General features: G+C 45.1%; 1 protein-coding gene, 2 long non-coding RNA genes and 1 pseudogene across 10 annotated transcripts in view; all 4 read right to left on the bottom strand.

Annotated features, from left to right (window-relative positions):
- The window catches only part of LOC103690969 (uncharacterized), a 47812-nt gene extending 8867 nt beyond the window's left edge, over positions 1-38945 (bottom strand). The window contains exons 1-3 of one of the 3 annotated variants that reach the window (XR_005497982.1): positions 38716-38945; positions 33143-33219; positions 1-170 (exon numbers count right to left, since the gene is read on the bottom strand). The exon at positions 1-170 is cut by the window's left edge and continues 51 nt beyond it. This is a non-coding gene — a long non-coding RNA (uncharacterized LOC103690969). Of the gene's footprint in view, positions 171-10384; positions 11536-33142; positions 33518-38715 lie in introns of those variants that run through there. The other 2 variants (XR_589936.4, XR_005497981.2) reach the window with 2 other exon arrangements.
- On the bottom strand, positions 11816-13060 carry Atp5f1c-ps1 (ATP synthase F1 subunit gamma, pseudogene 1; annotated as a pseudogene).
- An 8728-nt stretch (positions 38946-47673) lies between the features above and the next one.
- Positions 47674-48344, bottom strand: LOC134484863 (uncharacterized). Its single transcript, XR_010062664.1, has 2 exons — positions 48041-48344; positions 47674-47908 (listed from the first exon to the last, which is right to left on the bottom strand). It is a non-coding gene; the product is annotated as an uncharacterized LOC134484863 (long non-coding RNA).
- Positions 48345-56095: 7751 nt separating this feature from the next.
- Fndc1 (fibronectin type III domain containing 1) lies at positions 56096-138503 on the bottom strand. Of its 6 annotated transcripts, NM_001412560.1 has the most exons (23): positions 138205-138503; positions 117477-117671; positions 114325-114411; positions 113624-113692; positions 104177-104383; positions 100784-100882; positions 98809-98926; positions 95941-96128; positions 94990-95097; positions 91955-92143; positions 87846-90257; positions 86223-86323; positions 82818-82929; positions 81460-81906; positions 75174-75242; positions 73070-73213; positions 69947-70177; positions 67728-67836; positions 63672-63751; positions 60527-60556; positions 59252-59413; positions 58195-58317; positions 56096-56865 (listed from the first exon to the last, which is right to left on the bottom strand). In NM_001412560.1, the coding sequence occupies exons 1-23, from the start codon at positions 138302-138304 to the stop codon at positions 56750-56752; spliced, it is 5496 nt and encodes a 1831-aa protein (NP_001399489.1). In that variant the 5' UTR covers positions 138305-138503; the 3' UTR covers positions 56096-56749. The 6 variants fall into 6 exon arrangements, with proteins under 6 accessions (NP_001399489.1, NP_001033704.2, XP_063144478.1 ...); XM_063288408.1 differs by lacking the exon at positions 91955-92143 and having other exon boundaries at positions 56127-56865; XM_063288404.1 differs by lacking the exon at positions 100784-100882 and having other exon boundaries at positions 56127-56865.
- Between the last annotated feature and the right edge of the window lie 5676 nt (positions 138504-144179).

Raw genomic sequence — 144179 nt, 5'->3', positions numbered from 1 at the left:
GACGATTCCTTTTAACGAATTCCTTTGATGTGACTCGTATGTGTCCAGGAAGAGTGAGGGACAGAAACACCCAAATCCAGAAATATTTCCACAGAAATTCCCCAGGGTGTGTTCAATTAGAATGTTATGTTACAGCCTTCTGTAGATTCCGTTACATTCCGCACTCTTGTCTGGCAATGCAAAAAGGATGGTCAGACGAGCAATGGTGGCTACTCAGCCAGGGAGGTGAGGACAGTGGGCCTGAGGGACTGGGGGACTCTGGGCGGGAACAGGAGTGGCTCCCTAAGTCAGCATTCAGACTCTCAGCCATTCATCCCACCAAACGTATCAGGGAGGAAAAACATTAATTCAATGACAGGCACCTTGAACACCCTTTGGAAAGGAGCCTAAGGCAGGGAAGCTGTCTCATGGGGACATGAGGTGACATGCAGGTGTGTGAGAGAGTATGTTTATGAGAGAGGCAGAGAGAGAGAGAGAGAGAGAGAGAGAGAGAGAGAGAGACAGAGACAGAGACAGAGACAGAGACAGAGAACAAAGAGACAGAGACAGAGAGACAGAGACAGAGACAGAGAGAGATTCCTGAATAAGTTGATGCAATTGTTTTGTTTTTCTCAGAGAGTTCAGGAAGCAAGAAATGATGCTGTTATTACAACAATAGGCTTGAAGTAATTCCACCCAATTTCAGAAAGACATAATCTCCCTACATCTGTATTTAGTATCTGTCTCTCACATTCCTTGTGGTGGTTCACAACCACCTTTTGGCAGCAAGTTAAAGGGCAGGAACGACTCCAAGAATCCCAGCAATAAAAGATGGTGCACCCCACAGGATCATTTATGAAAGCTCAGCATTTGGTTATTTGCAGAAAATGTTGGTAATCCTTAAAGAAGCCAACATGGCCCGGTGAAGGACTACAGGGATGACAACATCCTTAAGTCTATAGAATTGAGGGATGGGAGAAAATCTCAGTGCTAGAATCCTGAGGGAGAAGAGCAGGTGGGAGCTCCTGATAACCTGGCACCCCCCATGACCTTCTGCTTGTTGACACTGGATATAGGAAGGATGTGGAGATGGACCCTAGAACCCCACTTGCCCTAGACATTGACTCTGGCAGGGTCACGCTGTCGACTTCTCTGAGGAAAAGGGACACGGGCTAGCTGGTTCATAGGTTGAACCATTGGGATCTGGAAGTGCATAACCGACCTATGGCTTAGTTATTGGGTGGGAGTCTTTCTTAAAATGGGATTAAGCTTCCCATTCTATGGATGGAATAGTGACAAAGACCAGCTTTGACACCAGAGGATAAACTGAGTCAGATAGCCAGTCAAAGGTTAGTCAGTGTTGAGAGTGGCTGATGGTATCGGTCCAGATACTAATAAGGGCTGCTGCCCATGGCATCCAGCAATTAGAGGAATTACTCAGCAGACTTTTCTTAAATAGAGCTTAATTCCCTGTGGCCATCGAAAAACTCTGAACTCTTTTAACTCCTTGGGACCAGAGAGAAAGAGAAGGAAAGAAAAAAATTCATTCTCTCTCTCTCTCTCTCTCTCTCTCTCTCTCTCTCTCTCTTTCTCTCTCTGGATGAAACAGAGGGCAGAGTCCAATAATTCCATAATATAAATACATACATGCGTGTATACATTCATTCATACACACATTTACACAAACAGACATATACACATTCACGCATTAAATGATTAGGACAAAGCTCCAGCAAATAGTCTCTGAGCATTTCACACATACACATACATGGACATATATACACACAATTAGTGGATGGAGAAAGCTCCAACAAGCTACACACACACACACACACACACACACACACACACACACACACACACAGATATGATGGATGGAAGGAACAGTGTTCCAACACACTCTCACACAAACTTTATACATACATGCATACATGCATGCATGCATACATATATACATACATACACATAGTTGATGGATGGAAGGAACAATGTTCCAACACACTCCCATGCAAACTTTACATATACATACATACATAGTTGATAGGTGGAAGGAACAATGTTCCAATAACTTTAATTCCCCCCCATAGCTTATATATCCCAGCAAAATCTTTCAAGTAGTATAAAATTACGATGTGATTATGTTTTAGTTTTCTTCTAGTGAATGATTGGGAAAAAACCAGTTTGTTCCCCAATGCCTTTACAAGAAGTAACATTACATTGTATAGGTAAAGAAAACAAATTATTCCCAAGAACCCACATAAGTTCGTAACCAAGCAACTTGTTACAGATTAACAAAGTATGAGGAAGCAAGGTGGTTTTCTCAGCCAGCTTCTCTTACTGGCAGGCAGCAATTTGCGGTGACAAAGAAAGGAGTCATTATTTTATTGTTTACCTTTAAAAGTAATCTTGTAAAACTCTTGAAAGAATCACAAATCTGAACTTTTATATGAAAATCAGTCATATTTATCTTAAATGCTCAGAATGCATTTCTATGCACCAGCAATTCTTAATAAATCATATCAGGAAGGCGAAGGCAAAAATGAGTACAAGAAATCAATCATCAGCAGTCAGCCTCAGTGAGACACGTCAGCCAGTGCTGCCATTGTTCTTGTTCTCCAACCATAAAGGGTCCATAGCTTAACTAATAAGAGCGTGCCTTTCTCAACTTCAAATTGTTCCCTAAGATTTTCTACATCACAGGCAGTAGTAAAACCATCTCAACCTAGCTTCACTGACAACTTCCTTTTTCCAAATGTTTTCTAAGGGCGGTGGTCATTGTTGACATTCTGCATCTCTAAGTTCTTTCCTAGGGTGGTGATTGAATCATTAATCTGCTCCAGGAGCAATGCCTGAAAGAGATCAAGCAATAGTATGGCAAATGCCAGAAATACTGTCCAGCGAGGGACTGGAGGTCCTCTTAAAGTTTTCCTATAACTTTTAGATTAAGAGGGATGTGAGGGCAGAACCACATAACAGCATGAAGTCCTCAGGACACAGAGTCCCCGAGGCTGTGCCACACCAAGGCCCACCCATGTGACTGTGGTAACCCATGGGCTGCATTCCCTGAGTTCTAAAGCCATTTGTTGTTTCTCCTGCATGGCCCTTGTCTGACTAGGAGGTGCTAGGGAAGATGCTGGGATTTCTGTGGTACCCAAACCTATGTTTGAAAGTCTAGGAGCGATTTTTAGCGGGAGTCCCAAACCAGCAGATACCTGCCCGCAGCAGCTCTCTGCTCCCAAACCCCGTGGAAGAGAGACCTCACCACCTGGTCAGGTGGGCACTCCTGAGGCTGCAGAGCAGAAGAGACCACCAACACTGCCCACCCCTGCCCACATCCCTGGCCCAAGAGGAAACTGTATACGGCCTCTGGGTTCCTGTAGAGGAGGGCCCAGGAGCAGCAGGTCCGCTGCATCTGAGATACTGCCAGACCCTGAAGGGACCGACTGGATAAACAGTTCTCTGCACCCAAATCCCGTGGGAGGGAGAGCTAAACCTTCAGAGAGGCAGACACGCCTGGGAAACCAGAAGAGACTGCACTCTGCACACATTACTGATTCCAGAGGGAAACACCAAACACCATCTGGAACCCTGGTGCACGGAAGCTCCCAGAAAGGGCGGCGCAGATCTTCCTGGTTGCTGCCCCCTCGGAGAGCTCATAAGCAACACCCCACGAGCAAACTTGAGCCTTGGGACCACAGGTAAGACCAACTTTTCTGCTCCAAGCGACCTGCCTGGTGAACTCAAGACACAGGCCCACAGGAGCAGCTGAAGACCTGTAGATAGAAAAAACTACACGCCCGAAAGCAGAACACTCTGTTCCCATAACTGGCTGAAAGAAAACAGGAAAACAGGTCTATAGCACCCCTGACACACAGGCTTATAGGACAGTCTAGCCACTGTCAGAAATATCAGAACAAAGTAACACTAGAGATAATCTGATGGCGAGAGGCAAACGCAGGAATCCAAGCAACAGATACCAAGACTACATGGCATCATCGGAGCCTAATTCTCCCACCAAAGCAAATACGGAATATCCAAACACACCAGAAAACCAAGATCTAGTTTCAAAATCATATTTGATCATGATGCTGGAGGACTTCAAGAAAGACGTGAAGAACTCCCTTAGAGAAACACAGGAAAACATTAATAAACAAGTAGAAGCTTACAGAGAGGAATCGCAAAAATCCCTGAAAGAATTCCAGGAAAACATAAATAAACAAGAAGAAGCCCATGGGGAGGAGTCACAAAAATCCCTGAAAGAATTCCAGGAAAACACAATCAAACAGTTGAAGGAATTAAAAATGGAAATAGAAGCAATCAAGAAAGAACACATGGAAACAACCCTGGATATAGAAAACCAAAAGAAGAGACAAGGAGCCGTAGATACGAGCTTCACCAACAGAATACAAGAGATGGAAGAGAGAATCTCAGGAGCAGAAGATTCCATAGAAATCATCGACTCAACTGTCAAAGATAATGTAAAGCGGAAAAAGCTACTGGTCCAAAACATACAGGAAATCCAGGACTCAATGAGAAGATCAAACCTAAGGATAATAGGTATAGAAGAGAGTGAAGACTCCCAGCTCAAAGGACCAGTAAATATCTTCAACAAAATCATAGAAGAAAACTTCCCTAACCTAAAGAAAGAGATACCCATAAGCATACAAGAAGCCTACAGAACTCCAAATAGATTGGACCAGAAAAGAAACTCCTCCCGACACATAATAGTCAAAACACCAAACGCACAAAATAAAGAAAGAATATTAAAAGCAGTAAGGGAAAAAGGTCAAGTAACATATAAAGGCAGACCTATCAGAATCACACCAGACTTTTCGCCAGAGACTATGAAAGCCAGAAGATCCTGGACAGATGCCATACAGACCCTAAGAGAACACAAATGCCAGCCCAGGTTACTGTATCCTGCAAAACTCTCAATTAACATAGATGGAGAAACCAAGATATTCCATGACAAAACCAAATTTACACAATATCTTTCTACAAATCCAGCACTACAAAGGATAATAAAGGGTAAAGCCCAACATAAGGAGGCAAGCTATACCCTAGAAGAAGCAAGAAACTAATCGTCTTGGCAACAAAACAAAGAGAATGAAAGCACACAAACATAACCTCACATCCAAATATGAATATAACGGGAAGCAATAATCACTATTCCTTAATATCTCTCAATATCAATGGCCTCAACTCCCCAATAAAAAGACATAGATTAACAAACTGGATACGCAACGAGGACCCTGCATTCTGCTGCCTACAGGAAACACACCTCAGAGACAAAGACAGACACTACCTCAGAGTGAAAGGCTGGAAAACAACTTTCCAAGCAAATGGTCGGAAGAAGCAAGCTGGAGTAGCCATTCTAATATCAAATAAAATCAATTTTCAACTAAAAGTCATCAAAAAAGATAAGGAAGGACACTTCATATTCATCAAAGGAAAAATCCACCAAGATGAACTCTCAATCCTAAATATCTATGCCCCAAATACAAGGGCACCTACATACATAAAAGAAACCTTACTAAAGCTCAAAACACACACTGCACCTCACACAATAATAGTGGGAGATTTCAACACCCCACTCTCATCAATGGACAGATCATGGAAACAGAAATTAAACAGAGACGTAGACAGACTAAGAGAAGTCATGAGCCAAATGGACTTAACGGATATTTATAGAACATTCTATCCTAAAACAAAAGGATATACCTTCTTCTCAGCTCCTCATGGTACTTTCTCCAAAATTGACCATATAATTTGTCAAAAAACGGGCCTCAACAGGTACAGTAAGATAGAAATAATCCCATGCATGCTATCAGACCACCATGGCCTAAAGCTGGTCTTCAATAACAATAAGGGAAGAATGCCCACATATACGTGGAAATTGAACAATGCTCTACTCAATGATAACCTGGTCAAGGAAGAAATAAAGAAAGAAATTAAAGACTTTTTAGAATTTAATGAAAATGAAGATACAACATACTCAAACTTATGGGACACAATGAAAGCTGTGCTAAGAGGAAAACTCATAGCGCTGAGTGCCTGCAGAAAGAAACAGGAAAGAGCATATGTCAGCAGCTTGACAGCACACCTAAAAGCTCTAGAACAAAAAGAAGCAAATACACCCAGGAGGAGTAGAAGGCAGGAAATAATCAAACTCGGAGCTGAAATCAACCAAGTAGAAACAAAAAGGACCATAGAAAGAATCAACAGAACCAAAAGTTGGTTCTTTGAGAAAATCAACAAGATAGATAAACCCTTAGCCAGATTAACGAGAGGACACAGAGAGTGTGTCCAAATTAACAAAATCAGAAATGAAAAGGGAGACATAACTACAGATTCAGAGGAAATTCAAAAAATCATCAGATCTTACTATAAAAGCCTATATTGAACAAAACTTGAAAATCTGCAGGAAATGGACAATTTCCTAGACAGATACCAGGTACCGAAGTTAAATCAGGAACAGATAAACAAGTTAAACAACCCCATAACTCCTAAGGAAATAGAAGCAGTCATTAAAGGTCTCCCAACCAAAAAGAGCCCAGGTCCAGACGGGTTTAGTGCAGAATTCTATCAAACCTTCATAGAAGACCTCATACCAATATTATCCAAACTATTCCACAAAATTGAAACAGATGGATCACTCCCGAATTCCTTCTATGAAGCCATAATTACTCTTATACCTAAACCACACAAAGACACAACAAAGAAAGAGAACTTCAGACCAATTTCCCTTATGAATATCGACCCAAAAATACTCAATAAAATTCTGGCAAACCGAATCCAAGAGCACATCAAAACAATCATCCACCATGATCAAGTAGGCTTCATCCCAGGCATGCAGGGATGGTTTAATATACGGAAAACCATCAACGTGATCCATTATATAAACAAACTGAAAGAACAAAACCACATGATCATTTCATTAGATGCTGAGAAAGCATTTGACAAAACTCAACAACCCTTCATGATAAAAGTCCTGGAAAGAATAGGAATTCAAGGCCCATACCTAAACATAGTAAAAGCCATATACAGCAAACCAGTTGCTAACGTTAAACTAAATGGAGAGAAACTTGAAGCAATCCCACTAAAATCAGGGACTAGACAAGGCTGCCCACTCTCTCCCTACTTATTCAATATAGTTCTTGAAGTTCTAGCCAGAGCAATCAGACAACAAAAGGAGGTCAAGGGGATACAGATCGGAAAAGAAGAAGTCAAAATATCACTATTTGCAGACGATATGATAGTATATTTAAGTGATCCCAAAAGTTCCACAAGAGAACTACTAAAGCTGATAAACAACTTCAGCAAAGTGGCTGGGTATAAAATTAACTCAAATAAATCAGTAGCCTTCCTCTACACAAAAGAAAAACAAGCCGAGAAAGAAATTAGGGAAACGACACCCTTCATTATAGATCCAAATAATATAAAGTACCTCGGTGTGACTTTAACCAAGCAAGTAAAAGATCTGTACAATAAGAACTTCAAGACTCTGAAGAAAGAAATTGAAGAAGACCTCAGAAGATGGAAAGATCTCCCATGCTCATGGATTGGCAGGATTAATATAGTAAAAATGGCCATTCTACCAAAAGTGATCTACAGATTCTATGCAATCCCCATCAAAATACCAATCCAATTCTTCAAAGAGTTAGACAGAACAATTTGCAAATTCATCTGGAATAACAAAAAACCCAGGATAGCTAAAACTATCCTCAACAATAAAAGGACTTCAGGGGGAATCACTATCCCTGAACTCAAGCAGTATTACAGAGCAATAGTGATAAAAACTGCATGGTATTGGTACAGAGACAGACAGATAGACCAATGGAACAGAATTGAAGACCCAGAAATGAACCCATACACCTATGGGCACTTGATTTTTGACAAAGGAGCCAAAACCATCCAATGGAAAAAAGGTAGCATTTTCAGCAAATGGTGCTGGTTCAACTGGAGGTCAGCATGTAGAAGAATGCAGATCGATAAATGCTTATCACCCTGTTCAGAGCTTAAGACCAAGTGGAACAGGGACCTCCACATCAAACCAGATACACTCAAACTGATAGAAGAAAAAGTGGGGAAGAATCTCGAACACATGGGCACTGGAGAAAATTTCCTGAACAAAACACCAATGGCTTATGCTCTAAGATCAAGAATCGACAAATGGGATCTCATAAAACTGCAAAGCTTCTGTAAGGCAAAGGACACTGTGGTTAGGACAAAACGGCAACCAACAGATTGGGAAAAGATCTTTACCAATCCTACAACAGATAGAGGCCTTATATCCAAAATATACAAAGAACTCAAGAAGTTAGACTGCAGGGAGACAAATAACCCTATTAAAAATGGGGTTCAGAGCTAAACAAAGAATTCACAGCTGAGGAATGCCGAATGGCTGAGAAACACCTAAAGAAATGTTCAACATCTTTAGTCATAAGGGAAATGCAAATCAAAACAACCCTGAGATTTTACCTCACACGAGTGAGAATGGCTAAGGTCAAAAACTCAGATGACAGCAAATGCTGGCGAGGATGTGGAGAAAGAGGAACATTCCTCCATTGTTGGTGGGATTGCAGATTGGTACAACCATTCTGGAAATCATTCTGGAGGTTCCTCAGAAAATTGGACATTGAACTGCCTGAGGATCCAGCTATACCTCTTTGGGCATATACCTAAAAGATGCCCCAACATATAAAAAAGACACGTTCTCCACTATGTTCATAGCAGCCTTATTTATAATAGCCAGAAGCTGGAAAGAACTCAGATGCCCTTCAACAGAGGAATGGATACAGAAAATGTGGTACATCTACACAATGGAATATTACTCAGCTATCAAAAACAATGACTTTATGAAATTCGTAGGCAAATGGTTGGAACTGGAAAATATCATCCTGAGTGAGGTAACCCAATCACAGAAAAACACACATGGTATGCACTCATTGATAAGTGGCTATTAGCCCAAATGCTTGAATTACCCTAGATGCCTAGAACAAATGAAACTCAAGACGAATGATCAAAATGTGAATGCTTCACTCATTCTTTAAAAGGGGAACAAGAATACCCTTGGCAGGGAATAGAGAGGCAAAGATTAAAACAGACACAGAAGGAACACCCATTCAGAGCCTGCCCCACATGTGGCCCATATATATACAGCCATCCAATTAGACAAGATGGATGAAGCAAAGAATTCAGACCGACAGGAGCTGGATGTAGATCGCTCCTGAGAGACACAGCCAGAATACAGCAAACACAGAGGCGAATGCCAGCAGCAAACCACTGAACTGAGAATAGGACCCCCATTGAAGGAATCAGAGAAAGAACTCGAAGAGCTTGAAGGAGCTCGAGACCCCTTATGAACAACAATGATAAGCAACCAGAGCTTCCAGGGACTAAGCCACTACCTAAGGACTATACATGGACTGACCCTGGACTCTGACCCCATAGGTAGCAATGAATATCCTAGTAAGAGCACCAGTGGAAGGGGAAGCCCTTGGTCCTGCTAAGACTGAACCCCCAGTGAACGTGATTGTTGGGGGGAGGGCGGCAATGGGGGGAGGATGGGGAGGGGAACACCCATAAAGAAGGGGAGGGGAGGGGCTGGGGATTTAGCTCAGTGGTAGAGCGCTTACCTAGGAAGCGCAAGGCCCTGGGTTCGGTCCCCAGCTCCGAAAAAAAGAACCAAAAAAAAAAAAAAAAAAAGAAGGGGAGGGGAAGGGATTAGGGGGATGTTTGCCCGGAAACCGGGAAAGGGAATAACACTCGAAATGTAAATAAGAAACACTCAAGTTAATTTTAAAAAAAAAGTCTAGGAGCCCAAGTCTATCAGGCAGAGATGTCAGCAGGCCATGGAAGTCAGCATCACAACCACCAAGAAGAAGAAAGAGGAAGAGAAGGAAGAGGAGGAGGAGGAGGAGAAAGAGGAGGAGGGAGAGGAGGAGAAGGGGAGGAGGTGGAGGAGGAGTGGGAAGAGAAAGAGGAGGAAGAGAAGGAGGAGAGAGATGAGGAAGAAGGGAGAGGCGAACTTCTGTGAGCTAAGTTGTAATCTGCATACAGCGCATCAGAGGTGTGATAACACATAAAGAACATTGGATCAGCCCTGTCTCTCTTCCCAATGACTGCCAAGCTCAGGTACTGTAGTCAGTCAGCAGTCGGTGTGTTCAGGTCTCCCTCCTCCTGTGCCTTCCCAGCTCTCATCCTTCCTGGACCCACACAGCCAATGACCTTAAGTGTAAGCCAGTTGTGGATTCCTCTCACGATGGCCCCAGCCATTTGATTTTTACATGACTTTAACTGTTTGGGACCTTTCCCTTCTCAGATAGTAAAACCTGAGCACCTGGCTATGATCTCTGATGCCCTGTGTGGCCTGCTCGTCCCACAGTCTCTAGTCCCAGCTTACATTTCTTCTTTCTGCTCCCTTTCTCAAGCTTCTCCCACTTGTTTTCTTCGTCTCATCCAGCTCAACCCAGGACCTTGGTGTGTGTCGTTCCTTCTCTTGGGGACTGGGCATTGGTCTCACATCCTTATCTGAAGCTACCTCATATCCTGCTTGGATCCCAGCTTCTTCGGCTCAAGCACACTAACTGCACTCTCAGGAGCCAGGCTTTCCCCCTGACATTGAGGCAAGGATCACTGGAAGCTAGAAGTGCTACTTGGAGTGGCTTTTCTCAGAAGGGAAAACATGGCCTGACCGAAACCAACATTTAGCTTGGCTTCCATTCTAGCACTTTTGATATTTCCAAACAACATAGTTTCCATAGCAAACAAAAGTCAAATACCGTTAAGATGGATTACACTGGGAGGGAGATAGTTGCTTGCACAGTATCTGGTCAGTTCTTGGCCATCTGGGGTCTGAGCCAGGGCTGTGTGTCTCTTCAACCAAAGCTTGCACTTTTCAACAGTATTGGGCATATTCAGGGGTGTGCTGCTGTAGATAGAGCTTATACACACCTCCACGCACAATGGAACTGTGTGGGTTGACTGGTGGCTTCCTTGTGATGGTTGTATAAATAATTCAATATTGTATCATCCACAGAATTAACTCATTCTACTCCATGAAGTAGGGTCAAGTTTTAGTCACAGCTGGTTGAGCAGATGGACATTTTTTTTAATCGTCGTTTATCCTCATTTCGATTTCATCGTGATCTCCATTCGGAAACTGAGCAGGTGCACACGTGACTTGCTTGCTGGTTGGTTTTCATTGTCAACTTGACACAGCTTTGAATCACCTGGGAAGAGGAAAGCTAGGATTTACTTAGATCACAGTGGCCTGCGAGGCATTGCCTCAACTACTCGTTGATGTAGGAGGGCCAAGTCCACTGTGGGCAGCATCATCCCTAGGCAGACAGTCTTGGCCTGTGTAAGAAAACTATCTAAGCATGATCCAAAGAGCAAGATGGTTAACAGCCTTCTGCTATAGGTTCTACTCCAGGTTCCTTCTTTGAGTTCCAGCTCTGACTTCACTCAGTGATGGATTGTTACCTGGAAGCATAAGCTAAAAAAAAAAAAACTCACTCCCCATCCTTCACCCCCATCCCCTGCCAAGTTGCTTTGATCATGGTGTTTGTCACAGCAACAGAAATCTAAACAGGACAACTTGCTTCCGCTCACATTCAGAGAGCACAGAAAAATGCATAATTCTGTTCAAAGCTTTAAAATTCAGCCCTTTTTTGTTGTTGTAAGTTGTTTATTGTAAGATAATTTACAAACATCCTGCTGTCTTTGTAACTCAGTGGACCAAGTTTCTCCTAACAAAGACAGCGATCAGTTAAAATCAGCATGCTGGGTTTTTCTTCTTTACCTCTTGCCTGAGGATGCAACTTGATTCTCATTAATCCAGAGGAGCAACCCTAGAGATGATCTCAGTCAGCTCCTTTGTGTAACAGCCTAGCGGGTGTGGTTGAAAGTCAACGTCAATTTATCATATCAAAGGCGTTCTTGCTGGCATTGTCCACAGTGGTCATCCTGGCACTCTGCTCACTGGTGGTGGACTCCTTCAGGGAGTAGCAGATGATGTTGGCCAGATTGCATTCCTGGTAATTCTGCAGCATGTCGGCATCAATGTCATTATAAATACTCATGCTCTCAGCAGCCACAATGGTATTGAGAGAGAAGACGGGCTTCTCTTCTGTTTTGTACGAGATAACAGACCTGAATTGATTAAAAATGACAGAGCCTTCATCAAATTCAAATCTCTAATTTAACAACTCCAAGGCAATGACTGATGCATCTTCAAAAGTAGGGGCTTCCGCCCCACGTCTTTGAAGGACACCAGAAACTCACCAGAGTGAGTCCTATAAAGTATACTCTTGATTTTTATCACCAACTCCAACAATCATAACTTCTTTCCCAGCTGCTGTGAGGGCAGCCATGTCATTCTTCATTTGTTTAACCACCGAGGAATGAATATCACCACAAAGTCCTCGATCTGAGGACACACCAATAATGAGGTGCTTCTTCTTGTCCTCAGGTCCCTTAATATGAGCTTTCTCATACAGAGCTAAGGAGCCTGTCCCACACGCTCAGCCTGGGCATACTTCACAACTGCCACCATCTTCATAGACTTGGTAATTTTCTGGATGTTTTTGATGAACTTCAGTCTCCTGGTAATTTCTTTCAGGTTGCCATGTTTTGAACTTGGATCCATTGTGGGTGCATGGCTCAGGCCAACAGCCTGACAATACTTGCCCATGAGAACATGGTGGAACCTTGAAGGTTGGGCAGACAAGGCTAAAATTCAGCCTTAAAGTAGCCCTATCCCTTGTCCCTTAAACTTCGACTTTAAAGTGACCGTCCCTTGTCCCTTCTGCCCAATAATGGTGCAGTGTGAGCTCAGCCTGTGGGGGATGGAGATGCCTCTGTCTCTGTTTCAGTCTGATTCTGGCTGCTGTGTTTAGGTGTGACTCACACTGTCCTTGTCAATAGAGCAGGGCAGCTATGAGGGTCCCTTTAGTGCTGGCTAGAAAACCTGTCAATGTGTATCCATCCTTTGTGGCTACAGGAGGTCCCTGTGCTCTTAAACAGATCTCTATGTAGGCCAGAGACCAGTCTGTGCCCTCTCCTTCCTTCTTTTCCCTCCTTCCCTCCCTCTCTCCCCCTCTCCTCCTTCCCTCCCTTCCTTTCTCCCTCCCTCTAAGAGCCACTGACAATCCCCAGGCCAATCCCTGGCCTCCTGAGGCTTTTCAGGAGCCACAGCTTGCCCTCTCTTCTCCTTTCTTCTCATTTCCTGGTTCTTACCCTACCATCCTGCTTCCTTGTCATATGCATAAATATGTACACACATATGTAATACAGCATTATGTGATATGTGCACACATAAATGTATACATGAATATCCTATAATTCTGTCTTTCCTCCCTCAACACCCTCTCTCATTCCTCCTCCCACCCCTCAGAGTTAAACTTCTACTTTTATGTCAGAAAATGAAAGGAGACATGTGCACACTTTGTCTTTCTGCGTCTGAGTCTGGTTTATTTCACTAAGTATGATGGCCTCCAGTTCCCCGCGTTTTCCTGCAAACGGCATCGTGTTTTACATCTGAAGAGAGCCTATTGTGTACATCCGTATACTACACTGGACCTATTCACTCAACAGTTGGCAGGTAATGTAAAATACAGTAGAACTTTTAAAATTTCACAATAAAGATTAACACTTTAAAAATCTAAAGTCTCTTAACTGTGTGCTCCTGTAAAATAAAAAAAATAACAAATTAGATATTTTCTATTCTAAGAGGGAAAAATCAGAGAACAGTCACAATCAGATCAAGCCAAAAACCCAACCCCAACAGTGTAAGAAAGCTGGAATGTGGGACTCAATCATGGCCTCCTGGTTCCAAAGGGACTGAATTGTCACAGTTCTTGGGCTTTGCCATCTGCAACATACTCTGTCTTATGGGCTCAGAATGGCTCCATTCCACATATGTCATTGTCTTCGAGAGATATCCCATGGTCCCAGCGTCTTCTTAGCACCCCTCAAGTGGAGGGGTCTTCAATGTAACTGAAGCTGCACCTTCACCAATGGCCTTTCCTAGACCCCCACAGTGCCAAACCTTGGGTTCTTCCCATCATTCCCTTCATGTTCTCATGAAGTACCATGTGGGAGACACATTGCCAAATCCAGTAATATAACATTTATCTATGAATGCTGTCCACATTGCCTAAGAACTTTTATCATCATCATCATCACCACCACCACCACCACCATCATGACCATCACCACCATCATGACCACCACCACCATCATTATAATAATGATAGTTATTTCAAAGTTGATTTGTAAACATTGCGCCATTAGAGCCTGGCCACGCCGATTGCTTTCTCTTAATTATTAACTACTGGACATTGTGTGAAAAACAGTAAAGAATAAAGTGAATATTTATGACTGGAAACTCTACACCTCTTCCTTTTAAAGGCCACCATATATGGCAAGCTAGTCAGAGACTGAGCCGGGTTTGGAGTTTTTTGCTGTTGTCCTCAGAGTGTTATTGGCTCAAACTGCTCTACTGATGTCCTGGACTCAGGATGAGATCTGAGGTCCTGCTTGGTGTGTCTGGGTGTGTGCTCTTACCTGTGAGCAGGCTTGCAGACTATCTTTGCACAACCACATCTTGGCAGTGTCCTTCAACATCCTTGCCCCAGGCCAGAGGTTGGCTGCTGTTGCTTCCTGTGCTTTCTGGGCTGCTGGAGAAAGACACTACTCTCTGATGGCTTAGTGTCTTCCTGAAGCGTCATTCATTTATATGGCAACTCTCTCTTACTCCCACCGCTTTCACAGGTGAGCTGGTCTGTGCCTCCTCACCCCCTAGAGAAGCCCATCGATCCTTGAAGGATAGATTCACAGGTTCAGTAAATGTTATGGTTGTTTTCTGGATTAAAAAAAAATCATTCCAATAGGCTAATACTCTGCCAGATCCAACAAAGACTTTCAAAATTTCAGAATTCCAAATTTTCAAAAAATACATCAGGACTATGCATTTAAAAGCCTAATGATATATATAATTAATCCCGCCATTATAAATACATGGAAGGAGGCGTTTTAGTTTTATGACAAAGAGAAATTATAATCTAACTAGAGGAGATAAACCTACATAATCCAGAACGAATGTCTCATACAAATCAATGCAATAAAATAGCACACACACACACACACACACACACACACACTCACATATTCACACTCACACACACTCACACACACATACACTCACACACACTCACACATACACTCACACACACACTCACACACTCACACACACACTCACACACCCATACATACTCACACACACTCATACACACCCACACACACTCATGCACACCTACACACTCACACATACACACACTCACACACACACACTCACACACACACACAATGTATGCACGCATCCATGAATATGCATACACACAGCTGTCCAGTTCTTGACTTAGGTCTTTAAAAATCAAAATGTTGAAAATGGTGAAGTCTATGTATTTTTGAGAGAGGAGCTCAGCAAGACTACTCTTGAGACACAGCCAGCTAGCTTCTAAATATAACCTGTGTGATTAGAAATTCATTGTTTTTATTTCCATGTCAGCCTTTTGGCTTCCCCAATAATGAACAGTGAGAGAGAATGGGAAGAATTAAGTTTGGAATTAAGCTGAGCTTGGAATTTGCATGACATCTTCTGTTTCTCAACATTCTTTCCCAGGTCCCAGAGCCTTTCTGGATAGAGCTGAAGCCTCTTGAGTGTCTCTTGCCAATAACTGAATGGAAAAAAGGGGCGGGGGCTGCTCTTTTGGAAGCAAGAGATTGAATGAACTTCTTTCACCCTTGCAGAGATGAAATTGCCCCTGTGCTCACAACATCCCAACATTAGCTTTTCTCTCCTGTCACCTGGCTGGGGAGCAGGCTGTGGACACTTACCACTCCTACTCTTTAAATTTAAATTTAAATTTTAAGAACTTTAAATTTACCCAACCTCTTTTTGGAAACAAGGTCACAACAGAGGTAGATTCTTCTAGTGATCTTGAAGGACCTTGGGGAGGAGGTTGGAGCTGTTCTTAGAAGCTCTAACTAGGGAAATCAGAAGTGTTAAACAGGCAGGGTCATCTCTTCAAAGAAGGTGGCGTATAACCTGTCTTCCACCCAGAAGGCTGGAAATGACTGTGGTTAATAGCTGCTTTGGTTGATCCTACCCTGTGAGCATTTTGCTAACTCTGGCCAAAGCGAGAGTCCTCTGTTCATCTTCTCCAGATCTGAGCCTGCCTTCACCTTTGCGGTTCTGTGTCCATCTGACCATCAAGGAAACATGAGCACACAGGTTGATGGAGCGACATTTCCATTATTTCGCAACAACAGCAGAAGCATTCTCTTGGGGATCCCATGCAGAGGATATGAGGTCTTTGTGATCCTAGATAGGCACTAGGGAAATCAGAAGTGCTAAAGAGGCATCGTCTCTTCAAAGAGGGTGGCATATAACCTGTCTTCCACCCAGAAGGCTGGAAATGACTGTGGTTAATAGCCTGGTGACTATTGTGCTGTCTATGGGGCCAGGCCATACAGGCTCCCCCAGACTCTTATGTTTATCTCACTCATCCTCCATAGACTTTATCTCGAGCATTCTAGGTCAGGCCTTTTCTTAACAGCTTTTGTGCAGCCTTTCTTCCAGCACAAATCTTGGCTGTAACACCAAGCTTACCTCTGTCCTTGCCCTCTCCAAACAGTACATTTTGTATTTCTCTTTGCTACATTTGTCCCTTTTCATTGTAGAGTCATAGTTACTAATAAACGTATAGTAGAGTCAATACTGGGCTGTCTTGAAGTCTTTACCACCAAAGAAATTAGTTCACTAGTAATTACAATACTAGCCTTGGGCAAGTTCTTAGGAAGTTCAAGGGCAGAAAGAGTCTACATTCTTTGCCAAAACATCACGATGGTCTCTAGCCCAGTTGCTGATATTATTTCCCCTCTGAAACCTCTTGAGCTGGGCCTCTGCAGTCCAACTGGCTCTCAGCACTGTTGTCTTCTGAACACCTCCTAGTATGGCCCATTACACTCTGCGTTTACAATGCTCAGCCATTTTTTTCTGGTCCACAGTTCCAAGGCATTTTGCATTACTTAAAAAATGATCAGGTCTGTCACACGAATGGCCCACCCCTTGCTACCAATTTCTGCCTTAGTTACTTTTTTGTTATGGTGTCAAAACACCACAACCAAGACGACTTATAGAAGAAAGAGCTTATTTGGACTTAGGATTCCAGAGAGGTAAAAATCTGTGACTGGATCAGAGGCATGGCACCGAGTGATAGGCATCGTGGCAGGAGCAGGAAACTGAGGGCTTGTGTCTGAAACCACAAGCACAAGCCAGAGAGAGTGAACTGGGAGAGACTTGAATGTTTAAAGTCTTAACTTGCCCCTGGAAGGTGACCCATCCATCGACTTTCAATCCTCCTCAAGGAACACCACCAAACTGGGGACCAGGTATCCAAATGCCCAAGACGATGGGGCTATCTGACTGGAACTACAGCTGAAGGCATAGTCTGAAAACCACCATTGAAGATCATATGGAGTAACTCTGGTCAGAGTTCATTCTGTGCTCACACCCACTATGCCTGGGTTGTGCTATCTTTTTCCTTTCTTTTTCTCTTTTTTCCAGCTAAAACTCTCTGGAGAAACATAGGAACTATTTTAGTACTCTGTCTTGTTCATTCTTTTAGGCCAGGTAGATAAAACTTCCTCCAATTTAATATGAGATTCTCACCAGAAAGGTGTCTGCTCTTCCTCTGCTGCACGTAGGACCAAGGACCTTGAACCAAGAGAGGAGGGGAAAGCACACCTTAGACTGAGCATGCTCAGGCATTTACCACACACCTACATACGCTCTCCTATGTGAATGTGTAAGAACTGCCCTATATGATTCCCTGGCTTCCTTCCTTCAGGCAGATTAACTCTAATGCTCTCTTTGCCCTAAGTCCATCTCTCTGTTCTTTTATCTTATCTTCTGGTTGCACTCATTGGTTTTGCACTCACCAGGACAGAGCCCTCTGCAACCAATCACACAGTTGTCACCTGTAAACATCCAAAAGAAACCCCTTCCAAGCCTGCCCAGAGTTAGTTTTGTATTGCCTCTAGTACCACTCACAGGATGAACACCTCAAACCAGAAGGATGCTTGTTAAAGGCTAGTCCCGTCTACCCAGCAGAGTCTTGCTCTCTCTTGAAGTTTGAAAGGTTTCAATAGTGTCTGTTAAGATCCCTGTTGGAAACCCAATATGCTTGACAAATGGTCCTGGCCTCAGGCCTCTCCTGAATTCCCCCACAAGGCTGAGCTTGCTTAGACTGTAGTGACAATTAAGGGATTTGTCTGTTTCCAAGTGCAGTGCAAAACGGAAAGTTTGCTAGCGCACCCCACCCACCCCATGCCCTCTGCCTCCTTTTCCTTTTCAATTCCTAGTTGAGGACACAACTGCAGGAATCTATTTCCAGGGCCTCTTGTGTGTGGTTGGCTACAGGGAGAATCCAGCTGTGCAGGCACAGCACAGAAACACCCAGAGTTCTCTCTGCTGAGTCCTGTGCCCTTGCTGCCTTCTCTGGGCTCTGGTTTTGACTCTGGCTGCTCTTTCTAGGAAAGTTTAGGTTATACCACATTGCATGCTAGGACACACACACACACACACACACACACACACACACACACACACACACACACACACACAGCTTCCCTGTGTTACTAGAGGACAGTTCTGTGCATTCAACAAACAGGAGGAAATGGAGATACCAAGGTTTGAGCTTAGATTGAAGGGTGGATTCCACAAGAGTTCTGGAGTTGCTTCTATTGGTAAACCTTGCTTTTCATAAATGTGCACTTTTTCAAAATGTCAAGTTTCCGTAAATCAGTGCCATTCACCTTGGCCACTTTAGAGGCTTGGCAATCCTGGAGTCCTGATTACTGTATTCACGGGCCAAGTTTCTTCTTACTGCAGCCTGGGGGAAATACATGTTTCTTGTAAAATCTTGTCAAAAATCATTCCTTTTCCTGTGTAATGCCTAAAGACTAACAGCATAATAGCAGAGAGAGAAATGTATGAATTTAGACTTGGAAAATGAGATAAAATCTGACTTTGAGGGATTAGCTTTCCTTTTATACCATAGTGTGTGGTGAAAATCAAGACACACTCATTTCCTTACTAAAAAATCCAAACAACATACATTAAGCATGTCTGTTTTCATGCTACATTCTGCTGAAGGATACATGGACGCACGTACCATGATGCATACTTGGAACAGTACGTGGGTGTGTGGAGAAAGGCATGCAAAAATAACAATTGGGATCAAAGCAACAATATCAGTGTGTAATTGTGTGTAGTAGGTAGGGATCTATTTAGTGGAAATAATAATAATATACAACTGCTGAGCTTGGCTCCCACTCATATTCATTCCCCCAGAAGCCCAGGCTAGGTAACAGAGCTACAGTATGGTGAGGTGGAAACTTAAGGGTTCTTTGGAAAGTCTGTTGAATGCTGTTTTGCTGGTGCAAATTCGTGAAGGAACAATTAACTGCAGTGGGCACAGGTGAAAGACTAACGAATGTCATGAAGGAATGTTTAGCTGAAGCAGACACAGGAGAGATGATGTTCTGTTAAAACAAGAATGTCTTGTTTTAAGGACATATGATGGATTCCTTGCTAACAACACTCATGTACTGGTCTGCCTTACATTTCATAGTTGAGTTGCATTTGTCAGGATTCCATAGAGAGAAATGCGCCCAAAAACTTCTAATGGGGTGCTGCTGCTTTGTGCCACTTCCTTGGGCAGAGTGGTGTCAGCTGGGATAGACACATGTGCTGAGGCAAGACCCATGGAGGATACATGATGTTTGGAGGGTATAAATAGGACTCCACAGACAGTGACGCTGAGTGAGGCTTGCTTGTAGAGCTAGCTGTGCATTGCTTGTTGGTCTTGAGTCTTTTCTGATCTTTGCCTTCCTGAGATGGGCAGTAGCCGAGAACTTCTCCTGGCATCCCTCCAGGTTCCTCTTGCTGACTCGTGCTGAGGCGAGGCCTGAGGTAGTGCCACCTCTGCTGATTTGTGTTTGCTATCCTGACTCTACCAAACCGGACTACTGATATATCTGTGAGGCCTTTTCCAGTGGATTGAGCTGACCATGAACTCAACTGTCAGTTTCCAGATAACACAGATGGGAGATACTCCAAAGAACCTCTGTAAACAGGTCCACTTCTTCTATATACTGTATTCTCTACTACCTCTGGTGGGTGGTGGGCTAAAAGGTAGGTTAAAGCATTTAAAAATCATCACTAAAAATAGTTTGAAAAAAGTTAAATTTACAGTATAGGAAAGAGACAGGCTAAAATTAGCAGTGTTACCAGAGAAACTGAGGGTCTATTTTTGGGTTCTGAGTCTGCTAAAATTAAAAGTGGAGTTGGAAGTAAGTTTAAGGCAATTTTATTAGAATTTGGGGGAAAACACAAGAGAACAAGCAAAGTGTAAATCTCATTAGTTGCCACGAAGGAGATGATAAAGATGATTAAAAGTCATGACTTTGAAGTTAGAACCCAAGAAACCAGGAAGGCTCAGCCCTCCTCATGAAGGAGGGGTTTCTAGAAGAATATGCTGTAAGTGAGCATTTTGTGGAAGCCGAGGCAGGATTAGAAGGTAAGATATCTGGGAGAGAGAGGAACTCTGGGGAATAGAGTGGAGATTCACTACCCAGACTCAGAGGAAGTTGGACTTATGAAGCTGAGGAGAGGTAACTAGCCATGTAGCAGACATAGAATAGTATGAACAGGATAAATAACTTACAAGCCAGTGGGAACAAATCTAGTGTATGGCCTAGGCATTTTTTAAAATTTTTATTAGATATATTTCTTTACTTACATTTCAAATGTTATTCCCCTTCCCGGTTTCCTGACCATAAGCCCCCATTCCCTTTCCTCCCCCTACCCCATATAGGTATTCCCCTCATACATCCCCCTTACTGCCCCATATTCCCCTGGGGGTCCAACCATGGCAGGACCAAGGGCTTCCCCTTCCACTGGTGCCCCAACAAGGCTATTCTCTGCTACATATGCAGTTGGAGCCCTGGATCAGTCCATGTATAGTCTTTGGGTAGTGGTTTAGTCCCTGGAAGCTCTGGTTGGTTGGCATTGTTGTTTTTATGGGGTTGCAAGCTCCTTCAACTCTTTCAATACTTCCTCTGATTCCCCCACAGGGGGTCCTGTTCTCAGTTCAGTGGTTTGCTGCTAGCATTGACCTTTGTATTGGACATGCTCTGGATGTGTCTCTCAGGAGAGATCTTTATCCGGTTCCTTTCAGCATGCATTTTTTTTTTACATTTCCATAATGTACAAGGATGATGAACATTTCTTTTTTTTTTCATCTTTAGTAATTGGGTATTTCTTATTTACATTTCGATTGTTATTCCCTTTCCCGGTTTCCGGGCCAACATCCCCCTAACACCTCCCCCTTCCCTTCTTTATAGCTGTTCCCCTTCCCATCCTCCCCCCATTACCACCCTCCCCTCAACAATCACTGGGGGTTCAGTCTTGGCAGGACCAAGGGCTTCCCCTTCCACTGGTGCCCTTATTAGGCTATTCATTGCTACCTATGAGGTTGGAGCCCAGGGTCAGTCCATGTATAGTCTTTGGGTAGTGGTTTAGTCCCTGGAAGCTCTGGTTGCTTGGCATTGTTGTACATATGGGGTCTTGAGCCCCTTCAAGCTCTTCCAGTTCTTTCTAAGATTCTTTCAACGGTGGTGCCCTTCTCAGTTCAGTGGTTTAATGATGGCATTCGCCTATGTATTTGCTGTATTCTGGCTGTGTCTCGGGAGAGATCTACATCCGGTTCCTGTCGGCCTACACTTCTTTGCTTCATCAATCTTATATAGTTTTGGTGGCTGTATATATATGGGCCACATGTGGGCCAGGTTCTGAATGGCTGTTCCTTGAGTCACTGTTCTAAACGTTGCTTCCATATCCTCTCCTATGGATTTTCCCCCTTTTAAGAAGGAATGGGAGCATCTGCATTTTGGTCATCCTTCTTCTTGAGCTTCCTGTGGTCTGTGGATTGCATCTTGGTAATTTGAGCTTTTAGGCTAATATTCACTTATCAATGAGTGCATACCAAGTGTGTTTTTCTGTGATTGAGTAACCTCACTCAGGATGATATTTTCTAGCTCATTCCATTTGCCTATGAATTTCATGAAGTCATTGTTTTTAATAGCTGAGTAGTACTCCTTTGTGTAGATGTACCACATTTTTTTAATCCATTCCTCTGTTGAAGGGCATCTGGGTTCTTTCCAGCTTCTGGCTATTATAAATAAGGCTGCTATGAATATAGTGGAGCACGTGTCTTTGTTATATATTGGAGTATCTTTTGGGTATATGCCCAAGAGAAGTATAGCTGGGTCCTCAGGTAGCAGAATGTCCAATTTTCTGAGGAACCTCCAGACTGATTTCCAGAGGGGTTGTACCAGTTTGCAATCCCACCAACAATGGAGGAGTGTTCCTCTTTCTCCACATCCTTGCCAGCATCTGCTGTCACCTGAGTTTTTTATCTTAGCCATTCTGACTGGTGTGAGGTGGAATCTCAGGGTTGTTTTGATTTGCATTTCCCTGATGACTAAGGATGTTGAAAGTTTCTTTAGGTGCTTTTTGGTCATTCGATAATCCTCAGCTAAGAATGTTTTGTTTAGCTCTCTACCCCATTTTTCTTTTTTCTTTTTCTTTTTTCTTTTTTTCAGAGCTGGGGACCAAACCCAGGGCCTTGCGCTTGCTAGGCAAACGCTCTACCACTGAGCCAAATCCCCAACCCTTATCTCTACCCCATTTTTAATAGGGTGATTTGGCTCTCTGGAGTCTAACTTCTAGAGTTCTTTGTATATTTTGGATATTAGCCCTCTATCAGATGTAGGATTGGTAAAGATCTTTCCCCAATCTGTTGGTTGCCATTTTGTCCTAATGACAGTCTCTTTTGCCTTACAGAAGCTTTGCAGTTTTATGAGATCCCATTTGTTGATTCTTGATCTTAGAGCATAAGCCATTGGTGTTTTGTTCAGGAAATTTCCCCCAGTGCCCATGTGTTCGAGAATCGCCCAATTTTTTTCTATTAGTTTGAGTGTATCTGGTTTGATGTGGAGGTCCTTGATCCACTTGGACTTAAGCTTTGTACTTGGCGATAAGAATGGATCAATTTGCATTCTTCTACATGCTGACCTCCAATTGAACCAGCACCATTTGTTGAAAATGTTATCTTTCTTCCATTGGATGGTTTTAGCTCCTTTATCAAAGATCAAGTGGCTATAGGTGTGTGGGTTCATTTCTGGGTCTTCAATTTTGTTTCACTGATCTATCTGCCTGTCTCTGTACCAATACCATACAGTTTTTATGACTATTGCTCTGTAATACTGCTTGAAGTCAGGGATGGTGATTCCCCCAGAAGTTCTTTTATTGTTGAGTATAGTTTTGCTACCCTGGGTTTTTTTTTATTCCAAATGAATTTGCAAATTGCTCTTTCTATCTCTATAAAGAATTGAGTAGGAATTTTGATGGGGATTGCATTGAATGTATAGATTGCTTTTGGCAAAATGGCCATTTTTATTATATTAATCCTGCCAATCCATGAGCATGGAAGATCTTTCCATCTTCTGAGATCTTCCTCAATTTTTTCTTCAGAGACTTGAAGTTCTTATCATACAGATCTTTCACTTGCTTGGTTAAAGTCACACCAAGATATTTTATATTATTTGGGACTATTGTGAAGGGTGTCATTTCCTTAATTTCTTTCTCAGCCTGCTTATCCTTTGAATGGAGGATTTGTTTGAGTTAATTTTATACCCTAATACTTTGCTGAAGTTGTTTATCAGGTTAAGGCGTTCTCTGGTGGAACTTTTGGGGTCACTTAAGTACACTATCATATCATCTGCAAATAGTGATATTTTGATTTCTTCCCTTCCAATTTGTATCCCTTTGACCTCCTTTCGCTGTCTGATTTCTCTGGCTAGGACTTGGAGTACTATATTGAATAAGTAGGGAGAGAGTGGGCAGCCTTGTCTAGTCCCTGATTTTAGTGGGATTGCTTCAAGTTTCTCTTCATTTAGTTTGATGTTATCTACTGGTTTGCTGTATATGGCTTTTACTATGTTTAGGTATGGGCCTTGAATTCCTATTCTTTCCAGGACTTTTATCATGAAGGGGTGTTGAGTTTTGTCAAATGCTTTCTCAGCATCTAATGAAATGATCATGTGGTTTTGTTCTTTCAGTTTGTTTATATAATGGATCACGTTGATGGACTTCCATATATTAAACCATCGCTGCATCCCTGGGATGAAGCCTACTTGATCATGATGGATGATCGTCTTGACATGTTCTTGGATCCAGTTTGCAAGAATTTTATTGAGTATCTTTGCGTCAGTCTTCACAAGGGAAGTTGGTCTGAAGTTCTCTTTCTTTGTTGGGTCTTTGTGTGGTTTTGGTATAAAGTAATTGTAACTTCTTAGAAGGAATTCGGTAGTGCTCCGCCTGTTTCAATTTGGAGTTCTGTAGGCTTCTTCTATGTTTCTGGGCATCTCTTTCTTTAGGTTAGGGAAGTTATCTTCTATAATTTTGTTGAACATATTTACTGGCCCCTTAAGTTGGGAGTCTTCACTTTCTTCTATACTTACTATCCTTAGGTTTGATCTTCTCATTGTGTTCTGTATTTCCTGTGTTTTGTGCTATGAACTTTTTGCGTTTTACATTATCTTTGACAATGTGTTGATGTTTTCTATGGTATCTTCTGCCCTTGAGATTCTCTCTTCTATCTCTTGTATTCGGCTGGTGATGCTTTTGTCTATGGCTCCTTGTCTCTTCCTTTGGTTTTCTATATCCAGGGTTGTCTCCCTTTGTGCTTTATTTTTTCTATTTCTATTTTCAATTCATTCACCTGTTTGGTTGTGTTTTCCTGTAATTCTTTCAGGGATTTTTGTGTTTCCTCTTTAAAGGCTTCTACTTGTTTACTTGTATTTTCCTGCATTTCTTTAAGGGAATTCTATATGTCTTTCTTAAAGTCCTCCATCATTATCATAAAATGTGATTTTAAATCTAAATCTTGCTTTTCTGGTGTGTTTGGATATCCAGTATTTTCTTTGGTGGGAGAACTGGGCTCTGATGATACCAAGTAGTCTTGGTTTCTGTTGATTAGGTTCCTGTGCTTGCCTCTAGCCATTGGGGTGTCTCTGGTGTTTGCTTGTCTTGCTGTTTCTGAGAGTGACTTGACCCTCCTGTAGGCCTCTGTGTCAGCACTCCTGTAGAACTGTTTTCCTGTTTTCTTTCAGCCTTTCCTTAGAACAAGTGCTCTGATTTCAGGTGTGTAGCCACTCCTGGAGACTGTCTTCCAGCTCTAGGCATGGGCAGGAATCAAAGTGTCCTGCCCATGATTGCTTATGTAGGTCCTTGCATCCAGCGGGCACAGTTAGCACTAGGCAATTCCCTCTTGGGTCTGGGCTGTGGGCAGAGGGTAGTCTCCTCTGACTTCTCAGGAGTGTCCACACTTCTGAGGGTCCAGCTCTCTCCCCCATGGGATTTGGATGCAGGGAGCTGTTTGGCCAGTTCAGTTCGGTCTTGGGCTCAGACCAGAACTGTGGGTCCTGGTGGCTGGCTGTTCCTGTATCTCTGTGTCCAGAGACACTGTGCAGTTTACCTTGGGCCAGGGATGTGGGCAGAGGTGTGCAGAAGTGGCAGTCTGTCCTGCAGTCTCAGGATGTCTGCATTCCTGGGTGATCAGTTCTCTTCCTCACAGGATTTGGGTGCAGGGAACTGTGGGATGGTATCAGTTCCTGACCTAGGCATTTTTTAAATAAATAATAAGCCTCTGAGTTGTTATTCAGGAATTGGAGTGTGGGTGGAAAAACCTGCAGTTATATTAAGTTTTTATTAACTTGCTGCAAACTAGTGATATTTGGGAAGAGGAGACCTCAGTTAAGGAAATGCCTCCTTAAGATTGGCCTGTAGGTAGGTCTAGGGGACACTTTCTTGATTAATGATTGATGTGGGATGGCCCAGACCACTGTGGTTGTTTCTACTCCAGGGACATGTTTATGGATTGTATAAAAAGCAAACTGAATAAGTCAGAGACAGCAGACCAGTGAGCATCATTCCTCCATGTTCTCTGCTTTCATTTCAGTCTCCAGATTCCTGCGTCAAGTTCCTGGTTTGGCCTCCCTCAATTATGTAAGCCAAATAATGTCTGCCCACACCCCAGATTCCTTTTGGTCAGTGTTTTATCACAACAACAGAGAAGTGGGACTGAAATCAGTACCAGGAGTGGGGTATTGATGTGACAGACCTGACCATATTGTTTGGGGGAGGGTTATGGAAATGTTTGAAACTTGGGGCTGGAAAAATCATTGACTGCTCAAAGCTTAATAGTCTGTTTTGTAGGAGCTTGGAAGGTAAGAGTGTTAAAAGAAATGCAGACAGTGGAGGCCTAGGGAATTTGAAAGCACCTCCAAGACTCTATTGGGACCATTTTATGAAACATTTGAGTTAAGAATTTGTGGTTTCTGGTCAGCTGGGTTTGAAGAACCAGCAGTGATGGACAGGATACCAAACCACTGGGGTGAAACCTTTTGCTTTACTGGGACAGTTGTTGATGGTTAGCTGGATCTAAATAATGTGTTGAATTAATAAGAGACCAGCATCACTGGGGTAACATCTTATAGGAATTATTTCCTCAGACTCATCCCACAAAAGCTGCAGTAGAAACGGGGGTGTGGGGCCAAAGCTATATCTAAAAGCTGTAGACAAACTTGGTAATATATAAGAAACTTCCACATGTGGTAAATATTCTTAGTTGTCAACTTGACTATATCTGGAATTAGACCCCAAAATGGAGGGCACACCTGTGAGGGACTTTTGCTTACTATAAAATATTCTAATCTGGATCTTTGAAGTAGAAAGACACATCTTTAATTCAGATCTTTCAAGCTGGAAAGAAGACAGACATAACCTTTAATCCTGACCCTGAGAAGGGAAGAGACACCTTTAATCTGGGCCACGCCTTCTGCTGGAAGCCTATATAAGAAGACAGAAGGAAGCTTTTACTCTGCCTGTTTTCCCTGGCATTGCTAGCAAGTCTATTCCTTCATTGGCATTAGAGCCTACTTCTTTGGGATTCCAGTGTGTACTGAGGGCCAACTGAGACATCCAGCAACTGCTAGATTCTTGGACTTTCTGTTCATAATCAGCCATCTTTGGATTAGCTGGACTGCAGCCTGTCAGTCATTCTAATACCCCCCTTTAGTGTGTGTGTGTGTGTGTGTAATTCATCCTCTAAGCTCTATTACTCTAGAGAACCAAGGCGTGGCAAAATAACTAGCTAGCATAGCATGCTTGTTGGAAGGAACACAGAGCTAGATCAGTTCATGCAGGAAGTTGGCATCAAACAAGGGCTCCTTTGAGCCATACCAAAAGTGTGGCTGCAAAGAGCAAGCCCTTGACAAGGTGGCTGGAGCTGGATGTGGGCCTGCTGGGCTGGGCTGAGCATGGGTGGGTCCTATAACTCACAGGAAGGCTGTGGTAACGCTCATCTAAGGAATCCTCCCTGGATCCCCGAAAAAACAAAAAGGTTGAAGAGAAGCTGCACCAAACCTTGGCTGCATTCAAAGTCAGAGGTTTTGTTCCCCCCACACTGCCCACAGTGCCAGGGCAGCACCTGCTTCTGAGAACATGAAGACTGCTTTAACCCTGTTCTGTGCCAAGAAGCTGTTTTATTCTGTGTTCTGAAATAAATGCCTTACCAAATTTTCCAGAAGATGTCTAGACGTTAGATGTTCAGAAGCCTTGGCCCTGTTTACTCTACCTCTTTTTTTTTTTTCCGGAGCTGGGGATCGAACCCAGGGCCTTGCACTCGCTAGGCAAGTGCTCTACCGCTGAGCTAAATCCCCATACTCTACCTCTTTCTAAGGCTCATGCCTGAATGTGCCTGGGCTCAGAGTACCTGCTTCTGTGTTGGGTAAGAGCAGGGCACAGCGGTCCCACAATCCCCTTTAAGAGCATGCCTCTTATGACTTCAACACCTCCCTCTAGGATACACCTTTTGAAGGGTCTATCCTTCCAACCTCAGAGACCAATCTATAACACATGGATGTGTGGTGGTGGTGGTGGTGGTGGGCATTTACAGTAAGATCCAGTCTAATGAGGGTGAGGGTCAAGTTTGCATTGACAGTATTGCCTCTGTACAATGATAGTCTCCAAATAGGAAAAACACTGAACCCAGTGGCTCCTGGAGGAGTAAAACCTTGGATTCCTGTTGGCTTCCTTTCATCCCTTTTCAAGTAAAATGGGCCTTAGAGGTCAGCTTTGCAGCTGAAGAAGAGAGTATGGTTCTTCTCTGAGACAAGCCCTGGAAGTGTCCGGTGACAAACAGCACTCCTCACTAGAAAGGCCCGGGAACATCTGGTGGCACTGGTAGATTGCCATCAGAAAGATCAAGATCTACCAGAGTCCAGGAAATTGGAAATGAGGAGGGTCCACACCGAGAGAAGTGAAAAGAAACAGGAAGCCATGGATCTAAGCTGCTGCCTGCCATGTGGCACAGACTTCCACTGTAATGAGCCCCAACTTCCTTTGTTGTTGGAAGTTAGACATGTAAACACACGGTCTCCAAGAGTAGCTCAACTGCTCAGAACATTTGTTTGGTTTAACAAGGCACCAGGACCCAACCATCTTCCAACTCGGCCTTCCACAGAGCATGACTTTCGTACCGCCAACCTGGACCGTTTCTCCGAAATCCTGACATAAAAGAAAGATCAAACGGTGATCGGGACCTCAGGGAGGTCCTTACACAAGGACGGGAGCATTCGCCCAGCAGGAGAATTTTCCTGCTGTTGAATGACATCCAAGACAACCTCCCTTCCCTGCCTGAAAATGCAGCTATGTCCAGGAGCAGATGTTCCTGGTGGCCATTCCCAGAAAGAGAGGGAGCGGTGTTTCAGAAGAATGCTGTATCTTTAAGCATAAAAATCAAGAGTATAAGTTCAAACACCAAAGTAGACACAAAGTATTTGGTAAATAATTATCTGTGAACTGGGGGTGTGGGGGAGCTCAGCATATCAAGGCACCTGTCACCAATCCTGATGACCTGAGTTTTATCTCTGGGACCCACACACAGTACAGGAGGAGAGAGGTGATCTACCTAGTTGCACTCTGGCTCCCCATGATGTAGCATCTGTGCCCCTCCCCCAGCAATAAATAAATGTAATAAACCATAGTAAAAAAAAAATCTGCTTGGGATAGTGTATTGTTACTTTTCTGTTGCTGTGATAAAACCCTGTAGGTTGAGGTCATTATGCAGGTGAAGGCGGGTACAGGGTAGAATGAGGCCTGCCATTGGACGAGAAGGAAGGATGAGCTGGAGAAAAGTTTTAGAGAGGCAGAGGAGGCAGGAGCAAGGGGGGGGGGGAGCTGAGAGAGCATGGCGGTGGGTGTTAAGATTTCTCTCTGCACACATTACAGGTTGTTATGACTATCCTTAAGGGATGGGTATGTACAGGTTTTTGTGTTGTCTAGATGAGCAAATTATATCTTATCAATTGGATCGGAGGACATTGTGTGATGTGTTCTTTCATGTGGCGACTTAATTGTATTCAAGAGAGTGTATGGTGGCAGGACAGACTGGGTCCGCCATGGAATTGAGATGTCTACGCCTGGCGTGGTGGAAACCAGCCAAGAGAGCTGTGAGTGAGGGCGGTGGCCTGACAGGTGCCGTGCTGGAATGGCTCATGGACAGCGAGTCAGAAAGTAGATGGGAGCAGCGTGGAGCCGCTGAGATCGATTATCGCTAGTTCCAATGGCCCACTGGAGCCAGAACTAGTGGGAGTGTGACCTACAGGGTATGCGCAGGAACAGTTCACTATTTTTTATTTTTACTGCAACAAAACCCCATGACCAAGGCAGCTCGTAAATGGAAGGGTTTATTCAGATTTCTGGTTCCAGAGGGATACAAGTCAATCTTGGCAGAGGGAGCAGCAAGTCCTGGGCATGGTAGCAGAAGCAGGAAGTTGAGAGCTCACATCTTGACCCCAACCATGAAATAGAGAGTGGAAGGGGTGTGGCAGGAGGCTTTAAATCTCAAAGCCTGCTTCCAGGACTTCCTCTATCTGGCTGCATCACCTGACCCTTCCCTAAATGGATACACCAACTGGAGACTAAGTGTTCAAATACCTGGAATTCTGAGGGACATTTCTCATTGTCATGTGTTCCTTTGTTAGTTCTTCCTGGTGACTTTTGACCACATGATGCTAGACTCTTCTCAAGCAATTTAAGTTACCCTTTCTTGTTGCTAAGCAACCACATATTGCTCCTTCCCTCCTCTTTTAGCTCCTTAATATCTGTGCTAATCAGACACAAATCTAAGAGAAACAATGGGAAAAAAGATAGACTTAGTTTGGTTCATGACTTAAGGACTAGGTCTGCATTGGAGTGGATCCTTGGCTCCTGTGCTCCCAGGAGAGCATCATGTGAGTAGGAACATATGGCTAAGGCTGGCACCTCATACTAGCCTGGAAACAGAGTAGAGTCTCTGTGCTTGTAGCTTCCTCCTCCATCCCTTTTGTCCTGTCTGGGGTCTCAGCCTATTGGATGGTACCACACATATTCAGGTCTTTCTCCCTCATTGACTGTCTCTCAGAATGACTTCAGATATTCCTCCCAAAGTGTACTTTGCTCAGCCCCCAGAGAGGAAAGAAGGAAGGAAAGAAATGTGGGGGAAGAAAGAGGGGGAGAGGAGAAGAGGGGGATGGGGAGGGGAGGGGGAGGGGGGAGAGGGAGAGGGAGGAGTGATGCTGCTTATGTTTACCTCTCTTTATCCTTTTCATACAGACTAGGATTCAAGCCACAATGAGTGTTCATCCTCCCACCTAAATTAATCCAATCTAGAAATTTCTTCACAGGTATGTCCAGAGATTCATGTCCATGGTGATTCTAAATTTCATCAGGCTGACAATATTAGGCATCATAAGCATCTACACTCATTTTAGGAAGACCACATGCAGTGCTCATTTCCCATATAGATCCACGGATCCCCTTTCTCTTTTCCAATCAAAGAACCACTGTCCAGTGTTTGAAGGAACAGGGCTACCATATGTCACATCAATGCTGTCACAAGTCAAGCCTGAGGTGAAGTTGAGTTTGAGGTAATTACTGACCAAGTTGGTTGAGTTGAAGCTCAAGAAAAAGCGACTCTGACATGAAGGCATCTGTTGTCGTTACATCATCGTGGCTGCTGTGGACCTGGTTGCACCCCTTCCCCAAATCCCTATGCATCAAACAAGAACTCAGCTTCTTTGACTGCTAATACCTAACGGCTAGGGTTTCAGTGTGTTAGCATCAATTGTGTTTCTAGAGAAAACTCATTTTCCCCAAGTCTTATCCCTTTTATAGACCATACCACTGATATATTTCTGCATGAAATTTCTACTATATTATGGGTTTTGTCGATTACAAATACTTTTCAAAGTTAAGACATGCTTTTACCCTCTTGTATTTCAGCATCTCATTTTTAGGACAAGAGTGTTTTACAGGAATCTGAACGTAGGAGTTTACAAAGAAATAACACACCTGTGGGGGAAGGGGCAATTGTTGGAAGAAAAGTAGCCTAGGATGATAAGGAAAAGCCCTGTAGCTAGTCATGAGACACAAGTTTTAGAACCCTGTGCTGCCACTGAGGAACTGTGCGATGCCCTGTAAATCAGGTAGCTTCCCAGAGCCACAATTTCCTGTTATGTGCAATCAGGGCTGGCTGTGTGACCTTTAGCCTTCCCTAGACAGCATTTAAAGAGATCCTAGCGACTTCGCATTCCTATTGTTATGCAATTAGGGCAACATTATAAACTCACCTTGTCGTTTATACGGCTATTTGTGGTCAGTGAACAAACGAGTACTATATGTATGCCATACCTAATGGACACTGACTGGGTTTATTGAAGCGCTAACATAGTCAGTATCCTTAAGTCTTCTATTTTAGTACCCACAGTGTAAATAATAGTAAAAATATACCTGAAAAAATTGCCAAACGAGTAATGTGCTCATATAACTTTTGTGAAGGAGAAAAGGCATCCGTGAGTCAGACTAATGATGGTTGTGGTCTGAAGCAAATCAGAACCTATGCTAGAGATTAAGAGATACATCTCAATTTGTATCATCATCACCATCATCATCACCATCATCATCATCATCATCATCATCATCATCATTGTGTCTTCTACAGAATATAAAAGATAAATAATATAAAGAAGGGACACACAAGGGACAGGCAGTGGCCCAAAGAGAAGAGGGTACCATCTTTGTGAAGAGTTTCATGGCACAGCAGACTAGTATCGTATTATAAAATGTCAGGCTTGGGATGGTTACTTATCATCTGTCCTCAGCCCCTTTAGTTTTATAGACAATGAAATGGGAGGCGGGCGGTGAGTGAAGTGCAGAAAGGATAGAGAAATAAAAAACCTTCCTTGAGTTCTCGTAGACTTGGGCTTGAGCCCTGACTGTATTTTCTGACTCTGAACTCAGTGTTCTTTTTTTTCCTGTACAGTAGAGTGTGAAGAGACACAATAGTATGGAAATAATCTTCCAATATCAGCCATGTAGAAGATTTTAATAAATTTTACTATTTAAAAAGAGATCCTAGCTTCTGGAATCTTCCCACAGCTTCGACATCACTACCCAAAGCCCAAGGTTTCTCTCCAAACTCACTCTGCCTTCCCGAGACTTGGACAAGGGCAGCCCTCTCCTCTGCCCTCACTTTGCAATGCTTTTCCGGTCTGTACTGAGTTCCAGTTGTTGGTTGTAAGGGAGATAGGCATTAGTGTGAGGGTCAGGGGATGCTCCCCTCAGCACTGAGCATGGGCAGAACACAAAAGTCCAGGGCTCCGCCTTCACTCTGCATCCCCAGCCCCCTCCAGGATCCAACAGCGATACCCTTCTTCTATGCACACTGCTCCCTGCTGCAGCGTCTTCCTGGGATTTGCTATGACTTGCTCCTCAGTTGACTGTGACACAGTGGCTGTCAGCCTTGCCCAGACTCCACCTAGACACCACACTGCTTACACACAAACAAACACAGAGACACCCAGTCACTCATGTGCACAAGGCTGAGAGCAGGCAGGCACTGCCCCTTGGTGACTCTTGACTCACCTCTCACGTCAGTGACTTAGGTCTTGTCCATGAATGTTCAATGTGCATTTCAGACAGTTTCCAGCTGCCGCAGGGACCTGAGATTCAAGGATTTGATCAAGGAAGGACCTCAGACAATGGCCATCCAGGTACATTGCAGTGTCCTCATAGAAGTGACAGAAAGCTATCGAGGTGTATATTACAGGAGGGTCGCATCTATGTGGGAGAGTAAGGAAATAGATTTCTGACAGTTTCATCCTGGGAACCAGAACTCTGAAGTATTATGTGGCTCAAGTCTATAAGTGCATCTTCCTAGGGCATTAACAGGCTGGCAGAGCAGCCCAAGACACTCCTATACATTCATTCTCTCTCTCTCTCTCTCTCTCTCTCTCTCTCTCTCTCTCTCTCTCTCTCTCTCTCCTCTCCTCTCCTCTCCTCTTCTCTCCTTTCTCCTCTCTCCCTCCTCATCCCCACCCCTCCCTCTTTCCCTCCTCTCCCCCTATCCCTCCTCTTCCCCATCTCTCTCTATCCCTCTCCCTCCCCTTCCCCCCCCTCTCCTTTTCTTCCTAGAACATGGGCCATAACCTAAAAATTACACTAATTGTTAAAGAATGCTGAGGCAGTGGTTCAAAACAGCCCCATGTTTCCTCATCATGGGACACAGTTTCCAGTCTTACATAAGCACCCTTTCATCTCAGGCTTATGACCAGGCTCCAGGGGCAAGCACACCACTACACCAGGGGATATGTGCTTCCTCTCTTAGGAACTCTGTAAACATTTTGGTCCTGAGTGACTGGCCATCCCTGCCCTTCGATGAATTTATTTTCTTCTCAACTGATGGGGCAAGGAGTGGCCTCTGCTGTTACCTCTCCTGTCGTGTCTTCTGCAGCTGTATCCAGTGACTGGGGGAATGTCGCATGGCCCCCTGTCTAGGTGTCACCACCTTCCTGGCAGCCTTCCATACTTGGATGTGAGTTCCAGGCTTGGCTTTTGCCGCAGTCAGCCAGCCGATCGCCAGCGTCCAGCAAGCAGAGTAATGGAAACTCAGCTGACGAGTGGAAGACACCCAATACAAATTTCCCTCTCTCGCCACAATTTTATAGGATGCTGCAAAAATGCACATCAGCACTTCTGCAAATGGAGCTGTGCTCTGACAAGCAGCCTGCCTGGTTGGAGGCTCTGAGCTTTCACGTTGTTGTTTTTGTAATGGTTTGACCCTTTACCAAGCACATTATGTCCTTGGAACCCTATCTCATGCCATAGAAGGAGGTTGGAAGGCCGGGGTTTCAGGAAAATCTCTTTGCTGCAGCAACCAGAATTGTAAGTAACTCTTGGTACATTTTATCCTATATGCACAAACACTGACCTTCTGTTAATGTTAAATCCCTGGCTGACTGAGCTCACTTCTAAGTGACAGGCCCAGAGGGAGGAAATGTTAGTAGCCAGTGACCACCTGTGTGAAAAGGCTGAATCTCTGGAGTGCTTCCCAGGCTCTTGATCACCTCAGACTTCTCTTGAAAAGAACACATGACTTGTAGGATTTTAACCTTCCTGTACTCAGGGTGAACCTCAGAGCTCTTGGGGCAAGACGATTTCCTTCCCTTGATCTTAACCCTTCTAGGTGAGACAGACATGACAAAGCTAGAAGACACATTGGAGTCGACACTGAGCTTGTCTGTAATTGGTACGTTCTCAACCACATACTCAAGCAGGACCTTGACTAGAGAGATTGTCTTGACCTGGAAGTAGGACTGAATGTTCACAATGTGACCTCTTAGTGGGTAAGGCTGGTGTATAATTATCTTTTCATGTGGTTACACAAAAGATGGGCTTTGGAGCTGAGTAGAACCATATTCTAAACACTGGACAACCTCTCAGGGCCTCAGAGGCTGTAATATTTCATGTCCTGGCCTTGGCTCACTGCTATCTACTGTTACCTCATCGGCCAGAGTAATACCTTCTCTTCCTTCAAGCCCTCTCTGGGCTCCTTCCCTGTGCCCTCTGGAGTCTACCTCAGAAACTCCAGGGCATCTTGAGAAGTCTGATATTATAATTCACAACATTTAATTGTCTCTGCATGTAAACATGTGGATTCCACTTCTCAGTCTCTATACCACTGGATCTACTGGGCTAGATATTGTTGGGGAAGTTTTCCTAGGCTTGCAATGTATTTAGTAGCACTTTGCACCTCTGCTAGCTACATGCCCTTTACCTGCACTTCCCCAGAAATAGCAACTGGAATGATTGTCAGGTGTTCCCAGGAGACAGATATGTCCTAGTAAAGAACCATTGCCTGACCTCAAAGCTCATAGGGAAAAGCACAAAGCCATGTTTTTCTTTAAGTTTGAAGCATGGTCCCTGCTCTTCAGTGGGCATTTAGAAAGCAGTTGTTGAGTTCTGAGTGAAACCAATGGCTACATGTCGAGTATCTGTATTTGGACAAATGTCAACAGTTCTCTTACTGCTGTCTGGAATTCAGCCACAGGTAGTGATGATGTCACCTATGGTGTGGCTCTGTAGCTGCTTGTGGAGTGCAGCATGGCTGATTCTAAACTTGGGCCAACCTCTGAGAAGGCTCATGCTCACTGAAGCTTGCGAACACTCTGGAGATCTGGCCACCTGACTCTGGACTCTAATCTGTCAACTTCATTTATTGGAGCTTGCGTCCAACTTTAGCTGCAAGTCCAGCTGTGTCTCAGCCTCCTGATCTCTCAGAGATTCTAGAAGGAATGATCTCTTTTCCCACCATATGCCTCAATCACTACCCGTTTCTCCTCCTTCCAAAGCTCTTGGCCCAGGACCACTTGCTATGTTATTTCCAGGGCCTCAGGATTACATACATTATTTGTGGGCAGCATAGCAAAGAGGTGAGCTGAAAGGACCTGTTCTGACTTATGACTGAGTCTAGAGCTCTAAACTATGTAAAATACCTAGCCCAAATGGCTACATAACCACCCAACTGCTTCGATGTTGTGTGAGCATAGTCAGGACAGGCTTTAGTGAGGAAGATGTCATCATAGTGGTACTTAGTGGGCTATGGCCACATGATAAAACTGTTATCATCCAAGGATTCCTTGTAGCCGTTGCTTCCTTTGAGACCCCTGTAAGAAATCTTGCAGTGTCTATCACTTAATAACATCAGTAACCCACTTAAACTGGCAAAATGATTCGTGCTAAAGACAGTGAACTTTTACAAGACTCTCTGTAGTGGATAGTCTTGACTTTCTGTGGTGGATAACCTTGACCCTTCGTAGTAGATAGCCTTCTTCACATTGCAAAGCCCATTCCCACTTCTCTTCCACTACCTTCAGCGCCATAACAATGTGTATCCCATAGTATGACAGCTAATCTTGGTAGCCAACTTGGAAAGAGGGGGTGAGGAACCTCCTCCATCAGATTGGCCTATGGGCATGTTGGAGTGATATTTTCTTGATTGCTGATTGATATGGGGTGGCCAAGCACACTATGGATGGTGCCACCCCTGGGCATGTAGTCTTGGTGTACGTATAGCTAAATGTGAGTGCCTGGGAGCAAGACAGCAGACTGGATCCCCCATGGTCCCTGCTGTAGTTCTCTTGTCCAGGTTCCTGCTGTGAATGCCTCTGCTGGCTTCCCTCACTGATATACTGTCACTTCATAAGCCAGATAAATTCTTTCTTCCCCAAGTTGTTTTTATTTCTGAGGGGAAGACAGATGGATAATCATGGGAATAAATAGAATCAGCAAAGCACCTGAAGCCATAAAGGAGGGGAGAAGGGGAAGGGGGCAGAAGAAGAGAAGGGGAGAAGAAAGAGGAGGGGAAGATGAGCAGGGAGAGGAGGGGAGGAAGAAGGGGAAGGGAGACAGGGAGGGGGAGGAGGAGTTGATATGACTTGACTCTTTGGGACAAGCAGGAGCCCAGGGGCAGGAGCAGCAAGGAGCACATGGTCCTCTTCAGGACCCTCTTGCCGTCTCTCAAGTGCAGGCCTGAGGTGGTTCAGGAAGGCATGTTTACTGAGTGCAGGCTCTAGAACTGCCTTCCATTGTACAAGACTCAGGAAGGGCAGGCCCATTCATGTCCAGTGGGTAGACTTAGCCATTTAGGACACAGATCTACAAACCAGGCAGATGTGAAATGTGACAAAGGACTCAGACAAGAAGATGCAGGGCTTTCAGAACTCCAGAGCTTGGGGCCTATGAGTTCTGGTTGCCTTTCACTTTCCCATTTTAAAGAAATGTTAATACTTCTGTTCATCCGCTGTAGCTTGGGTTAAAGTTGGAGATAATGGCTTCCAGTGTTGTATCTCAGCCAAGTGTATTTATCCATAAGGTCCTTTGCTTCTTACCAGTACCATGATAAAGCCTAGATCACCCACAGCTGATCCAATGCCCTTGAGCTGAGAAAACTCATTAAGAAAATCGATCACAGAACGGACTTTCCGGACTGGCATAGCTACCTAGGAGAGAGCCATCAGAAGGGAGGTGTGTTAACTGATTTCACTTGCCTTTTATCTTTGCCTTTTATCTCCAGGGGGCCTGAACCCTAAGCTGTCTGGGTGAGGACCATGTGAAGGGCTCCCAGGCCTCCCCAACACAGCCCAGCATACCTCACTCCAGACCCAATACGATGACCAGACAACAGGTATCGCCCAACTCCCTGTCTCCATGACCAACATCCGCCTCACCTTACAGGCACCAGTTTGACATTTGTGTTAGCCAAACGGTAAGCTTCATGGCTGACGTTTCACTAAAGTGCAGGTTCCTGTGAGCCATTCTCATGGCAGCAGCAATAAACTCAGGCCTTGAAAGCTTTTAATGTGTCACTGAGCTGGTGTCGGGAAGAAAATGTCAAAACACTAAAACCAGACTGAAGTTAAAAATCTGGCCTCCGAGCCCCACCAGACGGTTATTCATTCCTCACTGTATATATACAGAAGCAACCTCACACTGTCCCGTGCTACTGAGAACAGAGTAATGTGAAAGTAATCATGTGGGCTGCACAGAAGTTCTCAAAACAGGACCTCATGAGAGGGCGGGAAGTGAGAAGTCTCAACCATAACAAAGCACCCTCGCTTTCTCGCCTTTGACATTCCCCCAAGAGAAGTAATCTCCAGTGAGCGCTATTATCTTATTAAGGCAGCACCGGGCCTTAACTCAATGCTCCCTTCACACTAAGATCCAACCCAGACGCGCCCCGCCCTAGCATCTTCCCCTAGCAGAGCCCAGCACAAAGGCATTGAGTCAGATACGCTGACCCACATTCGTTACTGTGACTCTATCTGTTCAGATGGGGGAGGGCCAACGAGTCTCGAGGCTAGGCAGTTTCTGATTCCGTCCCCTGGTCACAGATAATCCTGGCAGGTATTCCAGGACTTTCCCTAAGACTGAGGAAGGGGTCCAGGGTCAGACTTCAACCATCAAATTCAAGCAAAACCATTATGCTTTCATTCGTTATTGACACCAGTTTGATGACTTGGATAATTATGGGAAACTGTTATTAAAATGCTATAACTCTCTCTCTCCCTGTCCTCACGATGAAGTTCAAATTCCCAAAGAAAGCTGGCCATTGACCAACAAACAATATTAGTGGCAGACGACAGTGAAATCTTACTTACCCTTCGGGGGTCTCTTCACTTCACACATTTATCTAAATGAGAGATTTCAGAACTTTCTGATTCCTCTCCCAAATGCTTCTTCACAATACTACATGAATTCATGATGTGAGTTGATTGAAGAAAAAAATACAATCCACTGAAGGTCCATGTGGCTTGAATTCGTTCCCGAGTAACAGATCTTGTAATCACCAAGCTACTTAAGTTTCTAAGCACAAAGCCTGCAGGCACACACCCAGACAGAATTCTTCCAATTGGAAGCCCTTTGAGAAGTTATGCAATCTATCCCAGAGGTGGCTAGGAGACTTAGTTAGCATGCTGATCCTGATCAATTGGTAGTGACTGATGAAAATGATTCCAGGACCACCCTGGCACAGCGATCATACAGCAGTGATTAGTAATGTCTGCCACAGTGTAGGAGGGGATTATGGTGTAGTAGCCTCAGGCTTACCCCTGGCTTTCCCAGAATACTACATTTGGCTCACAAATTAGCTTAAATTTCCTCTATTTTTTTCCAACCAGGCTGCTAGTTTTCAAAGTTAGGGATCATGCCTGAAATGCCTAGCAGATCACTATAGGTCAGGTCCTAACAGCTATTAGTAGAATAACATCTTATAGCTGAGTTGAAGTAAACCAAATAAAATGTAATTATGTTGACTCAAGCAAGAACATTCAAGTAAATACTCAGCAGAGAATGCACGCCTGCTCAGAAGCCAAAAATATGTTCATCAATAGTTCAAAATAAAAATTTATTCCAGATTGAATCCGAGACTGTTTACCAAAAACTTACTTTTAGAATTGAGAAATGGTTTCCAGAACATTTTTTTTTGGTCTGCAGGATATATGGAAGCATACAGCATTGCACAAAATCAAATCGATAAGATAAAACACAGTTTACTGTTGTGCTGCTGACTTACCAGGCACTGGGAAAAACGGAATGAAAATGGTGGGGAAATTGATGGTCCAACATTTCTGAAAGGAGATTACAGTGGAAATGAATGAAATTGCTGACAGGAAGCAGATCCATGGGGATTAGAATGTATCTGGGGTACATCTACACAATGGAATATTACTCAGCTATCAAAAACAACGAGTTTATGAAATTCGTAGGCAAATGGTTGGAACTGGAAAATATCATCCTGAGTGAGCTAACCCACTCACAGAAAGACATACATGGTATGCACTCATTGATAAGTGGCTATTAGCCCAAATGCTTGAATTACCCTAGATCCCTAGAACAAAGGAAACTCAAGACGGATGATCAAAATGTGAATGCTTCACTCCTTCTTTAAATGAGGAAAAAGAATACCCTTGGCAGGGAAGGGAGAGGCAAAGATTAAAACAGAGACTGAAGGAACACCCATTCAGAGCCTGCCCCACAGGTGGCCCATACATATACAGCCACCCAATTAGACAAGATGGATGAAGCAAAGAAGTGCAGACCGACAGGAGCCGGATGTAGATCGCTCCTGAGAGACACAGCCAGAATACAGCAAATACAGAGGCGAATGCCAGCAGCAAACCACTGAACTGAGAATAGGTCCCCCGTTGAAGGAATCAGAGAAAGAACTGGAAGAGCTTGAAGGTGCTCGAGACCCCAAAAGTACAACAATGTCAAGCAACCAGAGCTTCCAGGGACTAAGCCACTACCTAAAGACTATACATGAACTGACCCTGGACTCTGTCCCCATAGGTAGCAATGAATATCCTAGTAAGAGCACCAGTGGAAGGGGAAGCCCTGGGTCCTGCTAAGACTGAACCCCCAGTGAACTAGACTATGCGGGGAGGGTGGCAATGGGGGGAGGTTTGGGAGGGGAACACCCATAAGGAAGGGGAGGGGGGAGGGTGATGTTTGTCCGGAAACCGGGAAAGGGAATAACACTTGAAATGTATATAAGAAATACTCAAGTTAATAAAAAAAAAAAAAAAAAAAAAAGAATGTATCTGGGGTACTGAGTGGAATTTCTCCATAGTACTAAGTTTTATAACTGTACTTATACTTGAGATATTTCATTTTTATTTTAAGTGTGTGTGTGTGTGTGTGTGTGTGTGTGTGTGTGTGTGTGTGTGTGTGTGCAGTGCCTGCAGAAGCCAGAAGAGGGCATCAGATCCCATGGACCTGGCCTTACCAGCAGATGTAAGCCCCTTGTTTTGGGTGCTGGGAACTGAAGACCGATCCTCTGTGAGAGCAGCATAAGCTCTTGGCTGCGGAACAGGCTCTTCAATCCCAATCATGGTACCATTTTGGGGAAAACTAGCCTTCCTAATTTTAGAATTTTGCTCGCAGCTTTGCTTCTAGCTTCCTCTCCTTAGCACAAAAGTGGCGAAGGCCAGAGAGGCCAGGATCTGGCTGGATGGCTGAAGATCCAGCCCTTCCCCAGCACCCTAGAAGAGGAAATGAGAAGAGGCCACTGACAGGGAGGGATACTGGGGCTGAGATGTAACACCATCCTCCTTGTCTTAGTCAGGTCAGCACTGGGGGACTAAGGGACCCTTTCCCTGCCATTGGGGGATGCTATCCACTACCTTGCTCACCCTGGCTTCTTCAGCCTTTCTTTTAACTCAGAACCAGCAGCCCTGGGGTGGCACTTACCACAGTGACTTGGTCTCTCATGAACATCAAGAAAATGATTCCACAGAGTTGCCTACAGGCCAATCTGATGACAGTATCACCTCAATTGAGATTCCTCCTCCCAAGTGACCCTAGCTTGTGTCAAATTAAAAAAAAAAGAAACAATAATCACACCTAGTAAAATTGAATGCTAATCATCTGTGTATTAAGTATAAGTAATTGAGTGTAGTGAGTCCTTGTATGTCACCTTCTCTACTGGTAAATCAGGAAGTGGGAATCTTCCGCTTGTCTAGTCAACATATATTAGTTCCCACTGAGTCTCAGACCCTGGCAGGGAATAGGAATTCAGGCTGAGCACAGTGCAAAGCCTTCAGACACCAGCAGAAAATCTAATAGCAAAACATGCTAAATACATCTCAAACATTATGAGGAGATTGAGGTTCTTCCTGATTCCCACATGCTGCCATTTTATGACAGCCTCTTCACTGACTTCCACCCTGAGGAGGGGTTTACTGAATCCTGACAGAATAGGAAGCTGCAAGCACTACCCAGGTCACAGAGAGGTTGTGGGGCTTCCAGGCTTTCCTGGGTTCTGCCAAGGCACAATTTTTTTTCAGAGCTGGGGACTGAACCCACGGCCTTGTGCTTGCTAGGCAAGTGCTCTACCACTGAGCTAAATCCCCAACCCCCAAGGCACAATTTCTAAACACCTTGCTCAGCTTCCACACCTTTCAAACCTTCCTAAAACCAAGACTCTGTTGAACTTAAAAGATTTTCCTTAATGAGAACCCAGCTTTCTCAGACACCTTTGGTATTAGCTTCCTCCTTGGCTTTGGCAAAGCTTTTATACTGACTCTGAAACTGTCTGCTGCCACTGTCCCTCTGGAGGTGAGGATACCTGTCAACCTGTCAGCAAGGTCCCCCAGCCTATTACTTGACCCTCTCTTCTTCACAGAGGCTTCTGGTTCTGCAAAATGAACTTCAACTGATAAGCATTTAAAAGAAAATCTTACAAGATCTCAAGTACCATTTACGCTACTTGTTTTAATATTCATTCAATCACAAGTCTACTGATCGAAGGCCTGGTGGTTTGAATGAGAATGGCCCCATAGGCTCATGTATTTGAATACTTGGTGCCCAGGTGGTGGAAACTGTTTGGGAAGGATTAGGGGGTATGGCCTTGTTGTAGGAGGTGTGTTCCTGGGAGATGGGCTTTAAGGCTTCAAAGGCTATTCCATTCCCAGCTCTGTTTCTCTGCCTTCTACTTGAAGCTAAGGATTTGTGCTCTTAGCTATTGATCCCTCACCATGTCTGTCTGCTGCCATGTTGCCTGACAGATGGTCACGGGCCTGCCCTCTGTAGTGAAGCCGAATAAACTTTTTGTTCTGTACCTTGCTTTGGTCTTGGTCTTATCACAACAATAGAACAGTAACTAAGACAGTACATGTTCTGTGTTCAGGACTCTAAAACAACAGGAGACAGCAACAACAACCACAGTTCCTCTAGCTCCAGTGTGAACAGAGCCCTTCCACCTAGCTCCGTACCAACCAAGTCTCCGAGGTAATTAGTGCCTGAGTAAATCATTGTCAGTTTGTAAGATGGTACAGACCTTGGCCAAATTTCTCCAAATCAATCAAAACAAACAAGAACAAAAGAGCTTTCTTTGTCCAGCACAGATTTTGTTGTGAAATACAACTTTCGTGCTTTCTAAAAGGAGTTTCTGAGGAAAAAAAATTGTTTGTCGTTTGGTTTGTAAAGAACAAAATTATACTCGAAACTTGGACATTTCAGTCTCCTGTGAGTCACTTCCTGGGAGTATTTCAGCATTTTCCTAGTAATATTAATACATAAAATACAATGTTGGCAACCAGGCTAGAAGACCTCTTAGGTCAAAATAAATGTTATAAGCAGAGAATTCAGGTAAGGAGGAAGAATGTGTTCGCCTTCAAGCAGTCATGAACACTGGGCTCTATAAACAAATATAAAATTTATAGATCTAGAGAATCCTGTGACCCCAGGACAAAAACAGTCAAGGACATAGCCTGAATGCCAAGTATAATTAGAGAGACCTCCATCCTTGCCTGGCGTGTCTTGAGGAATGATGAGAAGACCCAAACACAGGGCCCTACACTATACAGTCATTCATCAAATCCCTCTGTTCACCCTGTTACCCCCTCAGCTTTCTGATCCTGATCCTCAATCCACTCACCGCTGGCTCCTGGCCATCCTCGCCTCCTTCCCAAATCACTCACTGCTTCCCACATATGTCACCTCCCTTACAGAACTGTCATAAGCAACATCTAAGAAATGAGTCAGCTTGTGAATTCTTCTCTAAGAGCTTTACCAAGATTAAGTCTCAAAAGCCCAACTGCAACTGACTTACACACAATAGCTACCGGGAACTCATTGTAATGCTGTGTGGTGAACTGACCCAGGGTAGGCTGGACCCAGAGGCTCAGCTGGAACCTTTACATAATGGACTATGTTTTGTCATGTGTAAGCTTTGGTGTCTTCCAGTTACCCGAAGGAACATCAGCCGCATGGCCTTGCAACCTGGCTTGGTGGAGACAGAGCACTTCTTTATGAGTTGCGGCTAGGCGCTCACGAGCAGCCCTGCAATTATTGGCATCCTGAATCCTAAAAGGGCAGATTTCTCATGTGCCTGTCTCTTCACACAGCTGCTGGAGCTGAGGGATAAAGGAGCTTCATCCACCTCAGGTACAGGTGGAGGATGCTGATGGTTCTCTCTGGGGAGCTTCTCCTAAATGAGGGAATGGATTGTGGATGAGCTTAAGCATCAGCTACCAGCCAAGATGAGCTGTTGAATTTGTGGTACCAAGGAACTGCTAAGGAACAGGAGGACCACAGCTAAACATCTTTTCTGTTCCAGTGGAACAGAAAGAGAGAGAGAGAGAGAGAGAGAGAGAGAGAGAGAGAGAGAGAGAGAGAGAGAGAGAGCTGACAGGCAGATCTGTTCTTTGAGGTCATCCAGAAGCCAGGGCCATGAAGGACCTATTACAACACTTGTGCATAATCCCACAGCACGAAAGGGAGTTGGGGGATGCCTCAGTGGATACCCTCTGATCCTGCTTTGAGATAGCACACCTGACTTCTGAAAATTGGAAATGTCGTCACTGAGTTCATTCATCGATGAAGCTAGTAATGTCACAGGAGAGCTCTGGACACTGTGGGCCTTCCTGTGGTTCATCTTTTATAGTGACAAACCCAAAACACAAGGGATGGCAGCATCTCAGAGGCAAGGACTCCTACATTTACCATCTACGGTCTCCAATGTCACTAAAAAGATTCCCAGGGCTGTCAGGTCTAAATTTTCCCTTCTTCTCAAAGAGGAAAGACAAGAGCTGATGGGAGTTATGGTTTTTCCTCATAAGGCCTGGGTTTGGAGCAGCCCACGTACTGTCGAGAGCTCCCGTCGGTAGGTCTTGCTTGGCACTGATCAGCAGGGCAGGGGTGCAGTAGATGATGTGAAGGCATTTGTGTAACTCGGTGTGTTTAATGAGTGTGCTTCTCTTCTGCTAAATATGCAAATAGACACTTCAATTACATTTCAAACTTGCTAACATGTTGTGTTTATGAGTTAGCACTAAACAGACACTGAACTCAAAGCTTCCTTCTGAAAGCAGGCCCTTTTGCTTTCTTTTCTGCATTCTTGTTTCCTGTGCAGACTATGTATGGTGTTATATGAATAATCACGGTGACTAAGTCTACATGTTCTTCAACAGCTTTTACAAATTGCCAGAGAGAAGTACCACTGCACGGACATGCCTAAAACATGTCTCGGACCCCACCGAGAGATGTTTACTGTCTAAAATGTTGTAAAGCAGCACCCAGGAAGGGGCGGGCCCCCAGAAGCCATTCAACAACCCATGCAGCTTTTCAACAGAGACATAGAAAAGTTTGTAATTTCTGTCTTAAATGCATAAATTTTATTTTGGTAAATAGGTCAAATTTTAAGGAAATTAAATAGCAGGAAGCCAGGAAGTTTAAAGAGCTTATGTGAGTGACATCTGTTCATGTGTTAATCTTAGAGAACCTGGGTGGCCTTCCAGGGGAGATGGATGAAAACATCTGTTTGTATAGATCATCATAGCTGAAACTAGGGACGAAGAACTCCTCCTATGGCTGAGGACCATTGCCAATGGCCCAAGTGACCAAAAATTAGTGAGGTTAGAAATTCAGACTGAATTTCTCTTATTCCCATGTTCAAAAAAAAGTGACTTCAGTCATTTTGTTTTGTTAAGACGTACTCTGTGTATGACCCTGGATAGCCTTGAACTCCCAGGCTGCACTGTGGAGCTCCAGCTGGCCTCAAATTCATGGCGATCTTCCTGCATCTGCTTCCTAAATGTTGGGATGACAAGCATGGGCAGTCACAGCCATCCAGCTGTCCCCTGCACTCAGCACCCCACCCCCTAGAATGAGTAAGTTTGACTGAGCAGAACTTAAGTCAATGAACTACAGATGGCTGTCAATATAGTGTCAGATTTCCACTGACATATGGTTGACATTCAAAATGGAGGAACAGGGGCAGCAGAGACAACTGGGGTTTAATTATACCCAAACATATGAGGAAGCTTCTGAGTCTAATAAACCTGTAACACTGTTAGTATGTCTGTCTGCCACTGTGAGGAGGCAAAATGCACATGATGCAAACATGTGAGTAGACTTGAGAGCCTAGAAAACCAAAGAACGTAATGCTCATTGAGTAAAAACCTCTGCAACGAATTGAACGCTTTCTATATACAAAACACACTCCTGAACACTCTGCTGACATGGCGGTCTCACAGGGAGGCATCAGGATTCAGCTTCTGCTACAGCAGAAATTTCGGAAAGTTGGAGCTGGGGTTACAGTGGGTTATGAGCTTCCATGTCTGTGCTAGACATCGAGCCCTGGCCCTCTAGAAGAGCATCTAGTGCTCTTAACCACTGAGCCATCGCCCCAGCCTCTCTAAAGCAGTGGTTCTCAACCTCCTTAATGCTGTGACCCTTTAATACAGTTCCTTATGTTGCGTTGACCTCCAACCATAGTTGTTTTTTTGTTGCTACTTCATAACTAATTTTCCTACTTTCATGAATCTGAAATACCTGTTTTCGGATGGTCTTAGGCAACTCCTGTGAAAGGGTCATTTGATCCCCAAAAGGAGCCATGACCCAAAGTTTGAGACCAGGTCTGTTTACAAAGTGAAGAAATCCCGCTAAGGACAGGCAAGCAAGTGAATAAATTTGTGCGTGCATGCGTGCGTGCGTGCGTGCGTGCATGGGTCTATTTCTCTGTGCTCTTGACTGTGGGTGTGAAGCGAGCTGCCGTACCAAGCTTGCTGTGACTTCCTTGCAGTCTGTACCATGGAATCATGAGGTAAATAAAGCCTTTGTTCCCTCAGTTGCTTTTGACTGAGGTATTTTACCACAATAATTGAAATGAACTAGGACATAAATTGGTAGCAAGGTAGTAGGACCACTGACCCAGGTAGTAGATCAACCTGACCTGCCTTTTAGGCTTTTGATCTATTTTTGTGGAAGTATTTGGAATATTGTGCCGGGAAAGCCACTGGGTGCTGGAAACTGTTCTTGTGGGAGCTGGGAAGACCTCAGTGCAGCCTGGGACAGAGCTTCCTCCCTGGTGTCTCCACTGGCCACTTCCACAGTGACCTGTTGTCATTCGCTCAGGAACTGTGTCCGCTAGCCTAGTGAGGTTGAGATTGAGTCCCAGCTCTTCCTTGTCCACTGGCAATGGCTAGTATCTTACAGCAGTTTCCCAAACCTGCACTCTACTGCTCTAATTCTGTCCTGTGCAGCTTGGTGGTGAGCCTGGAATTTTGTTGTATGACACCGTTCCTGGGGAGATGTGAACTACTCAATCACCCAAAGCAGAGAACTGATGATGGACCAGAGTAGTGATACCACCAAAGGGCATCTTGGTCAACCAATGCGTTTATGCAGGCAAATGCTCATATGCATAACATAAAAACAAACCCTAAATTAAAAGCATGAAACCTTATCCTCTATCCACTCATGTGCTTACTGCTCATTCAAATTTTATTGGTAAAATGTCTTTTGGAAAAAATATTAGTGGCATGGCTTGGTGATTAAAGGCACTGGCAGACCATCCAGAGGACCTGGGTTCAATTCCCAGCACCTACATGGCAGCTCACAATTTTCTATAACTTCAGTTCCATGGGTCCAACACATTCTTATGGTCTCAGTAGTTACTGCAGGAATGTGACATTCAGACAAACAAAACACACACACACACACACACACACACACACACACACACACACACACACACACACAAATAGTAAATTTAAAAATATTTACCCACTTATTTTACTGGCTGTTGAGTTTCTTATCATTGAGTTAGGCAAGTGTTTAACATGGTATAAATATACATATATTTTGGGGCCAGATTTTGATGTGATTTCTTCCAGTTCATGGCTTGGATGTTTTATTTATTTTCCTAATGATATCTTCTATACAGCAGGATCTTGTGCATGGATACTTATAGCAATGTATTCATAATTAAAAGAGCAAATTCCTGGAGTTTGGAAGAGCATGTAGGACTCTGAGACGCATTGTCTGTAATGATCTCTCTTCTACAGTGTCCTGTAAAACATGGATTATAGAAAATAGGTTGGTGGTTTGAGGGCAGGAAGTAGATAAAAGGGGTTATTTAGGGTGCCAGCTGCTTTGTTGTGAGCTGTGGTTACACGGTCTCATGCAGTTGTCAGAACTTACAGAAATATGCACCAAAGAAGATGGATTTCACGGTGCGTGAGTTCCCAAACAGTCCATAAAACAGGGATCCATGTGTGCCTCGCAGGGGCGCTGATGCTTAGCAAGCACTGTTAATAATACACGAGCAGATGTGTGCATAGCATTCCCCTAGTCACTTTCGAACTGCGAAGCAGGGCACAAACCATTCTTGACTATAATTTAGCCCAGATATGATCCGACCACAGATAGAGCAAGACCAAGAAAGCCCTCTGCACTGGCTAACCAGGTTTTGTGCCTCTCAGACCCCAGTTTATTTCCCATTAACTACAGCATTCCTAGCAGATTCTGGAAAGGAGCCACAAGTCACCAAGTAATTGTGACCTACATGATAAGGCAGCCCCAAAACATTCTAAGTGGGATCCAGAGAGTGTCAAACAGCTGCACTTCCCAGAGAGTTAGACCAGTTGAGATGGTGGTTTGCAAACAATATTTCAAATCTAACATTAGTCCTTGTTTTCCAATCTACCATGAAAAAAGAAGCCTTTACAGTTGTCATAGTTCAGCTTTTCAAATAAAGTGTCTGCGGGCTGTGGGCTGGCCTGGGCGTGTCTATCCTTCATTCTGCTAGCACACATGGCACTCCGGAGTTTGCTGAATTAAAGTGAGGATGGATAAACGTTTAACAGAAAGGAAGCCTGTCAAGTTCTAGATGTCAGGGCATGAGGGGGTCTGTGTCACCCTGCAGGTGACCTTGGGACCAGGGAGACCTATGCCCAAGGAAAAGGTTGCTGTTGTCATTGTGCCCAGGACATCCTCGGTCACACCTTCATTCCCCAATGGGCCTCACACTCATTACAGCAGGAAAGTGCTTACATGAGGCTTTGAACACCCAGTGTTGTGTTCCCCTCTCTAATTCCTCTAGAGTTTAGTTTCCCCAAACCTCCCAGGAGGTTATAGCGGGTGGCTTTGTGAGGGTGGATGGGCAGAATGCAAACCAGGCTTGCCAAGGGCCAAGAGGGCAGGCTGAGGTTGGGGAGATGACGTAGTTTGGCATACAGTCTGGGGCCAGGAAAAAGGAGGAGAAGGAGGTTGCTGCAGAGGATGGGTAAGCTGGACTTACCTTGCTCTCTCAGACTGGGAAAGAGCTGTGAAGAAAGTCTGAGGTGTAGTTTTAGTCAATCAAATATACAAGCAACAGGAAAAAGAAAATGCAAGTTTCATTATGTGCCTAAGTGCAGGAGCCACTTGAGTTCGGTCTGTGAGGGGTAGGGGATGATGGTTGAACCCTACTTATAGCTCAGAAAGAGGTCACTTTCTGAGAAAGGGATGTGACACAGGAGGGGGAAGATGCACTCTTGAGGTACAGATGGTCTTCCAGGCCACAGCCACTGTGTCCACTTCTGTCTGGGCTAGTATCTGATCCTTTGTCTCCTCTTCCTGCAGGCAGGGTATTCCTAGGTGACAAGCATGGCATTGACACCCGTACTCTCTTCTGCTATTTACTGAAGGGACAGCCTATCAGAGCCCTTCTGTGACCACAGGGCTCTGGAGTTTCACTGAGAATAACCAACTCTAAATATGCAAAAGAAATACATTTGGGGTGGGACTTTTTCCTACTCACATGGACATAGGTGTCTTTACCCCTAAACTTGACTAAACTCTTTAAGGAAAACCACCACACAGTTAGACATTACTGAGTAGATAACGTAGTCTGAGCAAATATTTGATAAATTTAATTAAATAAGAACTGGATTATTCAGGAATTATTTTTTAAATGTCAAAATCTCTTGGGTGGAAAATGCTGTTTTAATTCAGTATCCTGTTTTACTCATGGTACCCATGGAGTCTGGGTTCATTTCTGTCAGAAGTCAAAATGGAGAGCCATTTGCATTGATCGAGCAGAGGTGGTAAATGAGCTTGAACCTGGCCCCTGGAATTATCTGAAAAAACTGCTCTGCAGTCAGGTTTGTGTTGAGGATGAAGCCAAATGCAAATTCAGAAGAAGAACAGGCTTGATTGATTAGTGATGTCTGTCCCAAGTTAGGGAAGGGTGAGTAGAGGCCCAGGTGCTGGGTAGAGTTTCTCTGCCTAACCCATCCTGTGCTTTCTAGGAATTAGTCTCATCCAGCCCAGTCCAGTCCAGTCTAGTCTAGTCTAGTCTCATCTAGTCCAGTCCAATCCAATCCAGCCCAGCCCAGGCTAGCCCAGCCCAGCCCAGTCCAGTCTAGTTTTTGTCTAGTTTATCCTATCCCATTCCATCCCACCCCACCTCATCCCATCCCATCCCATCCCATTTATTTGCCTAATAACAGAATGTTGTAAAAAGACTGTGTTTGGTTCTCTCCTTCACTGTTTCAATTTCTTTGAAAACACAAGTGCAGCAGACTGAAGCTAGTCTATCCTTTCATTATGGATTTGGGAATGTTTCTCAAACTTCCTTCTCCAGCTCCTCTATGAAGTAGATTTATGGCGCCTTTTCAAGAAGCCCAAGAGTTTCACCACATCCAAAGTGAAGCCATTTTACAATTAGCACTGTCCTAAAGAGGCAACTCACTTTCCCCTCTCACTTCTCCTTCACTGCATGTCCATCTGGGGAGGCAGGCCGGTCTCTCTTCTCTAGTCAGGCTGGGGAACAGCTGATCGGATCAGCATGCCTAGTTGAGCCTCATTCAGCACCTTTGAATCCTGATCTGAGACACCGGGGCAGGAGGCTAAGATCAGCTGAGCTTCCGAGGTCTAACAGTCATGATCTAGGGATGGCAGGGTGAACCTTAAGGGTAAGTGGAAATAGTGACTATTCAGGTAATAGGCATCCAGCAGAAGCTGGTCTCTAGGAGAAAATTGAGGATGCACACACAGAACAAGAGTGGGAGTTATTCAAGCAAGGAGCCCAGAAGAGTCCAGGAGACCTAGCTACACGTTGTACAGAACTCCTGTCCTAAGACTGTGGCTCATTTGCTTACCCTTTATGACAGTGAGTCGTGTTTTCCTACAGCAGGCCCTAGCTCAGTCTAACCTGAAACTGGGACATGATCTTATCTGAGTGAGATGTTTGGAAAGATACTTTGCATTAAGTAAACCGTCCAAGCATGACACCTTTTAAAATATCATTTTTATTTACTTGTTTATGTGTATGAGTGTGTGTTTATGTGCACCAGATGTGTACAGATACCTTCAGAGGCCAGAAGGAGTAGTCAGATCTTCTAGAATTGAAGTTACAGGTAGTTGTGAACCAACAGATGTAGGTGCTGGGACTTGAGCCCGGTCCCCGGCAAAACAGTTACTTTGTTACTTTGTGTGTGTTACCCCAACTGTCCAGGAACTTGCTCTGTAGACCAGGCTGGCCTCAAACTCACAGATATCCACCTGCCTCTCCCTCCCAAATGCTGGGGTTAAAGGCCAACAGCACCTCGTAACAGTTACATCTAAAAGAGATGTTTGGAGCACTCTATACAAAGTTACAGTTCTGGGAGCTAGAGAGGTGCTCATTGGTTAAACACACTCGCTGTTCTTACAGAGGACCCAGGTTGGATTCCCCTCACCCACATGGCAGCTGATAACTGTCTGTAACTCCAGTTCTCCAGGATCCAGTGCCTTCTAAAGGCACAGACTTATATTCAAGCAAAGCACCCATACACATAAAATAAAATAAATATAATAATGAAAATATTGAAAAATATGGTCTTTTTCTTATAGGTCTGAGGTTTACTCTGTCAGTGGGATTGTTCTGTAATTACTCATAATGACTAAAAGCTGTTTTCCTCACATTTTAAAATTCCTTGCCCTGATATATAGCTTGGATAGGTCAAAGGGGAAAAAATAAGTCAAAACTAATTTGGAAAATGCTGAAAATTATCTTAAGTGAATGGCTACGTTAAATGTGCCCAAAGCCACCTACAAGATTTAAATGACTCCCAAGATCACAACCCAAGGAAAGGGCCTTCCAAGCAGGAAGTGTGGTAATCTATCCGTGTGTGTGTGTGTGTGTGTGTGTGTGTGTGTGTGTGTGTGTGCTGTTAATGTGTGGTATTCTCATTTGTGTGAGTGTGAACACTTGTGTGTGGGGTCTCCCCCTTAACTAAAAGCTCATCGGTTCATTGGTTCAGTTAGGCTAGTTGGCCCCTAGTGCTGGGGTTACACGTCCATGCCACTGTGACCAGCTTTTTGTAACAGGGCTAGGATTCCAGCTCACATCCTCATGCTTAAGTATCAGGAACTTCAACAACTGGGCTATCGCCCGGGTTCTTACCTTCGAGACAGGGTCTCTCAATTGGTCTGAAACTCACCAGTTCTGTGAGGTTGGCTGACCAGGGATCTCCCAGGTTTCACTTGTCTCTGCCTAGGATTAAAAGCACACACCATGGCATGTGGGCTTGTGTGTGTGTGTGTGTTTTAATGTGGGATCCAACTCAAATCACAGCAAGCTCTGAGATCTCTCCCCAGCCTAGTATATGTTGCTTTAAAATTAGGATTTTAAATGTGCAAAACTCAAACTTGTGTCTATTCAGACTTTTCCTAAAAGGCACAGATCATAAATGTTTCTGGGCCTCACACACTGTTTGTGGTTGGTGTTCCAGGCTATTGGCCTTTGTCTTTCTCATTAGTATCTTTTATAGCACTTCCCATACGTACAGAACATTCTGGATTTACAGGCCACAGATAGCAGGTGGGTCTCAGGCCCAGGAATCAGCATCCTGGGTTGTGTTTCAGGCTTCAGGAGAAGGGCAGCTCACCATTTGCAGACACTCATTCTTGCTTGGGCTCTTCTAAAATTCATTGTCACTCTGGGACAGTTTTCTCTCCCTGTAACCCCATGGGCATCTGCTCCGACCTCTAGGGTTGGCAAGTTCTCTCTTTCCTCACAGGCTTCTGGGGAGGTGTAGGTTGATGTCTGTATGCAGGAGAGGGCTCGCACAAGTTAGGTCAAGGCCCATGCTTGGACAGTAAAAAGTAAGGTGGGGACAAAGTTTTTGTAAGGCAGGAGAGAAGAGGAAGGAGAAGAAGAACCAAGATGGAGGCAGATCCAGGTGGCCTTAAATGCCACAGGTAGTTATGAATATTTCTTAAGGGATGGATTTCCATAGGTAGGTGGTTTATATCTATATCAATTGGTTGTGAGTTTATTGTGTAGACATATTGTAGATTGAGAATTTAACATATAAATCTGATTGCTAAATTACAGTTGATTGAGTAATGATTTTAATGGGTTATTGGTAGTTTATACTTTAACTACCAGGGGGCAGTTGCTGGGAGTGTGGGCAGAATCTGTTACAGGGAGCAAGACAGACCAGCTGCTGCCGGACCTCTGGTGTCCTGATTTTACTGGGTATCTGGGACCGGATAGTTCTCGCTGGTCAACCGGGAGAGGGTGATAGCAATGGGAGCAGAGAGAGAGGTTAGCTAGAGGTAACGTGGTGTGGTGCCACACCGGAACAGGCCGCCATTGAGATAAAGGTACTCTGCAGATGCCATGTGTCCTGGTGGTGCCCTCATTAGCACGGGATAAAAAATTACATTTTCTAATAATTACTGCAACAGGGAGGTGACATTTTTGTCTTCAGGCTGAGCATCTGGTGGGAGTCATTACAGTGTGCATATCTTCCTCTGTCTTTGATGTCACCCTGCTGTCACTGGCCTCTCTAAAGTGTCTCATCCCAGATGACTACTGGAGACTTATTTGATGTACTCTATAATTTAATGCGAATGAAATGTTGCTGATAGCACTACCCATTACCCATGATCCTTCACTTTTGTTACCAACTTGACTAGGGCCTAGGGAATGAGAGACTAGAGGGACTGTCTGCAGTGGGGTTCCCTGTGGGAGCTGGCATGATAGTCAGGGTGGAATATCTACCCACAGTGTGGGCAGATGTTGTTCAGTCAGCTGGGGCCTCAGAAAACAGAGACAGAGAAAAGACAGCAGGCTTTCCTGCTCCTAGAGCTGGGACTGTTCTTTGACAAAGAGAATTCTAGAATCACTATCTCTGGATGCCATTGACTGGATCTCTCAGGCCTTCGAACTTAGCCTGAGAGTGACAGGCACGATGTCTTTGGTTCTAGGCTCTACAGCCCTAAACCAGTTGTACTTCCAGAATGCCAGGCTCTCCAGCTTTCAGACAGACTGTTGATGACAGCATCTTCTGTAACCATGTGAGCAAACTGTTGATAAGACCTTTGATAGCATCCATGTATCTACGTATCTCTGTATCTCTGTATCTCTGTATCTACGTATCTATTTATCATCTATCTTCCATTCATCCATCCTCTATCTCTCTCTCAAAAATTTTATATGTGTGTGTCTGTGTGTGTGTGAGTATGGGTGTGTGTGTGAATGTTCATGTGTGTGAGTGTGTGTGTGAATGTTCATGTGTGTGTGTATGTGTGAATGTTCATGTGTGTGTATGTGAATGTTCATGTGTGTGTGTATGTGTAAATGTTCATGTGTGTGTGTGTCTGTGTGTGAGTGTGTGTGAATGTTCATGTGTGTGTGTGAATGTTCCTCTGTGTGTGTGTGTGAATGTTCATGTGTGTGTGTATGTGTAAATGTTCATGTGTATGTGTATGTGTGAATGTTTATGTGTGTGTGTGAATGTTCATGTGTGTGTGTATGTGTGAATGTTCATGTGTGTGTGTGTCTGTGTGTGTGTGAATGTTCATGTGTGTGTGTGTGTGTGTGTGTGTGTGTGTGTGTGTGTTTGTGTGTGTTCAGGTCCTCATAGAGACCAGAAGAGGGTGTCAGATTCCCTAGATCTAGAGTTAAAGGAGGTTGCGAGCCACCAGATATGGGTGCTGGGAACTAATCTTTGGTCCTCTATAAGAACAGCAAGTGCTCTTAACTGCTGAGCCCTCTTTCCAGTCTGTCTGTCTGTCTGTCATCTATCCCATGGTTAGATCACCCTACAGATCACTCCTGATGGTCGCCTATGCTGCAGTTCTTGTTTGATTGCTTTGGCTTTGGTTTTAGCTCCTTATCTTCTGAAGGTTTTGGTAATTCCCATCACCTCAGTACAGTGGGGGGACTTAATGCCACCAGCCCCGCACTCCTGCCCCACACCCTCTCTGCCCTTCAGTGTTTTTTGGTCAGGAGTGGCCTTCAGACCCAGCAGCGCTTTCTCCCACATCAGTTCCATCTCTGCTCCGCTAATGCTGACACTTGGATGCAGGAAGACAAGCCCTTTACTCCAGGGCTCTCTGGAGCGTATAGGAGTACAGACACCTTTGAAACAGTGGAAGCAGAGAGTCCAAATGGAACCTCTTGTGTTACTGCTCAGGGAGAAGGATGCTTCTATTTCAAGATGTTAAGACAGGAAAGAAAGGAAAATTGAATTTTTAAAGACATGAGTTAAAAATCACTTTGAGTCTAAAGTATTCATTCATCTAGGAACACATTAGATATAGAGCCTGGGGAGAGTCACCCAGGAAAGCACTTGCTGTATCTGCATGGAACCTGAGTATGATACCCAGGGTGCAGATCAGAAGCTGGGTGTGTGGCACATCCTTGAAATCCCAACTCTAGTGGAGTCAGAGACAGGCAGACCCCTGGGGCTCACTGGCCAACCAGCCTAGAATAATCTATAGACCTCAGCTCTCAGTAAGAAACCTTTTCTCAAGGTCTTGCTTAAGAGTGATAGCTCCTGAGGGTTAATGCCTGAGCTCATCTGTGCCTCTGAAAATACATCTACCTACACACACACACACACACACACACACACACACACACACACACACAAATGTGCACACAAGCCCTACCCCAGTGATTGTCTGATTCTGTCTGTCTCAGTCTTTGTCTCTGTGTCTCTCTGTCTGTGTATCTGTGTTTCTGTCTCTCTGTATGTGTGTCTCTGTCTCTGTCTCTCTCTCAACAAAGGTAATGAAGTCATCTCCCTGATATGAAAAGACTGGAGAAAAGCCTTGGTTTTCTGGTAATGGTTACTCCTCGATGCCATCATGACTTGAATCATCAAGCAGCACCTAGAGGAAGCACGTATACCTTTTTAACTGAAGCAATATTCTTCAGAGAACCTATCCCGTGGAGATCTCAGAAAGGTATTAACAAACAGAACCCTTGTCCACAAAGTCTTGCACGCATTTATCTAAAGAACAACTATAAATTTAGCACAAGTTTAATCGATATTCTTGATGAGTGTGAACATGTATATGCATATATACACACACATATATATATCAAAATTGAGAATTTACAAATAAGATTTGAGGCACTTAGCCCAGTGGTGGATAAGTCTTTAGGATAAATCTCAAAGAGGTTGTACTTCCGTCAGTGATTTCAGCGATTCAATTCTACTTCATACAAAGATGGGTGAAGCTTAAACTTGGCTGCTTTGAAGAAGAGAGAAGCAGAGAGCATTCTGTGAGGCGGACAGAGCACACCAATGCTGTTCCCTGGAGATCCCGGAGCATCCAGGTTTTGTGCCTGAAGAGTCTGGAAATCACCCTGGATCCTCTGCAGGGTTGATGTCTCTGGAATGTGTGATTACAGACAAAGTGCAAACAAGAAGTGAAGTTTCAGCAAAACGGAATTGCATGTATAATCCAGACCAAGAAATGTGGCCAAATTCCAACTGAAGAGGACAAAATGCCATGTCCACCGTGTGGCCTCCTGATGCACCGGGACAGTGGGCTTGGAGCACTGTCTTTCTTTTGCCCAGAGTCCCTAGTGTGGGTTAGTCACACAGGCTGGGAAGATGAACTTGCAGCAGGCCCATCCTGTGGTTACCACTTTCCTGGGATGGAGACTCCACACTCGTACCAGCCCACATAGTAATAGGGGGTTCCAAATCCAATGTGTCCAAAGCTGACGGGCTCCTGACGGTACTGGCGATAGTAGCCTGGAAAGGCAATGAGAAAGAGAGGGACAAACTGAAGTTACTGACAGGAAAACGTCTCACCCTGCAGTCTGTATTCAGACAGAACATTTTGGTGAACATTTCTGAATGTTATTTGTGAATACACTGGGTCAGTTTTATGTGTCACAATAAAAATAGATCTACCCCCAAGGCATGTTTCATGGGTGATAATCCCATCTCTCTCTCATTCATCACAAAAGAATGTGATTTTAGCCACCACTAGAGAGCATCCATGGAGGAACTCATCCTGGTCTGGGGAAACTATACATCATTCATCCCCATTCTGTTCTCTGAGTTCAGAGCTTCCAACCTCCTGGAACTGCTCAACTCCAAGGTTTAGGCCTGAGAACCTGGAGCAGACTTGTAAATCTTTCTAGAAAAAAAAAAGTCTGCACATTGCTGACTTCTTGACATGGAAAGATTCTCCAACAGCTGTAAAATGTTTGGGGGCCTCTATTGCTCTCAACTTTGGTTTTATTTTCCTCTTGCCAAATAAGAACTATCCACCCTCTATCAGTGAGCGAACCAACAAATGTGGTCAATTCTACAACCTTAGCACAGAACACCAAAGAATACAGAAAACACAGGACTGTAACAGAAGCCGGCCAGAACGCCGCAAGAGTTGAAAATATATGGGTTGTGTGAGCATGTGTTTATTGTGATGGACTGAGCTGGCTTACATATTTGACCCTAGATGACTCTAGACGTTCCCAGTAAGGAATTGTTAGATGAGGTTACAGTTTAAATCAGTAGACTAAGCAGATTATCTCTACAATGTGACCTCACCCAATCAGGTAAAAATCTTATTAGGGCCACTACACCCTAATAGAAAGACGTGGTGGAAGGACTCCACTATGCACTCACTGTCGATGTTCATCCATCTCGTAAGACTCAACTCATACTGCCTGTCCTGACAGCCTTCTTTAACAACCTCAGTGTTTGCCTGTCTTGATTCCTATGGTCGCAATGGATCCAAATCCTTGAAAAGAGGACAACCATGTGGCACAACCTGTTGTTATTTACACATCACAGTGTCCACCATCATTAACTTCCCACACAGTTGTTTTCTCTTCCTAGTGTCAGAGCTTGTTTCTGAGAGCAAGGATGGGGTCATATGTACCCCCTTGTATTTCTAGTCTCTCGAGGCCCATCCCAAGGCCAGCATATGGTAGAAGTGCTTTAATTCATTGATTCCCTATTCTTACCCTTTATGATCCAAAGCACTCCCAGCATTAATCTCTAAATTATAAGTGAAAGGCCATTTCTCTCCCACCCACCCCCAGTATATAATAGCAGCTCTGCTCTTCTTACCTTGAATGGTGGGGAGGGCTTCTACATAAGACTGAGGCCCCGTTCTTCCATCCAGGTGCGAATCCACAAACTGACAATGGTCTTCACCCCTTCCCCAGCTGTCCCCAATGCTGTAGAATGTGTCTGCATAAGGGAGTAACACAGGTCATTGACTACTAGGGAGTGTCACTGTTGGCTTATGAGTTAGAACAAGCTTTGGAGATGGTTTAAATTGGGAACACTGCTTAAGTCATGTGTTCATAGTTTTCATGTCTGAAAAATGATACAAATGTCATTAAACGTTGTGAGAAACCAACAAGATCTTGTATACTAAATTCTTAACATATGTTCAGTGGGGGCGGGGGGACTGTGAGTAATACAGACAGTTCTGATGTGTAAATGATGGGCCTTTTAATCCTCAGCTTTCCAGAGAGAATAAAGCAAGACACGATAGAGAAGAGATTAGAAGTCAGGCAAGTCTGTGCAGTTAGTTAGAAGAGCCCATTTCCACAGTTTCGGGCATCGGGTGCTGTCCGTGGTGCTGAAGCACAACTCGGGGCTGAACCACATTGTGTTTCCCAAGCCGGGGTCTACAAGATGATTGCGCCATCTCTCCTAGAGGTTTTGAAGGGAAGGAAAATGGGTGGAAGAGACACAAAGAGGTAGGTAGAGTCACATAAAGATGGGCAGGGGGAGAGAGAGGGAAGGAGAGAGAGAGGGAGGGAGGGAAGGAAGGAGGGAGAGAGGGGGTGAGCAGTATTAGTAATGAGATGAGGCTGGTGAGTCTTCAGAGTTGGGGATGGAAGGGAAGACCTGGTTCCGATAAATGAATCCTTTCTAGCAAGAAAAATAAATAAATTTAAAGCTGTTCAATCCAGTTGAATTTGGGTTTGGATTTCATTCCTAAAATGCAGGGAATATGTACATACACACACACACACACACACACACACACACACACACACACGTATATCCCCCTAGCCTCACAGCTCCAGGCCTCAGACATGTTTGGAAGCATCTGCTTCCCAAGTCATTAACTAGCAGAAGTTTACCATAGCCGCCCAAGAGTAAGACTTACCTTTGAGATTGTCACTGAGGTAGATCTTGTACCTTAGAGAATTACAAAGAACAACTCCCACAAACTTTTTGTACCACGTCCGTTTCACATACTGCCGACCATGGCAGTCAGTGTAGCCGGGGTCATGCTTGAAAGCAAACGGGATCCAGATGGGCTCACCACCTTGACAACACAAAAGATATGCTCTGAGGTACAGCGGGTTACAGGGGTTATTGTTCCAACACAAACTATCAGAAAACTGGGCGTTTCCACTGGGCCTTCCTTCCTCTCTGGGCTTTTCTGAGTAAATGCGTATTCTTCTTTCTTTTTTTTTAATACTGGAGTACACTGGGGTATTATGGGTTGGATCTAAAATGTCCCCCAACAGCTCCTGTGTTAAAGGTTTGGTCTGCTTCTGGTGGACTGTAGAGAGATTATTAGATTAGGAGGGTTCTCCGTTTATCATGGGTTAGCCCACTGATAAATTCAGACCTGAATCAAGAAAGGGCTTGGTGAAGAAATGGGTAACTAGAGAATGGTTTTAAAGGGATCCCCCCCTCCCCTCCACATGCCTGCCTGCCATGGAGAACAGATTTGTCCCACATGTCCTTCAGTCAGAATGTTCTACCTCACCTCAGGCCTAGGAGCAAGGAAGCCATGTGGCTATGCTCTGAAATCTCAGGAAGGATAGACCAAAATAATCCTCCCTCCTGGTTTCCTCAGGCATTTCATCAAGGCATCAAATAGCTAACTTCAATATCTGAAGGGCAGGGTTCTTTTTATGCTAGGGTATTTAGATCTTGGTATTTTAACAGAGGATTTTCAAAGCTCATGAAAGACGTAAGTCTCAAGGAAAAGAAGCGTCATGGGCACTTGACCTTTGGGACATGTCACAGTACTCTAAGTCCCTTAGCCGAGAGTTCTGCTCTTTCAGTTCTTCTTTGTCCCTGTCTTGAATTTGAAACACAGAGCTTGCTCAGGCTGTTGGGGGAGGGGAAGGGGAAAGGAGGTAAAATGTCCTTGTATGCTTGCTGCATTTTGCCAACTTTTCATCCCCACGTAAACAAAGTCCCTATTTTACAGGTATTGGCTGATCCCATTAACATCTATATTAAAACATTTTCAAGTCACTCTCTTTCACAAAGAGAATGGGGGATGGGTGAAAAGTTGTGCACATGTAAAATGCTCCACCATTTTCTATTCGTGGGTCACCATTGTGACCGTACATCTCACACCCACCATTCACACCTCACGTTCACAAGTGCAGTGTCAGCATCCTCGAGATGAGAAACTCACCTGGTGGCCTCACAACCAGCAGAGGATTGTCTGTGAATGAAAAATAAGTAATTGACTTTGTAACATACATTGGGAAAATGACGGAATGCCAACTATCATTAAATTGAAATAGAGGGAAAAATATAAGGTTTGTTTGTCAGACACCAAAGTGTTCCATAGGTTTTACTTTGCAAGCATTGTCTTTTGAGAAATACTCTCTGAGAAACTTCTTTATTGTTGACATAGAAGCTGTGAATTTCTGGAAGTGATGTTTTGAAATTGTGTGCTATGAAATCAATTCATATGTGTATATATACATATGTGTATATATTTTAGGCTGACCAGATGGCTCAATGAGTAGGAACCTGGGTTTCCTCCCTAGAATCTGTGTGGTAAAAGAAGACCAACTCTTGAAAACTGTCCTACACGCACACACGCACACACACACACACACACTCACAGGCGAACTGTGGCATATTCTCTCTCTCTCTCTCTCTCTCTCTCTCTCTCTCTCTCTCTCTGCCACATGTGGCATGCACACAAACTCATGCACACACATACTCTCTCACAGGTACACTGATATGCACATTCACACATGTGCACACACATACTCACATGCACACCGGGGTACGTATATACACATACATTCTTTCTCTCTTACAGACATATGCATAAATAGATCATATAAAACTTTGTAGAAAAAAGTCAGTGCTCTTGTTTCTAAGCTTCCGATTTGGGAAAGTCTGATGATTTCTTAAAATGTCTGCATACTATAAAATCACACATCTTTTCCATTCTTCAGGGTTTACCCAAAAGAAGTTAAAATACAAATCAAACATTTGCATATAGACACAGATAGCATCTTTGTAACTGTGAAGGAGCAGAGATAACTTAAATTACAGTTGAATGGGTCGAATGAGCAGACTGCGGCATAGCAGCACAGTGGAAGACAAACCAGATAAAAGAACGGACAGACTAGCATGTACAATGCATGGATCCATCAAAAGTTGATCATTAGATAGCTGGGTGTGGTAGTTCATGCCTTTAATTCCAACACTCGGAAGGCAGAGGCAGGTGTATGTCTGTGAGTTCAAGCTAATCTAGTCTACAGAATTAGTTCTAGGACAGCTGAGACTATGCAGAGAAAATGCTGTCTCAAAAAAAACAAAAACAACCCCCAAACAAAAGACAAACAAAAATGATTATTTGGAGGGAGGCCAACCAAAGGAGTATACACTTTAGGGTGCGTATATCAAAGCCTAGAGGATGTGTACTTAGTGGGAGAGAACAGATTGTGCGGGATGGCAAGAGGAAGCTTCTGGAGGACATGCTGTCTGGGCAGTGGCCAGGGATAAATATACTCAAAAGCTATGACATTCATATCTAAAAATATTTATGCTTTAACTGCGAAAATCACTTCAGAGAATATGAAACTTGTTTTGAAGAAATTTTGCTTCAGAAAATAGATCATTCTTCAAGTGGTGTTGGGACTCAAACCCAGGCCTCTGCTACACTGGACCAATCCCCTGCCTACTGAGCTATTTGGGGCAGCACATTGATTTTCATAAATGCCTTGTGTGTGGACTAAATAACCAACACTCTCTCCTCTCCTTGTTCATCCTCTCCTCATTTTAATTTTTGCAGCAGACTTCATTCATTCTAAGCAAACATGGCCATTGTGCTACATCCTCATACAGAACACTGTGTCTCAGGGTTCACACCTAATAAATTTGAACATAGATAAAATCATAGAGTTTCTCCCGCCACGCCTAGAATATTCTATCGCCCTGAATTTCCCTTGTGCTTCATATAGGCAGCTCATTCTGGGGCCATCCACTGTGCATGAAGCCGTGATGCCTGTTTAAGAGGAAAAGTTAAGGGTGTCCTTCTCAAATTCTCCACAGCAGAAGGGTAGGGGTGACAATGAAACAGTAGCAAAAATAAAAATACCTTTTTGGAGGTCAACAACCCTTTCACTGGGTCACTTAAGACTATCGGAAAACATAGGCGTTTGCATTACGATTCATCACAATAGCAAAATTGCACTTATAAAGTAGAAACAAAAGTAATTTATGGTTGTGGGTCAGCACAACATGAGGAGCTGTGTTACAGGGTAGCAGCATTCTAGAACCACTGGACTAGAAGTTAAACTGTAAGTACTTAGTACACTCATCTATGCTTCTCCATAAAGAAATATCTTAGATGGAGACTTGGCTTCCCCGAGAAGCAGCTGCCTCTCAGGTCATCTAAGGTGGATTTTTTTCCAGTTTGGAATAAAAATGGTCTTAAACTTTCAAAGGTGTGCTTGTGCAAGCCTATAATCCCAGAACTCAGTAGCCTGAGGCCAGCCTGGGCTAGATGGCCATTTCCGGGTCAGCCTGGGCTATTCTGTCTCATTAAAACTAAAGACAAACAATAAAAATGAAAGCTCTGAAACTACATTATGCTAATTAGTCAGATCCATCTTTAGTTTGAAAACTAAATTTGTTTTTCCTTTCATTAGAATTTGACCTAAGATAGGGACTCCACAGGAAGAACAACAGAGTCAACTAACTTGGACCCTTGGGGGCTTCCAGAGACTGAACCACCAACCAAAGAGCAAGCATGGGCTGGACCTAGGCCCCCTGCACATGTGTAGCAGATGTGCAGCTTGGTCTTCATGCGGGTCCCCCAACAACTGGAGCTGGGGACTATCCCTGACTCTGTTGCCTACTCACCTGTGGACTCTGTTCCCCTAACTGGGCCACTGTGTCTGGCCTCAGTGGGAGAGTGACTTGATGTGCCAGGGTGGGGTGATACCCAGGGGAGATCCCCCTTTTCAGAGGAAAGGGATGGGGGAAGAGCTGTGTTAGGGGGGATGGGGAGGAGGTGCTGATATTGAGATGTAAAGTGAATAAATAAATTAATGGGAAAAATTTTTGACTTCAGTTCTCTCTTAACCTCTCTTCTGTGTTTATGTGTGAGTGTGTGTGTGTGTGTGTGTGTGTGTGTGTGTGTGTGTGCACGAGTGCACATGTGTGTGGGGGGGTTATATAAAGAAACCTGGACTCATCCAACTGAAAAGGAGGCATTTTCCTGCCCCAGTTTGCACTCTGCCAATAGCTGTTCTTCTGATCATTTACTTCATTTTCCAAAGAAAGCAATACAAAGATGACCGTGCCCGTACCTGATTCTGTGACAAATGAGACTGAAGGGCTGACAGGCCCATAGCCGTGAGGGTTTTTCGCTTGAACTTTGAAGTAATACCTGAAATCCAAAGAAAACATCTTTTAAAAGAGGAGTTGACTTGGCCTCTGAGACAGATTCTTGCAAGCATGTTTCTGTAGTAGGCTTGGAGTTGTGTTTGACACTCAGACACACAGACACAGAGATAGATAGATAGATAGATAGATAGATAGATAGATAGATAGATAGATAGATAGATAGATAGATAGATAGATAATGGATAGATACACACATACAGAACGGGGACAGAGAGACACACACCAGGAGAGCTGTTTATCCTCATGTTTTTTCCAGAACTTTCTCAATTTTGACAATTTCTTGAAATGGGATAATTAATACAGCATGGACACATGGCTGATGGACTGGAACAGAAACACTAGGCTGACAGTTGCTCAGAGTGCTTTTCCTGGAGCATCCAGGCAAACACTGGGTGACTCTCCCAATCCATCCTTAAAAACCTGCTTAAGACTCAGGCCAGTATAAGCTCAGAGAGAGAGGAGCTGGGGCAACAAAACACAGAGTAGGACTTAAACATTAACTCAATCTACTTTATGATAGATTCAACACAAATATGGCTGTGACTGGCAGGAGAGGGTGGCTAGAGAGTGGCCTTTTCAGTGGAGCTCACATGACAGCCATGCCTGGAGCTTTGACACCTCCAGAAGAGAAGTGTCCAGAAAGAGGAAGTGGGGGGTGGGGGAACCTGAGGACAGAGGTTTTGCCGCAGGGCCATATTTGTCAAGGAACAGAGAATGATCTGGAAAGCACGATGTTTCAGGCAGCTCATTCATTGAGAAAAGAATGCGGTCTCCAAGTATATTTTTACTTTGCCAACACTGATGCTCAAAGAACTAGGGAACAGAACATCAGTTGACTCCACTGCTGTTAACCCTTGTGACCTCCTCATCCCGAGATTCTTCTAGGACCCATGAATGGCAGCTCTTTGAACCTTAGAAGTCGTGTTTGCCTCTAGCTTTTGGCCAGAAGAAATGTCTCACTTAACCATTTCAAAATCCTTTATCTGGCTAAGGTACAGGTGCAAGTGCTGACTAAAAATCACTGAGAAGTTTTAAGGAAGGACTGTTTACATTTGGAGGGTGGCCACAAACCACAGTTAATGACATCATCACCTCTGGCCTCACAGAACACAGATATTCTCCTGTGCTTTCACTAACTGTTAAGGGGAAAGCCACTTGGTAAAATCTTAAATCATCAACATATTATGACTATTGATTTTTTTATTTCAATTCTCTTTAAAAGAAGAAAAGCTATGTACAATTAAGAATGTCTTTCCAGACCTCAGTTGACCCAGAAGTGCATGTTTCCTGATTATTCACACTCTCAGTGGCTGTGGAGTGATTTATGGCAAAACCTCAAGGCAGTTCCAATGGGGGTTGGGGGCCAGCACACATCAACAATTCTAATTGAATTTTGCAAACACATTTTTTTCTTTAAAGAGAAGCCATCCAAAAATTAGGAGTGATATCTATGTCCAGAAGCCACATGGGACTCCCATGCTGCACAGGTCCTCACACCCCTGATGGAGTGTGATCCATCCAAGACTCTGATCCCAGCTCTTTACTGTAAAATTGAATTTTAAAGCACACAGACCCTAAGGAGTGATGGTGGAGCCCTTGGTTAGTGACTAAGGTAGAATATACTTGTTTTAGAAAAACAAAAACAGGGGTTGGGGATTTAGCTCAGTGGTAGAGTGCTTGCCTAGCAAGCGCAAGGCCCTGGGTTTGGTCCCCAGCTCTGAAAAAAAAGAAAAGAAAAGAAAAGAAAAGAAAAGAAAAACAAAAACAAACAAACAGGATCCTACATAAACCACCAAGTTTTAGATTCTGGCCCCTCCTTTGAGTGGACTGCTTTCTTGTCTCTCCTGAAAGACAGCCTGCTCCCCTCTTCTGCAAAGAAGCTGACTCAGCAGGATGAGTGCCTGAGCTTTGATAGCACAACTCCCACCCAGAAGCCAAGTGTGGGAAAAAGGAGGGTGTCCTGTTCATTGTGTCCACTCTGTTCTGGCTATGTTGTAGCTGATGTTCACATGGGTCCTGAGGAAATTTGAGCAGAGAGGCCCCATACTACATTGTACCTGCATACTCTACCCCAGGAGCCAAAATCCTGTCAAGGTATGGGAGCCTGGGTGCAGGGGGGCACACAGAGCCTCGTACTGTCTATCATCCTCGTTCCCATTCTCTTTTGAGACCATCTATTTCCCTAGAACATCTCAGGGCTTGGGGCTTCCTCTTCCTGGAGCAATTTTGCATTACCTCACCTTGACTACCTGTTCTCTGGCTTACGGGCGCCATAAACCTTCAGCCTAACTTTCTCCTAATCTTGCCTGACTAGCCTCAGGCTCAGAAGAACAAGATTTCCCCCATTGTGTACTCTCCCCAAACTCCCTCATACACTGGCTATGGAAGTCTATATCTGTGTTTCCTTTTTAACATCTGTCTCACACCACACAACAAGCCACATGAGGACAGCACTGTACACTTCAAGAGGGCCGCATCTAGCTTACCTCCTAAGCCCTGGCCCAAAATAAACAGGAAGAACTGCTTGGATATAGTTTGGATCCAGAGCCATGGTTAGAACAAGTACAACTCCACCTTACACCACCATTACCTGACGGTCAAAATGGCAGAAATCCAAGATGGCAGCAAAAGCTGTGGAAAGAACACTGTGGGAAGAGGTCAGGAAACTAAAGATTCACCTCGGTAGTTGTTATGTGGTGAATCCACTGGAAGGCATCTTCCAGCTTTTCGATATGGTGGCTGTGCTAAAGAATAAATTATTATATGGGGTGAAAGAGAATACTGGCCCTGTTCCACCTGATTCTGTTGCTTTTATTTCCTCTGGTCAACTTCCATTGCTTTTAGAAAGGAATGAAGCACTTTCCCTATTCCATGACTTATTGCTTCCTTTCACCTGCCAAACCCTGAAATTCATAACAGTTTACAGAAGCTTGTTTCCACTGAACCTAAATGGCACATTAAAATGTCACAGGGAGTGCTCCCAGCTTTGGGGACGTCTCCTGTTGTGTTGGTTCTAGCCAGATTCTGTCATCTCTAGCACATGACTGTTTACTGAGTCATTTGTTCCAGACTTTTCTGTACTCCTCTGCCTGTGGAAGCTACTTTGAGCTCTTTACTGCAAACCCATTGGCTCTATACAACAGTATGCTACTATGACTGTCTGGACAACATGTCAGTCACCACCTATTCAGGATCTGTGAAGCAATGTAGAACGATGGGATCCTATGAGTCCACTGACATTGTGAAATCAGCTATAGTCAGAGTCCCTGAACCATGGGCATTGAAAATGCTATAAGCCAGGGGTTTCCCCACCCCATGCCCAGCTGCCCAGATGGTCACACCACTGCTTGGCTAAGGCATGCCCAGTGCCTCGGGCATGTCCACCAACCAGGTCACCTTCTGAGAGCCAAGCCTCCCCAAACAGGCAGCACAGTGGGAGAGAGTGAGACATTCTCCTGTGAACAAGTGTGGCCACTGTCTCCCTGAGTGCTTCCAGAACAGTGCTCTGCATGGTGAGGGCAGACTTGTAACCTTTGCTAATGCATGCAACACAGCTTTCCTGAAGGTTCTGAACATCTACATCACAGGGCTTCAGTGTCCATTACATGTTTGGCAAACACTGTCCCACTAATGTCACATAGCAAGGTTGTGCTACCTAAATGTCACATTAGTGACTGAAACTGAATCAATTCTCTTCCAACACAGAGAACAGCCTAGGAAAATGCCTAGGAAATGCCTAGGAAAACAAGGAAGGAGCATGGTTGCCAAGCAACAACCTACATACATGCAGCAACTTCTCTTAAGCAAGAGACATGGCGTGTGGTGAGCCTTTACTGGTATCCCATGAGCTAAACCAAGAATTCAATTATCAATTGATAATCCTTTGTTCCCAACCAACGGATACTACGGCCAAGCTCACAGGTCCAGCCTTTGGTTTGTAAGCAACCACCATGCCGTACCTTGTGTTTGGCTTCAGGTTCTCAATGGGCAAATGGGTCACTGACGAGGTCTGAGTTGACCATTTATTCCTGATGAAGTCCTCATAAGAGGCGCTGTAGACCAGGTATCCTGGAAACAGGAAGAGGGAGGAACCTGGTGAGTGCCAAGGAACCTGTTCTAGTTTGCTTTTTCTGTTGCTTCAACAAACATCAGGACCAAAAGCGATAGATAGATAGATAGATAGATAGATAGATAGATAGATAGATAGATAGATAGATAGAAAGAAGATAGATAGATGATGATGATGATAGATAGATAGATAGATAGATAGAAGATAGATAGATGATGATAGATAGATAGATAGATAGATAGATAGATAGATAGATAGATAGATAGATAGATAGATAGATAGACAGACCGACCATTTGGAAAGGGGAGATGAAATGAGAGAAAGGGGGAGGTGAAATTGGTCAAAGTACATGATACACTGGAGTGAAAATGTGACTCTGAAAACCATCGCTTTGTACAACGAATGCGTAAATAAGAATTTAGAAGACAGACAAAACCCACGTTTCTTGTAAGATAGGTACAGTTGTCCTTTATATGAGGTGAAGAAGATTGACAGTGACTGCCAGGCATATGGTGTGACTGAAAGACTCATTGTGACCCTATTTGTCTTTCAAGCTTGCCAATTATTGTGTGGGGTGATGGCTCAGCAGGTAAAGAGCCGAGTGTGGGCACATGCCTTCCTATAACCCCATTGCTGGGCAAGAAGATGGCTGGAATTTCTGGCCACCAACCTAGCTCCATGTCCAGTACCTGTCTCTGGGACTAAGGTGGAGGGTGGCAAAGCAGGACATTTGCTGTCCTCCTATGGCTTCCCTGCACCTACACACATGTACACAAACACCACAGAGTCGGGGGAGGACAGGGATGGGGGGAGATGAGGGGAGGGGAGGGGAGAGGAGGGGAGGGAAGGGGACAAGAGGAGAGGAGAGGAGAGGAGAGGAGAGGAGAGAAGAGAAGAGAAGAGAAGAGAAGAGAAGAGAAGAGAAGAGAAGAGAAGAGAAGAGAAGAGAAGAGAAGAGAAGAGAAGAGAAGCTAGGGAAGGCCATTTATAAAATCCCATTCAATCAAAAGGAAAGTTGTCAGTGGTTTGTTACAGGACTCCTTCCTCCACCAATCTCTGTGCTTTGTATTAGAAATGTGCTATGCTTTGCAGAGACAGGTCTCGCTCAGCACACACCATAAAGGAAGCAACCTTCAGTTACACTGAAGGCTCGGACCCACTCACCCACACTGGTCCCTTTAGCCACACCCGGCAGGAAGCATGCGGACTGTATTTCCTGGTTTCTTGCCCTGGCTCTGGAAACTATGCAAACTCCATCAGAGAAGCTGCCTCTGGAAAATTCCTGAACACGTCTTCCCTCCTTAAAAAACAATGTTGGAGTCCTACAGCAGAAGCACTAGAAGTTCAGAGTTACAGGAGTGACTCCTGCAGTGGGTAGCGTTGGTCTCTAACCTCTGATACTACCCGACCCTCCAGGAGCATATTCACAGCCAACGTGGGCACCTTCCCCTTACACAGCTCACAGGCCTGGCGGGAATCATGTACAGAGGAGACTGCTCTGGAAAGGACGTGCTGATTCTCTTTGTGTGAGAACACGTCTCCAAAGACTCACTCTCGGTTGTCATCTTGGTAGAGTAACAGAAACTCACAAGCATCTCATAGGCCAAAGGCCAGAGGGGGTGCTTCAGACCCTTAGGATCCCCCATCATATCCAGTGACCGACCATATAAAGAATTGGGAAGCACACAGGCTGCTATGGGGTTACTCAGAAGGCTTGGAAGGAGAGACACAGTAGCAATTCAGTAGAAGCCTTTTGACCATCTTCCCCTAGAGGATCTCTGACAAGTGTTTGCCCAGCTGTTTGTTTGCAGGGAGACAAGGCATTGAACACGGTACTTATTTTTTACATATGAGAAAACAAACCCCAGCAAGATGATGTATTATTAACTCAAGGTCCTACAAACCAACCTAAGACTGTAATTCAGGACTCTGGCTTTCATCCAGTGTTCTCTTAACTACCCACAATGCTCCTGCGGTTATTCACATTCCCCACGCCACTGAAAAAGATGTCTGCCTCCCCATCTTACCTGCCCATCTGGGCATCCACCCATCCATCTCTCCTCTCTCTTACAGACCAGTTGGAACCCTGAGCATCTGCCTAGGACACACCTGTTACCACATCTCCAGGGATGGCTTTGTTCCAGTCCACAATGACAAAGGAGTGGCAGCCTTCCATGGCGACCACAGTAATGTTCCGGGGAGCATGCTGAGGAGGGAGATCGTTCTTTGTCAAGTCATTTGGAATAAGTTCATCCAGGCTTTCCACTTGGAAGTGGTCCAGGGCATCAGTCAGTGAGCACGGGGCTGCTGGGTCTTTACTGAGGTAGGTCACGTAAGGAGCTGGGAAGAGCAGAGATGCTAAGTCAGACCCTTTTTTTCTTTTTTAGAAACAAAATCACAGCATGTGCTGCATAGAGTCAGAGCCGCAAATTAGGCTCATCCTGCCGAGACTCCAGAGACATCTGCTGCTAACTCAAGAGCTCATCCCTGGGGCTCAGGAGACGTCTCTGGGGATAAAGGACTTGCTACACCAGAATAAGGACGTAATTTCAATCCCTAGAACTCACGTGACAGTGTAGCAGGTGTGGAAGCTACCCATAATCCTAACATGTGAGAAGCTAAGGCAAGGGATCCCTGTGGTAAACTGGCTAGCTAGATTATAATAATTGGCAGGCTCTGGGTTAATAAAAGACACTATCTTTTAGCAAAAAAAGTGCAGAGTGAGCAAAAAAAGGACACCCAACACCAATGTCTGGCCTTATACACGCGTGTGCCCCAATACATGCAAGTATGAATACAGACATAGGCACACTACACACACATACATAAGCAATGTAATAAAACATATCCCTATCTCTCATTAACAGGTCCATGTACACATAGCTTAAAATGTGATGCTTTCAAAGATATATAATAACAAAAATAAATATAACGCTTTCAAAAGGTCTCTTTGCCCCATCAGTGTTGGTGGCTGTAACTTCAACGTGATTTAGAAATGTCCTCTGATTCCAATTTGGTGTAATATAAACCTCCAGCGTTCTTCCATGCCTACGCCCTCAGATTTGGAAAACCCCGAGTCCGTTAACTAGCATCTCTGTGTCAGGTTTCATCTCCTCGGCCATCTTGAGACCAGAGAAACAGATGGCAGCCTCAAGCTTTTTTCCTAGGTGGCCTGCTGGAGAGCTTTGCGAACCTCACGATCCTCTTGGAAGTGCGGACATGAAGCCAAGGCCCAAGAGGCCCTCTGCAACGTTGTTGGTCAGCTTCTTACATGAATGGCATGTTGAAGCCCTTCCTAACCACATGGTTTCAGTGGCTACAGGAGACCGGGGATCTGCAAGCCGTGGCCTGGTACTCGGTTACAGTGAGAATGGGCTCGTGAGCCACGGACAAACGGCTCTGCTGCAAACCCACAGACCCTTGATTATATTTCATTCTATAAAAACCTTTAGGAATGTCAAGGAATTGAAGTTAAGGCTTTCTACACTCCAGACCCTCAAGTCCTCTCCACTGAAATGGTTAGAAATCTCTAAAGACCTTTGGTCTTCAGGAGCAATCTGTGGAAGGGCTAATGGTAACACCGAATGGTATCATGGTATAAATGGTACTGGTACAGATACCACTAACGATACCACGCCTCTTTCCCTTTCTGTCATGGGACAGCAGGGAGGGAAGGGAGGGTTTGGTGGACTCCACCAGGCGGCTGAACACCACAGCAAACACTGGCTTCAGCCCCTGGAATGCTGCCTCAGGCTAATGGCCTTGCTCTCTAACTCATGGTGAGACGCCCAGTCACAGCGTCTTAGCTGGCAAGATATCTTCTCTGCTCATGGCAAGACATTTGCTTTGGAAACTGAAAAGTACGATGTTAATTTAAGCTGTTGCTTGTCTCCACTCAGTGACATATTAATCCAACTGTCTCATTAATGTGGTTCATCAAGGGCATGGGGAAAGGAATGGCTTGGAAAGGGAGTAGAACATAGTTCGGTTGCACAGATTTCTCTATGGAAATGGTTTTAGCCGCTGAGAAAGAAGAGGGGAGAAATGAATTTCCAGATCCCAATTCTTTGAGGCTAATGAAGTTAGAGAAGATTACTGTACAAAAAAGTGGTGTTGGTTCTGCGACATTGTCAAGACTAGTGGCAGCATTCACTAAGGTGCATGACTGTTCAGAATTTAGCAAGCCATGAGCAAGTGAAGGTCCAACCATCCAACTTGTCAAAAAAAAAAAACTGGCCTCAGGGCTGGGAAGATGGGTAGGTGCATAAGAACACTTTCTGTACAAGCAAGAGGGTCTGAGTTTGAATCCCCAGTGCCCACATAAAGAGTTGGGCATAGCTGGCCATGCCTGTAGCCCAGGTATTGGGGGCCTGAAGACAGACAGACCTTGCGATCTCCCTAGCCAGCCTTACTGACATAGTGAGTTTCTGGTGTTGTGAGAGATGCTGCTGCCTTCAAGGGAATAGGGTAGAGAGTGACAGAGGAAGACATTGGATGCCCTCTGGCCTCTATGTGCATGTGTGTGTGTGTGTGTGTGTGTGTGTGTGTGTGTGTGCACATGTGTGTGTATGTGTGTGTATGCATGTGTATATGTGTGTGTGCACATGTGTATGTGTGTGTGCACATGTGTGTGTGCGCATGTGTGTGTGCACGTGTGTGCATATGTGTATGTGTGTGCACATGTGTGTATGTGTGTGTGCACGTGTGTGTGCACGTGTGTGCGTGCACATGTGTGTATGTGTGTGTGCACATGTGTGTATGTGTATGTGTGCACGTGTGTGTGCATGTGTGTGCACGTGTGTGTATGTGTGTGCACGTGTGTGTGCACATGTGTATGTGTGTGTGCACATGTGTGCGTGCACATGTGTGTATGTGTGTGTGCACGTGTGTGTGCACGTGTGTGTGCACGTGTGTGTGCGCATGTGTGCACGTGTGTGTGCACGTGTGTGTGCACGTGTGTGTGTGCACGTGTGTGTGCGTGCGCACTGGCACCCTCATATGAACACCCTCTCTGAGATCCTCTGTTGAGCACTAACAGTTCTCTGGTCCTCCTCTTAAATGACTTCTGCAAACTGAGCCCCCATCTAAGTAAACCAGACTCACTAAATTACCCCTCAGGGAAAATTCACCCCAGGGAAGCATTTTCTCCAAGGGCCAGGCCAGGGCTTAGCTATGCTGTCTTCAAGGAGCAAAGCTAAAATCAGTTTCCCCAGTTAAGGAAGTGACATTCACCAACAAACCGCCTCTTTCCGGCAAGGTCAAATTCTTCCTCTGGGAAGGAGCTGACAGTGCCCTGCTCTGGGACGACCTTCGGTGTGGCAGCAGTGGTTGAGGGCATGGTGCTGGTCGGTGGCCTTGTGGTCTCAAGTCCATAATCTGAAAAGATATGAATTCTTTGTAATTGTGTAGTACCAGAAGAGGCACTGGATGTAATCGAAGGATACTTGTGATTTGACTGTAGGTACACACACACACACACACACACACACACACACACACACACACACTGGAACAACTGTTATATGCTGCTGCATATTTTAAAAGGGAAAGGAAGAGAAAGAACAAAGACACACATGTACCCACAAACGAAGTTTTAGGAACAGAAAAGGGGCTTTCCAGGCCATGGTCATGCCCTGAATTTCTTTTTCTTTTACTCTTTTTTAAGCTATAAAAGATCACACCAGGGATAGAGAGGCGGCTCAGTGGTTAAGAACAGAGGACCTAGATTCAGTTCCCAGCACCCATAGCAGGTGACTCACAACCTTTGGCACCTTTAGTTCCAGGGGTCCTGACACCCTCAGACCTCCACAGGGAGCATGCACAGGGTGCGTATGAGCTCACACAACACACATACACGTACAGATAAATAATACATTTTATATAAATAACTCTTTAAAAATTAATTAAATAAAACAACCTTGGGGCTGGAGAAACAGCTTAACAGTTAAGAGGACTCGGGTTAGGGTCCCAGCACCCACATTAGGTAGCTCACAACTGCCTGTAACTCCAGGTCCAGGGGATCTGACACCCTCTTTTGGTCACCAGCGGCACTGTGCTCATGTGTCGTACACACAGATACTCAGACATAACACATACACATAAATTTAAAAATGAATTCATCTTGGGAAAAAATCTAGGTACATACTTTTTCGGGGAGGAGACTGCTATTAATATTCTAAAAAGAACTAGCCTTTAACATTTAAAAAAGAAAATAAAACAGATCCCCCTTCACTGATCAAAGATAGAAAAAACAGGGTGGGTGTTTTCCAAGGTGCCGAGAAATCTTCCTGGATTTCCTAATGCCCGCTGTTCTTCGTTCAAATCAATTCTCAATTTGAAACCTGCAGTAAGTCTAATTTAGTTATGAATAAAAGAAAGCATCAAAGGCAACATTGTTCACAGGATTGTGGCTCAAGACACCAGAAGACAAGAGGAAGCAGACCCTGGACTTGGATGTGCGAGTCTCTAAGGTGAACATCTCACTTATAGAGGCAATTCCAGAAAAGATAAGACAACCTCAGGATCCTAAAGGTAACCAAAGAGCAGTTACCATTTCTTCAGAGACTGTCGGAGCTGGGACAGGGGCCATTTTGGAATTTTGAATGTGACTATTTGAAAAGATTCCATGATAAGAAACCAACCCGTCTGTAGTAGCATCTATATTATCTAACTAGAAAAGGAAAGAAATGAGAAAGGACGAAGTGTTGACTTACAGGCGATTCCATTGGACTCCTCCCAGGGACCTAGCGGCTGCTTACGTCACCATCTGCTGCTGCCAGGTACTAGCCGTGTGCGGCAGTGCATAAAAAAAAACTGCTTGCTACCCCCCCCACACACACACACACCTCTGGTCCCATGTTCCGGGCCAGCCTCTCTTTCCTTATTTCTGTCCTTCTCTGTCCCCACTTCCTCTGCCCTCATGGCTCTGCTTCTATCTGTCTGCTCCTACCCCCCCCCCTCCAGTTCCTCAGTCCCCTCACTTCCCCCAAATAAACCTTCCTTATACCAGGTCTATAGCATGGCGTGATTTCTCAGGGGAACACCTTGGCACGGGCCCGCCTATTACCCCCTGACTCCCAACTGCCACCGCATTATATTTCCTAACACAAAGCCCAAGTAGGAGGTTCCTCACTGATTTAAAACCACAAGACTCTGTCAGTAGAGATGCTGGTGAAAGGGAGGTCTGAGCCACGGCAGAACCAGCTTGGAAGAGAGGTTGGTTACCACCACTGTCCCAGTCTGAACCAGAGACAAATGCAATCAAGATCAAACACTTGTAATTAAAATAAGGTCTTGTGATCAGAAAGCAGTGTGTGCTTAGAGAGCGGCTCCATACCGTCATCGTACACAACATAATCCTCTTCCGTGGGTAGTGCTGTGTCTATCTCCAGGCCGGAGAAGTCATCTAGGGAGGAAGAGGGAAGAAGAGCGATCACCACGTGAGTCTTTCCAGCGCTCTTAGAATGCTGCTACCACACCCACATCGCAAGAATAGCGGCTCGCTCATCCTGCGCGGCTCCCAGAAACCGTCACGGATATCAGTGTCTCCTCACTTTTCCAGAAGAAAAACCATCCGAACCTTCAAACGCAAGCCAGGCCTCCTCTCTTTGAGATCCGAGAAAGGCAACCCAGTATTTTTTACTGAGGAGAACACACAGGTCTGAGTTCCTAGAGCCCCTGTCACCCTCCCAGTCACCTCCATACACCTGTCTGAATTGCTCTAGACCTGGAGGGAGGGCCTTCCATATCACTGTCACAAGCCTGGACACATTTGTTCAGAGATCAGCCAGAAGAGGGGCCCTGTATGATGACAAAAATCCCCTTCCCAGGTAGTTCATGTTATCATATATCACCTACTTCTATCTTGCCATTAGAATATTCTAATTCTATATTTCGTGCCTTTGCTTACTTTTGGCTTGGCAGACTGTACTACCTGAGTTTCCTGTGCTTCTCTGCGTCCGCCAGGACTGTGTCCTGATACAAAGTTCTTCCATTTTGGTTGAAATGCAACAATTCCTGCAACTACAGTGATTTGGTTAAGGTTCTTGCTTCTCTAGCCCTGCCCTCCTTGCCTTGGGAGACCCTAGTAATTGCCAGGAAAGGTATTTGTCAATCACCTGACATTGACTGATGTAGTGGTCACCCCTAGCAATGGGGGACTATGAGCCAAGAAGGGAAATTCTTCAGCCTCCTTCCCTGCCATCCCTCTGTGCCCTAAAACTGTCCCACTTGTAAGTAGATGGCAGGCTCAGAGTCTTACAGAGTCCTCCCTGCAGCCCTACCACCCAACTAAAGGACCTATTGTCTCAAGTCATTCTCTCCCATGTGTCTTTCCTCCCCAGTGACCTTTTACTACGGACTCAGGAAATCAGTACCCATTAGATTCCTTGACTTGCATATGAGCTTTGAAGCCAATGAAGTTTTTATCCAGCTCAGAGCAACTCCCCCTCCTCCTTATGACCTGAAGCCATAATCCAGAACTCTCTAGACACAATCTCTTCTTGAAAGGGGTTGAAGGGATAACATGAGGAAGGTGGCTACTGGATGCTGTCTGAACTCTGGGTGCTCTCAGTGAATGCTGTTCGAGTTAATCTTCACACACACCCTTGGGATAATAGTGTTTCTCACACCCACTTCTGGGCTCCACACTGAGGCTCTCTAGGATTCATAGTGGCCTGAAGCCACACAAGTGCAAAACACAGAACTGAAGCTTCAGGCTCCTTGACTCAGAGAACATCCAGCGGTTGCCTCTATTTTAAAGCTGACCTAACCAATCCAACTGTCTGAGAACCCTTGCAGTCTGACTCAACATTTCACAGGGAAACAAAGGGAAAACAGTATCTAAATTCTCATCTCTGGGAAACCACACGTATCAATTTGGCATTTTCTAAACTGTTAGAAGTCACTGATCTAATTTACCTAGCAATGTAGCAATCCTGCCAGTTCCATTGCAGCTCTTAGTTAGCATTACATAGTGAGCTTAATGGTGCTGAAGTGAGCTCCTGAGATAGAGGGCAGGCGTACTCAGCTGTCACCAGCCCATAGCAGCAGGACACCCACAGCCACTCTCAGCTTCCCAAGATGGGCTCCAACATCCCTGACCGTCATGCCTAGGGCGAGGATCTGTGCTTAGAGTGATTGCTAATAAGGCCAGTTCTAGATCATCCACCCTTCAGGGACAGAATGGTCATCTTTAAAAAAAAACGGTGGTTATTATTATAATATTATTATCCATCGGCCAGGGCAACATCAACAAGCCTGAATCCAAGATGGTGCTACTCCTGCACAAATTCAAGTCTGTTTTCAGGTTCATGGTGCCTGAAGTTTGGGTTTATCTTGCCACTTGTTCCTGACCTACCTTTTTTGTTTTCATCTGCAAGTTTAGCTTTTAGGAGCAGTGTGACTTTCTTGTTGACCATTTATATTCAATTTGCATTATGTCTCCAAGTTAAAAAAAAAAGGAACAAAAATGTGCATTTTAATATCCCAGGTCAAACAGGACAGGGAGAAGCAGGGTTTCCTTTGCAGATACCCATGTTCATTGCAAGTCCTTGAGATGCTGGGGTAGCTGGTACCTTGCGGAAGGTCATATATACATTTTACCTGTCAATTTAGATCATCTCTTGTGGTGACCAACACAAGGCCTCTGGCACAAGGGAACATCCCACCAAGTCATTTAATACATTTCTAAAACCAAATAAAATCACTTATTTGTTTTTTTTTCAGAGTTACCAGAGTCTTCTCTCCAAGTAAATGAATCATCTGCATGCAATGACCATACAGCCACATTCCATCAGGACAGACGGCTTCCTGACTCTGCTGGACAAGACCATCTGGAACTACATAAAACTGGACATCTTATAAGCTATCCTAGACCCTCTGTCAAAACTTTGACCTTCATATAAAAGTGGCTTCCAGTCATCTGCATGGGAGTGTAGCCAAGTCTTCCCAGCCATGGTCATGAAAAAAAAATGTTCTACGTCTCCACAGAATTAAGGCTCTGGCTCCAGAGACATTAAAATAGTTTTTTTAAGTTTGTTCTCCATAGAAGTTTAGAGGGAGGAAGCTGACTCCAGCCATGGGAAATTGAGTGCATCCCCATATGGTATGGGGCGTCCACTGCAAATACATCCCGATCATTATCTTTGTGTTTTCTGTCAGGATGGTGATCGTGGCAGACTGGAACTGTTTTCTCTAATGATGAGTGTGTGTCTCTCCAACATGTAACAGGGTCACGTTACAAATTCTTGGATGCTCAGTTGGCTCAAAGCACTTCTAGAGATGTTCAATCATCCAGTCTCCAGCCTGGAAAACAAAGATCGCTGGCTTTAACATCCCACTTCATCGACCCAGAATGCCTGTGTCTTAAGATATTTCAATGCCTGAAGAAGAGAACCTGGTATCCAGAGAAACTGGAGAGTCTGTTATCCTAGCTCCAGAGGTTATTTACTGAGAGGAGAAGCTGATTCTAGCTAAAACTAAAAACTAAAAAAAAAAAAAAAACAAAAAAAAAAACTATTGTCTGTGTCTCTGTGTGTGTGTGTGTGTGTGTGTGTGTGTGTACTTGTGTGTCCATGTGCTCATGTGTGCATGTAAAGAGAGTGGATAAATGCAATGATACACAGGAAACGAGCATGTAATGTGCATCCCGGCTGTGGGAAAGCACAGCATCCATAACGAATGAGGAAGTTTCCATAAATAACAGAGCTGCTGGCGTGACCGAGTGGCCCAAGGTTATTCCTAGAACATTTCTTGGAAGCAATTTTCAAAGAAAAGGAGGAGACCTGATTTAACCAAGGGAGCCAAGACTTGCATGTTTGAAAAGATGCTTTTAAAGCTGGAGCACTGGAACGAAACACTAGGACTTTACAAATGGACTGGAATGTCCAATGACCAGCTGAAGCGGGGTGAGGATAGAGGATTGGAAACTCCCCTCATTGATATTCTTCACTGCCGTCACACAGGTTCCAAGTCATAACTACGGCAGCAATGAACACTCCAGTTCCTAGACTGGTGGGTGCCACAGCCAGGACGCTGTCTGGGTAATTTTAGCTGCATACAGAGGGAGCCACAGTACAGGCACAGCGAGTGCATATTCATGACTGCACTCTCCTTAGCACAACAGAGGAGGTCGTGCTAAGGGAACAGAGAGGTGAGAGGCAAAGCTAGGGTATGGATGAGACCCAGGAGTTTCTGTGATTCTGTAAGGGAGACCAAGAGCAGGTCTTCCTCCCCTGATGCTGGGGCCTTTACTGGGACCATTTCTTCTCCAAATGCCATTACAATGTTAACAGAGCATTCTGCAACTGAGACCATGACAAGGTGCTTAGTGGACAAAGAACAATTGTGTTACACAGTTGTAGAGCAGGCTTTCCTAGAGCAATCTGACTCTATTTTCGAACTTCAAGCCATCTTTGCAACTAAGTTTCTACACAAGAGGCAGCCACTGTGGATAATATGTTAAACTGAAAATGAGTGGATAGAAAGTCATTGGAGCCTACTGTAAGAAACTCAGAAAGGAATAACGTATGGGTGTTAGCCAGTGGACCAGCCTAGAGACACAGGAAAAAAAAGCAACTCTGAGACATAAAGTGGGGGAGAAAATAAAAAGAATAAACACTGGCGGGAGGGAAGGCTCTGAGGGGTGATGTATATGTCTGTGGTTCTGATGATAGGATATGTTTATGTCTTCTCATCCCCAAAACTCCTTAGACTGTGTAGATTAAACACACAGCTCCCTATACGTCACTGAAAGGGTTTTAAATTAAAATATAAAATAATTACAATTGCAACAAAAGCAAGAAAGAAAACATTCAAGTTGTAGAAACAGCAGACAGAGAATGCAGAGCCCACTGAAGGATGTTAAGAATAACACATCGTCCACTGAACATGGCAGGGAGATGGGCCGTTCTCGCCAAATTTAATTGTTAGCCAGACTCTGTGTTTGTTTGTTCTTGATTTCAAAATGCTGCCGAGAGGTACATTAGCCTTTGGTGGACCAAGGAGCCAGAAGAGGGGACGCAAGTGAAATGAACGCTCTGCTTTGTGGTTGGCAAGAAAAGCATGGACACAGATGCTGAGAAAATCTATTGGGTTTCAAGCCAAGTCAAAGTCTGTAGTAGGAAAACCATCAAGGAACAGCCATGCTGTGGGGCCTTTAAGATTCTGACCAAGCGGAGTGCAAAACAGCAGAGATAGAAATCAAACCCTGGGCAGTCATCCTTTTGTTACAACCAATTATTACGAAGTTATCTGCTGTAGTTACATCTCTACTTCCAGAAACAAACGTATCAGTGCATGCAGAAGGAAGAAGTCGCTTAAATACTATTAGAAAGTCAAAGATAAATCCAGGGACCAAAAGGCTAGGTGGCCAGAGATCCATCCCTGGAACCCACATGGTAGAAAATTGACTCTCACAGGTTGCCTTCCAAGCCCCCCATGCATGCTCTTGTATGTGCATACAGAACATCCCTTCCCCCAGTAAACAAACAAACAAACAAATGTGAAAACAAAAAGAAAAAGCATTCAGATTTGTACTCACTGAGTGGTCATTATAAGTTTTCTCTGGACAATGACTTTCTCCCTTGGTTTGCACTTCTTTGCTCTCTGCTGTGGACCTCTAAGATGTCAGGATTCCTCATTAATTTTCCAACTTTTCATTCAAACAATGCCTCAGAAGTAGATTCTCATTCTGAACGTGGTGTTAACATTAGATTCATCAGGGTTCATCACATGCAGTGATTCTCTGCAAGAGTTCTAGGCTTGCAAATGCATCCTGAGAGAAAGGGTCTTCAGTCTGTGTTAGACTAAGAGACACGGACACTACAGCCTATGTGAGACCAGCTTTAGTCTGTCTCCTGTGTGTCAGAGGCAAAGCTTCGTCCATAGAAGTCTGAACTGAAGCCTGAGATGAGAGGATGATGATGCGCTGTTCTACCATGACCTGGACCGTTGGTGGGAAGGCAGGCAGATGTCAGGAGTGATCGGAGAGTGCATCGAACATGGTAAAGCAGGAGACGTGGTCTGTTTTTATCCAATGGAAACTCCATGCTCTCAAGAGAAGCCTCACCACTTGACACTGGCTTTCTTCAAAAGGAAAGCTGATCTGCCAAACACACTGATGGCTTTCCTGGAGCTCACAGGGAGACTTGAGCCATCAAGTCAGAAACCTATCCAACCTGTTAATCACACTCTCAGAACTGACCTACCAATATTTCTCCCCCAACTCGCTCTCTCTCCCTCTCTCTCTAGCTCTCTTTCTCACACATGTACATACACACACACACACACACACACACACACACACACACACACACACACACCAATAAGACACAGTAGAGTCCCTTGGGAAACGTAACCTGAACCTGAACTGAGAATGAACTGTTTCAGTTGTTAGATAAACAAAAGACACCCTGAATGTTTTAACTTACCTGTGTGTACAGGTATAACTCACACCCTATTTCCTATTGAGTGAGTCTGACAGCTTTGATTCCAGATGCCTCAGCTTGGCTGCCATTCTGCCCTAGACGGTACTCACCCTTTCCTGGCGGGCTCTGAGACCCACCTCTATCCTGGGGTATATTAGGTAAGTAAGTTGCCTACATTAGAACAAAGCTGGTTACCTTCCTCGGGGTAGCACTCTGGGATCCCATTTGAGCCCATTATGAGGTTGCCAGCTTCATCCCGGTGTTCCAGGGTCCCAGGAGGACAGGTAGGAGAGGGGGTGGTAGGTTCCGGAGTGGTGGTAGTGGTAGTTGTCCTGCGAGTAGCTCGGGTTGTGGTTGTGGGACGCCTGGTGGTGGTGGTCCGGCGGGTGGTGGTGGTCCGGCGGGTGGTGGTGGTTGTGGGCGGCAGGGTTGTGGTGGGCGGCACAGTGGTGGTCGTTGTGCTTGGCGGCATGGTTGTGGTAGGAACTTGGGTGGTTGTTCTGACCACTTCCAAGCCCACTAAGGGCTTCCCTCCAAGACTCAAGATGGGTTTATCCTGGGCACTGGCCACAGGTTTGCCATGTCTTCCCTGCCCAAACAGGGGGAGGCCATCGGGACTCACCATAGGGGTTCCTCCAAGATCTGAAATAAAACCAAGCGAGAGCTATGTGACCAGGAGAAGCAATCCAGGGGACAGGAAGCACGATGAGGACGTGTCTTCTCAGAGCTTATGTATGCTTTAACCAGAAAATAGCAGAGGAGTAACGGTGAATGTGTGTGTCTGAGGTGGTAGTGTCAGCTGCTATCCAGGACAGATGGGCTTAGGACATCAGCCATCATCCCCCTTTATAGATCCATATAAACTCTTAGGTCAGAATGTGCCATTACCAGGGGAAACTGTGTCTGTTAAGAGAAGTGGTTCTTTGCTCTTTATTTCTACTCCTAAGGGAGAAAGCATGTTAGGTTGGGCCAGGGATAGCAAACATTTCTCACAAAAGGCCAGAGAGTAAGCATTTTAAGCTCTGTGGGCCAGATGGAGCTGTTCAACTCAGCCTTTGTAAGCAAAACATACAATACACAATGCATAAGCAATACGTAATGGATGGGCTACCTTAATAAATGCTCCTGTGTTCCAATGATGCCTCTGTGCATGGATGCCGACATGTGAATGTCATATAAATTTACCCATGTCAAAGACACATTCTTCTTCTGCAGTGGGGGTGAAGAATCATTTTTAAGTTGTGAGAACTATTCTGGGCCCACAGGCTTCCAAAACCAGGCTGCACAGTTAGTCTGTGGACCGTAGTTTTCTGACCTGAGCTCTAAATGGCCAAGTTCAAAGACAAACTAGATTACACATTTCTAGAAGGGGATTCTGAAGATGATGAGAACCATGAGGTGGATGCTATATTCTGGTCCCTTTGAGAGACCCTCTTCCCACATGGCTGACAGGGCCAGGGCCACTGGTAACCATCAGAAAGGAGGGGCGTGTGAAGACCAAAGCTGTTTCACAGCTCATGCAGCTGTCGTTCCTCGGAACCGGTCTCACTCACCCACGATGGTGCGACCGTCTCCCCCGAGTCTCACCCGGAGAGGATTGCCGTGGGAGTCTTGGAGGTACCGCCCTTCTGCATTCAACACCAAGCCACGATCCAGGTCTACAACCTAAACCAAGACAGCACAGATGCAAGGATGTGCGGGGATCCCCCAAAATGTTCACATCTCTAACAGTGTGTACAGATGTGTGAGCATCCATGGGAAGAAGCTAGGACGTGGGAGGGAAACACTCCAGTCACTAGGGTTTGCAAGGCCTGAAAATTAAACCCAATAGCACCTGGCATTGTTCTGCTTGCCCTGTATCACATCGCTTACCTATATAATACATAAACTGTTTGCTCATCAAATATGCAAAAAATATTCAAAGTATTTTTTTTACCGTTAAGTATATCATATCTAATGCCAAAAACAGGAACCAACCCAAGGATCCATCAACTGATAGAAGAGCTTAAATAACGGCCCGTCAGCCACCAGTGGAGGAAGATAGGAATCTCGTGTATATTGATCTAAATTGATGCATACCCAGGTAACAGGACTGATTACTTTGAAAATAACACATTTTGTACATAAGCTTGAAAATATCAAAGGCAAGTGTTCCGAAAAGATATCCACTAAGTTGTCACCAACGGGTCACTCCTGAGAACCAGTTTGGAATAAAGGACATTTGTTTCTTGTCCTTGTATTTCTGAAATACCTTAATGACTGACAGATATCACCAGTTGCTTAAAATTATGAAATGTTTTCCTTGTGCTATTTATGTTAAAAATAAATTTTGATTTTTGAATTATTTTTTAACTTATAGAAATAGTGTAAAAATATAGAATGCATGGAGAAACATCCTATTCTCTAAAATAATAAAACTTGAAAATTCATTCTTTTCCCTATGAGAAGGAGCTCATGTCTTCCCTGACAGCCCCTTAAGTGTGGTCCTGGACTAGCAGCCCCTTAAGTGTGGTCCTGGACTAGCAGTCCCCTAAGTGTGGTCCTGGACTAGCAACCCCTTAAGTGTGGTCCTGGACTAATAGCCCCCTAAGTGTGTTCCTGGACTAGTAGCCCCCTAAGTGTGGTCCTGGACTAGCAACCCCCTAAGTGTGGTCCTGGACTAGCAGCCCTCTAAGTGTGGTCCTAGACTAGCAGTCCTCATCCATTAGTGACTTTTCAGATACACATTGGCCTGACAGGCTCCTGGTGATCACACACTGAGGAACATCTGAAACCCCATCTCTACATAACCACAATACAAAAGAAGTCCTGAGTTAACAGCAAACGTAAGATACTTATTGTAGAGCCTACTTTCAAAATCAGCTCCAATCACCTTTCAGCATTTTGGCTAGGAAACGTAGTTGTCAAGGCCTTTACTTTTCCTTTTTTTTTTTTTTTTTTTTTTTTGGTTCTTTTTTTCGGAGCTGGGGACCGAACCCAGGGCCTTGCGCTTCCTAGGTAAGCGCTCTACCACTGAGCTAAATCCCCAGCCCCTACTTTTCTTTTTTTAATTAATTAATTACTATTTTTACATCCCAATTGCTGCCCTTGCCCCCCACCACATCCCTCTCTCCCCTTCTCCTCTGAGAGGGTGGGGCCCCCTGTGTGTCCCCAGGCCCTGGCACATCAAGTCTCTGCAGGGTTAGTTCTGCGCTCTACCACTGAGGCCAGACAAGGAAGCCTTTTCAATTCAGAATGATTGATAAAGTAATTCTGTTTTGATTTGCACTGATCCCATCTTTAGATGTTATATGACAAAAAAATTCAGAGACTCTCAGTATATATATATTTTTAAACCTTTTCATTGTAAATAGACATCTTGACTGGTAATTCTACAATGAGATTTTTTTTAAATTCTTTCAAAGAATATTTTCAAGCCTTGAATATTGTTTTCCATTTTCTTACCCTGTCAACCCACAAAATTCCCCTAAACATTTATCTCTGCCCCAGGCAGGAACTTAACTTATTCTTTCTCTAAACAAAAAGTACCGTGGCACATTTTCAGTTTTAGTCAGACAGCGGTCAGATTCAAAAGATTATCTGACAAAATGATCTATTTGATTTAGAACTTTTTGGTTTGGTTTTACTATTTCTTTTACAAATGATTTGAAACAATTAACAGAAAATACATAGAGTAGACAGAAGCTCTTATGCAGTGTGTAGAAGCATCACATGTCAATTAAAAGCTGATTGGCCAATGAGCTGAGGGAGGGAATAGAAGGTGGGGCATCCAGCAGAGAGAGAGTCAAGAAAGAGATGTTTATTCCAGGCTCTGAGGAGGTTCATGAAGCTGAGGGCATATGGAAGACGCGGAATAGAATAAATGGGTTATATAAGTCACAAGCTAGTCAGAGAATGAGCCAAAGCATTTATTCATAAATAATTAGGTCCCAGAGTAGTTAATCTGTGAACAAAGAAGCCAGGTAGAAAAGCTGGTGAGTACAACATACAATATATAATTATACACTAAGGTAAAAATAAAAATTAAATACAGAAATTAAAAATTAAATAAGAAAAGCTGTTCTTTTCCAGGTAACTGCTGTGGTCAGGGCAAACACTTATCTTATTTTCCTGACAATCAAGACAAATAGAAAACCTCACTGTGAGGTTTCCCAAGCCCAAGCCTCATGGATCAGCTTCAAGGAACAAGTTAGTTACTCGGGAGAACCAAAGACTGTCTAGACATTGAAAGTAATTATATTCAAGTATCCTTTACACAGGTGGTTAAAACTAAAGATGAAGAAAAGAGAAAGTTTCTATTGTGGAGTGGCCATCACGCTTGCTGAACACGAGAAAGCCTCAGTTTACTAAGTAGAAACATGTGCCCTTTCCTCTTTCTTAAGCTATTAAATTCTTAAATGGACAGAATGAGGCACACCTATGATCCAGTGCCTGAGAGGCTGTGAATCAGGAGGATCTTGCATTTGAGGCCAGCTGGGATATACTAAGAATTTATCAATAAGGTGGGAGGGGAGGGGAGAGGAGGATAAAGGAGAGGGGAGGGGAGGGGAGAGGGGAGAAGAGGAGATGGGAAGGGAGGGGAGGGGAGAAAGGGGGGAGAGGAGAAGGAAGACAGGAGAAGGGAGGGGAGAGGAGAAGGGAGGGGAGAGGAGAAGGGAGGGGAGAGGAGAAGGGAGGGGAGAGGAGAAGGGAGGGGAGAGGAGAAGGGAGGGGAGAGGAGAAGAGAGGGGAGAAGAGAATGGGGAGGGGAGAGGAGAATGGGGAGGGAAAGGAGGAGAGGGGAGAGGAGGGGAGGGGAGGGGAAAGGAGGGGAGAGGAGAGGAGGGGAGGGGAGAGGAGGGGAGGGGAGAGGAGGGGAGGGGAGGGGAGTAGCAGACTGCTTGATTTTTGGCACACAGTATCCATGGTTTTTCTCTTCCCACCAGGAACACAAGAGTGTGTAAGGAATATTACCCTACCCACTTTGTTCCTTGAGGACCATTAATAATTCTCTGTCCGTTTGGTTTTCCAATACTACCAGGAGGTATGTTCTCTTCTGCATTTGGTCTTCCATTATAACCTACACAGCAGGGAAAAGGGAAGAAAAAAATAAGTTCTTGGTAAATTATACCTTCCTGGACTATTGACTTCATCACAATGTAAGTGCAAACACTCCATTTCCAACAAATACAAAACAGAGTTTCAACCAATAGCATCTGTAAGATAATAAGCTTATAATGTGGCGTCTACACGACAGAATGGTTACAGGATAGTCACGTGACAGTCTGACAGCGCTGAGGTATGGAGATCCGAATGATGGAGATGAACTCTGATGTTTAAAGTCCATCGAGCAGGACAGCTATGTCCTGCTGACTCCTGTCCCTGCTCTCAGTGGCTGAGTAACCACGTGGTGTTCTCCCAGCATGCACGGGTCCACAGTGCAGCTTGAGACGTGTTTACTGAGTTGTTCCCTGTGGGCGCTTCTAGGGGACAGTTGACCTTTGTTCTCATCGGGCCAGCCTCACTTCAAGAGGAAGTTTTGGGGCTTCTGGCAACACTGCTGGTCAGGCTTAGCTCACTGCTTCCCTTATAGAGCAAGCACATACTGGGTTCTACTACATGCAAGGGATTGGTGAACCCAACATATATTAATGTGGTGTCACTTAAAACAGTCTTAGTGGAAAAACTATCCCAACAGGAGACAAATTAAGCAAATTAACAAATGCTGCCAGGTCTGGTGATTCAGGCTGCAGTCTTAGCAACTACTTTAAGTTTGAGGGCAACTTGAGGTATATATAGTCTGGAATACAAAGTGAGGCACTGTCTTGAATGAATGAATGAATGAATGAATGAATGAATGAATGAATGAATCAGTCAATCAATCAGTCAATACCACCAGATCCTAATACATTTGTTGAAGACATTCTAAGAAACCCCAGGTACATGCAAGATAAGTGCAAGGTGCACAAACACACACATATACACACATGCACATATATGCATATGTTACTACCATTGGTTCCTTAAATATGTCCTGCCAAGTGAAACCAGTACATACGTATCCATATTACATATGGAACAAGCAGAAGACAAATTGATATATATTCACATGCATACATGCACACACATGTAATATATATGTGTATATACACATACATACATATATTCACACATACATACATATGTTATTATTATTGGTTCCTTAAGAATGTTCTGCCAAGTGAGTAACTGAAGATAGCATCAGGCTATGTCACATCTTCACAGAGGAAGGGGCAGTTTGAGGGGTGATGGGAGGGCGGGTTTCATGTTAGGAATTCAGCTGTAACTCAGACACCTCCCATTGATGTGAATGGAAGCTGGCAGCTCTGGTCTCTGGGGGTCAAATTAATCTGAAAAGCAGGGGCCACAGTGCAAGCCACGCCCCACCCAACATAAAACTGGACACGGAAGTCGGGATAGTGTCCGTGCCTGGCTATGGTGGGTGCTTAGTAACAGAATAAACTAAAATCAAGCAAGCAAAAAACACTTCCAGAAATTGTGACAAACACTAAGCCCTTGAAAAAAAAAGAAAGAAAGAAATATAAAAGGCTAGAACCAGTTACCTGGTGTAAGCACGGGTCTGGGCGGTGGAGGCTGGCGCGAGACTGGCGTCCTAAACCTCCGCTGCATCCGCTGCCGCAAGGAGAGCATCGGTGTGGTGGAGGAGTAGCTGGAAGGGGCCCGGGTGGTATACCTTGGCCAGGAGTGTGTGTTTGCGATGGGACTTGCAGTGGCGGGATTTCGAGGCTGGTGCCGGGTAGATGGGTGTGAGGCTATTGCGGGGCTGCCTGGTGGTCGCCTTCCGGGGACGGTGTTCTCTTCCTGTACAAGGAGGCCAATGGCAGCCTTGTCTTTGTCAAGGTTCCTGTCTGCGTACTTGTCCCGCGGGGAGGAGGAAGAAGGCCACTTTTTAACTGAGGTAGACAGAGAATCTTCTTTGCCTTTTAACATTCCTTCGTTTTCCTCTTCCTCCTCAGCGAAGACCGATTGCTGAGATTCGAGTGGCAGGGGCCGCTTGGAAGGTGAGACCTTCTTCACTGACGTGGCCTGGACCCCAGCCCTGCCAGGAACCTGGGCCCGTGGGTGGGTGCTGCCAGGCCGGATGGGTCTTTCAGAGGCTCCTGCCTGGCTGGGCTGAGGTCTGTTGTCACTGCTCCATGACTGGGAGCCCACCTGCCGAGGTTTGAGAATGGGTGGAGTGGTATCCTTGGCTCGAGCTGAATGAGTGGGAGTCCGGGAGTCTGGACCCTCAATTTCAGTGCTGTTGTCCTCGTAGGTGCTCTGGGCACCCTCATTCTGATTCTGGGGAGCTGAGGGGAGCACCCCACGGGAGTTTGCAGTGTGAGGGTGGTCATGCCCTGCGTGAGCGACGGACAGCTTGGGCTGGGAAAGTGACCGATCCTTGCTCTGAGAACTAGAGAGTTCTGAGCTGCGATCGGGTGTCATTCTTCTGGGAACAGTGGACCCGGGGGAGGGCTGTGATCTTGATGCTGGAGGTCTAGCAGGCGACGGCTGGCGGCTGGTGGATGCTGGGGATGTTTGAGGAGCACCTTCATCGGTGGTGCTCTGTTGAAAGCCCTGAGCCTTGGAGGACAGAGGGGATCTGCCCCCAGGAGGTACATCCGCTCCAGCAGCTTTGGAGTTTTCTGGGATGGGCTCCTTCCGGTACAAGCTGGCCCCTCTCTGGGGACCTCTTCTCAGAGTGTCTGAGCTGCCAGAGATTGGGTGCCTGGGATAGGAAGGTGTACGGTCATTGATCACAGTGGCTGGAAGAGGCTCTTCATCCTCACCATCTCCATAGACATCAGAGCCAGGCCTAGTGTGGGATGCTGGCAGCGAAGGAGACCTGGTGAGGACTTTCGAGGCTGAGGTAGACTGAGGAGACACAGAAGGCTGAAGCCTTGGTCCACGGAGCCTGGGGAATCTGTTTGGATTTCTGCTGTGAGGAGTGAAGGGTTTATTCCGTATCAAACTAAAGTGACCCAAGCCAGGCCGGGTCTGTTGGATCTGAGCAGTGGCCTCAGCCCGCCTGATGGTGTCTTCTGCAGCTCTGTCACTATCAGCGCCGCCATCCTCTTCCTCAGAGCCCTCTGTCAGGGCAGAGGGATGAGAAGAGCTGGCGGTCCGGGAAGTCGTATGGGAACTAGAGGCATGGGTATCCTGGCGGTCCTTCCAGCCCCTAGAAAGCGGGGATGTAGAAGATCCTCTATGCAGTGGGAAATGTCTCGAGGGTTGGGCACTGGAGTCTTCCTCACTGGTGGAAGAATGAGACTGCCTCGACGTAGATGATGATGCTGCCTTTGTACCTGGGTGTACCCGGCTTTTGTCTCTGAGCATGTTAGAAGCCGCATGGCGGCTAGGGGCAGAGGTTGGCCTGGACCTGCCTGGATTCTTGGGAGATGACCCGGAAGAGGCAGCTTTAGGGTCAGGGGATCCTGCTTGATCATCCTCCTTTCGGTCCACAGAATCATTGTCTGTAGAGCTGAGCTGGTGGTAGGCAGAAGAAGCTGAAGGTTCAACCCTAGGATGAGGATGGGGGTCCAGTGAGGGGCCACGCCTGTCCATCCCTTCCTTGCGGGACAGCACTGGCAGGCCAGCCCTGGCTGGAGTCCTGCCAGGAGCCAGAGCCCCATGACCAGATCTACTTGGTACCCTCAAGGGTTGCTTCTGGTTTAGGGTCTCCAACCGTGATGAACGAGGATTTTCAAGGGAATCCAGTTCCTCCTCGCCAGTGACTTCTGTGGACTGAGGATCCAGCTCACCCACTTTAGAGTGAAGCTGGGTTCTTCCGGGCGCCACACCATTAGTCTGGATTTTGTTCTTTAAGTCCGAGAGAGCATCCTTGACATTTTTGGCTGGGGGCATGTGTTGTGAGGAGGCTGCAACTTTGGGAGCAGAGGAAGAAGGTTGCTGTGGTTTCTCAGGTTTCCCATTGTCTCTCCCATTCGGCTGGACACTGGCTTCAGTAGAACTGGCTGGAACATCAAAGGTTGTAGAGCATTAAAGAATGGACATCAGATCAGATTTAAGAGTCATCACCATCCAATACCGATGTGCTCCAATTTGCTCATTATAAGTGATTGCTTCTAACTCTTTAAACATTAAATATGCAAACTCCCAATCACAATATTCTTTTTCAAAAAGTTTTATTTTACTATAACAGAGTTCTAGAACATATGTGTGGATTGAATCGGGAGATGCCACAATTTGTCATTTGAAGAAATACTGGAATGAGTGCTTAGATACAGTCAGTCCTCTGTATTCACAGAGTTTGCAGCTACAGAGCCAGCCAATCTTACCTAGAAAACGTTTGAGAGGAAAAAAAAGTCTGTACTGACCATGTATATACTCATTTTCCCCTAAATAATGGCAGGTTTAAAGAGCATCTGCCTTCCCACTGCACTGCTGTGTGAGTAAGCTAGTGGGGATTTGGGGAAATGTGTGTGCAGGGTCTCTGCCAACAGTTCTACTTCATAAAAAGAGGATCTGCAGAGTTGGTGTCCTTGGGGGTATTGGAACCAACCCCAAAATACTAAGGAATGACTCTGAGTCACTGGTTTTGTGAGTGCGAAATCCTAAGTGGGGCTCTCTTAAACTGTCTGTACATTGCCAATGTAGGGTGGCTGTTCTTAAAGTCGAGTGCCCGACACTCAAGTTAATGGAGTAATATACGGAATACGCAGGTGACTAACGCAACACCAGGCTTTAAACTCTAAAGCACAACAAAGAATCCCTGTCTCCCTGCAAACATACTTCCGCTTGCTTCCTCTCTCTGGCTTAAAGGTGGTTTTTTTTTTTTTCTCAAAGCAGATGCATTTGTATCCCCCAAATAAGGCTTAAAAATAGAGCCTCCAGTCAGCAAACTAGGATCTTAAACATATTCTGTGATTCGTTCTGTTTTGCAAGCAGAACTGATTGAGGGAAGGGACATTGTATTGGAAGGGAATTTATATAGCAACAGCAGGATCCAGAGAGAACAGCATCTTTTCCAGTGTCTTTCAACATGAAACTCTGAGCCTTCACTCTGAGCAGTCCATGGAGGCGAGAGCTGTGCATGTCTGGAATAAATGTGGAAGCAATAAAAGAAGCATGGTCCGCACACAGTCCACCCCATCTCTGGATCTTCATCAATCTGTTTGTTTCAATACTGATCAACAAACCAGACAGTTGAAAGTATTCTGAATAATGTGGAGTTCCAAAATAACAGAGGACAAAGATATTCAATGGTGGCAGCAGGGGCTAACAATTAAAATGTCAAATTAGCCTTACAAAAGTGTTTATATATTTTCCCCCTAAGCCCTGAATTAAATACTAATACCAAAGTAATCGTATAATTAATATGTCGATGATACTGTAAATAAGTATTAATAGCAATCAGGACTAATATTTTAATCTTTAAAAAGGTTGATTTCTAAGGGGTCTTACGGAATATATTTTGAAAATAACCGTGCAAACTCAGCCCTGAATAATCATCTAGTGAGCATTTCTGAACCCAGAAGCATGATTCAAAGTAACACAAAACAAATAGCAGGGATGAGGGTGGGGTGGGGGAGGAGGGAAAGCGTGAAGGGGCGGGGCGGGAAGAAGGAAAGCGTGAAGGGGCGGGGTGGGAAGAAGGAAAGCATGAAGGGGCGGGGCTGGAAGAGGGAAAGCATGAATGCTCAATGCTTACTTGTTGGTATAGCGACAATGAAGGCTTTGGAGTGTGGCCCCTGGCCTCTCCTGTTTGTGGCCCGGATTTTGAACAGATAGCGTTCCCCAGGCTGCAGACCGTCCACGAGGGCAGAAGTAGTATGTCCAGAGAAGGTGAGGGACTTTGCTCCAAACGGTTTGAGAGCCGGGGCATATGAAAGAATGTATTCTGAAATGATTTGGCAGACGGTTGGAAGGAAGAAAATGAAAACAGTTCTGAACCCAGCGGACAGAGGGATCGTGCACACAGGATGAGTTCAGACACACACTGCTGAAGCTGACACCCCAGCGATGCACACCTGGCCAACAGCTGCAGCAGAAGACCCGTGCGCGGGGCGAGCTCACACGCCTTAGAGCCCCTGGAAGTTAAGTTCCAGGCAGACAATTGCTATTTAAAGCAAATGGAGCACACGGGGTGGGAGGTTATCTTTATAAGCTGACCATGTGTGTTTACACTAGTTTTTTATTTTTTATTTTTGCACTTATTTAAAAACTTTCTATGCCGACCTTAACATTCCCTAATGTAAGAAATAAAGGGGCGCCAAAAATGCTGACTCCCAGGAACTGGATCTGAATAAACCGGTCAGATCAAGTTCCATTTACCACGCGGAGTGACTTTTAGTACATTAACTCAGAACGATGCCGTGTTTTGCATCACTCTTGTAAGAATTATAAAGTTCTTATTCGCTTTATGCTGATACGAATATTTCATAGTGTTTAAAACTGTGAAGAAAACTCACTGACAGAGCTGTGCAGTTCCTAATGCTCCCATTCTTCATTGACTTGTCTATAACCACATAATGGCCTTGACGTTTGAAAACCACAGACAGGCAATATAAGATGTTCCTTTTATTATATGTACATTCTTATATTTATATTTTAAACTTATTCTTTTTTATTAAAGTCTAAGTACATCATTTCCCCACTCTCCCTCTCCCCCTCCCTACCACTCTCAAGTGCTATCTGTATATTTATAAATATATACACGTGAATATGTGCACCAATTAAAGACAGTGGATCTTTAATGATCAACAAATACCTACCCTTGCCCATTCTCTCAATAAATTTAAGGTTCAAAAATCTTACCAAGATAATATGAAGATGGCCTCAGGGAAAAAAATTTTGAATTACAAAAAAATTAAGCAATTACATGAGTATGGGGGGAATCCTCCCCTTCCCTCATTGTATGCTTTAAAAGGTACAATAAATAAAGAAATATTTCAACCAGAAGCACCTTTGAAACACCTGCTGGGGAAATGCAGCACTCTTTGCTCAGAGAACTGGTCATGCGTAGTGACCAAAAGTAAGAAGTGAGAGAGATCGCATGCTACAAAGCCTTGTCATTGCTCTGGCTTTACATCTGCAAAAATATTTAACTATGTCAGTGTATATACCCTTTTACTATGCTTTATATTTCTCTGACTTAAAATACACTCCCCCCAAACGAATTATGAATTTTAATCTCACAATTATACCTACATGAAAACTAAGATATGTAAATATATAAGAACTGGGACTGAGAGATGTCTCAGTGGTTAAGAGCACTAATTGCTTTTCCAGAGGTCCTGAGTTCAATTCCCAGCATCCACAGGGTGGCTCACAACCATCTGTAATGGGATTCAATGCCCTCTTCTGGTACGACTGATGAGAGAGACAGGGTACTCACGTACATAAAATAAATAAATCTTTAAACAAAAAACTCAGTAGCTACCATTATTTCTGGCCATATTTAGCTGGTGACCTGTGGCTCCCTTCAGCATTAGACTTAAACTAAGAAGTAGGACCGAAAGAGGATGTGTCTGTCCGTCCATAGCATGGACTCACTGGATGGCCAGTCACTACTGTTTTCAAAGACTGAAAATCTAACCAGCCAGAAAGGTGTCTCTATTCCCTTTTCAGAGGTCCTTCCAGCACTGCAGTCTCAATAGACAGGGGTCAGTGCTTATGTTGTAAAAATTGTGACGTAAGGGGGGACAGCTAAGCACCTCTTCTCTTCATCTGTTTCTGGACTTACTCCTGTGTGGGAGGGGGACATGCTAGAAGAATAAAAAATCCATTCTTTATGAAAAATGGGGGGAAACATCATTAAGTGCAGAAAATGTCACACCAATCATTTTCCTGAAGCCTCATTGTGCTATGAAAAGGCACTACCCATGAGCCAAGTCAACTCACAGTTGAACACAAAAGAGAACCATTCAATAATTCCCACCAGGAGACTCTCATGAGAGACCGGAAGTGGCCTTCTGTATTTCTCCAAGATGAAGCAAACTGTTCATAGTTTTGGGGCATACCAGACTTAAATTTGCCTCCCCCAAACCTAATGACAATAAAAAGACTCCTTTCTCTAAAGATTCCATCTCTCCTACCATGGGGGGTATACTTGTGAGCAAAGCCAGGTACAATCTAACATGAAAATGTCCAGATTCCTGAAACTTTTCAAAGTCCTTTACACATTGAAATGAAAATATTCCAGTGTTTATTTAGCAGCCCCAACAGACTACTTTCGAACCTGTAGATATCCCCTTGTATTTTTATTCTTTTAAAGCTCCAGAAATTTTTTTCTATTTTTTTTATCCTTTCCTTGACCCAAATAAATCAATACAGACTGAACTTTAGGGAACAGATCCATTTTCTGGAAATCATGAGGTAAGGTTTTTAGCCCCATTAGAGGCACGTATGGTCTCATTAAAGATCTTTACGGTCCCGGCAGACCCCTGGTGACATCTCTTTTCAGAATCTCATAGGCACAACAGAAAGCTCCAGAATGAGCGCAGGGTATAGCTCATGGTGCTGTTAAAAAAACCTCCAGCACGGCTGTCCAGACGATCATGTCTACAGGAAGATGACAAGAGTAACTGCCAGCTCTTGGGTAATGCCCGCCTTCCTGTCCCCTGGCCAGCACCTTGCTAGCATCTCGTCCACCTCACTGTTGCTTGCTCGTCTGCCTTTCAGTCAGAGTCACCAAAGTAGCATTTCTCCGAAGGACCACTCAGAGGGTAAGGAGGAGACACCCACCTTTCACTTTCCCCTCAGACTCTGGCAATGCATCCCAGGATACGGTGACAACCGTGGGCTTGCCGTTGACTGGCCAGACTCTCAGGTTCTCAGGCGCTGTGGTGGGAGCTATAAGATGACAGGGGATCAAGCATTTCACAAGGCTCTCATGACCTCCGACAGGCCCCGCATACACTGTCTCCTGAAGAGATGGCCTGTTGGTGCTGATGACACATGCAAGGCGATTCTACACTAACTTTACGAAGGATGACTTTTGTGGCTCACACACAGCTCTTGCAGGGTTTAGAAACATCTAGAAATTGGCTTTTAGGAATTCCAGTTTTTCTTCCAGATAAATATTGCACTATTAGGGATTCAAAATCTGAAACATCCCTTTAGTACAAGTTTTCTTGTTTTGTTGAGAGGGCCTCACTATGCTGCCCTGGCTGGCCTGGAAGTCAATATGTAAACCAGGCTAGCCTTGGACTCCTACAGATCTACCTGCTTCTGAGTCCCAAGTGCCGAGATAAAAGTCATGTGCTGCCTTGTTGAACCTAGTACACCTTATAAAGATGCCGTTCTAGCTATTACTGAATGAGAGCCTTGGCTACAGGAAAGATTTTCTCAGGAAGATTATACAACAAAAGCTAAGCCACCCAGGGACATCCGTGGTCACAGTAGTAGTGTATGTATGTTATATGCTGATATTTGTAGGGTTTGATATATCAGAAGAACATTTTGGTAGGAAAAAAATGTCAGAGTACAAAGCATGAACCAAACAAAACTGCTCCTCAATCATTCGTCTCCCTCTCCCTCTCTCTTTTAATTTAATAGTTCTAGACCCAAACTCTACTTCTAATTATACATACAAACTCTACCACTAAGACTTATAGCGAGACTTTAAAGACTGCTTGAATTGTCAGTTTAGGCGTGATCCTCAGTTGAAACCCCAAGACCATTTCAGACACAAACCCGATTCCGGCGTTCTCTGGAAGACAGATGCGCTCCACTTGCCATCTCGCTCTCCTTGTGAAATACGGACCGCAAATTCATACACGGTGTCTGGGATCAGGCTGTCCACCAGTGCACGCCTGTTGGAGACTTGCTTGTAATCCCACCTGGCCGACTCCCCCTTCTCACGGTAGCGCACAGTGTACTGTCTATGAGAAAACGCAACAGGACAGTTATCCTGAGGACCTGAGTCTTCAAAGCTGACTTCCAGAGTCCTCGCTGTTTAACTTTCGCTGGAACTGGTGATATTTAAAAGCAAGCAGGGAGATTTGAGGAGGAAATTCTAAACTTTCGACTATGTCATTGACTCTAAGAATCTGAAGTCAGGGTCCTGGCAAGTGTGTGTAAAAACAGACCAAGAAATAGAGTGTGTTTCTGTCCAAGACTAAAAATGTCCCATTGTTCCAAAGACCAGAAATGACAAACAGAAGAGATAAAGGAAGGTGGGCAGGATTACCAAGCACCTAATTTCTCAGTGATATATATGCATACAGGCTGAAGAATGTGATGATATCAAGAACCGGACTGGTTCTCTCTCTCTCTCTCTCTCTCTCTCTCTCTCTCTCCTCTCTCTCCTCTCTCTCCTCTCTCTCCTCTCTCTCCTCTCTCTCCTCTCTCTCTCTCTCTCTCTCTCTCTCTCTCTCTCTCTCTCTCTCTCTCTCTCTCTCTCTCTCTCATGCACATGCACACAAAGCCAAAAAGCCTCATTTTATGCTTAACTAGACATGTTCTACAGACTTAGGAGAACAGGAAACGTGGTCTTGTGCAGACTTCCTGCTATGAAATGGAACAAAACTCTACCACAGAGCAGGACCAAGTGGCTGAGAAGGGAGTCCAGTGTGATCCCCTGGCAGAAAAATACCAAACATATCGATTCTCAAAAACCCCAGACAGCAGATATCCATGGCATTAGAGAAGCAGCAAATCCTGAAGACTGGACCCCTGTTAATACAACTTTTCTTCATGGCTTCTTTCCAGTAGGAAGCCTTTGAGGCATTAAGAATGTTCTATTGGGGGGTTGGGTATTTAGCTCAGTGGTAGAGCACTTGCCTAGCAAGCGCAAGGCCCTGGGTTCGGTCCCCAGCTCCGAAAAAAAAAAAAAAGAAAGAAAAAAGAAAAAAAAGAATGTTCTATTGGGGAATCTGGAAAGTGAGTTCAGTTGCAAAGAGCTTGCAAGATGAAGTGTAAAGATCAGTATATGAATCAGATTCTCCTGATTCATAAAAACCATGTTAAAAAACCAGGCGTGCTGGTACATGCTTGTAATGTCAGTTCTGAAGAAGCACAGACAGGGGATACCTGAAGCCTGCTGGCCAGCCAGCCTAGCCTACTTGGCAAGTTTCAGGCCAGTGAGAGATCCTCTCTCAAGGCCATAAATGAAATAAGATAGAGGATCCCTGAGGAACAATATCCTATGTTGACCTCTGGCTTCTGCATGCACATGTACATGTATACATGCACACACACACACATGCACACACATACACACACACACATACACACACACACACACACACACACACACACACACACACGTTATTCATTATATATAGTAAGTCAGGAGAAGACATCAGTTGAAGACATGCCACAGCTATGAACAAAGCGGTTCTCCTGAGGAGAGTCTAACGTCCCCTGATTTTCCCTAAGATGTAGGAAACCAAAGCCCCAAGGCGGTCAGGACCACTTCTTGTTGGGAGAGGATATATGCATAGACACAGTGATTCTTCTGAGCCCTTAGATAGAAACATGTGTCATCCTACCAGCAGACAGCAAAGCTGTCCTGTACCTATTAAAGATTACAATTTATGTACTTTTACAATGTGAACATTGTATTTCTTTTATTTCAAAGTATGATCCACTTTACTGCTGTAGATAGGTTTGAAACTTAATACATAATAACCAGGCTACCAAATCATTGGCTTTTTCTTAGTTGTATAAATTATCAAGTCTCTGAACACACACACACACACACACACACACACACACATTTTTAATCTATAGTCACCAGTTTCAAAACAATGTAAAAACCATAAAACTCACATAAAGATCATTCTTTCCTGATAAGATTGGTTACTTTTTTGTCTGTTGCTACTACAATTGGGTATAAAAGACAGAACAGGACAACACCATGAGCTAAGGAAAAAGAAGGTGCTCTTTGTTACCCGCAACCAAGGAGGACCTGACACACTTCAGAGATCTGCTAATATCTACTGAGAAGCCATGCATATAACATTAGACAAGCTTCTGCCTCTCAATATAAAAATCTATCCTGCCTTGACTCTTCAAGAAGACTCCTCCCACAGTGAACTCTTCACAGAGGGAAACCATAAATAATTGAGGCAGGAGGAAAACAAACATAGGGAATTTATACACTCAAGACAAAATGAAGCAGATGAGATATGAAGTCCTGTCCTATGACAGACCCTATTTGATTCTCAGGAAATTGGTTGCCACTAAGTACTGGACATTCAACAGCAAAAGAGGGGTCAAGCACCCACACAGGAAAGAAAATAAAAATCAGGATGGAAAGATGGCCCCATGGTTAAGAGCACTGGTCTCTTCCATAAGACCCAGGTTTGATTCCCAACACCCACATAGTGGCTCACAGCCACCTGTAATTCTAGCTCCAAAAGATCTGATGTCCTCTTCTTCTTCTGTGGGTACCAATCATGTGCACAGTACACATATACACATGCAAGCAAAAACATTCATGCACAATAAAATAAAATAAATAAGTCTTCACAAAATTAAAAAGAAAACCACTGAATTCAGGTCCAGAGAAGCTGTATTTCTCATACCCAAAGGTAAGAATTAAGTGTACATGTGTACCTTGATGCAACAACTCTCTTCTGTTTTTCCACAAGAGGATCCACCCAGGCCACGAGCACGGACTGAGACGACATGACCCGGACACTAATGTCTTCAGGTACATCCAGTTCATCCTCTTCTGAAATGACAGTGGATGCACAAAAGGGGCCCATCTTACCACAGGTTCTGCACTGACTTCCTCTAGCCAAGCCTGGCCTAACTTTTAGCTGCTCATGCTTAACTTAGGTAAGATGAGATGAATAGAATGCTAAGTGATCATTTCGTCTGCATGATGTGTGGAAACCTCCATTCTTGCTTTTCCTAACCATAGCCTGAGAAGCAAGGAGTTCACCTTAAAAGCTGCCTGAGCCAATCAGTATGCAGAAGAGCATAAAGAAATGGCTATGCCTTAGTAAAAAAAAAAACACTACAAGAAGCTCAGTGTTTACTCATTACATACTGTAAATTTCTCAGAAGTAATAAAACTTCATGAGGGCATATGTTTGAGGGATGAAAGTTTACATTATTATTCATTAGAGACCACAATGTCAAATAAAATTTCTGCTTTAAACAGTGGTTATGAATCTCATGGGAGTCGATGTTCTTCATATTTTAGAGCATGTGGTTGAATGGCAGGTTAAATGTCATGTTCAGATATAAGATGGAGTTCAGTTTGCCAGTTTCTTACTGAGATTTATTTCTGTCATGCAAAAATATAGTCACAAGACTCGCCATCTTATTTTGGTCTCTAACTAATTAAGATTTACAAAGTGGCCTCAACTTTGCTTGTAAGTTTCTTTTTTGTTGTTTTGGTTTCGGGTGTTTTGTTTTTTGTATGGGCCAAAAGGATTCAGATTTTACCTAATTGGGGGACTTTGGAGAGGACTGTTGGAGAAGCTGTCCTGCTCTCTGGTGACCATCAGTGACTGATTCAAGTGAAGGGCCTCAGTGGGATGTCTGTGCAATGTAAAAAAGCATAGTAGGCCCCACTCTACATCATGACTGCATTAAAGGGCTGTGCTAGGGTCTCCTCATGTCTGCTTAGTTTTTATTGTCGACTTGACACAGCCTAACATCACCCAGAAGGAGACCTGTCTTCTGTCTCTACCAAGTCTCAACTGAAGAACTGTCCCATGAGATTGGCTCATGGCCATGTCTATAAGAGATTATCTTGGGCCCAACCTGGACCCAGGGTGCTGTAGATGGCACTGTCCCTAGGGAGGTGAGCCTAGACTGTATAAGAAATCTAGCTGAGCATGAGCCAGAGGGTGAACCAGGAGCAGTATTCCTCCTTGGCTTCTACTTCAGTTCTTGCTTCAGTGTCTGCCCCGACTTCCCTCAGTGAATGCCTGTACCAGAAGTGTAAGAGGACATAAACTTTTTCCTCTCCTAACTGCTTTTGGCCGTGATTTATCACAGCAACAGAAAGGAATCAGAACCCATTGAGGTTCATGCCCTGAAAGGTATGTGTAATTTGTAAATATTATGAGTGATTAAAAAACACCCATCAGTGGAGGTAAAGAAAAACATACTTCATAAGTGCACAATGATTGGGCTACTAGTGAACCACAATTATGTATTTTCATACTTCTCTCCATGCTATCTGTCACATCTGCATAAAGTGGAGTGAAACGGTGTGTGTGCCACCATGCTGCCTCAACACACCTGTCCTTTCTCCTGCCATGTTCAGTGCCTCCCTAGGCACAATTAACAGATGGATCAGACTATCTTTCCATGGAAGGAAATGAGGCCTCACTCCCTCTAGCACTGGAAAGCAACTGTACTATAAAGCTATCCATAATCCTCAGGGAAACAGACCTTATCAAAAGAATTCTCCTGTCTCTACCAGTGAAAGAAACCTGTTTACCTACAACTGTAGTTCTCTTCTTCCCCCTTGAAATTCAACCATCCCACCATCCCATCGCAGCCAGCATCACATGGAGAGCAGCATCCACACCAGACCATGGTTTCACCAAGTGCATCCTTGGAAACATACCTGCATTCTTGCGCTTTGTGAGGGCAGCTCTATAGACGGGCTGACTCTGCCCCTGGGAGTTTGTGGACTGCAGGGAGACCACATACACCGACTCAGAGGCTGTGGACCAAAGAGCAGGACATGGGACAGTGTCCTCATTCCTCAGTAGCCTATGGGCCCTACCACCTATGGTCCCTCCACTCCCCCTCCCCTCGCCCTCCCCTCCTCCTTCCCTTGCCCCAACTACGCTAACAATTTCACAGGTAAGTCTTTTGTCTAGCCATTATGCTCTGCAGAGAAGCACCTATCACTGTCCTTTTTTCATGAGCAAGGACAGGCTGAGAGGGGCGAGGTGACTGCCAAAGTCATTGAGTAATTTGGTTAGCTCTATATGACATCAAGGCCCAACTTTTATTAACTTCAGATGGGGAAGGAGCCAACCATGTGCAGTCATCACAGATATACAATAGAATGCACCCAACAGTAGTCACATACTTCTCTCTGTGCCTTGGTTATTGGATACTGGGTAGAAATACGATCTCCAAACTGACACCAGAATCATTACCCAGTGAACCCAGGACACTCCACACACACCATCCATGCAAACCCTGGCTGGCTCCTTTCCCAGCCTTGAGTATATGCAGCAGAATTTCTTCACTTCCCATCTGGCGTCTTCCTGGAGGTCTTCAGATTCTTTGTCTTTCATCATTTATCCTTCTACCTGGGGTCTGATCGTGTCTTCTCCTCTTGTAGTCCCCAGGCCCCTCCACTTTGACATTGCTACTCATCTTGGGGATTTCATTGATTCAGAAGACCACTGATAAAATGTGTTTAATGATTGTCTAGAGACGGGATTCCTTGCTGATGGGACTTTAGGTCACTCTCTAAGGTTCCTCAGTGTGTGTCCACTTCTGAGATGCCCATGACCAGTGGCATCTCTGTTGCAAACAGTGTTAAGGTCCTAGCAGAATAAATGACAAAGATGGGCTTCCAGGACTCAGAAGATCCCAGAAAATTCACTTCACCCACATCCCACACCCTGTCCTTCTATTTAGACCTCCTCTTCACAGGAACCCACTGGGGGAAGCCAAAATCTGTTGATGAAATTCAAAAGATAATGTATTGTAGAAGAGACGAAAAGCTGGCAGGCACAGTCATGTGGGTCAGAGTAAAGCCAAATAATGTTCTAGTGCTGGCTGTGAATGAGAGCCATGAATGAAACGCTGTGCCTGAATACCATTCTTGCACAGTATCAGACATGCAAAGAGAGTCTCTCCTCTTTGGCTGAATAGCCAGGTAGAGTTTGAGCCCTGTCACTAAAGGGCCCAGCAGCATGTATAATGAAATCATCCAGCAGCAGAGGGACAGCTCAGGAATGGAGGCGGAAGTGACTCCGGATTATTCTGTGGTTCCACATCACCAGGTCGCTTTATCCCCCAGCCTAGATTCTGCTTTTGCTGCCTTGAGTCTCTCCATATTTCTTCTGGCATTGGGGAAAAGAGGTGTTTGGTGTCTTCTTGACAGAGTCTTGGCTTTGATGGCTCAGAGGCCTGGCTCAGAGGGGCTCTATGCCTCCTTGTGGGGCCCATATAGATACAAAGGATGCCACACAGTTGTCTCATGCTGGGAACACCCATTCAAGAGGCTTGATAGACACTAGAACCCTGGAGTGTCCATCAAGTGGCTGAACATAGCATCCAATATAACAAAGACTTCCAAGATTCTTCAGAAAGGGAATATAGCCATCTGCCCAGGGTCTTCACCAGTTCAAATCCAAGCTGCTCACATTGCAGCACGGTCCTAGGAACCAAGACTGGGGATCCTGGGACTATAGGACTGTCTGCCTTGTCTCCATTAGCTGGTGAGTTCTCACAGCAAACCAGCAATGCAGACCACTAGGCTTTCTCCCCAGAACTCTGTCTCCTTGAAACTCCTCTCACCCAGGGCTGCTTTCTGAGCTCAAATGATGACGCCTCATGGCCTGGCTGTGAGTCTCTCTTCTACGTGCTCTGACCTCACTCCCATGTCTCTCCATCTACACGCCCCTCACCCATCTTGGAGATGAACTTACCTTTTATGACAGAGGTGCCAAGCAAGGGGAACTGCACTTCCTTCCCGCACACCATAGGCCTGTGGGTGCCTCTTTGCTCCTTCCTACCCTAGCTTTTCACCCCAACAATGCCAACCTCCACTTCCGGCCTCCATGCCCCTGAGGGATATGAGCCTCTACCTCCACTGTCTTCGCCATCAGGTTTGCAATGATGGGAGAGGCACCTGACTACGCTTGAGTGAAGAGGCCAGATGTTTTACTGGAATCTTCTGAGTAGGGCAGTAAACCATAGCCTCTCCCTTGGTTGAGTCTTGACCCATTAGGAAATAAAAGAAGCATGAACCATGTTGACCAAAATACCTATCACTGTTAAAAGAGCAGATGGTGGAGCATGTACCCGGAGGTTTTACAACTGGAGTTATAGCACAAGAAAGATGTGCTGCCAGGGCTACCCTGGACCCGTGAGTCTCTGTAGCCTGGCTTCCCCCAGAAAGAGTTGCCCCACTAAATGAGTTGCTTCCAACTCATTGGGTTGATAATGGGGAAAGGGCAAGAGTGGCCATTAGCAGTTCCTTAGGGGACAGCAGCATCTCCTCAGAACATGGGCTGTGTCCTTGTCTGTTAATAAAGGTTAAGACCTATTAAGATGAATCACACAGTAGCTCCTTGTCCCAGCAAATATGCCCACAAACATTCCATAGCTAATGCTGCCTTTGCTATGAAAACAGGACCATAAAGGGGAAATATTTCCCATCCCCACCACACCTCACATCTAGATAAGGGGTTCAGGGACTCTGTGTATAAACACAATTTATTAGACAGTGTGGTCCTGCAAATGAATAAAGGTTAATGGGACAGAGACCAAGACAGGATGGGACAAAGTGATGTTGTGGTCTCAGTAAGACCTGTCTCCATAGGCTTATGAGTTTGAGCACTTAGCCCCAAGCTGGTGGCACTGTGGAATGCAATGGAACATTTACAAGATGAGGCTTGCCGGAGGAAGTGCGTCACCAGAGGCAAGCCTTGGGAGTTCTGTTGCTGGGCCCTACTTCCTGTTCACTCTTCTTCCTATTCTACTGAGATTTAAGAAGGTCCAGGAGCATTCTCCAGCTACCATACAGCTACTGCCTCCATGCCTTCCCCTGAAGGGATCCATCACCAAAACTATGAGCCAAAATAACCTCTTCCTTCTGGAAGTTGGTTTAGTCGCAGGGAGGGGGAAGGTGGCTAGTGGAGAGCATTACCGTGAATAACCGTCATAGCTGGGAGAAACACCTCTTGTTTAGACAACATCCTGCCTTGAACAATGTTCTAAATATAGACGCGATGGGTACATTGCATGCACAAGACACTTTCACACTCACCAAGCTTTTTAATTTCATGCGATCTCTCATCTCTGGTCAGTGGGACATAATTCATCTTCCGGCCACTTTCCCCGTAGCCCAGAAGAAAACCCCGAGATCTCCGTGGGCTCTTGGCTCCAGACAGACGTGGTGCCTTCCATGCAACAGACAGCCTGTCATCTGAGGCTCGGACGCGCATACGCAAGGGCTTGTTGGGCACTTCCTTTTCTTAAGAAGGACACAACATAGAAATGATTAAAGGATGTACCACATGTATGTGAAACCTCTGCGTACACTGATCCTCCTGGGTTAATCGCTGGGCATAAAACCTTCCTTTTTTGGTAACCTGTTCTGCTAAATTCCAAGATGGACGCTATCTACCTGGGCTTCCATTTCATGCCAAGAGATCTCTGAACTTAAAATGAAAATTTCCATATGTGGGGCTGCCAGCCACAGATCTGGAAGCTTAGTAAGGTCTCTTTTCATCTACTTTCTTTCACCGTGTCAGGCTAGACAGGCTATATACCCCATGACTAGGGCTAGCGATAGATATAAAAATACAACAGAGTCATTAGTCGTTATTTATAACTGGCCACCAGAAGGCTTTTTCTCTGTCATATTGAAAAGGTAGCTAAAGACTAATTTGACCTGGAGTCTCTATTCCCACCCTTATGTAAGTCTTTCCCTGTCTCCCACAAATCTTGGCTATGCCCCACTGTTACCAATATCCTCAGGGTTTTTGAGTTTTTTTTACTGACAAATTAACCAGCTTCCAAAACTCCCGAACTGACTTGAAACGTTCTTGTTAACTTTCTCAAAGTAGTGTGTCCTGGGGACAGTGGTGAGTATTTAGAGTCTATCTATCTATCTATCTATCTATCTATCTATCTATCTATCTATCTATCTATCTATCTATCTATTTATTCTGTCCCTGAGGATAGCTACAGGTTTCCTCCCAAGACAGATTCTCATTTGGCAACCCCTGCACTCATTAGTGCAATGCTGAGCAGGGATTCCACAGAATCTTGGAATTCCGTAGTGATGGGGTCAACAAGACGATAGAATAGGTTCTCAGGACAAGGAGCTTCATCAAGACCACACAAGTTTGTTGGCTGTAACATGCATCCTGGAACTCTCATGTACAGTAGTCCTGTCGAACATTAACCACACAACCCCCTGGCAGAGACAGCAGCTGTCCCCAATATACTGTGTGGCTTCTGCTACGAGCACTTGTCAACCTTCCTACTGGAGCCCTAGCATGGGGCCAGGACCACAGAACAGCTGATAACCCAGCACGAAGACCTATCTGTGTTAGATAGAACTTTAAAGTCAGCAAAAACAAAATGAAACAAAAAAGCCTTCCATCTCTATCCTGGTTATCCGCACAGTGGCCTTGGGGTGAAAAAGAAGGACATCCACATTCGTGGACAAAGCAGATAAAGTCAAAGGGACATGTAGTGTCAACCAGGGCTGGGGGATGGGGACCCACATATTCTGATCCCCAGTGCTCTCTCTATTTAAACTCACCTCACACACTTCCCACTAGCCATACAGTCTCTTCTGCTCATGAGTTCGAAATATGAGTTTGGGTCTAGACAGAATTTGGGGCTAGACGGGCTCCCTGCAGAGTGGGCACACTATGCCCTGTCAAGTTGACTCTACACGAGCTGGAACTGCAGTCTCCCCATGGAGAAGAGGAAGATTTTGGCCAAAGGTTATTTTCAGGACAATGGAAATGTGGATAGAAGCCACAGTGTAATGAGAGGCCCCACCCCTTCAAACACAGTCACTTCTGTTTTGAGGCTTTGATTTTCAAGCACCTTGAAATTTTCTTTCTCTTTAATATTCTGGATTCTGCATACTGTCTTTTGCAGATCATCCAGGGAGCCTCTCTTAAAGCAGATACATGCACCAGGGAAACAATTCCATGTGGTTAGAATTCATCTGCAATCAAATTATGCAAGTATTTTCTCTAAGCTGTATGCAATGGCCTCGCAAAAGCACTCTCAATATTTCTAATAAATTCTGTAGATCTTTTATCTTGAAAACAGGAAGTCACAACTGCCAAGATCAATCAAGCTCACACCCACCAAGGCAGAGTGTGTTTATTTCAGAATTGGCGGAACACATCCCCTCCCCCATTAGTCTTAGTACAAAAGAACCAGGTAAGTCATAGGCAGAGTGGTGGATCACAAAAGACCTGGGACAATTACACACTGTCCCCTCGACAGGCATAGAACAAATCAAGCACCTCCTAGAAGCCAGGGAGTCAGGCAGGACTGGACTGTTCCTTGGGATTTGTACCTCAGCACATTTCTGAAGTTGTATGGAATTAATTTTTTTTCTTTTTACTAAGAAAAAAAAAAGACAAAAAATCTACACAATGATTTATTTGCCCACGTATAACTCTATGCTAGGTAAATGTGACAGGTCTTTAGATCAGGCTAACCCATACTGTAGACTCAGGGTTTACATCAAACCCCCTACTTACAGAGGACTCCAAGAGCACTCCCTGAGTACATCAGCTTCTTCATCTCTGAGACTGTATGTAACAGCCAGGTACAGAGCTTATGTCTGTAACTTCAGCACTTATGAAGTAAAGGCTAGCCTGGGCTATGCAACAAGCTCTGGAATAGCTTTGGCTACAATTGCCTCAAAGGCTTATATCCATCATAAAACCATTCTTCCTGGGCAAATTTAGATGGGAATAGATTCTCAAAACTCTTCAACACACACAGTATTACAATACAACCGTGTGTTGCTGACCACGGAGACACAGTCTGGTAAATGTACTGTCAGGTAATTCCATCATGAGACCATGAGCAAGCTATATGGCATGTTCGTATACACTGAGATGACTATGTCATCACAAAGTGCCATACTCTCAAAATATCATGGCCATCTACACAGTCCATTGTGATGCCAGTGTCTTCTCCAATAAATGACTTTTGGGGAGTAATACTTAAATAAGATCATCTACTTAATAATAACAAAGAAGGACTCTTAATTCCTTTATTCTGGAATGGATCTATCAGATATTACTCACCAGGAATAGCAGCAATAAGAGACAAAGAGACTAAGAGGCAAAGGTGAAGGAAACATTGCAGGGCTGGATGGCAACAGACACTGGGCAAGAATTAGAACCCCACTGTTGGACCTGTAGTTCTAGCTCACTGTGCTGCAGCACTTACTCAGAAGCTCCTGGTGGCTACACTGTGAGCATCCTTGTAGCCACACTAGTATAAACACTGCAGTCACTCTAGGGGAGACCATGGTGCTCCAGAGAGCTCTGGGTAAAGGACTCAGCTCAGTGGAAGTCTCTGTCCATTGCATCCACACTCATCGCCTTACACAAATGGTTGCAATCCCCAAGCTCTGGCTCCCCATCAGGAAGTAAGTCAGTGGCATCTGTCCCACTGAGGCCTACTCACTACCCTATCCCTTTCACATTAGAGGTGTACTAAGTGCACCAAGGAAGGACCATTGGATGAAGGTCCAAGCCCCTGGTCAACCATGTCAATGGATCCATGGGCTTACTTGTCCAAGGAGTCACTCAGAACCCAAAGTAGAGAAAGGCAGCCCATAGACATCCTGCCACCCTCAGAGACACCTGAACAGTGGCTCTTGACCAGTACCTGGAGTCAGGAAAGCATTTACAGAAGGTGAAGGGGGAGATAGTCTAAAAGACAAAGCAGTTTAAAAAGGAGAAAAGAGGGAGAGAAGAATCTTGACATCCTCCAGGCTCACCAACACCAGGTAGAATATTATGGGTTCTACAGAAGCCAACAAGCCTTCATGATGGACATAAAACTAACTTCAAACACTCCCATAGGGCCATTTGGTTCCAGCTCACTGTCCCTGTGGAGTATGTCTGAGATCCTGCTTTCCTGCTTCAAGGGTGTCCTCAAGTGAGGAAGCTACCAGAAGCCTGCCCATCATGAGGACAGAAAGCTACGCTGTAGACCCCAAAGGACAGTGCCAAGCTGCCAGCATCTGCACCCTAGAATTGTCTGTTAAAATCCAGTAAGCCATCAATCAGAAGTAGGTCAAACACCTTGCACTATCCCGGGACCATGCAGGGTGTAGCACTTGCTCACTTAAACAATTTCCCCTCAAGGTTTCCACAGACAGCAAAGAAATCTATCTCAGTCCCCCACATCCTGGAGTGCTGCTACTTCTCCACAATCTGTTTTATCTCAAAATTCTCAAGATTGCATTTGAGTTTTGTAGACCACACCACCAAATGTTGGTGTTTGCTTTACGATTAAAACCAGCATTTTTAGTGCCTGATCACAGAGAGGGGACTCCCATTAGATTGGATGTGTCTAGTTTTTCTCATGACCTTGCTGGTTTCTGGTCATACCTATGGACTGGGGTCCCAAGGGTCACAGTTTGAGTGTGCCCATAAATGGCTGTCAGGATAGTCTGAAAATCAAGCAGATGACTTTGTTATTGACCCCACCAGAACTGAACATCAGTCTATGGATACCAGCATCTACTGCACCATGTGAGGCTGAGGCCTTACTGTGCTACAAGATGCCAAGTCACTCACAAATTGCTGTGCGTTGACAGGAGAGCTCTGCACAGGTCAGTGAGGAAGCCTTTGATAGTACTTTGAGAATCAAGAGGCTCTACAGCTGCTTGTGTGGATAGGTCTGGGTTTCCATTAGTCACAGACCTTCCCTGGGGCTCTCATCGAGTGGACAATACTGTTGTCTCTGTGCCCTTCAGTGGGGATGGCTTATCTATGCAGGAGACCAATGTCAGAAGCTAATATCCATGTGATTCTGACAGCCACGTCACCATCTCACTTGTAAAAAGAGCACAGCATCAGCCTGTGCCAAGTCCAGCCTACTGGCTCCCATTGCTGGCCTAATTCCCCTCAACACATATGAATGGATCATCCAGATTCCCAGGGTAGCCAGCTGTGAAGGCTTCCTATGCTCTAATGGGTGAGTCAGCCCCCACAGCTGCCATGGATCCATCCCGTGGCATGTTAGTTTCCAGCCACACTTCCTGACAGTTCACAGGGGCCACCAAAAGCAAAGAGAGCAGTTGTCCTTTCCTGCCTTTAGTAACTGGTGCTCCTGGGCCCCTCGGGACAGCACAGCAACAGGATCATAGATTATCAAGGCTCAGAAGGACTAGTATGAACTATTCTTGGGAAAAGCATATCCCAAAGGTTTGGCTTGGTTTTCTCTAGGGGAGGTTTTTTTTTTTGTTTTTTGTTTTTTTTTGTTTTGTTTTGTTTTGTTTTTGTTTTTTTGTAGAAATGGAACTTTAATGAAGAGGGGTTGTCACAGCAGCATATATGTCATTCTTACAACAAATTATATGAGTTTATGAAATCATTTCAAAACTGTATAATGCAATTTAAGTTTTAACATTAAGTAGAACTAGTATACAAGATGTATTGGTCTTTTCCCATAGCAGTTATGTTGCTTTGTTAATTTACTCTATAGCATCATAATAAGACATATTTCAACTTCTTCACATTTTACCAAACAGATGTAGGTGTAATAACAGGATCTATATTTAGAATGTATTTTGGAGCACTAAGTATAAGTATCTTTAAATAGTAATAAGTATCAACACTTAGAAGTTGAAAATAAATCATTTAGCATTTACTAAAATCACAACTCTAAATATATTCCTTAATACAAAATATATATCTATATGCTTCAAAAACTGTTGAAAGCAGTACATATTTTGCTTATTTTTTCCAAACTTGGTTTCTTAATACTTTCAAACTAATAGTTTATTATTGGTACAATAACTCTAGGGGAGTTTTAATGGAAGTCTCCCTGCATTTACTTCATCTGTGGGTCAGATGGAGAGCAGGGCATGTGTTCTCTGAAAATGAGAGGCCTGGTCTTGTTGACTGGGTGCTTTGTTTCTTCAGCCTGTTACCTGGTCCCCATTCATAATAAAATTCCATGTATGAGTAGCTCGATAGGAAGGTAGTGTTTCTTTCCAGACAAACATCAGATTTTTTCAGACATCCTGGATAATATACTCCAGGCTGACAGTCCCAAGCTCTTAATTTTTTTCACTTTCAGACTTTGAAAGAAGAGCCCTTGGTAGGCACAAGGGTCAGAGAGCAACACAAGGCCCTACTCGTTGACCTCTGAACAAGTGCTGGCTTTTATTAAACTGCAGAGGCCCTTCTAGAACATTCCTTCAAGGCTGCATGAGCAAGCACAGCTCAACCTCTCCAGCTTTCCAGCATTCTGGCCCTAGCCTAGGAGTAGTCACCCCCATGACAAGAACCATGAGCCAAGGCAGACCTCTTTTCTTTATATCCAACCTCAGAGGTTCTGTCTTAACTACAAAAAAAAAATGTAATGAGCTAGGTAGGGCAGTAAGAAGAGGTTAAACTTGTTTTTCATGATTTTGTGGTTAAGTTGTTTCAGTGTTGAATTATTTGTGCAACAGTGTGTCAATACTTTGAGCCAGACGTCAGGGAGGCTGCTGGAGGAAAGTCTCCAAAGAGGAGCCCAACCCCAAATTTGCCCTGGGATCTCACTGTGGTTTGAAGATACTCTGCTAATGAAGTCAGTCTTCAAGAAAAGGGGTGACTCAAATTTCCCTCAAAGCAGGGAGAAAGGGAGATGACATCACCCAAGGAAGATAAGGTGTGTCACCCCCTGAGAGGATCAGGAAGCAAAGGCACCTGACAGAAGGAGGACAGCACAAGAGGAAAGAAGCTGAAGAAAGTGGCTACCTTTCGTGGCAGCCCTCATGGAAGAGGAAAAGGTGACCATGTAAGGACAGTCAGATTCGTTGAAGCATCATCAGGGGCCCGGACTGAGAAACACAGTTGTGATGGTTGAGAGGACACAGGGCAGCTTCACTCTTTGTTTCTCTCCCCTAGTCCAACTTCGAGAGGCCAGAGAGAGAGCACCAAGCAGCTGGGTGGTCCTGGTGGGACCAGCGAAGGAGTTGAGAGGGGAGATGTTCTGAGTGCCTGTTCGGGTTAAAGCAGAAAAGAAACAAGCCAAGAGTGGCCTGGGGACTCTGCCAAGGGGAAAAGCCTGCAAAACTAGGGCCTGAGGAGGTCTGCAAGCAAGCTTGAGACATGAGGGAGAAGAAACAAGACATCCTGCCAACAGACAGAGGCGTCCAGAACTCCAGCTTAGCAGGGACCAACTTTCGCCTAACTGTGGCTCTATGGCCAGTGGTTAGAAATCAGGACACAGGGCTAGCAGACGGGCTACCATCATGGATGCCTAGTGTGTAAGATATAATACTAGACATGGTCTCATGTTCCTGGACTGAGGGAACAGCTCAAAGGCCAGTGGCTATCACTGAAGGGTTATAGCGTCTGAACCACAGTGCTGGTGACAATGGCCAGAGAGGGATGATCCACAGCACACCCAACTTAGATCAAGCTCTCACTGAACTACTGAAAGCATTAAAATTAATGTAATTAAAATACAGTGTGAAGAACGTGGCACGAAACCCAGACTTCGTGTCAGTTCTGGATCCAATTCAGCTCCCCAGCTTGAGGGAAAGCACAGAGGACAGGGTTTGTAGGAATCCACGAAGATTATTAAAACAGATATGAGCATATTCTGCACTAAAATTAGCTAGGATCTAGCGTGGCTTCCAAGATGAAATTTTGGCAAATACAGAATAACTGTCCCAGCTGCTTCACTATCAAAACTGGGACACGGCACAGTCCGGACCCTAGGGACGTGCTTCTATGTGACCTTGTTACTCTGGAGCCAGCTGCCAAGAAAGCTAAGACAGCAGTGAAGAATTCTGAAATAAATGAAGGACGCCAGCGTTCTGGAAAATGAACAGACTTAAGATGTCACTTCCCTGGGATCGGAAGAAGGGGATCGAGGGGGACATCCCAGCAAGGAGGGTGGGGTCTGCATGCCCAACAGAGGAAACCTTCTGCTGGGCCAGAAGAAGCAAGGCTGCCACCCAAGAGTTGCATTTTTACTCAGTCTATTATTTCAGGTTTCATATTTGGGTGAGCAACCAGACTGAGTCACTCAAGTCCTGTCCAACCTCTAGGACTTTCTAGAAGGTTCTTCCACCTCCTCTCCCTCATCATGTTACCTCACCATCCCAGGGGGCCCCACCCCATTCAGAGAAGAGGAAGAAGGAATAGGAGAAGAATTGTGGGAGGGAGTGACTCAGAGGGGGGCAGTGAATGGGATGTAAAGTGAATAATAAAACAAAATAAATAAATAAAATTTTTAAAAAGATTTTAGAAAACTACAAATGCCAAAAATATAAATAGATAAATAATTAAATAAATAAACAAACAAATAAACCAAAACTCTTATTGTGCCTACTTTAAAAGTTCTAACTGGTCATAAGCGTACACATAGAGGTAAAAGCATGAGTGTATATAAACCTAGTACTGTCTGTGGTTTCGGGTTACTTGGCTCTGGAAATATACACTCTGCAGAAAAAGAGACTTCCTATGCTGCCAGGGTGTGCCAAGTTTAATCCTTGGTCCCATTTCTCTCCCAATCCTCTCCTGACCCTGTACTCTCCATAATTCCATTCTCACTCTGTTGAATGATGCCCCAAACCATACCTAACTCCTTGTTGCCTCTTTCAGCTTCCAGCCCCTCATCTCTCACAATACCCCACTGTCACCTGGGGTACCCCTGAGGAAGAGGGTGCCGCCTCCCGAAGCACTTCCCTTTATCTTGCTATTATCTTGCCCCCTTTTCTTATATAAAAGACTTTGGCAACCATCTGCACCAGAAACACTGATCTAAGAAGCTCGCTGTGGTCATTAACCTCAACATATACTCACCTCTCTCTAACCCAGTCCATGTCGACGTGCTCCAATCACGTGATACCCAAAATGAAGCACAGCTCTCCGCCCTACTGCCTCTGGGCTATCGCCCAACCACATTCTGAAATAACTGCATTCTTGTGAATTATTTTTTTAACCATTAATTAAATATATTCGAGTAACAGCTCATAAGAAATAGCAACTTTTCTCTCAATAAGTAAAACAATATGACCAGACAACATCAATGTCCACAGGGCAACACACGCATGGACAAATATGGAGCAGAGATGGGAGACAGGGATCTGGCCTACCACAAAATATTCCAGAGTATTCTAAGGAAGGTACAAGACTCGAAGACACACAGTGGCCAACGAGAGCCATTGTCTTCAAGGGTCTCAATTAGCTGCTCACAGATAAAAGGTTATAAAATTCCTAGCTGGAACAGTTCCACCATCTCAGCCGCCATATTTGCTTGCTAGCACGTGACGATCTCCAGATGTAAACACAGACGTTGCTCACTCGGGGAGGGGAAGGAACAGGAAGTCGCACACACAACACCAGCTGCAGTCTGGGCGACCAGCATGTGCATTAGTTTAGCGATGAGAACGAGGTGAAGGCATGTGAGCACAGGCATGTGACCGGGCCACAGTCCTCTTGGGAGATGTGGCTTCGGCGAAGGCATGAGCCAAGTGAGGACAAAGTACCTGTAATGGTCTCATTAAATGGTCCTGGACCCTTGTTGGGAAAACCATCTATCTTGATCCATTCACCTCCTAAATCGGGGAAATGCAACTGGATAGTTAGAAACAAGGTCTGCCGGATTCTCCAAAGTTCAGCACACCCTTAGTGACCAGTCAAATGGTCCTTGAGAGATGACACACCAAAGCTTTAGTGACAGCACATTAGTTGTAGGGTCTGCACATGGCTAGTTGAGCCATGTTGAAAAACAACAGGCAAAAAGTTTATAAACTGCATCAAAACTACTCCCAAAATGGGAAGAAAAAAAATTTTTTTAAAGTTAAAAAAAAAACACCAAAAAAAAAAAACAAAAAAAAAAACCTTCTCTTCTAATTTCCCATCTTTGGCTTAAACGTTCAAGCCTACAACGTAGGAATCTTTTAATCACTCTAATTTTAATTTGTAAATTATGTTTATGTATTGGGGGCGTGCATTCCACAATGCATGTGTGTGGCTCAGAGGGCAACTTACAGAAATCCGTTCTCTCCTTTCCATGCTGTGCGCCCCACGAATCGAACTTAGGTTGTCAGGCTTGGTGGCGAGCACCTTTACTCACTGATCCATCTCACCAGCCCAATAATTCTGTGTTTTTATTGGCATGAAGAAGCCAGGAGAGAGGTGCCCTCCCCGTCTAATCATCGAAGCACTGCCTCCCGGGCGGACTTACCGGGTGGGCTCTCAGCTCTGTAAACAGGGCGGCTCACTCCGCTGTGGTTCTCTGCGGTAACCAGCACAAAGTACACCACCCCTGGCTCTGAAACACACGGTTCACATCAAACCACAGCCTCTGGCCTCCAGGAACGCACACTCCATTCATTCACCATCTCACTCACACCAGTTATACACAAATACAAAAACCCAAACGCAGTGGTCAAGCCCCACGGTAGCTTTCTCTTCGGTTTTACTGAAATCGCTAACATGCTCCCCATGTGGCTGAACCAGGGCTGGTCCTTAGAATGTCAGCTGTGTTTAATACGAAGTGCAGGCAGCGGAACAAACCTGGGTTCCCACGCCATTGATAACAGAAGACTTTGAGGGCTGTAGTATGAACTCAGCAGTGGAATTAGGAGCCTACTGACCACATCAGTACCCAAACACAGTGTCACAAACTACTGACATTGTACAGGGAAGCTCCCAATAGAAAGATCCAGAAAAAAAAAAGGGAAATATCAGTGAAACTCATAAAAATCTTTATTGCTCTTCATAAAGCTTCATGGAATTTTTCTTTTTCACAGTAAAATGTTCCCCAGGCTACATCTGCATGTGGTTTTTGACTATTTCAACCAAAAAGAAAAAAAAAGGCTAGAAAAATATTTCCTGGAATTCTGAAAATGCTAATCTTGAAATAATTAGGCTTTTGCTTTTGGACTTTGGTCTCAGGGTCAAGGCAAGTAGCAGAGGTCTCCTTGGCTGAGACCCTGAAACCGTTGAGATTCAAAAGGAAACCAGGGGCAACAGTCCCGGCACAAAGAGGACACACCCTGGACTTATGAGTTTTCCAAACCAAAACTGTAACACTAATTCCCCTCAAAATGAATCATTGCCTTGTGACAGGTAAGGTGGGAGCGGTCCCTTGAAGAGCATAAAGCCTGGAGAGATGGCAAATTGTCCTGTTGTAAAAGCAAGTAAGAATGGGCATTTCTCAAAGTCGAGGCATTCTTTTAAACAGAACCCTATTCAGTCCTCAAGCCAGAAGTTTGAGGCTCTCTGGGACTTCTGCTATGCTCAAGCCTGGTGTGAGCTGTTGTCTGTCGGTGGCAGGAGCTGGTGGCATTCAGGGTCTGGCACAACCTGCGGAGCTAATGGGAAACCGTTCCAGGTCCCCACAGAATACAGAATTGTGCTTAGCCAGGCTCTCCTTGCTCTGGGCTCATTTGAATTCCCAAGCAATGGAATCCACATGTCTCTGACTCCCAACCACTTAACTCATCACTTCCTTGGGAGACATTGTTTATTGGGAGGCACGGCACTCTCCCAATCACAACAGCCCGGTGTTTGAATAAGTGTGTCTCTGCTCATGTCTCTGGTCTGATAGCTCACACTTAACCTCACAGCTGGACTGGGGATGGGAGCCACGGTGCTTCACAGCGCTGTGCATTTGATTAGAAGCACGAGGAAGGGAACCTGGCCACCTCTAGATCTGATTTATACACTTTCTGTCCAGTTACCCAAAGAATACAGTGGTACCCAGCAGAGGGTGGAGATGTGTGCTGTGATTCATGTCTGGATCAGAACAGTAACATGGCACAAAAGAATTCTGGCTTTTCTCTGTGACTTCCTCACGCCCCATCTCCAAGTTGTAGCCTTACAGGACGGTAGAAATTTTAGAAGAAAGAAAGAGGGTACAGAGCAGACCCCCTAGAGCTGTACCTTTAAGACAAGGCACTCTGAGGCAAGACTTAAAATGTTCCCGGTCTCCAGGATCAACTGAAAACAAAGGTTCAGTGAGTGCAAAGGTTACACTGTCAATGCATGACCTTCTGTGTGCTTCACAGGGATGTGATACAGTTGACCTTGAGCAACTCAGGAGTTAGGGGCCCCAACCCCTGTAGGGGTGAAAACCTGCAAATAATAACTTTGACCTTTCCAGAATCTTAGCTACGAACAGCTTGCTGGTGACAGGAAGCCCCATGGCTAGCAGAATTAGTCAAGTGACACCTATGATATTGGTAAGTATCACATTGGGTGGAAGGGAAGCCAGGGTGACAAGATGTAGGGTCTTTTTTTTTTTTTTTAAGAAACTGAGATTCGGGGTTGGGGATTTGGCTCAGTGGTAGAGCGCTTGCCTAGCAAGCACAAGGCCCTGGGTTCCGTCTCCAGCTCCGAATAAAAAGAAAAAAATAAAATAAATAAATAAATAGATGAGTTCAGGCCCTGTCCTTAAAAAAAAAAAAAAAAAAAGAGTTCAGAGCAGAACCCATGGGGGTCTGCTGCTTGCTGGTTGGCTCTCTGACTCACTTTGGGGGGCTTGCCTATGCTTACTTGGCTTTTTTAACACGGCGTGGGATCATCCGCCTAGGGATGTTGCTGCCCATAGTGGGCTGGGTCCTCTTCTATCAATGAAGACTCAAGACAGTCTCCCATAGGCCTGCCCACAGGCCAACGTAATCTTGACAACTTCTCAGTTGAGGCTTCTCCTCTCAGATGACTCTAGGCTGTATCATACTGACAATTAAGACCGAGACAGATGCTGTGGGTGAACTCTAAGTGTTTGCATGCATAAGTGTTGATAAATGCTAACTTTAAATAGATCTGTATATTACGTTATAGTAGTAGATAATATAGATTGCCACTTGCATGTTTTATGCATTTTTGACACACCCAACTTCTTCATGCTATAACTAGGCTTTGAAGTCTTTCAGCGAGCTTTTTTTTTTCTAATTTTCACAATCCACACCCCCCCCAAAACAAATCACATATGAGCAGATCAATACAGTTCAAACCAAAGTTGTTCAATGGTCAACTGTACTTAATTATTAAGTGGTTTATGAATGGAAAGATGTTCATATTAGACTGTTAAACTATCTAATAGTTGTTTCTGTAAGACATAAATAAATAAGTAAATAAATAAATAATCATCGACATGTTTTCCAAAGCACCATCAAAACCTAAAACCTTGTACTTCATTTTGATGTTAGGAGTTAAGTATATGGCCAAGAAGCCTGGAGTAAAACCAGAGGCCTCCTGGTGAGGCCTTCAAGTGTATCCTCAGGATGGTCTCAAAGCCACACTCTGTCTTGCCGACAGTTATCCTAAGTGCACAGCTGCGACCGCTGGTCCAGTTAGAGATGAGTGAAGAAGGGAACGTGTGTCACTTACCCACGTCTTTAATAAGGAAGGAGTGTGTCTCCGCATTCACCTTGATGGACTTAAGACTTTTCAGTGACTTCCCATAGGCAATGTTGTAATGTTCCACGGGTCTACTGGTAGCGTCTTTGGGTGGGTCCCATGTGACCTTCAGGCCCATGTTAGCGGACAGCAGTTTCACATGCCTTGGCTTCAGTGGGTGGTCAACTATACAAACAGTGCGGCTATGAACTTTGTGCAGTGGCTGAGAGGATGGTTCTCCCAGTGTTCCCTGACGCACTCAGCAAGAACGTAAATGACATCGGATCTGTTTGATCCTAAAGATGTGCATGCAGCCATGTTTGCACCCGGTCACGGTGTGACAGTGAAACAAACGCGCGGATCCCACATGCGGTTTGCATTTTAGATAACTGTGGGTGGTAAATTTAAACCGAACGGGAAGAAATTCAAAATAAATCCTGGGTGTCCCTTGCCTTGATTATGCAGACGTGCCAGGGCAAGAAAAAACAAATGAGTAACTTATTTCACATACTCTCCAGAAGCATTTGTTCACTACATGTGCCCCTGGTGTCTTGTGAGGCTGAACGAACTTTGAAACCTCTCTAAGGGGAAGGCACTACAGTGGGTTAGGAGGACTAACCGCCATATTCAAAGTGAGGGGACAAAGTGTTTGTTTCCACAAAGGCTGAACCACACTTGAAGGAGATGTAAAACTCTGGTTTCTTTTTTGTATACATCTAATCATTAAATTGTTCCAAGGTTTCCCAAAAGAGAAAACAACAGTGGATCATCAAAAAGGATTATTGTGGGGAATGGAACAATGGCTCAGGGCTTAAGAACAATGACCGCTTGTGCAGAACACCCATGCTAGGTTCCCAGCACCCACAGGATAAGATCATCTGTGGCTCCAGTTCCAAAGGATCCAACACCCACTTCCAGCCTCCAGGGCGTTGTACCGAATGAGCATGAGCACTTGTATAAATGCAAACAAAACATTTTACAAATCAAATAACTTTTTAAAAGTACCACCAGGTCTCCAATTATGAGATCTTAAGTTTTTCTTTGTTTCCAAATTTACCAAGCTAATATTTAACATTTTACCTAACAAAACCTCTCACTTTACTGCGTAACTGGAACTGTAATGCAAAATTGTGGCAACATCCGCTACCTATTGACGTAGCAATTGCAACAGCCAAAGAAACGTTTGGTTGATTTGGATGATAAGATGGCTGACTATTCAGTAACACGAGGCACTTTCAGAAAAATAAATAAGTAAAAAGTGACCTAAACAGGTGGGGAGGAAAACCTTAATTTTAATAACATTTTTAAAAACGCACTGGCAATCTCAAAGAGGAAAGAAAGGGGAGACAACACTTTCATGAGGACACACACATGGGTTAGCATGTGAATTTTGATACTGATGAAACATCTGGACAGAACAAACACAAAGGATTGTAACATCCAGCACCCGTCCTCCCTCCGAACATTGCCCCATGGCCTCTGGACCAAAGCGGGTTGGGAGAGTCAACAACATTCGTAAAGAGGATGATTTGATGCCTTAGAGGAAGGATGTTCATTCTGAGGACAAAAACATGATGTGCCCTGACCATAATCCCCAGAGGACCCATCCCAACTCCACATGTGAGGCTCCCAAAGTCCCGTGAGGGAGAAGGCACAGGTAAGCAAACCAGAGGGACAGAACGTCAGATGCTTCCTGGGCCTGAGAAATGAGCTACGCTTGCTTCTCCCACTCACTCGGGTCAGAAAACAATTCATTGCCATCTAGAGAGAAGAGCAGTCTGCAAACATTCCGGTTACTTCCCTGCCGTGACTCTGTGCTGGTGGGCTTCTTGTCCCTATTATAAAATACCTGAGAGAGTCAACTTAGACACGGGAGGGCTTGGTGTTGGTCATGGTGTTGGAAGTCTCTGGGCCATGGTTGATTGTTACTGCTGCTCTTGGCTCTGTGAGGAGGCAGCCATGGTCGTGGGATCATAGGGTATAGTGACGCTACCCACCTCATGGCAGTGAGGAAGCAGTAAGAGAGCGAAGATGGATCTCACTGTCCCCTTCAAGGACTAAACTCGAATGACATAAATCTCCCATTAGATCCCACCTCTTAAAGGTTCTACAACCCCACCCCCAAACTCTATGGGTTGTAGGCATCCCTCTGGGGACGCATCTAAACCACACCAGTCTTATAAGTGAGATCTCATACAAGAGCCCTTTTGCAATCCAATGTTGGACAAGGCCTCTTCCCTGCTTTCTTGGAAGAGAGCTGTAACTGACGCCCCATGTGCTCTCTTGGGGACATTTGCCATCTCATGACAAAAAACTTAGCCAAAAAAAAAAGGCTTTCTAGGGATAGCTTTCTAGGCTTTAGAGTGTCATGGGTAGAAGTCACTTTCAAGCATAAAGGCTTTGGGGACGCCCTGAAGTCATGTCTCAGAGGCGACCCTAGTCTGAAATTAAGGTTTTGTCAAAACTCATTAGATCGACAGACATACCACCTCCTTGCCCTCCCAGCACACACTGGGTCTGTGAAACGGGGTCTTTGACCTGATTAAATGTTCTCATTTTCTAGATTCCATCTGCTCTTATATTTACAGCTGACATCATTCCCAGACCCACAACAACCCCCTCTTCCATCGATACCTGGGTACCGACCCAGGAGGGGGTGAGGTCAGTTCTTCCAGAAAGTGCATGCCATTATCAGATTCAGCTCATAGTAAGCTTATGCCTGGGCTTGGAACATGACAACATGTCCTATTTCTGGTGACCATTTTGATGGTCTAGTGACTTGACTCTCTAAGTATGAAGCAAAGCCACATAGTGAAAGTGGTTTCTGGAACTGCAGGCTGGTTTCCAGGCTCTGGGCAAGAAATGGGTGTTCTGACAGTTTAACTGCAATACAGAGGTCCTTATCGACTTATGTATTTAAATGTGAATTTATTTATGGCACCAGAAATCAAGCAGAGACCTTTGTCCTGATAGGCCACTGAGTTATATTTATGGCTTTAAAAAAATAAAACAAACAAACATTTTGCTTCCAGACATGTTCTCACTAAGTTGCCTGGGCTGGCTTTGAACTCATTCTATAGCTCTCCCACTCTCCTACCTCAGCCTCCTAAGTAGCCAGGGCTATAGGCTCAGACTCTTTGTGAATGCCAGATGAACAGCTGATGCACACAGCCTTTTAAAAAATAGTTTTTATCAGTTTCTTGACATGAAGGTCCTGGGTTCAGCTTTGAAGGCTGTCTGACCCGGGAGCTCTCTTAAGAAATAGACAAGCTCAAATGTCAGTGCTGTGGTATTATGAAGGGCAGACAGGTAGCACCCTGACAAGCTGCTCCTCATCTCCAGGGGCATACAAAATGAGGAAGTAAGCTTAAACCACAGCTGAAGAGATTTAGGGTTAAATTAGAAGAATTTCCTGTCTGCAACCTGCCCCATCCTCCCCATCCCCCATCCTGCGCTCGCTGTCTTTGAATGAAGACATATGGGAAGGCGCTTCCTCATAAAGCAGCAGCCAATTCTAGCCAGCTAGGGCTCCAGCAGTTCTGTGTTATGGCAAAATCTTGCCAGCAGCTCATGCCAGTAGACTTTGTCTAGACTTGAGAATATTCTGCCAGGTACTAAATAGCAAGATGCTGTTCTGGTGATCTTGCAGGTAGCCACCCCTTGCTACACTTCTGGGTCTCAGCTGTCCCAAAATGTCTACTCGCTCATTAGGAATGATACTTTGTACTCAGATTGATTGATTCCTTACTTTGGTCAAGTCCCAAACCTCAAGGCTTATCCAAGAGGACTCCAGGAGGGCTATGTGCTTCAAAAGTCAAAGTGTAGATCCTGGGAGCCAGTTTGGTCCGAGATCAAATTATTGAGCCATCACTAGTCAAGACAAATTATAGATTCTGGAACTTCTTCAATGACTGTCCTCAGTGAGGTCTTCAGCTTTCAAAATAGACCTCAAAAAAATCTCCAGTTAATACTCAGCCTTAAGCCCAAGCCAGAGCTAAGTCCTTAGGGCCAGCTTGGCCAAAGTCTACAGCATTCACTCCACAGCAGGCAGGGCCCAGCAAGCTTGCCCCCTACCTGCCTTCCTGCTCCAATGTGCCTTGGTATCCCTCATTAACCATACACTGGCTGGGAGAAGAGAAGAACATCTGGTAACCACATCAACCCAGGGTTCCCCAATCCAAATGCCTGCAAGGCCAGGAAGGTATAGCAGAGGACAGCCTTCAGATTCGGGGTCACAGCAGAAGATGGCCTGTAGATTCGGGGTTACTGTCTAGTTCTGGGCACCTGTTGACATAACAAACTTCGGGAGGCTCCTGACTCTCAGGTGCTCCTTATCCTAAGAAGATGGGAGTCGTTTCAACTTTTAAATGAAGAATAGCAGGGAAGGAGATAGGCAGACAGGCACGCACATGCCATGGAGCATGTGTTAAGGCCAGAGAACAATTTGCAGGAGTTGGACCTCTCCTCCAGCCATGTGGGATTGAACTCAGGAGACCAGGGATTATGGTAGGCACCGTCTGCCATGCACCATCTTACCGGCTCCTAGACAGACATCTCAGTTTTTGATTAAATATCTCAATTTTCGTTCTCACTGGTCATGGAGCAGCATGGGAATGCATATGCACACGGTCAGTAGGCCAGACCATGTTTGCTGACAGCCAGCTGTCAACCACTACCTTGACCCCAGGAAAGGTCCTGTAATTGCTGACCCAGACAATACCCTCAGCATCCTTTGGTCCTTTGCAGTGCAGAGATGAGTATGGGCTTGCGAGGAAAGACTACAAGGGAAGAAAGTTAAAGAGCAGAGATGGGAGAGGAAGTCCCCAACCTGTGATAAAGGACCGATCGGCCAGTCATCACGGTCCACCTCCAAGCATCTCTCCCTTCCTAAGAAACCCAAAGAATTGGAGTTGCCTTGACCTGGGTTCTAAGAGATAATAGTGGCCTGTGCTGGCGGGGATTGGGGGTAGAGAGGATGTGGGGTGTTATCCAGGCTTAGCGACTAGCAAAACTAATGACTTGCATATCTATGCCTAGTCTGTCTACTCCAGATACACCATAGTTCTGTGTATCTCGATGTTCTGTTCAGTGTCTTGATCTGGATAAGCCCTGGCCTGAGAATTAGAGTCAGATGGTCAGAACCATCCTTGAATCCCAGGCCAGTCTACCTTGGGTGTAAACACAGGTTTTCCCTATTGAGAGCTGCGGGGAGAGCTATGTCTCAGAATAAAGAAACAAAGTGTCCTTTAAAGCACAGTCAATAAAATGAACCAATAAAGCCGGTCTCCTGCAGACATTGTGCTTAGAAAAACTGATTCAAAGTTATAACTGAACCCTTCTAGGTTATGTTTCTTTTAAAAAAAATACAGTTGCTTCATCAGGTTGAGAGAGAAAAGAAGATGTGTGTGGAGGAGAAGCATCAGGAAGGATGGGAGGGAGAAGAGGAAAGGGAAGGGCCAGGGAAAGGTTTCCAGGAAATATGAACCCAAGAAAGAACAAAGCGGGAATTTCCTCCCGTTTGGCTCTCTTGCTTTGAGTTGTTCCACTGTAATTTTGCAGCTGAATGATTTTAGCCAAAATCGTTAAAGCGCAGAAAGTGCTGGCTTAAGCTGGCACTCAACTTGGATTAGATGAATGGGGGAATATTTAAGTTGGAATGACAGGCAGTTTCCCGTCCTAAAGAAAGGGAAGCTACCATCCAACCTTCCTCCATCTCGGTGCCCACCTCAGACAGCTACTGCTGACACCTTAGATCCTGAGGTTAAAACCCACAGCTTGAGAGAAAGCCATTATAAAAATATTGACTGGAAAGAACCAGCTATTCTCTGAAGCAATTAACCACACACTGATGATTTAAAAAGAAATACTATCTCGTTCTTTGATTCTCTCCCTAGTATTTGCTGGAGAAACTTATGTAACTGAAAGTTAGTCTGATTTGGACTAAAACCAAACCACATCTGAAAAGCAAATTTGAATAAAACTCATTGGTTCTCCAAAGTCATGGTCATATACTGTGCTATGACAGTGTTCATAGGACCACCTGTGAGTCTTCGATAGCAAACAGAATCTATGTGTGGGCAACAGAAAAGAGCTGTGTGTTTCTACCACAGCAGCAAATAACAGACCAGGCATAGACTTAATTTTGATTGACAGGTATATATAGTGACTTCACTGTGTATTTATTTTAAACATCTAAATTCAATACCAGGTGAAGAAAACAAGTCAGAAATGAAAGCGTAAAGTTCACTGCCAATAACACTGAATTATCAGAGAACGGGGCATTTGTGCTCTATCACTAATGGGCTTTCTGTTTCTCTACCCCCTTTCTTGAGCTCAGGAGCATTAGACAAACCCAGAAGAGTTCCTGAGAGTGACAAATCCCAGTGAGGACCAGGGCAGCAGGCCTGTCCTGTCCTAGGGAGCTGCCACATGGAAGCCAGGGCAAAGTTGAATGCAAACCCTCCCACCTGGAGGAAGGTCCTGGAGCATCAAAGCTCCTAGCCCTGCCTAACAGAAAAGGTCAAGTAGCATAGTGTCCTCAGCACTGCACAGAGGAGTGGTAGAATAGAAGTCAGAGTCACTTCAGAGACGCTCCCTAACTGAAGAGGACAGAGGTGGTTCCCTTACAAACAGCTCCAGCTGTTGGGCTGTTCCTGACCACACTGGGTGTGACCATCACTCTGTGCTCAGGTTGGACTGACCCCACCAGGTAAGGATCAAGGTAACCTCACCCTATGTTTGCAATACCCACTGAGGTACAGCATGTGTCTTCCTAGGATTAGAAAAGGAGATAGAGTTCCCCCGGAAGGCTGTAAAACGAGCTAAGACCAACTCCAAAACCAAGTTGATCTCTAGGCTGAAAGTCCTCTCCTTAGCCTGTTCTATCCTGATCTCAGTGTGTGATGCCCAAAAGAGCTCACCATTTCTAAGTAAAGAGATGGTTTGACATCTTAAAACTGCCGGCAAGACCAGCATGCCCCGATGCCCCTAGGCACTCTCATCTCATCACTAAAGCCCCCAGGACAGTTACAGACAGTACAGACAGACAGGAAGCCAGCTTTGTCCTCTAGCCTAAAATCAAAGAAACAAATATCTAAACTTCTCTCCTCCCCCGCTTCTTCCTCCATTTGGTCACTGTAGAGACAATTCATTCAAATGCCTGATGGGGGCAGAGTTCTCTCAGCAGTAGCATCTCCCTCAAACTGGTAGAGAACCTTCAGGACACCCTAAAAACAGCAGTTCTCAACTCTGTGGGAAGAGAACCCTTCAGGGGTGTGGACGGAGCCAAACAACCCTCTCACAGAACTCCCATGTCAGATATCCTGCATATCAGATATTTTCATGATGATTCACAACAATATCAAAATTTGTTATGAAGTAGCCATGAAATAATTTTATGGTGGGGTTGGGGGACACCACAACATGAGGAACTGTATGAAAAGGATGCCCATTAGGAAGGTTGAGAAGCACTGAAGTAGGAGTAACTGAGTCCAGAGTCTGCCTTACATGGTTAGAGCCCCTGAGGTCTGTATAAAGCAGTGGACTCAGGAGATGTATAATGGTGTGTCTTTCTTCTGTCTATCCAGTAAGGCCTCCCTCATCCTGAAACACGCCTGTGACCCTACGACAATATGCCTAGGAATCTTCTCAGGACTTATTCTAACAGGGGACACCACCAGGAAGCTGGGGGCAGGGGGGGGGAATTTAGGGAAGCCTAATCTCACTGTTATACACTGAAGGAAATGGAGATGCAAGCTTGTGATCTGAGTAAACACCTTCTCTTTATACAGCACCCAGCCTCGGATATTTAGTTATGGCCATTAAAACAGACTAGTAAAGAGTTCTGGGCTGTCAGGGTCCCTAAAGTCAGTTCCTGGACTTCCCATGCTCTGGCTCCACGAAACAATGAATTCTGAAATTTAAGTAAGTCCAAGGCGAGATTCTGCTACTCGTCTTCAGGCACTGGTGGGTTCGGGTTAGTAAAGATCTGCTGTGAAAACTTTGAAGTTAACCCAGCACCCAGTGCATTTGGTCACAAAAGCATCCCACCCAAATCAAGAACAGCCAAGGCCAACACAGAGGCTGCTGTGCCCAGGGAGCGCCTGCTGTAGACACGGAGAGGTAGGCAGGTCCACAGAGCAGGTGGGGACAGGCTTAGTTACAAAGAAGGCCCCAGAGGAATGTTCAAAGCTTTTGAAATAGGTGAGCCATTTAAACACCAAACACACTTGAATTATTCTCCAGCGGTGTGGAGTCTGGGTGTTGACAGAAGTCTCCCTGCCTCATCTATTGAAGCATCCAAACGCTTCCACGATTCTCTAGTGAAGAATGCTGCCCCTAGATATTCTCTCTCTCTCTCTCTCTCTCTCTCTCTCTCTCTCTCTCTCTCTCTCTCTCTCTCTGTGTGTGTGTGTGTGCGCGCGCGCGCGCGCGCGCGTGTGTGCATGTATATGATAAAAGACAACCTCATGTGCTCTCTGGAACACCTCCGTCTTCTCTGGAATAAGATCCCTCACTGACCTGCAGTTCACTGGTTACACTGGCTGACCAGTGAGTCCCAGGGACACACCTAGCTCTGTCTCCACAGCACTGGGATTACACACATGTACCATGACGGCTGACTTTTAATTGGGTTTTAGAGGTTGGTACTTGCTTAGGAGCAAGTACTTTGCAAGCTAAGTCCTCGCCTTGGCCTCAGCCACAAGTATCTAACCAAAAACCCAACAGGCTCACCAGGAGAGAGGAGGACACACGTAAGTGGCAGTGCAGCTTGCCAGTGGGACTCAAGGGGAGAGAATGTTTGCCCTGGAGTTATCTGTATTTTGATGCTAATCCCACTGCCCCAAGGACAGCTGCCTACTCACTACTCAGGAATCAGGTGACTTCACCAGAACCTCCCCATTGAATCTGTAAAATACAGGTGAGGGGCAGGCACAGGATAGAAGGAGGCCTGTCTTTGGAGGCCTGTGTTTGGGTGGAAAGAAGTTTGAAGGAAGAGGAGGAGACTGGAATGGAAAGGAGAGGAGGGAGAGAGAGGGAAGCCATGGCAGGACGGTGGAGGCTGACGTAAAGATCTCGCTCTGTGTATTTACAGGTTGCTATTAATTTCCTAAGGGATGGATGGTACCGGGCTTTGTATGTTTAGGTGGGCAATTATATCTAACCAATTGGGTCAAAGGTTATTGTGTTGTGTGTTCTTTTATGTGATGATTTGAGTGTAGGAAAGTTTGCGGCGGCAGGAGACACTGGGCCGCCACGTAGTTGGGATGTGTTTCCGCCAAGATACCTAGCAGATATCTTGGGGCACCTCGGTGTGGACCTAGAGAGACCACAATACATTTTTATTTTTTATATTTTTTACAACAACAAGAACAGTTTGAGATTTATTTGAGAGGGATGTGGACGTGCTCAGCTATCTCCCACAAGTACTAGATCGCATCAGAATACGCAGAAACATCCAGACGCATGGGCAAAGCTCTGAGTTAACTGGCTAAAGTTTAAATCAGTCTTTCCATGGAATTATATTTGCCAAATAAGTATGACCTTTCTTGTCTCCCCAAAGGGGGATAACTGAAGATGAAGGTTGACTGAAGGTTGTGTAACACAAAACTGGTACCTGCGAGACCCACAGATGGTTGACTGGATCTTCCTGGAGAGCCAGGGTGACTAAAGGTGGGAAGCAGAGGCAGGTGGATCTCTGTATGTTTGAAGCCAGCCTGGTCTACATAGAAAGGTATCAGTAAAATTCACAAATGGTTGGCTAAATCTTTCCTGAGAGGCAGACATCTGTACCGTAAAACAACAGTGTGGTTCCTTTTCTGGAATTTCTTGACCCTTGGGGCTCCATGAAAGCAGTTTCCATAGAGTTATTGGTTCCTTGTTGGTCTGTGGAGTCTGCCCTTATAAAACACCAGAGGGAGCAGGGCGTGGTGGCATGGTTTTTAGTCCCAACACTCAGGAGGCAGAGGCAAGTGGATCTCTGTGTATTCGAGGCCAGCCTGGTCCATATAGTGAGTTTCAGGACAGCCACGCTACATAGTGAGACCCTGTCTTAAAAACTCGAGATACATAGACAGACAGACAGACAGACAGACAGACAGACAGACAGACAGATAGACAGACAGACAGATAATAGATACATACATACATATACAATACATGTACACATACATGAACTAAAATACCACAGAGAATTGAGAGACCTTTGCACAGAAAGCGCCTAACCCCCCACCACAGGAAACCACATCATATTTTTGCACAGAGAAATATCAAGGCAAGCAGATGTGTCCTATGTCCCCCCCACCAGGACAAGGACAGCTAAGTCAACAGCCCAGATGTGCAGACATCATCCAGTTCAGGGTCCTCAGAAGCCAACCATTCCCCATACAGTGCTAACTCACTGGATTCTGCCTCTGGCACTCAATGTGCTCTGCTGCATTTGTGCAGAGGAAGCAGCACACAGCCGAGTGTGAGCTGGAGAGACCTAAAATGACCAGAGCTGCTCCTGGCAAGAGGCTAGAGCATGCCTGGCTCCCATCAGCCCTCACTGATGTACCCAGCAGCCAGTTGGACCCTCGGGCTCACATCTCCTGCCACTCCAGCTAAACATGAATTCCCCATGGTTGTCCCCAGCCAGCCTTTTGGTAACAAAGTACCACTTATTCAGAACGGAAGGCCCCATCCCCCTACATGCATGCCAAAGTGCTCATGCAGCCTGGAGCTGACTCTGAATACAATTGTGAATCACATTTTTAATTCAGCAGCCCCGGGAAGCCAACTGGTGACCATGCCATGCAACTCTCACTTGCTAACCTTTACATAGTTTGTACACAGTCTGCTCTGCTTCCCTTCTCCTGTTTGAGCATCACCAGTCTGCACTCATCTCTATTCACAGAGTGGGCTACCTCAGTAGGCTCACACTTGACTACAGGAACTGCAGTCAACACTGCGTCACTTGCGTCTATCTGGGTGCTACACTCAAGCTGGTCACATAAGGCCGCCACATATACTGTTGGGAGTGGCCCAGAGCAAGAGCCCCAGTCTACATACAAGACCATCTGCGTAATAAAGGTGCCTGGGGTCAGCAGCTTCCTTCAGACAGAACTGGTGCAGACTATCCTTGATTTCTATTCAAGGGAAGCTGAGAAGCAAAAATGCAGCTCGGTCACTCCAGCTCTCTTCCCAGGATTCCCTCTCCTTATCACCCTGCCTCATCTCTCCCTCCCCTGTGGCTGGAGAAAGAGCTACAATGTGGAAAAGCATAAAATGGAGCAATAAAAAGAAGCATCTGGGCTAGAGAGGTGGCTAAATAGTTATGAGCAGTTACTACTCAGTCACAAGGACCCAAGTTCAGATCCCAGCATCTATCTAGCAAACCAGATAAACATCTGTAACTCCAGTTTCAAGACAGCCAGTGCCTTCTGGCCTCTCAAGTGTGTATGTACACACAAGCACACACACACACACACACACACACACACACACACATGCAGATACAAACAACTAAAATAAATCTTTTGTTTAAAATAGCTCAGGTCATCCTGAACTACATGGTTCAAGGCAAGCCCAGGATTTCAAAATTTTAAATAAAAATAACGATAAAAATAAAGACATCATTAAGGATTTGTTTAATTTAAGAAAAAAAGAGCAGCAAGTGACAAGATTAAAATCAAACACCTAAGTCACTAGAGAATGATTCCATGCCCAAGGATACTCAGAAAATAAACCAGTCTTATCTCCCAAGATGCTTTCTGTTGGGTTTTTATCAGTTCTATTCAAGTTTCACAAGAAATTTGTAACAGTTTAGCAGCTTGATGGAATCTGAAACTTCCATAATAAACACTACCTATGGGCCACTCCAAGCCCATTGCCCACTTCTCTGGCCCAAGCACAGGAAAAGCCTAGACTCTCAGCTTCCCTTGCAGCTAGGATACACTTACAAGTTAGCCTGGCCCATAATGCAGGTGAGAAAAGGTGCTGTCATTTATGTGAAAGCAGCTTAAAGGGCCACAATGTGCTCCTGTCCCCTTTTAGCTTCCTCTTTTCTCACCTTCTGTGATGTCATGGATATAATCTCTAGAAAGGCAGCAACCATCTAGCAACAGGAGATCAGATAACATGGGCAGCAATGGCAGAGTGGAAACATGGGACAATCTGGGACTCCGATGTCCTCTAGCTTTCTCTGCTCCCAGGTTTACAAGGAAGAGATAAACAATTCCCTCATCTGTGTATCCACTGATCTCACAAAGGATTTGGGGTTAGCCAGGCTGTTGTTTGTGGGTTTATGATGTCAAGTCATGATAAGCGAGAACCGTGATCACTTTAGCTTGTTCCTGATGATTTTAGGGGTCCATCCTGGAAATACCCTTTTGACAGCGTCAGTTCTTCTGTAGGCACACCATTGACTTGAGTAAGTACATCTGTGCCCCAGAACAACAAACCCAGAAATGAAAGTGAACCTAACCCCAGCTCTGGCCAAGTGTGATCGTTAGGACCTAACGTTTTAAAGCCCTTGGACTTTTTGTTTAGAAATTCACACAAATAAAAGCTACTGTTTCAGGGAAAACAAGATCCCTTCCACCCATGTACACTGCCAGCTTTCCGGAATGGATTAGAAAGATAAACCGGAGGGATACGGTGGGTGTTCTCCTTGTAACAAACATAAGACAGATGGCATACCACTGGAAAGAGCAAATTTTGAGAGCTGTGGAGGGAACACCGTGCCACGCCTGCTAATGACAATACCACAGACTCATGGGAAATCAGCTCTTCCCAGGTTTTTTATGGGATCTTTTGCACATTCTTCAAATTCAGCTTGCAAACAAAAAATGATTCCTTAAAGAACTGCCGTTGTCCACTGGTCCAACTCACACTTAGCCCACTATAAACTGCCAGGCAAAACACACACACACACACACACACACACACACACACACACAATTTCTCTAAAAATTAATTTCTTTCCCCAAAATGTGAAGGTCATCGTCTAACTATGTTAAACACTTGGATAATCCTGTGTCCTCAATCACCACTCAAATAGCCCTGAAAACTCCCTGAAAAATTCCCTTAGAAAATGCAACAGGCAGGGTCTTGGGATGGGGTTCAGTTGGTGAGTGCTGGTCTAATGCACATGAAGCCCTGAGTTCAGGGCCCAACACCACATAACCCAAAAATGGTGGCACATGCCTGTAATCCCAGCATGTGGATGCAGAAGGATCAGAAACTCAAAACCAGATAGTGAGTTTAAGGCCATCCTGGGATGCACGCACACACACACATACACACACAAAGAGAGGCCAAACAAGTGCTGTGGGGAGGTAGGTTTTTTTTTAAAAAAAAAAAAAAGCAAGTGAAACAGATGTAACCAGAAGCCAAAAAGACCCAGTGGCAGTCCAAATTTCAAATGAATAGTTTTTAAAAATTTTAAAATCACCTAGTGATTACTAATGGGAATAGACAAATAATCTATGAAAAGTGGGGAATAGAAACAATATATCAAACAAAAAGGTGTGTGCGCGTGTGTGTGTGTGTGTATGTGTGTGTGTGTGTGTGTGTGCGTGTGTGTGTGTGTAAAATCTTAAAGAAGGAAGGAATGAGCATCGGTTAAACAGATAACTTGCATCAACCACACCATTCGCTCATCCAACCAATGTTTTTTTTTTTTTTTTTGGTTCTTTTTTTCGGAGCTGGGGACCGACCAACCAATGTTTTTTGAGGAAGGAAGTCTCAGAGTGTAAGGCAGGCACAAGGGATACAGAAGCGACCAGAGAGACTTCCACCTGTGGTATGTTTTCGGTCTGTTGTGTTTTGTGATGCTAGACTAGACCTAAAGGTCTAGTCCTCACATTTGCCAGCTTCTGTTGTGCAAACCCTGTTCCTTAATTTAAAACTTTGGATAAATAAAAAATGGTATAGCCAATTCCTGAGGAGATTAGAGGTGGGTGGGTTTTGAGTTACCTGGTTGGGGGTTGCCGAGAGAGAGAGAGAGAGAGAGAGAGAGAGAGAGAGAGAGAGAGAGAGAGAGAAGGAAGGAAGCCGCCATGAGGGGAAATGGACCATGAGAGCACATGGCCAGGAGAAACAGCAAGTATCTGGGGCACATTGCTGGGGAGGTAGCCAGGCCAGCAGTTAGAAAAGTAGATTAGGGGTGACCCCTAGTAGTTGTCAAAGCCAAATAAAATCACCATAGTCTGAGTCTCATTCATTTGTGAACTAGACAGGGGATACTGTTGAGGTTTGGTCTGTCGTGTATTGTAATGCTAGACTAGTTTAACTAGTTGTCCAACCCGGTTCAATTAGTTTTCCACCCTGGCATTCCTCGAACTGACCAGGAGAGAGCTTAGGGACTCTTACACAACTGGCAAGGGACAGAGACTGAAATCACAGAACACACTTTCAAAGTTTTTACAGGTAAGGGGCATGTGGTGCGTATGTGTGCTGGCTATGAGCCCCTGGAGGTAAACCACGAAGGGGTTAAGGATGGGATTAGACACACAAGCACAGGTCTGTGAGTGGTCATGAGGAAAGTTAAACAAGACCTATTATAGGAAGGACCTTGTTATAACCACACCCCTTGTTAGAAATCAGGCATTTCCATTGGCCTGCCCTCCCAGGACCTAGCAGGAGAGTCTTAGGTCATCCCCCAGATAGCCAGATGCACCAGGTGCAGTGCACAAAGGCTCTGGCCACACCAGATCGGGTTATCTCTCTCCCGTTTCATTTTGTTTGTTTGTCTGCCTGTCTATACATCTGTCTATTTCTCATGTCCCCATTCAGAGAAGACCTTTCGATTTCCCCCCTCCCCCAAAAACCTCTTGCCCTAGACCTGTTGCGAGGTGTAACTTCTTAGCGGCACACACCTTGGCACAAGCGCCCCTTATCCGAACACCTCCTGGTCCACTTTGTCACACCAACTGCAATTTCAGGGAAGCCCTACTTCCCTGCATACCACAGTTCCTTGTCAGCCAACCACAGTAGGAGAGACCCAAAAAAAAATGCTGTTCTCGATTCATTTCTTCAGTTTACAGTTTCAGTTTACATTCTGTCATGTAGGGAAGTTGAGGCAATAGGAATTTAGAGGAGACATCACATCCACAGGCAAGAGTAGGAAGAAATGAGTGCATTACCTCTCTGTCGCTTGCTCGCTTGCTGGCTTGCTGCCAGCTATGAGCTTTCTCCTGGCTTGTACTGCCTACTTCCGCTCACAGTGGGCGGGGTCTTCCTACCTCAATTAGCAAGGGCGATCTCCAACAGACCTGCCCACACCGAATCCAATCTAAATAATCCCAAATAAGACTCTCTTTCCAGGTGATTCTGTGCTGCGTGAAGTTAACAGTTAAAACTAACCAGCACTCAGAGCAAGTCAGAAACGCTGGTGCTGGCATTTGCACGTAGCCTGGGGAAGAAAATCTGGTTAGCACAGTTAATTCCCAGACGTGTAACCCCAGGTAGCCTGCAGGGGAGGAGTGTAGGATTTCTAAGATTTGAGTCCAAATCCTAGGACAAGTATTTACTAGATTATACCAGCGTGAGAACAGTTTGACAGCTTTACTCCTGGTTTCCACAGGAAGAAAATGTGAGTATCACCAAGTTCACATGGTGACTATGGAAACCAAGCGGAAGGACACTTTGGGAAGAGTCTGTTAGGAAAAGGACACTTTTTAAAAACGTCCTCATGCGGTAAGGGTGAGAGTCACATCTGTAGCATGGGCTTTATGGAGTACTTCAATGCCACCGCAGAAAACTACAATGCTAACTGTTTTGAATCAGCATTTACTGTTGCTACACTTAACAGTAAGTTACGATAAATTCTCACTATGATAATTAAAATAATTTGCAATACTCCCCTAGCTACAAAAGTAAAACTTGAGACTGGGGGCGGGGGGAATTACCAAGACTATGACACACACATACCCATGATTTTTAAATTCTCCCCCATGGTCCAACTGTTTCAATTCTGGCCTGGGCCTACAAAGGTACCAAGGGTACCCCAACATCTAAAAGGTTGCACAGTCCAACTTTAGATTTAGGTTTCAAATCCCTTACGTATTAACACGTAATTGGCAATGGTTAATATGCAGCCATGTCGACCACGTCCTTCCCAATTTAATGCCTGCAGGAAGCTCCAACGAGTAGCAAGCTAAAACAAATTTTAAGCAGTGCACTAAGGGAACAAAGCAGATAACTGAAAGTTTGTGCTCATTTTCTTCCTTTCTAAATCCCGGCTCGAATGGAGCCCAAGGAAGATGGGACCGCCTCCGAAAGGCCAGGAGCGCCCTCTATCGGCCACAGAACGCAAGTGCTGCCGAGCGCTAGGTCCAAGTCTTGAAGAGAATGATGCTAGTTTATGCGACTAACCAATGGTTCCAAATACTCAAATGCGCATTTATTAAGGCTGGGGAAGATGTGCGGGCAACAAAAGCTCCCCAAGGCACCGGTTTCCAGTTTGCTCAGCACTTTAACAGATGAAATCTGTGCTTTCACAAGTAACTACACAGCAGGCCTGTTCCTTTCTCAATTTCATTTTTATAGCTTTAAACACCCGCCCCCGCGTTTTGTAAATGAAACAAAAGCTCCTGATGACAGAAGTTTAATTACGACCTAAGACAGCCCTGAAATTCCATAAGGAATTAAACAGCGGTCCTGTCCCCAATCAGCCTCCGGGAGCATCTCCGGAAACGTTTGTACCCAGGTTTCTTGTTCACACCCCTTGAGGTTGGCAGAGTAGTAGTGGTACCCAAAGGTCTCTTCCTAAGTCTCCAGAGCCAAGAAAGGTGAGCACTCAGGAGCTGGAAGTGAAGAAACCCACTCGTGCCCCATGTCTCCCAAGGGAACACAGCCCTGGATTTTAGCCCCAAGAGACCCAATCTGGACTCCTGACCTCCAGTACTATCTTATAATAATTCCTGCTGCTTTGAGCCAGGTGTGTGGTCATTCCTCACAGCAAACATAGGGATAGAACACAGTCCACATCCATGTCCCTCCCATAGACAAGGGATGGGTCATTACCACTTACATGTAGATATTGTCACATGTTGGTGACATGGGGACTTTCTAGTGACAGCTTCCTAGGGACAAGAATTGTCATCCTGCAATCCCACTGCACCCCTAATTTTACAATAATGCTTTCTATGCTCACAAAAGAGTGATATGGGTCATCTGCCTGCTAGGCTCCGGAGCACAGACTGAAGCCAAAGGGTCCACCTGCTTGCAAAGGCATGAGTGGAAAGAAACACCAAAGAGTTGGAGCTGCCCAGGCCACAGGAAAGTTTCCAGGGCTTCTAACGATGAGAGGGTCTCACTGACCACATCTACCCACAAATACAGACAGCCAGTAGAGAGGTCATGAAGACGTTAAGACTCTGCCTCAGGTGTCTGGACTTCTAATTTCCATTCACCCGTGTATCCCAGGAGCTGTAAAAAAAACTCTGTGGCCTCTGGATCCCTTTCTACCTTTAAACTTACAAGGTTCCCATAAAAGTTATACTTCAATGGGGAGTCTGCCATCTATCTTTCCTTACTATACTAGGGATTATGCTAATTTAACAATTAATTCATTTATAATGAGGGTATAACTCAGGAGCAGTGTGTCTAGCATGTACAAGGCCCTGTGAACAGTTCAAGATAGACAGTAGATTATGTGTGTGCATGCATATGTGCCTGTGTGTATACATGCATATGTGCGTTGCGTGTGCGTTTGTGTGCCTGTGTGTGCATTGTGTGTGTAAGTGTGCTGTGTATTCACACATGCCCTGGCATATGCACATGTAAGTGCACACTTGCACATGGAGGCCGGAAGATGGTCTTGGGAAGACTGATCTCGTGCTCTACCTTATCGGGATGGAGTCTCTTTTGTTTCTGTCGCTGCCTTGTGCATTCCTGAGCACCTGACTTACAACCGTAAGTAACTTGAAGGCTCTCCCATCTCCACCTCCCATCTTTCTTGCTACAGGAGCTCTGGTTTTGCAGATGCTTGCCACCATGTTGGGCCCCTGTATACACTATTTTGTGTGATCGCTATTTGGACTCACTGTGTTTCATCGTGTGACATTTCGAAGGCACATTTTCATTCATATTGCTATTAAAACCACATTCATTCCTGTCACTGTTGCCATTGGAAAGGTTTCTACTACAGAGAAGCGTTTCAAACCTACCAGGGGAGAGACAGCTTAGCTGCCTTCAAGCTCAAGAAACTCAAGTTGCATCACTGACAAGAAATTCGTGCAATTACTTTAGCAGAGGCACCAGGCTCACTTTGCTCATTTTTTGAAGGAAAAAAACTGTACGGGAACTATTCAAGTCAGCAGCTAGAGTTTGTCTGTAGACTTTTTTTTTAAAAGTAAATACTACATTCCACTTAGAAAGCAAGCTACTCAAGTGCTGACTGGGAGTCCCACAGGTGTTTATCCCTGGGGTTAAACACTTAGTGTTTTCAGTGTCCAAGCCTTGGACCCTGTCAGGTACCATCTATTATACCCAGCAAGCTTTTACACCATTCAGGTGAATATCGATGCAGGAAAGAGGCCAAGAGTGAACTCATATTACTTTGAGGATAGCTTTGACCTTGTGGACTTAGTTAAAAAGATCTTTAGCTTTTTTAGAAGAAACTAAAGATGGCCCCTAGCCATCCCTGGGTGTCTGCTGTAAGTGCATGGATGGCTTCGGTCCTATGGACTTGGGTGCACCCGTTACTTTTTTTTTTCTGGAGCTGGGGACCAAACCCAGGGCCTTGCGCTTGCTAGGCAAGTGCTCTACCACTGAGCTAAATCCCCAACCCCTGCACCCCTGTTACTTTAATGTTTGCCTAGTAACCTATGGTAGTGATGGGGGGGGGCATCACCTGCTACTTTGTTCTTTTTAATCTGTCCCAAGATGAGAGTCTTCCATGTGTGCTACAAGAAGAATGCCTGTGGCTCTGGGTAATTTGCCTTTCAGAAATGCTGGACCCAAAAGAGGAGGGACGGGGCGGACAGCTGCCACTCGCAGGAATCATGAATTACGTCTGCCCGAGGCTTTGCCCCACCAGACACAAATCCAAGCAGCTGCTGCAAACTGCGAACGGCAAGACAGACAGACAGGAAGGCTCCTCAAGGAGCCCATGGAATAAATTACATGCTGCTTCGTGATTTCTTCCCCGGCGCAGGAGCTATCTGCAAGCTGCTATGCCCACTTCTTCCCTTCCCTAATTGAACTTAAGTACGGTAAATAGGCACTTGGAGATGTGCTTGTCTCCTTTGTCCATTTCTAGTCTGGTCATCATTTTACTGCAGATCCCACGTCAACGCAGTAGAGGGAAGTGCCAACACGTCTTCCAGTTCCAACATTCCGAAGTGCAGGGATTTGCAGAGCAGAGAGCGAGAGAAAGAGCGAGAGAAAGAGCGGCCACTGGCAACACTGCCCAACCCATGAGGAGCACAAACAGCCCTGCCTTCCCACACTCACAAGCAGAACCCATCCTAAGTTGACTGTGGACTCAGAAAGGAAGGAGGGAGGCTGGAACCATCACAAAGCTCACTTACCAGTGCCCCACTCTCAGATCGCTTTCTGTAACAAGAACTCAGAGCCCCGAACACTTTAGCTTAGAAAGAGCGAGGCTGTGGGACTGTAGGTGGGGAGACGGGAAACTAGAAGAGACTCATTCCATCAGGCGTTGTATAAAATATGAAGTGAATGCTTGCCTCGAGATCACAAACAGAAGAGAAAAGGCCCCTGCTTCTGTATGACCCTTTTACAAAAGGGAAACTCACCGTCAGAGCATCAGACACTACCAGGCAATATGCATGACAACGACCAAAGAGGTCACCGAGGTCTCTCCCTTTATCCTTATGGGGAGATCAATGCAGAAACCAGCATACAAAACTAGTAGCGCTTGTTGGAAAAGAAGTTTGTCTTGTTTTGAGCCCTGATGGAAATGAGCAATACGAGAAAGGGTGGGGTGGGGGAGTCCACTTTTTAGTTCCTACAAATAGAGGACATAAATAAAAGCCACCGTTCCCAAGTGTGGAAACGCATGCATGCTAGAAACCAAGACGCAAGGACATAGGGATGAGAGCCCACTACTGACTGACCATCTAGGTGAAACACTCAAGAAAACAGGAGCCAGCCAAGCCTCTTGTGCAAAGCAAGGGTCCATTCAGGCTGCAGCCTGACCTTTGGAAAGGGTTAAGTTTTCTGGAACTCACTGACTGCGCGGCTTCCCTCTCCCCTCGAAAGACAAATGTCTTCTTCCAGCTGCAAAGTTCCCAAGGCTGCAAGGACTTCAACAGTTGCAGGTCCTGGAGTACAGTCAGTCAATCCTGCCTCTTAGCTTCCCTCGGAGTTCCCCAGTGACCCTATCCTACATCCAGTCAGGTGAAGAAGATGACAAAAAGATGTTCACCCTCAACCCCGAGAAGAGTTTGACCAAAGAAAGTGCCCCCTACCCCGTGCGATGCCAAAGTCACCTCTCTTTTCCTTTGCCTGGAAAGTGAGGGCACTTAGACAAGTTCCATTTCCCAGTTCTGTTGTGCGGTTGGTGATGACAAGCCCATCTCCCATACTCTGACTGTCCAGTGCCCACACCCAGCGCGTCCTGACACCACTCACAAGGATGCACAGGTTAGTGACAAGACATGCACGCGGGCAACACAGAGCCAGAGCGGGACAGCAGTCCCCAGAGTGACAAGCCAGTGGGCAGAGAAGAGGACAGCGGGACCAACCGCGGAATCCAGAGTGCGCGTACCTGGGGGTCCCGCTGAGGAAGCTACAGGGAGCAGCGCCGCCAGGAGAAGCAGCGCCGCCCTGAGCAGCAGGCGCGGGGACGCCCTGGCCTCGGGGGCCATCGGGAGCCCGGAATGCGTGGGGACCGAGCGTGGGTGGCGGGCAGGGCGCGGACCGCAGTGAGGGAAGTGCAGAGCAACGCGTCGGGTGCCCGTGGCCGGGCGTCCGGTGTCCTGTGCCAGCGGCGCTGCAGCCCCTCGGCGACCGCTCCCGGTCACGCACCGCGGCCGCGCTCCGCCACTGAGGCCACCCGCTGCCCGCAGCGCCTTTTAGCTGCGCTCGGGCGCCCCCTACCGGCGCGCGCGCGACGAGAACCCACGAAGCGGGCGGGGCGCAAGTCCCGGAACCCCACTCGGTTTTTTGTGAAATTAAAAATCTGCACCAGGAAAAGTGACCAGGAAAGTCTCCTCCTTTTGTCTAATTCTCTAATACTTTCTGGCCGGGGAAGTGACCTATTGCAAACAATCGGTGCTAAGACAGGGCGTGAACTTTGTCCCCTTAAACCTCCCAGCCTCTCTGTGTGATTTCATTTTCGGGGACCCAGCCAGGACCCTCCACCCTTTTCTGCACAAGACAGTGGTCTGTGGGCTCGCGGTATACTTCCCACGCAGCCAGAGCGCTTGGGAAAGGGTGATGAACTACACTAGCTGCGGCAGCTCCTGGCTGTCTTTGCGCAGGAGCGCGTGATCCCTCTTGGAACGGAAACAGGCTTTAAGCACGCCGCAAAAGCTGGGCCAAGAACTCATTTGACCTCCCTTTCCGTAATTTAAACAGCGCCTTGGGGTCCCGCTGTGCGGGATAACAGTCTGGGTTTTGGTCCACCCTCAGCTTGAGACACTGGCGAAGTAGGAGCGCCCCTGGAGGCGACAAAGACTCGCGCTAGGGAGGCAGCACTGCAAACCAACCTGATGCCACTGAAAAGCGACAGAATACGGAATCGGATCGCCGACGTGGCAACCCCAAACTTGACCACAACATTAAATAAAGAATGGAAGGATATCAGTGAAACATGGAATCCCTACGGAAACAAAAATAACAAAATCAAGACATCCACACGCTAAGCCCAGGCTGACTGGCACCTCTTCCCTAATCGTGACCTGCAGCGAAGTCTCCAGGTTCCCCCAGGAGGGCTCTCCATTGATCCCCTCTTTAGAGTTCTGGAACATTCTATAGTTAAACAAACACTCTTGCCTCGCTCCTTAGGGCTTTGGTTTGTCTGGCCCCTCACTTTTGTCTCCCCAGCTTGATCTTCCTTCGGGAGTGCCAGGTTCCTTCCACACTCCCCACTCTCTCAAGTGTGTTCCAAGTCTGCTGGTCCAGGGCTCCTGTGGTCAGTTCTAGCTGCTCAGTCAGAGGTAGGAATCTCTCTAGGTGGAACTGATGATAGACTCTTCTCTTCCTCCTCGGTCCATGATGGTGAAGGGCAGAGGCCATGGTTTGCTGAAACTCAGTCCCCAAAAATGTCTGTCCTCATTACTAGAGGCTGTGTGTATTAGGTACCTCACATGGGGGGAAGGTCCGTGGTTCAATCGAGCATTCTCGGGAGTTTAGGCTATGAATGTATCATATGTGCTCATATAAAAAGAAGAGAGGGGCTTGATCTACATATAAGGAAAGACTTGTGACCAGAGAGCATGACAGGAGAGGGAGGCAGTTGAAGGTCAAAGGATACAAGCAGCTACCAGGAACAGGACGAGGCTCTCACCAGGGCCTGTACATAGCCCTGCAGCCTGAGCTGTAAGGCCAGCAGACCTAATTTTAGACCTCTGTCTCCACAACTGCAACAAAAGAAACTTCCAAAGTTTATGCCACCCACCCAGTGTGCTTTGTTACAGTGGCCAGAGAAGTCTAATAGAGTAGCCAAAATGAGCCATGGCTCTGGTTCCAAGAGATGCAGCCTGAAAGAAGGAAATCTCCTAGACAAGCCACCCAACAGGGACAGGGTGCTGGGCTCAGAACTCCCAGCAGGAGAGAGAGAAACCAGGGCGAGGCTCCAATAACCCCTCGGGGAAAGACTGGGGCACGCAGCTGGGAGATCAGTAGGGCATGAGAGCCAGACACATCCTAGGATCATCTGGAAACAATGGCTAGGAAGACTGATGGGCTGTGAAGAAAAGAGATTGGCAGGGAGCAGCGGCATGCTGTCCTCAGCCTACTCTGTAGGACTTTTGTAACTTCAAGATGTCATTCCTTAGTTTAGAGTCAACAAAATTATCCCATGGGATTACCTCAGCAGGCAGTGGGTCCCTTCTGTTAGCTTGAGACACATACTCACTTACCTCCCACCCCGTAAGGTGGCTCATTAGAGTAACAGCCTTATGTGGACTCTTCAGAAAGCATGGGATAAACCAAGGGCCAGGGTTAGAGTCTGGACCTCCAAACAGAAGTCAGCAAACTGCTGGACATCCAATGACGTAACCAATGTTTACATGTCCCAGGGTTACAGGCTCATAACACCACACCTGGCGTGCCCTCGGATGCTGTAGATCAGAACTGGTCCTCAATGTCCGCACATCGAGGGGCCAACTGCTCCATCTCTCCCATCCCAACTTTTAGGTTCAAAACACACACGGTTAGGGGGGTGGTAAGCTCACTTAAGAGTCATTGTCAATTGGTCCTGCACGTGACCATCCCAGAAACGTAGGCATGCTGACATTTTCCTGACTTGTCTTTGAGACAGTCTCATGTGTTCCAGACTGGCCTCAAGCTCACCATGTGGGAGAATGACCATGAACCCCTGCTCCTCCTGCCGCTATATCCCAAGTGGCTGGCATTACAGGTGTGTGTTTCTACCACACGTGGCTCTGTGATGTTTGGGCTTCGTGTGTGCTAGAACCCACTCTACAACTGAGCTGTATACATGTATAGATATGTATACATCTTGTTCATATATGTGTGTCATACATATGTGTGTGTTTGTGTGTGTGTCACACATACCTTGTTCTAATTTGGACCCCTCTATCACTGTCCTGCCCCATTCCCTTATCCACATAATGCCTCCTTCTGCTTTGAGTGTGCCCACCCACCAATGCCGTCCTAACAAGTTTCCCTATCTTTTCCACACTTTTTCTTAATCTCCTGTTGCTTTGATTTCACTTCAAAATAAAACAAAACCTGGGCTTAGTGGCACAGGACTAAAATTTCAGAACATGGGAATTGGAAGCAAGAAGGATCAAATATTCAAGGTCAGTCTTGATTACAGGAGCTCCTGTCTTTATAAAAAGAAAGGTAGATAGATAGATAGATAGATAGATAGATAGATAGATAGATAGACAGACAGACAGACAGACAGACAGACAGACAGACAGACAGTTCTCTCTGTGGGCATGGAGACCATCAGCTATTGACGTCTGACCCTCTGTCAGCCTGCCTCCAGCTCCGTTCTATGGTTTATCCCCAGACACACACATCAGACAGTGCCCACATACACCGTCTCTGGTTCTAGTTATGTTTTAAAGAACCATGCATCTTTTGAGTTCAGCACTCTCCTTACACATTGTCAGGGCATTCCTATGTGGTGGGGCGGGGATTTAAGATAAATCTCATAGATAAATGGGAACCATGTCCAAATGGCCATGCAGAGCAGACTCAAGCAGAGCTGTGAGAGCCTGCATCTCGTCCCATTTGTCGGACATCCAGTCCTGTTTGGCCTTGGGTTTGGCTCTTTAATTCCTCTGAAAACACCGTCTCTGCAGATGCACCTCATGGGTGTCCATAGCAGATACTGTGCAGTGCCTGTTACACAATGGTTGTGTGCACACAGTCTTTAGGGGTTACACACAAAAAAGAGAATGTGCCTAACATGCTTGGGATGCGTGAAGGGAAAACATAACTTCACCATGACAAATCAGGAAGGAAGTGTGTTTCTCTAGGATTCAGTAAACAAACAGAAAAGGCAGGGAAAAAATAGAAGTCGACAGCAGGCTCATCCACTCCTCTCATTCTGTTGATATGGAAAGATAAACTTGCTTCCATTCTGGCAATCCGATAACACTTTGCAAACCTTTCCTTGAACTGCATTCATTCTATCCTTGAAAGAGTGTCAGTATGTGTCAGCTTTTACAGAGAGATCAGTGATCTTGGGAATCTGGTACATCCTGGGTCCTCTAACCAGTGGGCATGACAGCCCAGCCAAGCTTCGACTCCAAGCTCAGGTCTCTCTCCACCATGCATGACTGTTCAGAATGTGATCAAGGCAGAGAGTGAAGATTAAAGTCCACGTCACTTGCCCCAATACCACTATAGACTCGAGAAAAACATTCTCTTAGCTTCCAGATGGAGCCCAACCTCATAGCATGAAACCATGCAAGCCATAAAAGACAAATCATTTATCTTATTCTCAGGGTTTGGGAGGGATGGGAAAGAAATGGTGTCCAGGATCAGAAAAGCATTCTGCAACTCGGCCACTGCCCATGGCGAGTTCCTGAGCACAGATGTTCTGACTTGCTTCCATGCAAGGTCGAGGTGATTATCCTTAGTACAAAGGTGCTGAGGGTTGGTGAAACAGGAAGGACTAAGATGTCACCTTGGCGTGTGCTTCCTTAAGAGCTCTGGCTGAGACTGTATCTATTGGCCTGATATAAAGCCATGGCCTGCTCCATGGACAAAGTGATTGCAGTACATCATGAGGTCCAAGTAAAATCCCTAGAACCCCTGCAAAAAAATTTTTTAAAAAGCGTATTTATAATGCTAGCCCTCCTGGAAGGTGAGACATAGGGCTGTAGGACTCACTAGCTGGCCTAAGACAATTTGCAAACCCCAGGCCAATGAGAGACTTTGTCACAAATAGCAGGGTGGACAAGTTAAGAAGAATAATACCTGATGTGATCTCTGGCTTCCGGTTGCATGTCGTGTGTGTGTGTGTGTGTGTGTGTGTGTGTGTGTGAGTGTGTGTGAGTGTGTGAGTGAGTGTGTGTGAGTGTGTGTATGAGTGTGTGCGAGTGAGTGTGTGTGTGAGTGAGTGAGTGTGTGAGTGTGTGTGCAGGTGTGTGTGAGTGTGTGTGAGTGTGTGAGTGAGTGTGTGTGAGTGTGTGTATGAGTGTGTGCGAGTGAGTGTGTGTGTGAGTGAGTGAGTGTGTGAGTGTGTGTGCAGGTGTGTGTGAGTGTGTGAGTGAGTGTGTGAGTGTGTGTGTGAGTGCATGTGTGTGTGAGTGTGTGTATGTGAGTGAGTGTGTATGTGAGTGAGTGTGTGTGAGAGTGTATGTGTGTGTGAGTGTGTGTGTGTGTGTGTGTGTGTGTGTGTGTGTGTGTGTGTAAACAGAAAGACAAAGACTTGGGACTCCCCTTCCCTTCAATGTCCTAGGTCAGTCAGGCACACCACATCACAAAAGAAAGGTGACAGCTCCATCATCCACACTCCTCAATGGTCCCTTCACTTGGGCTCTATGAAGAGAGCTTGTTCACCCCTCACCTCCTGTGCACACTCAATATTGATCATCTATTCCCAGTCCATGCAGTGTTCTAGGATTTGAGTATACAAATATGGTCAAGACAGATCACCCTTGCCTCTAAGAGCCCCAGGTCAAACACAGGAGATCAATCAGTCAATCAATCAATCAATCAATCAACGAAAGAGCTCCAAGTCAAATGCAGTAGATAGATCAATCAAGCAAAACCAAACTAAATCCATGGGTGTTATATGAGGTAATGATACTCCAGGGAAATTTTACACACATCACCTATCTTCCTTTATCCAAGAGGTGTTTCACCCCATGTGTACCATACCATGTGTGCTTCCTTAGGTCAGTGCTTCTTAACCTCCCTAACTCTGCAAACCCTTTAATACAGTCCCTCGTGTTGTAGTGACTCTCACCGTAAAATGTTATTTCAGTTGCTACGTCACAACCGTAATTGTGCTACTGTTATGAACCGTAATGTAAATATTCTTGGAGGTAGAGGAGTTGCGACTCACGGGTTGTGAGCCACTGCCGTAAGTTG

Source organism: Rattus norvegicus, chromosome 1 (genome assembly GCF_036323735.1).
Source record: "Rattus norvegicus strain BN/NHsdMcwi chromosome 1, GRCr8, whole genome shotgun sequence".
NCBI lineage: Eukaryota > Metazoa > Chordata > Mammalia > Rodentia > Muridae > Rattus > Rattus norvegicus.
Note: the sequence above shows the minus strand (reverse complement) of the source record. Positions and strands in the feature narration are given on the sequence as shown.

Bases quoted from the DNA above. Each gene is read 5' to 3' on its own strand.
- Fndc1 (NM_001412560.1), bottom strand. From the start codon at position 138,304: ATGGCCCCCGAGGCCAGGGCGTCCCCGCGCCTGCTGCTCAGGGCGGCG. The intron at 60,557-63,671 runs GTACGGGCACGG...TTTCATTCACAG, and splicing joins CTCATTTGTCACAGAATCAG to ACAATCCTCTGCTGGTTGTG. The intron at 59,414-60,526 runs GTGAGTTTCTCA...TGTGTTGTCAAG, and splicing joins GCTGGTTGTGAGGCCACCAG to GTGGTGAGCCCATCTGGATC.